Source organism: Onychostruthus taczanowskii, unplaced genomic scaffold (assembly GCF_017590055.1).
Source record: "Onychostruthus taczanowskii isolate IOZ18803 unplaced genomic scaffold, ASM1759005v1 scaffold20, whole genome shotgun sequence".
In the NCBI taxonomy this organism is placed as follows: Eukaryota; Metazoa; Chordata; class Aves; order Passeriformes; family Passeridae; genus Onychostruthus; species Onychostruthus taczanowskii.
In genome coordinates this window covers 329724-441665 of record NW_024499240.1, presented here as the reverse complement: position 1 = coordinate 441665, position 111942 = coordinate 329724, and the positions used below count along the sequence as shown (strand labels likewise).

The 111942-nt window shown below is 46.2% G+C and overlaps 2 protein-coding genes and 1 long non-coding RNA gene across 5 annotated transcripts in view; 1 reads left to right on the top strand and 2 right to left on the bottom strand.

The window, feature by feature from the left end:
* Nucleotides 1–3069: 3069 nt before the first annotated feature.
* On the bottom strand, nucleotides 3070–91096 carry LOC121335518 (unconventional myosin-X-like). Of its 3 annotated transcripts, XM_041403759.1 has the most exons (41): nucleotides 91005–91096; nucleotides 76952–77050; nucleotides 71689–71847; nucleotides 67778–67965; nucleotides 67406–67540; nucleotides 63985–64109; nucleotides 62678–62691; nucleotides 61990–62074; nucleotides 60395–60498; nucleotides 59154–59283; nucleotides 58181–58299; nucleotides 54461–54607; nucleotides 53624–53724; nucleotides 51694–51760; nucleotides 51146–51238; nucleotides 47448–47516; nucleotides 46512–46594; nucleotides 44935–45043; nucleotides 44158–44238; nucleotides 43119–43243; nucleotides 42197–42311; nucleotides 36358–36464; nucleotides 31761–32066; nucleotides 27814–27853; nucleotides 25530–26321; nucleotides 23394–23517; nucleotides 22666–22909; nucleotides 21760–21855; nucleotides 20037–20130; nucleotides 19369–19424; nucleotides 17548–17690; nucleotides 16057–16251; nucleotides 14214–14371; nucleotides 12904–13027; nucleotides 10847–11144; nucleotides 9359–9566; nucleotides 8474–8610; nucleotides 8186–8309; nucleotides 6830–7276; nucleotides 5864–6055; nucleotides 3070–5318 (listed from the first exon to the last, which is right to left on the bottom strand). In XM_041403759.1, the coding sequence occupies exons 1-41, from the start codon at nucleotides 91023–91025 to the stop codon at nucleotides 5205–5207; spliced, it is 6168 nt and encodes a 2055-aa protein (XP_041259693.1). In that variant the 5' UTR covers nucleotides 91026–91096; the 3' UTR covers nucleotides 3070–5204. The 3 variants fall into 3 exon arrangements, with proteins under 3 accessions (XP_041259693.1, XP_041259694.1, XP_041259695.1); XM_041403760.1 differs by lacking the exons at nucleotides 67778–67965; nucleotides 91005–91096 and having other exon boundaries at nucleotides 76952–77039; XM_041403761.1 differs by lacking the exons at nucleotides 71689–71847; nucleotides 76952–77050; nucleotides 91005–91096 and having other exon boundaries at nucleotides 67866–67939.
* LOC121335520 lies at nucleotides 6071–7937 on the top strand. Its single transcript, XR_005952583.1, has 2 exons — nucleotides 6071–6443; nucleotides 7024–7937. It is a non-coding gene; the product is annotated as an uncharacterized LOC121335520 (long non-coding RNA).
* Nucleotides 91097–100158: 9062 nt separating the features above from the next.
* Nucleotides 100159–111942, bottom strand: part of SLC4A3 (solute carrier family 4 member 3) — a 33645-nt gene continuing 21861 nt past the window's right edge. Inside the window, exons 12-23 of the mRNA XM_041403294.1 lie at nucleotides 111933–111942; nucleotides 110738–110951; nucleotides 110221–110442; nucleotides 109746–109894; nucleotides 108191–108385; nucleotides 107541–107747; nucleotides 106858–106947; nucleotides 105113–105279; nucleotides 103954–104207; nucleotides 103534–103703; nucleotides 102896–103069; nucleotides 100159–102171 (exon numbers count right to left, since the gene is read on the bottom strand). The exon at nucleotides 111933–111942 is cut by the window's right edge and continues 175 nt beyond it. Of these exons, the coding sequence (XP_041259228.1) occupies nucleotides 102094–102171; nucleotides 102896–103069; nucleotides 103534–103703; nucleotides 103954–104207; nucleotides 105113–105279; nucleotides 106858–106947; nucleotides 107541–107747; nucleotides 108191–108385; nucleotides 109746–109894; nucleotides 110221–110442; nucleotides 110738–110951; nucleotides 111933–111942 (1930 nt within the window). The 3' untranslated portion in view covers nucleotides 100159–102093. The remainder of the gene's footprint in view (nucleotides 102172–102895; nucleotides 103070–103533; nucleotides 103704–103953; nucleotides 104208–105112; nucleotides 105280–106857; nucleotides 106948–107540; nucleotides 107748–108190; nucleotides 108386–109745; nucleotides 109895–110220; nucleotides 110443–110737; nucleotides 110952–111932) is intronic.

The following is a 111942-nucleotide window of genomic DNA, read 5'->3' as shown; positions in this document are numbered from 1 at the left end:
AAAATAATTATTTCAAAATGTGCTTCCTGAATTATGCATTTTTTGCTAGAACAAATGAGAACAGAGATATTTTTCTGCATGCTGTGTCTTGGGACACTCATACAGATAGCAAGAGTACTGCTCCTGCTTTCTATAAAACTTCCCTTTTCAAATGCCATGTGTCATGTTCCCTTTAAGGAGACTTTTCAGAGAAGATAATTGTACAAAACCATGGTGCTTACACTTTGTTAAAGCTAACAGGCCTTATATGAATATTCAAATTAAATTTACAGAGTAGTGGGTTGAGATGATTTTCAAATATGCATGAGTGAATGTCATCACCATTAGCAACTGAAATTTCATTGAAATGTCTTTTTTTCATAAACATAATCTGGGTATTTGAAGAGTGTCTTGTGCTAAATGAGAGTGTGAATTATAAATGGGTGTGGATAATGGGAAGTCACATTTGCCCATGGCTTGCATCGTGAGCTGCTTTGAGGAAAGATTGGGTTTTTGAAATTCCATCTTTTGTTGTCTCCTGTGGACACCATTCTTCTTTGTACCTCTCCTCTCTCATCTGCTTTGCAGCACTGACCATTAAGCCACCAGATGGAGAGCACACCACTGCAGGCACAAGGTCCATGCAGGCAGCCTTGTACCACCACTGCCTGCCAGGAAAGGGCACCAGAAAGCACCATTTCCTCCAAGAAGCAGCAGCCACAAGGCTGAAACACTGCCAACAGCCCCAGAGCACTCCATGGGCTGCAGGGAAAGGGCTGCAACAGCCACTGTGGACAGCTGGAACATCCTGTAGCAGCGGGACACCACAACCTCGGCAGGGTGGGTCTGTACCCCTCCTCTGCAAGCAAGAAAGCTGAGAGCAGCTCTCCTGATCCTGGCCTGAGTATTTATGACAAAACAATGGTGAGTTTGCTGTGGACAACAGCCACTTCTCCCTTCTTCCAGCCCCAAGGAACTCCCTCCACACCTCCTTCAACCAGGGTATCTCTTCCCATGCAGATTCAGTGCCTTTGTGCCCACAACAGGCAGCTGCCTTGCCTTCAACCTCACACTGCAACAGGAGAAAGGAACAAGACAGGTAAGTTGCTCCTAATGATGTGTGTGCTTCGTTAGTGGCCCTGCAAAAACTGTGCCCAGTACAGAGCCAACTGAGTTTGTCTTCTTAGGCTTTCACTGTGATAGTCACTCAGGATTTTTAAGTGTTTGCTTTCACAGGAAGAACATGTTTGTATTGGTACTCCTGAGCCCTCACAGAATTTTGGGGAAGGCCTGGGGGCCAGTGCCTGAGGGCTGTGAGGGGCCCCAGACGTGTCCCTGGGTGCAGTGTGGGGAGGAGGTGGAGCAGGGCTCTGGACACCAGAGTTCTGTTCTGCAGCTGGCTGGGCTGCCCAAGCCAGTGCTGGGCAGCAGATAATAGCAGGAAGCAGGAACCAAGCACCTGACTGCTTTGCTCTGTGTTGTGTTCAGACCTAAGCAGGGTTGTGGAATCTGGGTGCTCCATGCGATGGATTCCTCCCAGCTGGGTGTCACAGCCGTGCAGGAGCAGTGCTGAGCTGGCACTGGGGTAAGTGACTGTCCCTGGTGATCCCCTTCACTTTGCTGCTGACTGGGGAATGGGGCCAAGGTGTATCCAGCCGTGCATTAGGAAATCCTGGTCAAAAAAAAGTAGCCAAAAGCCTGGCAAATTTGCATCCTACTTCTTTAGGAGTTAATATTTTACAGAGGAGGCTGGAATTCTTGTGTGAGATCTGCTTAAAGGCCCAAGGCGAGCATGTTACTTTGAAGCAAATGCACAGGCATTGCTCTTCCTACATAGGGAGAGGCTGTGTGTTTTAAAACCAGGTACAAATAAATGTTTCAAGTTTACTACCAATAATAACTAGACACATGACTTTGTGAAACAACTTACCTGAGGCAGTGTCTTTGTGTATAAGCCATGTCATGATGTAGGTGCTGATCATAAATTGTCTAGAAACTAGTTCATATAAAATAAACAGAGTATTCAAACTTGAACTAATTATTACAGAAATACTTGAATGGAGTCCCAGAGGGGACTGCATGTCAACCTGACAGGGTGATCAAACATTGAAAAAAGGAGTCAGAGAAGGCTTTTAGCTGGGCACCTCTTTAGATTGTTATTCATGGCTACCACTCAATAAATGCATTTGTGTGTACTGTTGTAGTCATTCTGGACCTGCAGCAGTGCATGGTTGTTGTCTTTATAGAGATGTGTTAATGATACAAGTGCAGTCTGAAATTCAACAGCTGCCCAGAAAGGAGACTGGCTAGCTTGTAGTAAGCAGAGGCGTTTGCAGCCTCAAATAAAGACCCTGAAAATCTATGCAAGGGGATAAAGATGAAGAACATAGAATCTGTGAACAGTTAAAGTGATATTGTACAGACTGATCTCCAGGGTGCTGAGGCTCTCAGAGCATCTGACCAAGGTATAAAGGGGAGCATAATGATGGGGATTATGCATCACTGCTTGGATTCCATACCTGTGTATGGATTGAAGGAACTTTTGTCTGCTAGTGGTACCGTCTGTCTGTGTTGCTGAGAGCTCAGCTGCTACCAGTCCCAATTTACTTCAGTGACACAAGTTCTTAGGTGAGTACCGTGGTCAGGCCATGCACTTGTGTGGGAAGTGCATATTGGCAGCTTATTTGAGCCAGAAGTGACTTTCTGTTATTAGTGACTTTGGAGGTGCTGAAGAGAAGGTATGGAGCTGATCCACAGACTGGGTCTTAGGAGACAATTAATTCCTTGCTCGGCTGTCTCGGAACCAGTGGGACATCTCCCAGTGAGCAAAGGTGTGACCCAGCCCCTGAGAGAAAAGCAGAAGTTGGAAACAAACCTTCCCCCACTGTAGCAGCAAACTATTTTCTATTATCTATTTTCTATTTTCTATTTCTATTTTCTATTTTCTATTAGACCCCATAATTTGCTTCTGGGAGGAAGGGCTGTTGTATCCTCCTGCCAATGATGCCTGCTTTTCACATGTTTCGAGTGTTAAACTCTGAGTAAACCCCTTAACATGGGCACACAATGCCTGTAAGTGAATACAGCCTGTGCAATCCAATAATTTATTAAACTTTCATCTTGTAAAGCCAGTTACAAATTAAAAAAGACAGAAGAAGGAATTTTATAATAGAAATGAGCAAAATTACAACAAATAGTAGTGGGAGTTATGTTTCAAGTGGGTTCAAGCTGCCTGCAGCAACCCAAGAGCCAGAACACAGAGCTAGTGAAGAGTTAGGACATGGATAATCAAGCCTAGTCTGATACATTAGAGATCGAGCCAGTGTATGCAGTGTATACAAAGTGTGGCTTCCCAGGTGGCCTCTGCATTCCTGTTCTCTCCCGTCTGTGACCTGGTCATCTTTTAATTCCTTGTGACTACAAGGGGGTGTTTGTGGGCTCCATCAGTCACGCTATTTAAGGCAAAACTCCAGTTGAAGGGATGATGCACAGCAGGGGCCACCCTCTTTGGCTGATTGTGTAGCAAGTACACGGTGTGTTTGCACATGCTGCAGTGCAGTGGAAATGAGAGGAGCAGGGGTTATGTACAGTATTTTTTCTTGTACTGTCACCCTCAAAACTAGTGCTCTGCAACACAGTATTAGTAATACTGGCACAATTTGATGATGAATTGGAATGGAACCTGTTCCTTACTGACTCCTACTTTTCTATGCAATTTCTGTTTCATAGCTAACAGGCCTTAGCTGCTGCTGCTACAGAAATGGAGACGGCCAATTTTAAATGTGGAAGAAGGCCCTGTAGTTTCACGGGCCTTTGCTTTATGGGATCCCAAGACTAGACAAGGGTCATGGAAAATGGCTCACCACCAGGTTTCTTGTTTGCTAATGCAACTAATTTATGATGGGACTGATACTGAATATTTTTTAAACAATTAAATCAACTTTCTGAAGTCAAGAGACTGAAGATGACTGTCTTTCATGGAGAAGAAAAAAATTCTGCTTCTTCAAATTGCAAGTAGCTATAAAAACCTCCAAGAAGCAGTTGTTTTGGCAAAACAGAATAGTTTTCAAGTTCTGCCGAGGACTAAAGACCTAGAGGAGACTGGATGGGGATCTGGGTATTCAGTGATGTGAGCTTGTTAAAATTTGGGGTGGGTGAAGGATTTGGCATTTGCTTACTGCAGTAAAGAGGAAGTAAAAATCTTGCCTGTAACAATTTATCTAGGCACCTATTAACTCAATAGGAAACAGTTCACTTAAAACTAAGTTTAGGGACTCGAGTCACCCTAAAATCCCCCCTAAAGAAAGAAGGATCTTAATGCAAGGAAGCTGCTCATCATAAATCTCCAACCTCCATCTAATACCTGGAGTTTGTGAAGAGCAGCTCTTCTGGAAATGCTACTAAAACCATCTCTGTGGGCTGTACAGGAGAACAGCAGTCGTTATTTTTTATGCAAGAGGTGCAGTTGCAGTGTGACCTTAGGGCCTGTTTCAGTGGTGCTAATGCCAGGGGTTTTCTCCTAGACTGGAGTATTTAGTAGTTCAACTGAAATGGCCACTTTTCACAGTTGTGTACCTGTGAACTTTAATTGGAAGGCAAACAACCACCTTGGGTGTTTTTTATTTGTTTCTTTGTTTAATACTCTCTCAAGTTTGACCTCTCCGTTGGACCACTTGGCTTCAATTATACAAAGGCTTTTTCTTTTTAAGACCAGATCAGATCATTAGCATATCCTGAAGAAAAAAAAAAAACAAACCCACAGTGATTTATATTTTAGATTTGTTTGCAAAATAAATAAATATTCTTTCAGCAGCCCATGCTGTGATCACATGATCCCAGATGTCTGCATGTTTAAAATTCTTAAGGAAGCTTAAGTCTGTCTCCTGTCCTGCAGAAATGATCCTTGTAAATTTTTCTGCCAGTATGACAGGTGATAGTGAAAGCAGCAGGGAGGACATGGAGGAGGAGGATGCTTCTGACTTTGCTTCTTTAAGATAAATTGTTCATCAAACAAGCAAGGGGAAAACAAGTTTTGGGTCATTAGTATTTCACAACAGTTGTAACTGTTTAATGTCTTTGGGCAGAGGTGCAAATCCTATGGTACTGTAGATGTCACTTCAGGTTTTAAATACAGTAGTCAGTTGAATTCTTAAAAAACATCTTTGCTACACTTGTGCTGGCAAGTTGCAAATACCCATGACTAAACTAGTGCCAGTTCATCTGTATCACCTAGTCCAGATGCTTGCATGACTGTCCACACTGGTGGCTGATTTGACACTGCAGCGTTTCTTCACGATCATGTTGATGTATGCTTTCATGATCTTTATTATCTCGCCCACCTGGGGAGAGAACACAGCAACACAGCATAAGCACTTTGAAAACCTCAGTGCGCTGAGGCGTACAGCACATTTTGCTGAAAGAGATTCCCCTTCTCCAAAGTCATGACACAATCAATTTTGCATGTTAATACTAAATGTGAACATGATAGTAAGAAGAGAAAGGCTTGACAAATTTGTGTGCTGCTGTAGCAACACTTTAAAATATTTTTAGCTCAAAGAAAAGCAGCTTCCATTCTACTATATCTTTCAAGTTTGTGGAACTCCCCATTCATCTACTCGAAAGGAATGAAAAAAACCCAGGCAAACTGAAAAGCACCCAGAACTCAAAACCCTTGATGCACTGGAATACCAATCAACCTCCTTCGCTTTCCAACCAGCCTATTTTTTTTGTTCATCCCTGTATTCAAGAAGAGGTACCATGCCCTTTAGGCTTCAGCTCCATCCATCTTTTCCCTTGGCTGTGTAGTCCATTAGTCAAGAGTTCTTCCACAGAAACCTCTCTATTCCTTGAAGCTTAACTGAGGTGGCTGTGTGCTTGCACATACCTGGGAGGTTTCAAAGAACATTTCTCTCTCATCCACTGTAATTTTGAAGGTGTTGGGCTGTGGTGCTCCAAAGAAAACAATGTGCTCATACTGGAAAGTTTCTAATGGTTTAGGATCCCCTCGTTTGTAGACAGACACATTCTCTGTGCTGACGCCAAGCCAGAGATCATTGGGGAATCCACCCTCCTTGCACTGCAGAAAGAGAAACATGACCTTTTGTATAAATGCAGTGGAGGATCAAATAATTTTCCATTCAAGAAAAAGCCCTCTGTTTCTGCTCTTATAGGACATTTCAATTCAATACACAAACCAGGGTACTTGCAGAATCTATGCTGGAGGCACTTCTGCTGCGAAGATTTGGAAGTGACACAGCTGTGAGTCAAATACTAGTTGAGTAATAAATAACTGTAATAGGGAACAGCTCTCATCAGATTTTAAAGTGATGTAGCAAGTCAATATTCCACTTCTTATTTTACAGATAATGCAGAGAGTGCAAGCAACTTCCCATGGTGATCCACCTCGGCAGCAGCAAAACTGACAGAAGGGAACTGTGGCCTCCTACTGCAGCAGGCTGAGCACGGTGCTGTACACTCCCCAGTCTGCACATTTTCTGCTGTACTGCTGCAGACCAGGATTGCACTTTTTGCTGGCAAGAGCAGCAGAGCTTTGTTTTATTTTGCCTTCACTAGCCACTGCTTTCTTAAACCCTTCTCTCCTCCCCCCTTCCACCACTATTCTAACAAAGTGGGAAGCCACTGTCTCCCTTCATTTACCAGGATGCCCTGCCTTGCTTGCTCTGTGCTCCCTGTGTCATAACTCTTGGGTATTGTGCTACTGCAGGCTTTCCCTGAATTTTTAAGGCAATATGTATCCAGTTCCCAAAATTCCCTTTCGTTACAGCTTTATCTGTTCTCCAGACTGATACCTCTCCTCAGCTGAGGTTTTAGAGGTTTATTAATCACTCACCTCAACATCAAAGAGGGTTGACCCATAACCTGGCCACTCCTTTACAATGGACATGTATTTCACCATGGCCTGATGCTGAGAGAGCCCCTGCAGCTTGGTCCATTTTTGTGCTATGCTTGCCCGAGCAGCTGAAAGCTCTTCTTTTACCCACATCTCCATCATCTGCTCCTCTTCCACCTTCTGCTTCTTTACAGACCCTGTCTTGAAGCTACGCTTCAATGTCCCTTCAAGGAAGCTGGTCCGTCTCCTCTCCAGAGTGTGACTGCTGCTGCTGCTCTTTGTTGAGTGCAGTATTTTGGATTTCAGCCTGTTAACTGGGTAGATTCCATCAAGGGTCCAGCTTATTTTGGAATAATCTCCATGAAGGTACTGCAGCCGCAGAGCTGCCAGACGCTGCAGAGTGTCCTCCGGCCCAGGAAAATGACCAGCTATGAGGCTTTCGTGAGCCTACAAACAAAAAGTCCCCCAAACTCATTAGAAAGCAAAAGCACACTTTATTCCCATCTGGGTCCATGTACAGATTCCTGTCACATATGCTGATCCCAGTAGGATAAACATAATTCAGGAGGTCAGAGCAGACATTGTAACAAATATGTCAAAGTCTGCAAGTGGTTGATATGGGGGGGAGAACACCCCTTTCTTCAAGCCTGAATGGGACAGAGATCTTTGAGGGGCTCCTATCCTGTACAGAAAGTCCTACAATGAGGACCTTTTAGGTCTGGAACAGATGGGAGAGACCAGATTTGGTGCAATTTGCCTACAGCTCCATGTGAAGATTATATTCAACATCAGTGTAATATATAATAAATTCAAGATTCTCAATCTCAGTTTCATTACACAAAAGCACCTCCCACCTCTTCCTCCTTCACCTGATGTCTCCACGAAATCTATTAACGGGGCTTTCTGCACATCCATCTAATGTCTGGGTAACACCTACTCTCCTACTGTTACTTCTCTTTGCCAGTTAAAGCTGTGTAGACTGAAAGCCTTGTCAAGAGGGAGTTTGGTACAACTGAGGTTGTAAGCAAGCAGCTACTTCTAATGATTCTCATAAATCATTACCCAAATTTCTCTGCCTTCAAAAATTAAAGACCAAGTTTAAAAAAAATATCATTATTAGTGTTTCATTTTTTTTAAGCCTTTGCTAATTTTTCTTGCTTTTGTTCTAATACTCATCTTCCCTAGAAAACTTCATGGTCTATCTGCTTAGTAGATTCCAGGCAAAAATCCAACACACTAAGTTCTTCTGCTACAACCAGAATTCCCACGACTAATGAAAGGTAAACCAGTTTTCTGTATCCTCTTGTGTGGTTTTGCTACCCTAGAAACCAAATAATTCTCCCAGAGTTTGCTTACCTGCTCAAACATGAAGGCAAATTCCACACCATCTTTGGGAACATTCTCAATATCCAAGAAGCAATAAAGCTTAAAATACAGTTGCCACTGTCCTTCCTCCTCTTCTTCTTCAGATCCAGCAAGTCTGTAAAACATAAAAGAGAATGAGAAGGGAAAAAACCAGTAAGGAGAAGTACCATGGTACTGGAATGTCCACAGTGCAAATCACAACCTGAAGGTAACCCTGCATTCTGAAATCCAGTGTTACATCCAACGAGGACTTAAAGGTTTAATGAAACATTCCTTTACCTTTCAAACTTGGCCAAGATATCAGCCACAATCACCCGACTCTCCACAGCACGGTCAACCTGCTGGTTGTGTTCAAAGAGTGCAAACATATTCCGGCTGTCCTCCATGGCCAACCCTCGGATCAGCTTTTCAACCACCTGCAAAAGCAGACACATCACACTGTAGGCACCACTCCCCCTTTCACAATGAACAATCAGTACCTCTTCAGAACACCTATCATTTCATACATCTCCATCACGTTTCTCCCTTAATGGCCATGTTTTCAGATTAAAGAATTCTAACCCTAAGAGATCATTTCCTGCAATGAAGTCATTACTTATTTTGATCATCCTTGCTTTTCTTCTCTGAATCTTTTCAATCTTTGCTATCCTTTTGAGGATGGGGGAATTAAAATTCTGCACAAGATACAGGCACATAATGGATTCAGATGTCATTGTGACATTCTCAGTTCCTCTAGTAACAATTCCACTTTCTGCTCTGTTTAGCACTCATGTTTTCACAGACATGACTACTGCAACCTGGAATCCTGCTTCTGACCTGCTAATGATTAAGTTACTGGTGGAATAACCCTCTCAGAAGGATTCCATTATGAACTGGAATCTCTCCTTGTCCAGAAACCTGCGTTTAGCAAGTTTCAGACAAAGGGCAGAACACCAGAAGTGTTTAGATTTTGCAACACAGTTTTCAAGTGATACTCTACAACCTGGGCACTGGCCTTGTAGAATAAGCTAAACTTTGCCTAAAGATATAGCAAAAGAGTTGTCATTAAAAAAAAAAAAAAAAGAGAGAAAAACAGGAAATAAAGGGGAAAAGGGTGTCCCTTCAACAGACCCACTCTCCAGACACAGATGTGCTCACATCTGGTTAATTCTACTGATGCATTACCTCCCCAGCGCTGGTGTGGGAGTTGATGGTTATTTTGCAGGAGCCACCACCATGGCAATACACTGTCGTGGTCATTTCCTCACGGGTAAGAAGAGCCTGTATTTCCTCCTGGGAGGGCACAAACTCCCTCGTCTTTGTTCTCTTCAGGGAATCACTTATGAATTGTGCATACCTATCTATTTCTGAGTCTGGAAAGAGATCTTTTACCCTAATTGTAAAGAGAAGAAAAAAAACCAAAAAAACAAAAAACACAACATTACACAGTGAACAACACATTACTCTAGAAATGAGACTACTGCAAGTAAAGAGCTTGGGAGACTACTGCACGTAAAGAGCTTGGTAGAGATGCTGATGTCGAATGCAACCACACAAAAATCAAGCTTATTTCCTAAACAATACAATCTGCTTTCAGTGGTCATTTGAAAGACACTACAGTGGCATTTCTCAGCAATGTATGAAATAAGCAGTTCAAAGTTTCAGGAGTTTAGTGACAGCTGAACACAGCAGGATTGACATTGTCAATTTACAAAACTGAGAATAAAAACTGTGAAATCAAATGTAAACTTTTTTATTTATTCTTAATGTTTTTGATTTTTTTTTTAATTTGCTGGCTGTGTTTGAGCCACTTCTACAGTATTTTTGAGAATTAAGAAGACAGAAAGCAGATGCCTGTACACTGTTCTCTCCAAGACCAGCAGGTCTAAGTATAACATTATTTGCAACTCTAGTGATAAAAGAATGAAATGGCTCCATGGAGTATCTGCATCTCTTAGACCCAGGCCATGGATGTAGCTATTTGGTGTATTGACACAAAACTCATCTCACTCTTTCCTAGCTTGCAAGGAATCAAATAGATTTTATTGATCTTTCTCGTGATTAGGAATGGAGCAAGGTTACACAGCTGCAGATCGGACCCAGTGTAGACTGCCTTGTAAAGCTGCATTAGATGCTGAAGATCACTTGGGAAGAAATGTAAATTATTTATTTTATGAAAATGGGAGGTCAAAACAGATTAAAAATACTAACTATAAGCATTATGTGCTCAGTTAAAGAAACCCTGAAAAATTATAAATTGGATTTACAGTATCTCTTCTACTACACAGTATGCTTTTTGCCTGTGCTAGCTGCAAGGTAGGACAGATTTCCATGAGAATGAAAGTACAGACCTGACCTTTCCTGCAGCTTGATAATGTTTATATGTACATTAGTTAGCAGCAGGTCATCAGCTGTAAATCCACTACAACAGTGTCTCATGGTATTCTGTTTGGGTAACTTGCACAACAGATGGGTGGCAAGGGGGGGAGTATGAATGCACAGAAAAGCTGGTGGTAAGATTTGGGCAAAGGTAGGAGGCTGGAGCACCACAGGAAGATGTTTGCCCAGCAAGAGGGTGAGACAGGTAACTACAACAGGCAGTGGAAGATCAGCAGAGTCAAAGGAAACAAACTGCAAAGAGAAGAGACAAGAAGAGACAAAAGAGACGTTCACCTTCGGAGGTGGAACTTGAGGTAGCGCAGGATCCCTCTGCTGGGCAGGAAAGTGCAGCTCATACAGGTCATCAGCTGCCAGTGGTGCAGGTTCCCAGTACTGTTGGGATGTGGCATGTGGTTGGTTTGCTTGATGAGCTGACAGTACACTTCATCACGGAGGGGCTTTAAATCATGGCAGGTCTGCAGGATGCCTTGGATGATGGGTATGGGGTCCGACACTGTCTCGATTTCCTGAAGGGAGTTAAAGATCTTCACTGCTTCATCCTGTAAGCTGCTGTAACCCTTCTCTTGTTGCACTGGGGAACAACCACAAAGATGACAGGAGGTGAGCATCTCCCTCATTTTCTACTGGCCCAGCAGTACTACAGTCAACTGTACTCCTCTGTCATGGAAGAACAGCAACCTGAGCATTAGCGCATACCCTGAACTTAAATTTATACTTAAAGGTCATTAATGCTTCCTCTCCAAATGTTCAAATGCAGTTTTAATTTGTATTTGCCAACATCTGATTTGTCACCACTCCCAGTCCATTTCTGGATATACTGCACAGAAAAGCAGAGTAATATTTTTAGGGGAAATGAACATTGAAATGTTCATTTCAGGTAGTTCAGGGTTCAGTGTCTGCAATCAAGGTACTGGAATGTGGCCACTGAAGCCTGGCGTGTGTAATTCCAAAATTCTGTGTTGTGCCTGTATTAGCTTTGACCCCTAGACCAACAGAGAACTTAAGCAAATTGCTCTACCTCAAATGCATCTTATACCTATTGTTTAGATTTAAAATGCTCAAACCAAAACTTGAGTTTTTTGAACACCTAAATGTCTGCTTTTTGAACTGCTCAGACATGTGTGATACCATTCAGATGCAGGCTTGCATTCTCCTTTGCACATCTCTGGGGCTTTAGGCCCTTCTGAATCTCCTGTACAGCCACTGCTTCCCCAGTGGCCATGTATTAACTGCACAATACAAAGACACAGCTCTAAAATTAAGTTCCACGGTGTAAGTGTTTGCTCTGTATTTCTCCTGTATTTCAGAATTTTTTTTCTGTGCTTTTAATCTGACATGTAATTGGATCCTTGTATTGTGACAGACCTAATATCCTTTCACTTTCTCCATGACAGTCTTCTGGCCCCAAAAACTTCATTTTGAGGCTGAAGAATCCTGCTCTCTATTTAGTCACTTAATTGTAGGCAAGTTCTTCAGTACCTTTGATCTATCTCCCATATCTCTGAGGAGATGTAGAAGGCAAAGCTGTATCCTGCACTCAAGATGCAGGTGCACAATATATATACAGCTGCACAAAGACTTTATTTTTCCTTTTCTAAGCTTTCAAAACCTTACATTAGCTGTTTTGTTTCTGTACTCACCACTAGAGTTGACATTTTCATAAAGCTATGCAAATTGATGTTCACTTTCCTAAGCACAGCTAGATCACTACCTGTGTGGCAGACTGTTTTTCCCAAACACCTTGCTTTGATTGAAATTAATTTCTTAAAAGATTCTGTAGCTCAGTCATTCCACATGAGAGATTCTTCTGTAGTTCTTTACCAGCCTTCAGTTTCAATATGTCAAACAGCCTGTTATCACCAACAAATCACTTTGGTTTCTGGTGGCCCATTACTCTAGCTCTTTCATGTTTCTGACACTTTTGAAAAAAGGGTTCATTTAGTCTGGTTTTACAGCAGCTTCTGTAGAAATACTACCTCATTTCCAGCTGCACGATGTAATCCTGTTGTAGTATTTCCACTGGAGCCACTCGCAACCAGCTGTGGCCAAAGGATGACAGGCTGCGTGTCCCCTGGATGGATGATAAAACTATCTGCCCCCATTTACTCTAAGATTCAATGTTCCCATGATAAGAGGCAGTGAAAATGGAACACAGTCCAGAGAAGAAAGGAAGAGAAGCAGACTGCTCCCTCCCTGAACCCTGTGGGCCAAACTGCCCCAAAAACACTTCACCTGCACACAGAGAGCTTACAGACCCATTTTGTGGTGCTCAGGCTCCTCACTGGCCCTCAAAATGTGAGTGGATTCTGCCACTTGGGTAAAATACTTACAGTTGACACTGACATCTCCGTAGGGCAATGGGAGCAGTGGGGAATGCAAGGGGTGCTGGGTGTATCGCAAGATTGGGTTCCTCCTGTACGTCTGTTCCACTACTTCAAAGTTTGTGCTGTTTTCCTGGAAAAGAAAGCAAAAAATCACTATCCTCAAATAGACACAGTCTTTTACAGGATGCCCTTACACATTGAGGTTCAAGCTCAACCAGCTTTGTCTAAATTTCTGTAGATGTCTAGGGGGACTAAGTGATCAAAGCATAATCTGTATCTGAAAATTACCCTGTACGTTATTTCTGAAAATTAAACACAAGAATAGCCATGCTACATCACCCCACAGGTCACCAAGCACAGAATCTTGCCTCCAAAGTGTGACTTGCATAATATAGGTGGCATAATCCCTCTCTCCTATGTCCTTCAAGCTTTAAACAGGACATGGCTAATGGACTTTTTACCACAGATCAACCATTTTCAGTGTGTAATAGTGAGCCTGTTCTCAACTTGTCTGGTTGTACTCTATGTGTTTACAGAATGAACAACCAAAATGCTCCATGGTGCTCAAAATCTGGGCTTGTCACTACCATTCTCACTGGATCACACTCTTCTGCATTTTGTCCAAGACTTCTTCCTAATAATACATTATGTTCCTTTTGTCCTTGAATCCCGAGCTGAAGTTTTACTTGGTTTTCTACAATCACCCCCAGGTCTTTCTTCCTAAATACAAACTATCTAATTGCATCTAGTCTAGAGTTCATCACAAACACATTTCTTCTGAAATTTACTTTGGTATGTCTTCTTAAATGATTCTACGTTTATTTGCCAAAGTTTCTGGCAAGTTTATTCTCAAAAATTACTTCTGTGGTAAAATTTCTGCTATTTTAAAGGGTGTTTTCTTTCCACCCTTTACTATGATGTTTAACCATGCAAGCCTAAGGTATGAAGAGAACTTCAGGATACATTGAAGTCATATGGCTGGTAGGAATGGTATGTTTGTATTTGTGTCTGGAGGATGCTTAGGAGCAGAAAGGATGGAGCAGAGATTTGCAAATACTCGACAGTGTAATCCTGCATGCAATTTTTAATTGCACAGAGTTGCAGTCTAGACTTATGCAGATCAGCTAGCAAAATGAATTCATGTAATATTTGATTATTTTTGTTGTACAGTTATGTGAGTTTACTTTTTTACCCTTTTCCATTCTCCCTTAAGACAGTAACCCCATTTTTTGCCACATTCTCAGCGATGACTGGGTTAGGCCAGTGGTGGTCTGGCTGCTCTCAGCTCATGTGGGGATTCGCAGGATGCCACGTACCCTGATGTCACGAATGAGCTGCTGTGTGGGTGTTTCTATGGGAACCTTGCTGTCAATGACACCCTGAATGGCAGAGGCCCAGCGCATGGCTTCATTCAGCAGCTTCGTGTACAGCCTGTAGGAGTGCTTCCGCCCGTGCACTATGATGTTCCAGTAGCCTGTGCAGAAACAAAGGTGGAAACAAAGCTGGAAGGTGAAACTGGCTTCCATATTATGTAGCTGACTAGAGGTTAGCAAATGTGACTTCCATCCACAAGAAGGGCCAGAAGGAGAATCTGGGGAACTACAGGTCCATCAGTTCAGCTTGGTACCGGGGAAGGCAGTGGAGCAGATCATCTCTCAAGGAGAGCAGTGGAGCTGGGGAAGGGTCTGGAGCACAAGTCCTGTGAAGACTTGTGGCTGAGGGAGCTGGGGGTGTTCAGTTTGGAGAAAATAAGGCTCAAAAGGGACCTTATTACTATCTACAACTACCTGAAAGGAGAGTGTAACCAGGTGGGGGTCTGTCCCTTCTCCCAGGTAACAAGGAATAGCACAAGAGGAAAGGACTGCCAACAGACTGTCCAAGGAATTGGTTGAGTCACCACCCTGGAGGCATTTAAAAAATGTGTAGATGTGGCACTTAGGGACATGGCTTAGTGGTGGACTTGACAATGTTAGGCTAATGGTTGGACTTGATTATTAAGAGAACACTGATTCTCTTTTTGCCTATGGTTTGTGGCTGATGTAAAACCCCTGCTGCTTACATAACAGTACACGGTGTGCCTGGTTAAAATCCACTAGGTAGACATTAACAACCCCATTGTCAAAACACATTTATCAGTAGGGAAGTCCCAGTCCAGATTTTGGTAGAAAGACAGCTTCCCAAGATGGAAGTCAGTATAACCTGACTACCTGACTGCCAACCAGACAGCTCACTTTCACAGACAGCAGTTGGACTACACCATCCTGCATTGAAAAATGACCACTCTACGCACAGCACCTAGTCAGATTGCCAAATCAACTCTCAGAACTTTTAAAAATATGTTTGACAACCTGAGAGAATGTGTCAAGGCGATGGCAATTCTATCTGCCAAAGGCAGCCCCAGACATCTGTTGATACCAAAAATGTGAACGCTTTCTTGTGAATAAGCAGAATAAATTTCATCTCATCATGCTTTACTAAATACTTCCAGGTTCCAGCCCTTTTAAAAGGTATCTCAGACAACTCCAGTACTCAAATGTCCAGTATTTCAAGTCTTTTTTTAAGGTTCACAGTCTTTGTTGGGGGATTAAGTCTTCAGCACATAACCTGGGTTCCCTTCCAACTCCTAAGGCAAGCAGTGGAGGATCATGCCATATCCTGCCCTCCCAGAACTCTGTCATGTTGCACAGAAAGCAAACACAGACCTTTGCTATCTTTTGTTTCTATCAAGTTGAGTGGTACCATAACACATGCACTTTACATCCCTTACAGTGTATGGGATGGCTGCTATTTAAGTGGTTAACACTGACCCCAGAGACAAATGTAGGTCATGCTACAAGTGACAGTTCTGAGATGTACTAAAATTACTGTCCACTACAGGAACTCACACCTGTTACCTTGCCTGGGGAACACTGAGACAAGCAGTGGCTCTACTCAGTGAAAAACATCAGCACTGTGTCGGGTGTGAGGCACTTACAGTCACTTGCACACTTTGCAAATCTCTTACGCTGTCCATGGGCAGAGACGTTTGCAGCCAGACACAAAGCCTCAGGTGACATCAAGACTGCCTTCTCAACATGCCACACCCCTGCAGTCCTGCACCATCCCCTCCTCAGGAGCTGCACACCTGGAGCCTGCTCTTTACCACCCTGTCCCTCTCACCTGTGTCTTTGAAGACCCTCTCGTCGGGCTGCACCACGGAGCAGAGGCTGTTGAGCACGAGCGTCCCGAGCTTGGCAGCCGTGCGCTCGGACGACTTGTAGTAGTCGAGGGCAGTGTTTGTCAGAACAAACCAGCGCTTCTTCATCTTCAGAGAGGACATCTTGTTGCTGCTCTGAACCTCCTTATGAAGCCAGCCTGGCAGGGAAACACAAACATGTCATTGCGTGCATCTCTTGCTCCCATGGTCAGGACAAATAGTTTCACTGTCATTTTAGATTGGTTGCAAAATAAAAGGGAAAAAAAAAAAAAGATTAAGAAAATCCAATCCTTCAACAGAAAAAAATTACAGCCTGCATTGTTAAAGCTGTCAAAAAGATAATTTTCTACTCAAGAGGTGTAAACAGCAATGTCCACCCACAAGGCAAAGTGTTCAGGAACAGTGGGACTGAACCAAGAGGCTCAGAAAAAACAAAAATATACAGATCTTCCTGAATATAGGCCTTTGTGTCTACTCTGCTGTTACAGAGACATCTTATTATGAAGAGCAGAGCATACCCTGCAAAGAATCACTGCTTTTTCTCTTTGACTAATGAACAACACCAGATAAAAGGAACTGTTGCCTTGCAATTAAGTATTTTGAACTTAAGACACTCAAACTGTTGTCTTACAGTCTCCTTTTTATCGTTCAATCTCCTTGAAATATTACGGTGGAAGGCTTTTTCCACATTTTTGGTGACCCTTTTCTTCCTGTTCTTCTGCCTTGCCATGACCACTCCATGATCTTTATTTCTTCATACACATTTCTGCAAGATGCAAGGCAATTTGCTCATGTACTTGCTTTCCACAGACTGTATCAGGAGTGCCTTCATACATTTAAGACCATGTGATGAGCTTATCACATGGTCTTAAATATTTTTAAATATAGAGGAAATTAAAAAATATTTAAAACAAATGGGTGAATATTTTGCAATATATGTGTGATCCCTACTCAGGCTCTTCCATTTTCAACTAAGCTCTGACTAAAGATACAATTTAAACCTTTTGCTCAACCTCAGAGAATTTCTCTCATCTCACTTTGTCTACCATAACCAGGTTAGTTTAGCTGAGGACAGCAGCAATCCCACAAAGATCTCTCTCCCTCCCTCCCTCTCTATGTGACAGGTGTCAGAAGGAACTGAGCTGCCAACAAAAGCCACAGTGTCATGTTATAGTCCATCTAAGCCAGCTGCTCCTCATCAGCAGCCATGCTCCTTCCTATTCCCTGGTGGCATTTGCCAGACATGTTTAAATAGGATAGAACTATCATCAGAAAATGAAACATATGAAGCACTTTTTTTTTTTCTTCACCTGGCAGGGAGGTAGAGGGGGACAGAGAATGACAGTTTTTGGGGAGCAGCTAAACCCTAGACTGAGTTGGCAACAATCAAGTCTCTCTGTCAGATTATAAGCAGAAGATGAGTTTCACATGTAATTGCATGTATTTCCTTTCACCTCTCACAAGGAACTCCTGGCCATCCACCTTGGATTCGCCTTTGGGTTTCTGCAGCAGGGAGATCCAGTGATGCATTTCCTCAGGAGTGTCGCTGTTGCAGTGAATCACGCGATTGGCTGTGATGATCACGAAAGAATTTGGTCTGCCAGAAAACAAAAGCATTAAGCTTAGTCATAGCCATGCAAATAATTCACAGCACACACAAAGTCATGCTTTTTACCTTCCCATAAACAGAAAGACTTTCTGAATACAAACTACAGAGGAGTGCAGAAATACTTAAGATGATCTTTTCTTCAGTTGCTCTGTCAACTGATGAATGCAGAGAGCAGCTAAACGAAATGAAACATCTTTCAAAAGCTACTGCCAAAGACTAGAAAATATTAATTGGCTAATAAGCAACTGTAAAATGTCCTTGGCTCATTAGCAAAGGACTTTGATTGGAGTGAACCAGTGCTTGTACCACTGGGCTGAGTGGTACAGCCATTCTTCTTGTACTTATTAAAACCAGTGATGCAATAGCAAACACTGGTCTCAGCAGGATCAGCTAAAACATGTTTGGGACTGGTTTTACAAAGGATGAGCTGATCCTGACAAAACAGAGGAAAAACTGTTTTGTTGCTCCTGGATAACTGTCCTTCTCTTGCACCTGTATCTTACCAAAAGAATATTCCCAATTCTGTACAGAATTGATGCTTTACAGAAAAACAGAAAAAAATTTATGCTTTACAGAAAAACAGAATAGAAGTATGACCAGTTCCAGGAAGATAGACTCATAAAACCTTTGAAAGCAAAACCAGATTTCTATGAGAAAACAGAGAAATTGAAAAGTAGAATGCAAGTATGAAGCAAAAGGTGCAATCAAGCTCTGTTAGAAAAATGCATAAACCTATGGAAGATCAAAATCAGCTGCATAAAAATGTTGGTTGAGAATAAGCATTCTCCTCAGAATTTGTGTAACATTGCTTCAAGCACTGATATTCCAGAAAAGTATACCTCAGCACATACATAAACAAATGTCCAAATGTTAAGCATACTATTTGTTCCTAGTTTTCACGGGTTCACAGATTAATTATGAAGAGTACAGACTGAGAACCACCTAAAATGTTTTCATCAATGAAATCTTAGTTCACTTCTGAAATGCATTTTCTAAACTACTAAAAACAAAGTCCTAGCAACCTGTGTCAGAGCCCAGGGCTCTGTCCCCATACCACAGAAATAAATAACTTAATGGCTAACATTTTACTTCAGCACTGTGGTGAGTATCTTTGCCCTGGCTGAACCTGTTAATATGTGGGAAATAATTAAATGTTAACATAAAGTGATATGAAATGTCCAATCATCTCTTCTCTGAACTAACTAACTAAAGGTCTGTGCTCTGTTGCATTGCAAAGATATCGAGAATAATACATATTTCTAAATTTATCCATTTTTCTTCCACAATGTCGTTTCTATCCCCTAAATCTACAAAATTGACCCAAAATTACTCTGGTGAAAAAACTGAAGCACTCCTTTTGCTGGACATATTTGTCCAGTGGTAATGGTAGATAAAACTATAATTTTCTGACATTGAAATTATACTGTTTTCACTTTTAGGAGCTGAAGAAGAAACTCTGACTTGAAGACAATACATACATATATGGACTTCATGCCTACGAAGTAACAAGGCTGAAACAAGCTAAAGATTTCAGCTATGTTTATTTTTTTGGCAAAAAATACATAGGAGTTTAAACAAATACAAACCCCAAAGGAAACCTGGACCTACCCACAAAAATATTGTAGGGAGTTTCTGATTTAAGAGATGGTCAGATTGTTGTACCTACCTATCAGGATTGTCTGAGGCACAGACAGAGTCAATAAGCCCAACATCCAGGGTTCCCTGTAGAGTGAAGAAGACACAGATTGCATTTTAGATTACAGGTGTTCTCTTCTGTGAATAGGACTGGAATTGGAACCATTCATCTGAATTCCAATAGCTTGAGCAGAAATGAACACACAAGAAAGGCACAAGTGAGTCATCTTTGCTCCCTAAACAGCATAAGATGTGCAAGGGACTCCACAGAAATGGAGGAAAAACAGTTACAAGTTTCCAGAGGGTATTATGAATGTCTGAAAAAACCTTAGCTATTATCTCTGTACTGGCAAAATACATAAATACACTGTTTTTCCCAACTGCTATCTTCTGTCTGGAATAACTGTGACCCAGACTAGTCCTGTCCAAAGACATTTTATCTGTGTGAGGCAGCCTCCCTCTTCTCCTCCAACTGAAAAGAGCCATCTGTGTTCAAGCTGAGCGACCCACAACAAGCACCACGTTGCCCTCTGCTTACCCTCTTTGCTACCAGCTTTGCTGTTTCTTTATAATTACCAGTGTCCAAGTTTCTTGCACTGCTTTAGAAGTACAGCGCTGCACGTGCTGGAAAAACCTGCACAAATAGTTAAACACAGAGGGCTCCAAGCATGCCCACAGGCTGGTTGCACAGTAACTCACCACAGCATTCTTTGGATTGGCCTGCTCATCCTGCATTTCCCTCAGCTGCTGTGCCGTAGCGCTGTGTACTCGGCTCAGAACATTAAACCAACCACTGCCAACCAAAACAGAAGCAGAGTTAAACTTTCAGCAGTGAAACTGGCTCGAGAACGTGATCAAGGAACCTGGAAAGATTTCAGTGGGAAGATTTCTTCATTCACAATTTCCTGAATACTATGTCAAAATATCTCTTGGGCTGATCATACCAGATTCCAATGCCTTCCTTCCTCCTTATTTATCCATGAAAATTCTGTGCACGTTCTTCAACCCCCTGACAGCTGCTCCTGCAAAATCCAGTTTTCCACTTGTTATTCAAGGAACTCTTAAGTAGGCAGTGGCTTTACAGGGAGCCCATGTCAGCAGACTGAGAAGAGCATACAGCACTTGTAAAAACAGGGTTAGCTGGGAATCTTCCTGGACTAGAGTCCTAGAGACGCCTGGGAGCCTTCTTGATTAGTCTCTCTCTGATCTGCTAATAAACTTGAAAGTCATATGGCTGGCAATTAATCATGGGTTTGTTTATAAGTGAATTTGGAGTGAAGTTTTTTGTCTGCGAAAGGGCTTCTCTTACAGACATATCTGGAGGCTAATCACTGCTGCAGAAAAAGCAGATTCTTATCTGCAGCTTGCAGTGAGATCAGCAAACATCCATACTTCATAGAGGATTCTCCAACTGGATACTCTGCAACATCTGCTAATCTGCCCTTTGCTACTGCAAGTGCTGGTGCTTTCTTCTCCCTCAGAAGAGAGACTGATAGGGCATAGACAGAGGCCACATTTGGTTTACACTCATCCTAACAATTCTGCAGTGTTATCTTAGGGCATGCCTACTGCAGTTGTGGAAATTCTGGGTTAAGAAGTTACTGTTCTTTCCACCACTGCTCCCTACATTTGCCCATTTCTTGTCCATGCGGCTGTTCTTCAGTCTATTTCTGTTAAATTGTATCCAAACACCTTCCCCCTTTCTCTCCTACACCAAAATGATAATAAACCCTAAATAACTTCACAGAACCAGTAGATCAGAGAAACAGTTACACTGTCAGGGCTGAGAGAGCAAAAGCCTTGGCAGAAGTGGGAAGACATGAGTGGCTGGGGACAGTAACCTCTTGACTTGGCTTCGCATGGCCAGGACAGGTTGTCCAACCTGCCCTTAAACAACTGATTCCCACTGTCTGGCCAGGATGCCAAGAAGGAAGGACGTGAGTCACTTGTTTGCTTTGCACTGGGAAGATTTTATCAGATGACACTACAGACTCTGATAAGCTGCAGCCTTTTTCTGTCTCCTGGATAAAACCCAGCTGCTCTCGCAATCATTTACAGACAACATGAATAGACTTTTTGTTTGATTCAAGATTCCATTAAATAAATAAATCAGCTATTAGATGTTCCAGTTTATATTAAGGTTTGTGTGTCTGCTGAAGTAACCCTTGAATTCCACATGCTCACAGCCACATGAGAAGCTGGCAGTCCTGTGACTGCCAGACTGAACCACAGCCTTGGTAGCTGTAACATCAAGTCCCCACAGTAGGTGTGATGCAGCCCAGGAAGCACGAAATGACACTCTGGAACAAATCCCCCCTTTTCTCCAGTAGAAGGGAATTGATTATGTTTCTCAAACTCTCCCATGAGTAGCTGGGTCAGGCCTGCACTGAATGAACAAACCTAACAAAACTCCCTGTTGTACCTGGCATCTTCTGGTGACTCTGCAACGATGTGGTAAACTCGGTCTTCTGTCACAATGTCCAAGGCATTCTCCTTTTCATGAATATCCACAATCTCTCTGGAACACAAGAAAGCACAAGAGCCAAAGCTAAAAACCTTTCACAGGCCTGAGTTCCATCTGGTCGATTCTTTCACATCAAACCCTTCACCACACAGAAGGGAAAGCACTGATTCAGATGGCTTGTGATTCTGACAGAAATACAAAACTCCGCCAATACATATCAAGATCTTTAAAAAGATCTGTACAGTTAAAAACCAAAGCTTAAGGGATTATATGGATTTTCAAGACACCAGCAGACTAAATTGAAGAGACAAGAGGGAGGCTGATATAGAGATCTGTTTACAAAGTCAGGTGTGCCATTCTTTTTGGCACTTTATGGATCTGCATAATGCTAATAGATGACCAGTCTGTCCTCCTACAGCAGGAGCTGAGGAATTGACTATGGCAGCAGAAAGAGCATTCAGGACTCAGGAAAAGGCACAGTACATGCTGCCAAATTCAAATCCCGCTGTGAGCTTCATAATACCTCTGTGAAATGCCTGGAGAAGCCAGAAAACAGATGGAGTCTGGGTAGGAGAGAACGCATGGGGTATGTACTTAATTAGCCCCTCCTGGTCTGGCTCCATCCATGGCTTGGAAAGAGCTTCTGTTGGATTTTGAAAGGCAAGACTGGGAAAAGAACTATCAAGTAATTGCAGACTCCCTCCAGAGTAAAACTAGATGCAGTAATTGCCTTTTCCTTCCTTTGTTTCTGATTCTCCAAGCACCATGGGAGATACACAGGCCAATGAACAGCAGCACTGGACCCTTCACTGCTGATTTACACAGTGAATACTAGGGATCAAAGGGATTTGCTTTTGCACTCACTTTGCCCTTCTGATATCAATAGTCCCCTTCAGCTTCTCCTCACTATCATTCTCGAAGTACATCAGCTTGGACTCTCGCAGCACAAACCAGCGGCGTTTCCAGTTGCGGCGTGAAAGGGTTGACATCCCGCCGCCTTTTTTGTAGAGCCAGCCTGACTTGAGGGCCTCCTGCTTGGTGCGGAACCACATGAAGGCCTCGTTCTTCAGGACACACCAGCGCCGCCGCCACGGGTTCATGAGACCTCCTGCAAAAGCGAGGCAGCAACATTTCAGCAGACACGCAACGGGGGCCATGCTTCCATTCTGAGCCTGCTCCCGGGCAGGGAGAGCTGCCGCTTCAGTTCCTACATCAATAAAAGGAACTGAAGGAGAGAAACAAAGCTCTGCCTAATTTCAAACATAGAAAGAAAACAGAACAAAACTAGTGAAACAAAAGCAAAATACAGAAATACATGCACTACTCAAGTATTTTTGTTCTGACTTAGTTTCGTAGCTGAGAGTGAATCATTTAAGCCCATACCAAGTAGGCACAATCAAGTCTCAGTGGCAAAAATATCTCTGACACCAAGCTGTCTCTTTATTTGTTGTTTTAAATAAAAGAAGCAGCAAAAAAAAAGGAGCATAAACTGAGAACTAAGAGCAAATAAAGATGATGATTCTGGACAAATGGAAGAGGAAAGCAGGTTTCCTGGATCCCATCCATCCGTGGTTTTGGCACAATCTACTTACCTTTCATGTAGAGGTAACTGTGGAAATAGGGTGGACCTGAACCATTGAAGATAGTGATTCGCCCATTACAAAACTCTTCATCTGTATCAATGTAAACATCCACTTCTTCCTCGCTCTCCAGAAACTAAAGAAAAAAGAAAAGATATAGGCTACTTGGCTTCTTCTGGTTGCAGGAGGACTGGAGCAGTTAACAGGGTTAGAGAAGTCACATGATCAGAAGGTGCAAAACTACACCTAGCCCCTTTCAAAAAAAGCACTACAGTAAAAGTAGAGGCTTGACAGCTTATCCATTAATGCCTAAAGCAAGAGCATGGAATTTTCATACCTGAAAGGAGAGCAGTGGACATGGCTAGAAAGCTCCAGTTCCCTGCAATAACAGAACTTCTTGTTTTTAAGGCACAGCCCACCTTGCAAAATCTGATTTGATGGGATTAAGAGAGAATTTTTCATTTTCATTTAGTTTTCATTCATAAGAGAGAAGCTTTCTGATTTTTCTGGCAGAAAGGCCACAATGCCAGACAAGATAGAACAGTAATTTAACCCCAGCAAGGAAATTACCTGCTTTGGGTTAATTAGGAAAAAAAGCACAGTCCAGGATAACTGAACCCTAAAAACATCAGTCTGAATTACTGAAATAAGAGTACTGAATTTACTTATCTCTGTTCTCCAACTAGATAAAGGTCTTCAGCCATAAGAAAATACTTCACGCACAAAATCATTTCCTTTACTTTAAATACAATTTCCTTCGATTTGGTTTATTAATTTAATACTAATGAAGGCAGTTCCTTAGACCTTTTCCTTCCTCAAATGCATGTTGCTTCTTTTGATTTTCCCTTCTGTCTTCTCTCTGTGACCCTCTCCTGTCTCATCCCTGGTCCACTCATTCATTCTCCCCCTTGGCATTAAGTTTCAAAAATGAGATAGTCTTGGAAGAGCAGCTACTGAGGGGATCTTGACTCAGCCATGGTTATCACTTCCTGTGGCTCACACTATGACAAAGTATCAACTGGTTTTTTCATCAGTCTTACTCACCAACGAGCCCAGTAAAACCCTCCACTTCTATTTGCATTTTAATGGTAGAAACCAGCCTAAGCTGTGACAGAATGATTCATGATTTGAAGATTACCTGACAGTGATCTATGAGTACCTGCCCACAGAGAAGGTACCCTTACTCAAGCAGATCACATAAAAAATTCAGATGGCTGGCAGCTGACATTAGGGAAATGCAAACAAGACAACCATGCAACTTTTTGAAGAAAGGTCACAATCTGTCATTGAAAAACATACTGAAGGAAGTAAATTGAGTTCCTAAAAAAAAATATTTTGTAGTTCAAGTGTCTCTTCTCAGGGAAATAATTTATTAGAAGTATTTTTGTGGCTGTCACTGGCTTCACACCTGAACCCATCACAATCTTATGTGGGCTTTGACATCCTGTCATGTAAGAGGATTTATCACATTGTTAAGCAGCTGGCCCAAGAGCACTCAGGAAGTCCAGACCCAGTGTGGGATCTCAGTTGAGGTGCTGAAGTGCGAGGGCAATAGCCCAGCTTTACCACCCTGTCATTGTCCCTGCAGCAGGAATGAAAAGGTTCAGTGATCCTGGCTGCGTGCATTGGGACACAACCCAATCAGCACAGTAATTTCTCCCAGCTTTAGAATAGCTTAACTTGTACACAGCAGCTGAAAATAAACCCTTGACTCTGAAAAGACTGAGAACAAGAGGAGTTTTAGTGATGGAGACAAATCAAACCCCAACCTTTCCCATTTCCTCTTGTCAAAGCACACTGGAACCTTAGGTCCTTTCTGTGCAATCTCTCTAAGGTAGAACATACACCTACAAAATACCAGTTGTTTGCTTTCCTTCCTCCTAAAGGGTGTTACAATAATATATGGCAATGGCAACAATCTAAAATAGGTACAGATGTACTAGCTTGTGTGCCAGCAGACAATCACAAGCCCTCTGGCCTTCAGCCTATCTAAGACTCTTCCCTTTTTATCAAGCTGATTATTGATATGAGAGTTACATATCAGTAACTATACCCAGAGTGAGCAGGCATACAGTAAGAAGACAAAGATATTATAAGCATCAACAAAGTCACACTAATGTGCAGAAAGGTGAAGGGAGAGATTCTCACCGAGTCCAGGCTGCCACGGTTGGAGTCCAGGCTGGTACCATGGGAGTGCCTCAGACCCTCCTCATCATTCAGAGGCTCAGCTGAGGCGTTGCCTGCATCTCCATAGCCATCAAACTCCTCATGATCATAGTCAGACTCCACATCAGGGGGGGAGGTGTAAATGGGCTCTCCTGCCTCTCCACTGTTACTCCTCTGTGTATCAGAGACACTGCTGTAAAGGCTTTCTGCTGGGTCAGACAGGGCTCTCTGCTCCTTGGGGCTAGTGGTTCTTTCCACAGGCAGTCCTGGAGCAGGGGGAACCTCTCCCACTTCCCTCTGGAGAAGCAAAAGGCTTCTGTTTGCAACACCCTTTGAGTAGTTACCACTGTTTCTCGTGCCATGCTGATTTGAGACCACCAAACTGGAAGTTGGGCGTCCTTCATCATCAGCATGAAAACCCTCATCCACTTCTTCTTCAGCCAGTGGTGCCACCAGGCTGCAGTCAATGTTGAGTGTCCCCTCACTAGAAAGTGAGCGCTCTAAGTTCTGCACACTTTCATCCAGATTGCCAAAATCCAGCAGCTCCAAGAATTCCTGGGCAACCCTTGATGCCTCTTTTTCCAACCTCTGTATCTCTTCTTCTCGCTGCCGATAGATTTCATTCCTGGTGTCTTCAGAGATGACAGACATGTGATCCTCTTTCTGTTGCTGCAACTTTTCAATCTCCTTCTCAAGTCTTAAGATCTCCTCCATCTGACGTCTCTCTTCTTCTTGCAGGGGAATATCCACCTCCTCAGTGTTTACTGTTTCCACCTAAAAGAATTTAAAACAGTGTTAAAGCATTTTCTTCAACCTGTCTGTGTTCTTTGCCTGGACCTTTCATTCTTCCTGTCTCCTGTCCTTGCTGTATACTTACCATCTGCAGAAAGATGACTCCAAGCATCCTGCAATCATTCATGGTGTAAAAGCTAAAGGTAGAACTATTGGATCCTCAGGTACCTCCTTTTCCCCAGCAATCTACCTCCATTATGAATCACAAAAAGAAGCTCACTGGGTTCAGTGAATTTTTAGAAAAAGCCTTTCTATCTGGTCACTGTACACTGCAATTTGAATAAAAGCAGCCTGAAAGTCCATTCTCTCTTTTTGAACTCACACACAGATAGGAGAAAGCAACTATATATGAATACATATATGCACAGACTAGCTAAGAGCTGAAGATTTCTCAGGAATTCATTAAGAGGTCTGGAAATTTCCTTGTTTCCTGAAATGAGGATCTGACCATCAGAATCTGGGGCTGGAAGGGATATTCGCATGAAGCAGGACTGTATCCTCTCCAACCACAGCCAAACAAAACTCTGCCTAGAATTTCTCTGCATTCTTTACCATCACTAGATGGCTGATGCCTGACTGCTGAAGACTCTGTCTCACTCTATTTTCCACACTGAAGTAATAGAAAACTTCCAGCAGATATGTGATAATTCAAAGATGAAAGATACTGGTAATTTTCACTGATGTTTAGGATAAAGCCACTCTCCCCTCCACAGAGGATGCTGAAAACATACACATGAGAGAACAGATACACACATGAGAAAAAGTAAAAATAAATTCCAATAGGATTTCTTGTACTTCTGGATAGGACTTAAGACAATGCAGTCAATATATTGGCTCATTTAAGCCTTAATCCTTGTTTTCTTTATTTACCTAGTTGCTGGTTCTCTACTTCATTCTTACTTGTGGATGAATGAATTTCTATGGTTCCAACCTCTCCTGAACAAAGATGGTCTGAAACTGGGAAACAAGTGGTATGGGGAAAAAGCCCAGGAGACACACAGCCATTTTCACACACCTCAGGGCAGGTGGTCTGCTCTTTGGTATGCCAAGTACCAACAATCAGATCAGTTACAAGCGGTTTATTTTAGCCATGGCAGCAGTTGGCTGCACTCTTATTTCGGCTGTTACAGGCAACAATCCAGCAAAACAGACTGTGTCACACTGTAGCACATCACAAGGTTATCTAACAAGCTCAAGCAGTAGAGATAAAAATAGGATGCTGCATGTTCAATATGGAAATTTTCAAACAGAACCAGTGCAGGCTCATACAAGAGCCTTGAAAAAGCCCTACCTTGTTAACTCTGTGCACCTCTGCCTGCAGGTTTCGAGTGAACAAAGTCCATTTTTTAAATAGTGTTGCCACAATACGGATACTGCCACAACAGCATCAGTATCCAGGCAAAGCAGAAGCAATGAAGGACTCTTCAGAGATATTCACAAGAAAACATGTGAAAAGAACAACTTTTAAACTTACCTGGGCCACCTGCAGTAGCGCATTCAGTTGCTCCTTTTCTCTGTTAAAAAACAGAACGTAACAGTCAGAGACAGACCCAGTTCTCCTGTGTGAGGTTTTCAGAATTACATGGACACATCATCCCTCCATGGATAAGGTTAAAATGAGGTACTTGCTGTAAGACTGATTTAAAAGCTTTTGCAATTTAGTAAAAATCCAATTCTCTGTGGTTGGCATGACCTTTGTGGATATAACAGATTTTCCCCATGCACTTAACTTCCAGATCAATTAGGAAATTGGATTAGTTGGAACACACCAGGAAGGACAATGCAAACACTGACAGAAATACAAATCAGACTCATGATAAATGTAAACAGAATCTTTTGAAGTACAATAAATCTGTGAATACTAAGGTTGTATGTGTGTAATTGACAGATATCAGGAAACTGTTAACTTTTTTTTAAAATAGAATTTTTGCAATACTAGCACTGAATTTGTGTTTTGTTTTGCTTTTACTGTATTAAAGCCCCAACTCACATAAGTTCTCAGTGGCATGCAAAATCCAGTTTATTAGTGAAGAATGTAAGAGTCAGAGTTTGTTAGTAAACATGAGCAGAGGAAAAAACTATCCCACGGTGTTGCAGCTCTACCCAGTTCAAAAAGGTTACACTCCAAAGCAAAGCTATCACCATGGCCAGCTTCTCCAGGGCAAGCATGCTACAAACAACTGAAGCAGCAGACAGACAAATGCCAGGGTCATGCTTAGAGAGCAGGAATAGGATGCTGCTGGATGGAAGAAAGTTACCACTGCCAGTGATGACTTTGAAACCTATAATTCAACCCAGGGAGAACAGGAGGGCAACAATTTTTTTTTTTTCCCAGACCTTGCAGATTTTCCCAGCCAAATTCTAAACTGCAGCTGTAAGTCACAAAGTCCTTAAAGCTCTCACTCTTGTGCTCACACTCTCAAAAAAAATCCAGGAAATATTTGTAAATGAAAGCTGACATAAGTGAGAACCAGATGGTTCCAACTCTACTGAAAGATCCTTAGCAGTCATCATGAGTAAAACAACTGCCTCAAATGACAAGAGAGCTCAAAAGCACAACCGTTTTAAAACACATTAGGAGTGCCACCTATAATCTACATACTAATTCCTGCAACTGTTGCTCACAGTTTTTAAACCTTTGGTATTTCTTCCTGCTTTCTAGTCATCATCAACTGATCTACACTCTTCCTGAAATGTGATACCCAAAACTTGGGACAGTACTCCAACTGAAGGGTACTGAAGCATCACCCCACCCTACAGAAACAATTCTGTTTATAGAGAGCATTTGCTTTCTCCTCTCACACAGCATGACACTGGTGACATATTCAACTTAGCCTCCAGACCTTCCTCCTGCTGTTGAAGTTAGCATTCCTCCTCCGCTCCTGTGCATTTGATTATTCCTGACTGTAAATCTGCATGTCTGTACCAAAAGTTATCCTGTTTTTCAGATCCTTTAACTTGCCAAAATTATCTGACTGTAATCCTAGGCTATATGCCTACAGCCCCTCAGCAGATGGTTTTATCTGCAAATTGAATAAGGATATTCATATTTCCTCATCCAAATTCTTATGAAAACATTACACAAGTACCATATCCAGCAGAGGTCATGGAAAAAATCCCATTCAAGAGTTTTTTTTTTATTTAACAAAAAGCTACTTTTGTTTACTAATTAATGCAGTAAAAACACAAATCCTAATCTTATTTCACATGCTTTTTCCCAAAGCAATTTTCTTCAAGCATCTTAGAGTATTGTCACAACATATCAAAGCCCTTACCTAGTTTTTATCTACCCAAAGCCAAGTTACCTATCGTCCATGGCTTTTCCCTGTCCACAAGACATGCCATAAGGCACCACAGAAGGAAATAGGTAACTAATGCTGTTTGTTCTTCAGAAATCCACTTGGCTTAATTCCTTTATCAAGAATTTGCAACTGTTTGATGATTTGTTTCAGCATCTTCCTGAAACTGAGGTGAGGCTGACTGGTCCACAATTCCCTTATTCTTCCTTTTACCATTTTAAAAGGGGGTCATAATTGTTTGGTATTTTTCATTTTTACGGAAAAATTACTATCCACATTACTATCCACAAAGAAGAAAGAGAATAGCTATTGTTTTAAACTGCTTTAGCTAGTTCTTGAAGTACCCAAACATTACTTTAACCAAATCCCCATACCTTCTTTATAATTTGTAATTTGATTTATCTGAGCATTTTCTAACCTTTTATTTCCATGACATGTTCTGAATTCTTGTACATCCTTCCTAATCGTATTTAATATCCAACAGTTAAGCTTTTGGGGAAGATAAAAATAGCATCAAATACCTAATTTTTCTCAACATTATTATTTTTCTTCCTGTTGAATGTTAGGCCAAATTGTTCCATGTCTCCCTTCTGCTAAAAGTGTATGTACAATAACTGCATGCCAACTTCTGGCTCACTACAGCTCAAATTGTGCCTAGGTCCTTCTGACTTTGTCTCTACATTTGTGGTTTTTTTCGCTTGTTCTCAGTGGACTTCCACCTCATTTTTTAAGTCAAATGAATGTTCAGAAGTTAGACAAGTTGGTCTGCTAGTACCATCCTGGCTACTCACTCAGGTGCCATTTAACATTAATTAGAAAATGAAAATAAAATGAGTGTGCCTGAGTCCTAGAAACACTGACACTTCTCTGCCGTGATGCTGGGTTGAACACATCTCTCATGGTCTGGAAACTAAAGGACAAAAACATTCTATAGCAAATAAACTAGACAGGTCCTTCCTTTTATTATAGAATCAAACGCTGAGTTAGAAGGGACCCATCAGGATCATCAAGTCCAACTCCTGGTCCTGTGCAGGACAGCCCAAGAGCCACACCCTGGGCCCGAGAGCAGTGTCCAAACGCTTCTTGAACTCTGTCGGGCTGGTGCTGTGAGCACTTCTCTGAGGAGTCTGTTCCAGTACTGACAACCCTCTGGGTGAAAAACCTTTTCCTGGTATTGAACCTAAATCTTCCCTAACTCAGCTTCCTACCATTTCCTCGAGTCCTGTCACTGGGCACAGGAGTCAAGAGATCAGAGCCTCCTGCTCCTCTTCCCCTCATGAGGATGTTGAAGATCACAGTGAGGTCTTCCCTCAGTCTCCTCTTCTCCAGGCTGAACAGATCAAGGGACCTCAGCCACTCCTCATCCAGCCTCCCCTCCAGACACTCACCATCCTCACTGCCCTGCTTTGGACACTCTCTAGTTTAATGTTTTTTATGTTCTGGTGCCCAAAACTGCACACACAACTCAAGGTGAGTGCTTCTAACCTTAGAATTTCCTGATGTTTGCCACACAGTCTGAGATCCCCCTTTGGGAAAGTACGTAACAAAAGCCTAGAAGAACTACTTCTGAAAAGCAAACTATCACACAATTATATGTTGAAATTTATATAACAATAAACCCAGCAGAGTCCAGCAAGTGCAGCAAGCAGCAGTGCTGACCCCACACACAGCAGCACTTCTCATTTGCCACAGAACTGCTGGCTAAGTTCCTTCATTCCTGTGGGGATTGCTGCCATCCCTCCCCTTTATCGCCACACAGTGTGGTCACCTGTAAAGGCCGTCATCTTGAGGGGGAGGCTCTGATGCCATTTTCCCTTTGACTCCCTGTGCACCATGGCCTGCGGCAGGTGCCATCTTGGAAAGGGGTGTTTCCACCATTCTGGGTTCCAGTTTGTTCTCAGGGAGTTTGTGAGATTTAGCAATTTTGTATATAGTGATTATTTACTGTTGTTTTTTGCCTGTTGCAGTTTCACTCGTTGGTTATTTTTTCACTTATAGCTACCTGTATTCTTTCCTTATTGGTGGAAAGGGACTGGTTAAAACAAAGGGGCAGAACCCATTCTAGAATGCTCCCCTTTAAAGAGTCTAAACCCAAGACAGAACGCAAGATACCATCTTGTACCTTTCCTTCACCTCTTCCTCTTCCTGTTTCCTCCTACGCTCCTCCTCTTCTTGCCATTGTCTTTCCTCTTCCTCTCTTCTGATCTGCTCTTCCTCCTCTTGCCTCCTTCTCTCCTCGGCTTCCTGCTTCCGCCGGAGTTCCTGCTGCAGCAGGTGCTGGTAGAGGCCGCGAGCCAGGCGGCCACGCCAGTGCTTCTGCAGGGTCACCGCAGAGGCCTTCAGGCGCAGCAGGCTCTTCTTCCAGAAGTATGCCCGGTAGTTCTTTTGGATTATAACAACACTGGATAGCACCTTCTGATACTTCTTCCTAAAAACAGAACCACACACGTAATGCATCGCTAAGTCATACATGCTCTGCATTCCTCATGCCCTTGCACACTGACCACATCCACAGAAAAGTCCTTTTCGAAAAACAGGTCAGAAGTGACATGATTTCTGTTCCTCTCCCGCCACTCACTATGTGTAAATCATATTCACCTCACTGTTCTCCCTCCTAATCTACCAACAGTTTGTTTCAATGGGCACCCACTTTTGTGAAGACTCTCAGATGATGAGGGAGAGATGTGTGGCCCTGGAAAGGGAAGGTCCTCTGGCCCAAAGTCTCCCGGCATTGCACATAAACACATTCATTGTGCAGTAAGCGTAATCATTCAGTTTGGACTTATTATAATAGAAACATACAAATGCCCTCACTATATGAGAACAAATATTACAAATATTCTTCCATCTCTTAAGTGGTCAAAAGCAAATTACTCCAGGAAAGGTAAAAACAGCACAAAAATAGACTTGGTCACGTTAATTTCACATTGTCTGGGAGAAAACACACTGATACTACAATATTGATGGCTAAATCAAACGTTGTAACAAGTTCACATAAACAAATACTTCTATTGCACAACATTTTGCCTAAACAAGAATCACTGATTATCTTGAGTTGCAAGGGACCCACAAGGATCATCAATGACACCAAAATCAACTTTACAGCACTTTAAGAACATGATCGGGCCCCAGAACTCAACAATCATCATTCCGTATTTCTGTAGTCTAGTAATGTTGTAGAAAAGTCAGGTTTTGCCTCTGCATTGAAGACTACCTTTATCAAGGACATGAAAAAAGTTCCTGGTAGAAGTTTGTACATGATACATAAACTGGGCAAATAACAGGAGTTACCATTACACAGTAATCTGGATCAATTTGTAAGCTAGATTCAAGCAAACATTAAACAATCCAAAAGAACCAATCATAAGGTTTTGTCCTAAAGAATCAAAGGCCAAACACAACTGATATGGAACTATGTTGGGAAGCAGCAAGTCAAAACTGGATTTTTGGGCCCCAGATCATCACACAAAAGCAAACTCCCACCACAATGCTACAGAAAAAATACTACTGGGATTCTTATTCTTGTAAGCAGAAATACTGTTGTACAGAATACTGCTTTTATTCTGTGCTCTGTGCCAGCACCCCCATTTCAAGAACAATGTTAGACCCTCAAGTGATTTCCAAGGAAGCAGGACTGGACCAGAAATTCAGGCCTATAGAATGAGAGAAATTGCTCCACGCAGGACCTTAAGAAATAGAAAAGCCTAAGAAAAGACTTTACCCCAGTTAAAGTATCCACATTTCTGTTTTTCCAACAGGGGTAACATTTTACCAACCTGAAGCTGACATCTATTAAGGCTGAAAATAAGCAGACATTTTTAAAAGTAATTTAATATATTTAGATGCCTTAGCATCTTGCACTGGGGAAACAACCATTGGTACTAGTCAAATCAAAAACTTCTTTAATCCAAACCAGAATGTGCAGAGATAAATTCTATGGGGCTGTTGCACAGGATCTTGGGCCAGCAGGCTACAGTAATCCTTGGGGTCTTACAGTCCTAGAAAGCACACTGGAAATAGCATGGCATTCTCACATAAACTTCCTACAGACCTTCTAAAACACCCTGAGGAAAAGACACACCTTAAAATCATTCTCCTGGCAAGGAAATTCCCTTCAAATGTCAACAGGGACCCATACTGACAGCTTGCCACCTCCCTGCACATCAGATACATCAGTCCAATCAAGAAAATCAGCAGTGGGATGCTAATAGCTGTACTGTGCAGAGGTCATGCTCTTTTCCATAAGTATTAAGTCAAAAGGAGGAAGCAAAGAGAAAAGAAAAGGAAAGGAAAGAGGTGATAAGAAGTAGGAGGTTTTAGCTTAATTACTCCTGGGCTGCAGTCCCCTCATCCCCACTCTCTGTCTGCCCTGTGTCCTGCACATGGGGTGTGAACAGCTGCACATGCACTCTCTGCCAAGGCAGACTAAGTGCATCAAAAAGGGTACTCTGACTTTTACAAAATGCATCTGCCAGAAACTCTCCCAAGCGCAACATGTGCCAAGCCCTGCCCAGCTCCAGGCCAGCTCTGCCTGCTAATCTGCCAGGCTGAAGTGCCCCCTCATTCCTCATGACCACAGCCAAGCTTGCAGATGTCCTTCAGCTGGAATTGCTGCTTAAAAGCTGCAAATCTCATTCCCTTGGTTCAAGCTTCCACTCAGCCTTCTGCACTGGCCAAAGAAGTCCAACCTGCAGACCAAGCAAAGGGGCTGGGAGACCTCCTGACCGTGCATAACACCAGAGAAGGCAGGCTGGCTGCAAGGCTCCAATGCTGTATTTGAAATTTACTTAATTATTCTGTCAATAAGCTACAGTTAGCAGTTATGCCTCCAAGGACTAGAGATCACAGGGTTATGGAGCAATTTGCTGCTGTCTTCTTCCCATGAAGAACAGTCCTGAAGAAACCAGGGGCACAGCCAAATTCATACATGGATCCTGCACTATGTGGTTTTTAGCTGGTGAAACTGTTAGATGCATCTCAGAGCTCCACAGATTAGCTACATAAGAATGGGGTCATTTCAATGGGCTTGATTTTCTTGTCTCACATTTTAGTGATCAGAGATACCAGGCTGCATAGGCTGCAGGGAATGAGAGCAAAGAAAATCTGGTTCTCCAGGCTCACAGAACAAGTTCACAAAGAGGGAGAAACCAGTAAAATCATTCCTTCGCCAGTCTACTTTGCATGAGACCAAATGAATTTAAATACACTTATACTTGCAAAACTAACAGAAATGGTATCAAGCTCAAGGCAGCACATACTGGTATTCCTGCCCAGCTCTGCACAGACCATTCAGCACTTGCCCAAATGAACTCCTGCCTGCTGGCCTTTTTTCAGTAGAGGTGCAGTGCAACTGGAAACTCTCTTCACAGAAAGTTTTACAGATCCCCCTTTCCAGCTCTTCTTTACTCTTTACTGCTCTCCTCCCTTGTGAAGTCCAGTTACCTCCAGCTGCTTGTGAAGATTTACACTCTAGCTGCAGAAGCACAGCTTATCCTCAAGGATGAGACTCATAACAGCAACATGTGGGATGAGGAATTCAGAAGTGTGGAGGCTGAAGGACCACAAGATTTCTAACCAAGAGGAACACTGCTGCCACAGTCTCCATCACAGCCCTGCAGGACAGCAGCTTCTTTACCAGGAACTCAGAAAAGCAGTAATCCAGTATGCCTGCAGTGTTGTTTCCAGCAAATCAATTTTCCTGGGCTAATCCCTACCCCTCTCTCCAAATGCTAGACAAAAAGTAAAAGAGAGAAGAGGCCCTGACACAAAGAACTTGCAATCTCATGTACAAACAATAGAGCGAGCTCATTTGTCTTCCTAGAGAGAAATAAATAAATTAATAAAAAGCCCCAGAGACTAAATGTGTATTTTGCTGATATTCCATACTGGCAAGGCAGGATACAACTCTTGTACACATTTCCCAATGAAAAATGAGCTACCTGGTGTAACTGGAGCCCTAAGAAGAGTGCCTGCTGAAACAGTTCTGCTGGCCAGGGATTTCACCTCCTCACAACCCTGACTGACAGGTGTCTGGAGCAAAGACCAGCCAGGAAAGAGCATCTTACTGGGATTAAGCGTGCATACCACAGCCATTAAGGAGTCAGCTGTTGCACTGACTTCGAGGGGCAGAGGAGGGGCCGTTTGTCTGCAGTTGGTTCTCCCAAACCTTCTCTGGTCAGGTGCAAAAGGGAGAGGCAAGAGGAGATTACTGTTGCAGAGCTGGCCAAAAACCAATTCTGAACAGTTAATTAAAAGGAGAGGGAGATCACAAGGCAAACAGGCAGGGCAAGGAAAGAGGGTGAGCAAAGGCAGAGCTGCAAGTGAGGAAGAAGCAATTGGCAGGGGGAGCAGAAAACAGAGTTGACAGGCACAAGGGAAAGGAGGGGACCCAAAGCATAGGTGGGGCCCAGCCAGGAGAGCCCTGAAGGCAAGGAAAAGGTGTCATCACAGGCAAGCAATGGGTACAAAAGTCCACGGGAAGCCTGCTGAGCAGCGTTGAGGGAAGGTGCAAACGTGCACATAACTGAAAAAGAGGTGCCAGAGGTGCAGGAAGGTCTCAGCAGAGCTGATGCTGGCAGGGAGGACAGATTCTGCAACTCTCCCTTAGAATACAGGAGGGGAAGATGGGACGGATGCTAGGGGACTAGAGAGCAAAGCAGGGTGTCGGGGCAACCCAGGCACGCAAGCACAGGGATGGTGGGGCAGCCCCCAGCACTGACCTTGCCATGTAGCCCAAGACGTGGGCCCGGATGACTATAGCTGCTTTCCTCAACTCCTCTTCCCGATCCTTCTCCAGCTTCTGCTCAAGAGCTTCCTTCAGGAAAACCTGACGCCACGGGGAGGAGTTTCAGTAAACACAAAGAGAGGAAAGAAGTCAGTCCCCGGGAGAGCCGGGCGGTTTCATCCCCGGCTGAGCGGCGCGGAGAGCGCTCCGTGCCCGGGCTGCGCCGCCGCCCCCGCGCCTGCCCCGGCGCTGCCCGCACTCCGAGCGCCGGGAAAAGTTCTGCGGCGGCGAGAGCCGAACTCCGTGCCCAACCCCCGCCGCCCTCACTCTGTGGTCAAGACTTAAAAGAGAGAGGGAGGGAGCAGAGGAAGGAGGGAAAGAGGAGGGAGGAGGAGAGCCCAAGTTTGCGCCCGTGATTAACTCTTTCCCAGCTGACAGCTTTCCCGGCACAATCCGGTACCTCCCTGCAGCAGGCACTGGGACCTACTTGGGTGATCAAGTATTTTGCAAAGAAACTCCTCCGCGTTTCAAGGAAAGGGAGGAACTTTTCGATTTCTAGACTCCAGGAAGTAACCTTTATAGGAATCTTAATGGAAGGCAGGCGGAAAGCCAGAAGCCCAGTCGAGGCACAAAGCAGCGTGTACTCTCAGCCCACCGGTGCTGAAGCCCTCCACCGACCCCAGACACCCTGGGGTGAGATGCTTCCGTGCTGAAGAGGTTCGACAGTGGAGCATGCACTAGGGGCAACTGAGCTCTGACCACAGAACTCTCCAAGTATTACTGGTTGCACGTCAGTGTCCAGTATTTTAATTCTCAAGCATCTTTCACCGCCTGCACTTACAACTTCTGCTCGGTGCTAAACGCTAGTGAAGAATGCAGGTGCTACGTTAAAGACAAAAGAACTGAGATACAAGCAAGATAAGGCCATGTTTACAGGAATTGTGCTGACATGTCTAAGCAATGTTAAATCAGCTGGCTTGCATTAGGTTAGCACAGGATTCAGCACAAATTCCTGAAATAAATGTGCTGCTTTTTGAGATGGATTGCAGCCTGCATGGAGCTCCACGGTGCCGTGGGTACACTGCTAGCAGCACCCAGACTAGAACAAGCTGGTAAGACATGTCCATACAAGCTGCAGTCACAGCAGCAAGTGCCATATGGCCATGCTCGTGTGACCTGCTGCCTGGCTTTGGATAAATCCCTGCCAGGGCCAGCAGCAGAACAGGCTACACTAGGGAAGTGCAGCCGCACTTGTTAAAGCACTGTCATGTACACAGGATGTGAGCTGGCATTCATCAATCTGCAGAACTCAGAACCACATTAATCAGCAGAAACTCCTTACAAATCTACTGCATCCATGTGGTTGTGCTGAGAGGCCAAAGACTTGAACAGTCATTTAGTCCAGTGCCCTGCACAAATTCCCCTCTTTGCCACTTATCTCCCCTCTCTCTCTATACCTTCCCCTCCATCACTACTTTCAGCTTCATCCCTTAAGGCTCTCCCTTCCCCCTGCAATTACCATTTGTGTACTGACACCTCTCCCTGAGTTAGTACCCATAGCCAGTGGCTTTCCTGGACTTGAATTTCTCCTGGGCAGCAGCTTCCATTCAGAAATGAGCTGTTTTGTAATGACTAAATTACAAAATAAATACTATGGGTAGCCCGAAAAGAAGCTTCATTATCAAGGTACTGCCAACCATGAAGCTGGCATCCTTCCCTGCAAGTTGTACATCCACTCCCTCTGTCAACTCAACAATCTTTTAAAGATTTCTTTGAGGCAGGGATTGCTCTTTCCATTACATTCCAAAACCAAGCAGCAGTCACCCATTTCAAGAATGTGACCAGCAAAACACTGTCTCGGTCCATTATCTTCAGCAAATTGCAAAAATACTCAGGCCATCAGTATTTCCCTAGCAAGCAGAGTCTTTGCTGAGCCAGGCCAGTTGAGGGGGGGAGGAACTTCAGGGCATGCAGAGATCCATGAAAACCAACCCAAATCCTATAGGATTATAGGATCTATATATGCTGGAGTGAGGGGTTAATCTAAAAAAACCCAGCAATATCTAGTTATAAACTTTTTGCATTTTGAAGGTTTGGAGGTTTTTTAGACTCCACTAGATGATAAGGAAGAGTAACACGCATTTCAAGTCCAGAAGTATTTTTGATGGCTTGTGGAAATAAACTGGAAAGTGGCTGTTTCTTTGTCATTATTCATAGTCATTTTCTGAAAACATGAGATTGTTTTCATCTGAGAAAAGAATGATTAAGCAAAACAAACAAGGTTACATCTATCATATTCTGCTCATACTAGACACTGGCCAGGTTTTAAACCACAGTGCATCCCCACAGTGCTCCTCTCATAACCTCAAAGCCTGCAGGCACCATCAGCGGGACAGTGAACACGTTAAGGTGTCACAGAGATCAGCAGACACAAACGCAACTGCTTGGGCACCCATGTGTACATAAGTGGGATCATATGGTTCTTGGGGACAACACTGGGAAAGCAGGAAGTGGGTCACTGTGGCCTGGATGCCAAACAGTGCACAGCAACCTCCTTCTTCAAACAGGCCCTGCAAAGCAGCAGGTTGAAATGTGGAAATTAATGCCTTCAAACAGCAAAGGTTACTGAGTTAAACCACTGTAGGAAATCTGTGTTGTGGGTATGGGCAAGTGTGGCAGAAGGCCTAGGTGCACTGAAGAATGGGTCATATGGAAGTTGCTGCCCCATCCCAGCAGATCCCCAGTGAAGGCAAAGGCACTTAGCACAATCTCTTTCATCACCACACTGCTTGTTTGCATCCAAACCCTCAGCTGTGCCATACCACCATATAAAACCTGCATTGCATACATTAATACCTCTTCTAAACATTAATTTGACAATTGACAGCACAGCAGCTGCTCTATTCTTAATGAAAAACACAAAGATCATCCTGCCCTTCCTCCTCCGTTTCCTTTCCCAAGCTTCACAATCCCCTGCACTAATTCACAGAGTCTTTTCCTTCCTCCTTCAAACAATTGCTAGGGATATAATTATCCTTCCATTCATTTTGCAGGAAGTATTCCCCCTTCTATAAGCCTTGCTCTTCACCCACCCCTTATACTTCTTCCTAGGTTACATCCCCATGGGCTTGTCACACCTTTTTCAGAAGCTACTCCTGACTAAGCCAAGATTAGTTCTGGGAATGCCAACCTGAGTACCCAGAGCTGCACCTGTAGCAGCAAAAGTGGCACTACGGCCATGCAGGGGACATTTCAGGACAATGACCTGTGCTCTGTTCCCCTTGGCTGGTAGCCTCACCTTTACCTGAAAGACCCTGGAAAAATTAAGGCTCTTTTCTCCATCAACCCAAGAATTCCAGGCCTATGTTACCTAGCACCAGCTGAAACATGAATGCAGACAAAGCAGTCTGTAATCCAAGGCACAACAGCTGGATCCAGACAGCAGGGAAGGTACTACCAGGAAGCACCCTGCTCTGCAAGACCTCACCTTGGCAGCTGCTTTCCTAGGGACAGGCTTTCTGGAGGCACTGTCACAAAGCTGAGTTGCAAAGTGATCTCCAACGGAGGAATGAAATGGCTTTGCATGGGAAAGAATGCAAAGAAACTCATCTGAAGAATGAAATGGCAGGCTAATACACCTTGGAATGACAGCACCTTGGAGCAGCCAGAGGCTGGCCAGCCATTCAACATGGCAGCAAGTATGGAACGTGCCAGGACAGCCTTGGAATGATCCATTCTTTCAATAAATAGAACTGCTCCCCTCTACCAGGACACACATCTCTAATACAAGCCATGCCCAACAGAAAGTAACTTCTACAGCCAAAGAAGATGGCTCAGCTGCTCAACCAGCAGTTGGGTAACCAACCAGATGGCTCAACCAGCTCAGGCATAAAGAATACAAAGATTGCCTCTCTTAATCATTACTTTCTTTCCACAATATCCAGACTCGCAGCATCCAGTGCCCAAACAGAGAGATTGCAGTGTACCAACATGCCACATACAGCTCTTCAGTCAGGTTTTAGTTTACAGGACAGTCATTAAAAAATAAATACATTGGCGTATATCCAGAGTTTTGACAAAACACACACACATTTTCTTTGCCACAATTACCACCCATATTGTTTTTTCCCAAATAATTTGTGCAGGTCAAGGAGTGAGTGAAAACAGACAGATGGACTCAGTCCTTCATGATGCACAATGGGGACTGAAGAGAAAAGGGACCTATAGCTTCCAGGGGCTCAAAGCATCCTGGATTTCCTGCTTGTTGTTAGTCTATTTAGGCTTTGGACTCCAGCTGTATAGCTTATAACCTTTTGTACTCTAAAAGGTGAGTTATGTGCATGTGAGTTTGGTCCTCCATCGTGCTGCCCTTAATGCAGGGCAGCAATCTTCCACCTCTTGCCGTGCTAGGAAGTTCAAACTCTGTGTTTACCAGCTCTAACCACCATTTTCTAAGCCTTCCAGACAGCTCTGCAACACACACTCTCCTCACAGGCTTTAACACTGAATTGCCTGGGGGACTGGCAGTCACCCAAGCAATGTGGATTATCCAGGGACAGGAATCACCAAAATGGTTCCTGGTTTGCAGGCACCAGTGAGGAGACTCCTGATTCCAAAATCAAAGATGGGGAAACACTTTAATCACAGACCAGAAATACAGCTAAGTGATAAAATCTTCTTTCTGGAACATCAGTGGAGGCACGGGGGGAAAAAAACAAAACCAAAACAACCAAACTCCAGATTAATACATGTCCTTCCCACAACAATGGCCAGTGGTTTCTTTGATTTGCACATAGAGCTCATAGCCCAGACTATTAACTAGACTATCATCAGTCCTCTAGGAAAAGGAGAGAGAGGTCTTGCTGTAATAAATATTATAGTCTATCCACTTACTGACAAATAATTGCTCAAAGCAACAAATGTCATTATCTGATCTCCTGGACAAATTAAATGTGCATGTTCACTAGAATCACTTCTGGTTTCATTGTGGCACTGGAAATATTCTGAAGTACTTTTCTGAAGGCTTAAGGGCAAAAAAAAAGCAAGAAGTTGCTTTGATGTGCTACCATCTGCTCTAGATATGGACTGCATAGCCACTGTTGAGAAATGCTGCCTGCATTGGACACCATCCATCTTGGAATATTCTTTGAAGAATTTACTGGAGTATGTAGAAAGTTGTGATAGAGACAGCTTCACACTCCCAGATTTCTATACCAATATACCTCAAAATGCTCACGTCTATTTCAGCATGAAAATCCGACTATTCCAGGCAAGAGCGAAGTGTTAAACATTCACCAAAACAGAAGCAAGATCTGAATTACGCAAATGGGCAGAAGCATTTGGATACCCCCTCATGGAAAATGTATGCTAGCATCTGGGCTAGCTGCAAAAGCATCATCTGAGCTTCCCCAACAGAAAGCTGTCACACATCTGGTGATGTAGCTTAGATATATACCAAGATTCAGCTCCCTGCCTTGGGCAAGAATTTCAGTTAGTCAAGCAGAGTGAAATACCTGGCACAAGAGGCAAGAGTTCATGGCACACATCACAATTACATAAAATGAGAGCCATGCTTGTTCCCCTTGAATTTTTAAATTCGATCAGACACAACAAAATCAAGCTGGCTTGGTCAATTAGGAGTTTAGATAAAATCCAAAAAACCTGCTATGCCTCTAGGTGCATAATATAGTAAATATCTGAGATGCTGCAGGTCAGTGGCATAGGCCAGTGTATTGAAAGGATCATGACTGCACTGCCTTGCAATCTAACCAGAGGCAATCACGTCCCCTTGCAGCTGGAGCAAAGCCATACCCTTCCCCACACTGATGAAGTACCTTGGTTTTACCCAGCTGCCATTCTTTCTTGCTGCTGTCATAGGTCTGAAGAAAACCTGCACATACAGCTTTGCTGTTGTCTGAGAGGCTTGGCCCCTTCACAAGCATCTTGTACCTAAGAACAAAACAGAATCTCATCAGATTACAGATGACAGTAACTGCCCCCTCTCCCCAATCTTTTAATTCTAATTATCCTCCTCTCATTAGTCCTTTTTCCTCTGGGACCCTCCCTCTTCATGTTTGCCTTCCAATTTGGAAATTTCCATCCCCCAACCTCTATCTGTTCCTACCACACTGGCAATTATTGTTGCAATCCCAGTAAAAGAATACAAACTCAACAGAATTTTTCAGTAAAGAACAACTGTCTTTTTGAAACATGTACTTTCATCAGACACAAGTTATTTTGTTCAGTGTAGGGGTGGCATTTAGTGCTCCAAGAGACAAAGGAAGCAATGTTCAGTGTCCCTTCTAGCCTTAAACTTCAAAAAAATCCTTTTGATGTAGCTCATTAAAAGAAATAATCACTCCTTCCAATATTAATCATCAACTATGCTGTCCATTAGAATTTTCTTCAGCTGCCTAAAGGTTTTAAGCATGGTATTTTCCTTTTACATATTATGACCAGCTGGGTTTCACAGCATCACACCAGCAAATCTGTGGCAAAGCTACCAAGAAAAAAAAAAGACAAAGAAAAAAAGACCGAAGACCATCTGGCTATTTTTCCATTCTGACTTTTAGCCTAAAGGCAAATCTCCAAAAGGTCTCCCAGACCAGTCTATGATATGAGCATTAAGGCCATGGTTAGAAAAACATCCCACAGATGATCCATACCAGAAGAATCAGTTAAAGAGGGAACAGTCATGTAGAATTCTATACTTTGGGGCTGTTCCAGCATACAATACAATGCAATGACAGCAATTACCTGCTGAGAAAGTCCTGGAAAAGGCGCCGTACAGGGAAACCCGCTCTCCGAACCTTCACCGTCTCCAGCATCCCGGAGTACCGGAGCTGATTTAGCACCACATCTGGATTAAAGAGGTTCGGCGCCTAAACAGTGATCCAGAATCAAAACCAAGTAAGTGAGGCAGTGACAGGCTCTGTATCTGTTCTGCTGCAAAAAGCCAACCCCGCATGTTTGGGCATGCCAGGTAAAAAGGGGGAAGTTTGGGTCAAGGGGAAAGCCACCTCACAACACTGCATAGTGCAGAATTAGGGACAGAAGGGAACTGGGCTGATTCTGGAAGAAGGAAAACAGTTTGCAGACTGCACTCACAGTCAGACTATGGTAGGAAAGCAAAGATACAATGTCTGAACACATACAGCTTGCAGAACCCTGACTCACTTCTCTGTGCAGTCTCTCTTTTCAGTTAAACTGGAGACAAACTACAGAATTCTTTTCTGGCACAAATCCCCTAAGCAGCCTATCCTCTGCCACATCATTCATGGTTTCAAAACACACAAATAAAAGGATCAGTTCAGAGCTAGTTAGCAGCATGTCCTCCTGCCACAGCTCACAGTACAAGAGCCAGCCTGTCCCTAAGCACTGTGACTTGCTCATGATGCGTCCACCTCCACTGCCTCAGAGCCAGGGATCTGCAGGAGACAGTGCCTACTCCACAAGCCCTTCATTCCAGAACAGATTTCTCTACAGGCATTATAAACAGGAGTGATTGCTGCTTCTTCCACAGCTCTGAACTCTGCACAAGCCTGGTTAATCCTCCAGGCTTCAAAAGCACTGAAAAAGTTGGGAATGGCTATATAATCTCATATTCAGAATGCAGTCTTTAATTACCAGGATGAGGATGTGTTTTTTCTCAACTGTGAAATAACTAGAATGGAAAAGGGAAGGTGGGAGGAACTGCTCTTACCCTCAGTTTGAGGCACCTGCTAGGCATTTGTGCAAGGGCATGCCCATGCAGGCCTATGTCACATGCACACATATGGCTGGGGGACAGACTCACCTTTTCTGTATTTGGTTTGATGCAGCGGATGAAAAACGGGTTGGAAGTACTAAGTGTGGCCATCAGGGAATGGAGAGAATCCTAAAGACCAGCAGGAGAGACCCACAGGATCAGTCACTACAGAAGGGAAAGGGGCTACATTTGATGCAATAAGGTCTTCATGCAGCCCTCCCATTCCTAAAGTCCTTTGACTCTGCCTACCAAAATTTCAATAACCCATGAGATTCCTTCCTGTCCAAAACATACCACACAGTTTGCTCTTAAGACTATTTATATGGCCATCCTTGTTCTTGGAGCTGTATAGCTTTTGTAAGGTAGTTTTACAAGTCTCTCAAACTTTGAATACAGGAAAACAAAACAGTGAAATGAACAGAAGGTCTGCAGACAATCTAAGTGTGTGAGATTCATACTTGCAAGGTCCTCCTAATAAGGTTTTATTGGGATTGTCACTATACCTGTAAAAATGTGGCCTAAAAGGACACATACACTTAGCTGAAACACCAAACCAGTATGAAAGATCAAAGAACCTCAAGAACTTCATATACTTAGCAAAGTACTCTTTTCCTCTGCCACTTGGTTCCAGCTTATCATCTCACATTTCATACCAGACAGAAATCCTTGGGGCAGTGGCACTGTCTTTTTTTAGCACTGCAACATTCCTGCACATTTTCAGTGCTGGACACAAAACAAGGATGAATGACTCCTCTTGGCTGCAGGCCTTGCTTTACCCATCTGCTCCTCCCCAGAAGCCTGCTGCTCTCTTGGAAAACATCATACCCTGAACTGGGAGCTGACAGTCGGTTTGCGCCTCTGGGTGCCCATCTTCAGTGTCTCTTCACTGCAACGACTGCAGACTCTTTCAAAAAGGTCATAGATGAAGTCCAGCCTAAGGGAGAAGAATTAAAGAAGATGCAAGGTACCTACCACCTGTGAGAAGATGGTTCTTATTGTCAGCTACCGCCCTGTCCTATTGTGAAACACCTAATTTTTATACCTGCTGTGCCAGAGGAAGCAGTTCAGCTGATACTTCAGTAAGGAAACAAATACTTCCCACGTGGCTGCCCAGATCCTGTGGGCTGCCCTGTATGGCACACTCAGCTGCAAAGCCAGAAGTCCCCTCCCACACTTTCAAGTAGGATATTACACAAAGGAAGATCTCCCTTCTGCACTGGCTAGGATACTTCCCTTGAGCAAGGAGGGAGTGCTCAAGGGACACCTCCCAAACTAGCTCTCGTGATCAGCCCCCATGACATGATCACGAAATTGGAATCCCAGCTCTTCTGCAGCCAGAGGAGTTCTAGAGCTACCCTCCATGTAGCTAGCCCTCCAGTTCTAGGGAATCTTCCACCATTTTGCCACTCCTGAGACACTGGTGCTGGTTCTTACACAGCTGCACAACGTTCTTCAGAGCTGCTTGTACCAGTTTATTGTTATGGCTGCTTCTGGCCCAACTTCCCTTCTGGCACGTTGAAAAAGCCTGAGCCCTTCTATTATGCTGGACAATAACAACCACAATTCTGGCCTCAAGCCTCATGTAAAATGCTCCCCAGATGCTACTGTCCAAGTAAGACAACTATGAGCAGCTCATAGTCTCAGCTCCCTCAGGTTGTTTCAAAGGTTCTCAGTGCACACTCTGCAGCAGCTTCAGAGAAGATGCAGTTCTGAAACAGGCTCACCAGGCTGGAGCCCAAAGGCAATACATGGACTGTGGTAAGAGGCACATGGTGGAGCTGCTGCTCAAAGACTTGTAGGATACTCTGTAGTATTAAATGCCTCCCTCCTACTAGGCCCTGATTCTGTATCCCAGATCTTGCTCAAGATCAAAATGAGCTCATTTCTCTAAGATCATGTTGCAGCTCTGGGATATAACATTAGAGTCCATGCCCAGTCCCACAGCAACAGCTCAGTCTGGCTTGGATAAGGACAGATGATTTTCACTAACAAGCAGGCTGGAAAACAAGCAGCATCTGTACATCTGTACAAAGGCTGGCAACTGATAGCATGGCAAAGAGCATTGACTCACTCAGGGAAAACTTTGCCATTGTAGGTATAGGGAGGTAAGAGGAAGAAAGAAAAGGGAAGGGGAAAGGGAAAAAACCAAATTGCCTGAAGGGACGTCTGTCATGCTGTTAAAGCTCTTTTTAAAACTGGGACAACATGAGTCTTGATTAAATCTGTGCCTCATCTGACTTCTCCAGCTCTCCTTTCTTCTATCAGGACACTTCAGCACAAAGAGAAGAATGATTAAGAATAATGCCTGATGCTCTGGCAAAAGCAACTGCTTTCCTTGGTCTGGTTTATTACATGAATGTAATTAGTTCCACCCAACAGATGTGGCCTCCTGACAAGCCTACCTGCTGTCTTTCAGCATGTTTAAAATGTCATCACGAAAGGTGTCTCTGTTCTTCTCCAGAAAGCCTCTCACATCATACAGCACCTGCAACACAGACACAGCCACTAGAGCAGCCATGCAGATCATTAAGTCCTTCCACATTTACATGCCAATGTACAAAGCCTCCAGCAGAGCTACACAGGAACACTGCAGGCATGTGCCCAGATCTGAATTTCTGGGGTCAAAGAACTAGAGAGTTCTGCAGTTCCTGGCAAGAAAGTGATTTTTAGCCATCAGTTAAAAAACATACAAAAAAAACCACCCTAAAAAACAAGTGAAAAAGCTGCAAAGATTTGCCTGGCAGGAGAGAGTTTGTGGGAAAATCCTCTGCAAGGTGTGAGGTACTCTACTCACTTGAGGACAGTGAAGAAAACAGCCACCCAGTGCCCCAGCTTCCCAACCACAAGTGCTCAGCAGATTATTCTCGGAGGAGGTTAGCCCTTCTTTAATGTGCAGGTGTCCTCCCTTGACACACCTTCATCTGCTTCACATCTCTTCACAACAAAGAGCAACATTTAACCTTGAAGGCTCGGGAACCTTTTCCTTTTTGCGACAGGTATTCAGCCTTTCCTCCTCCTCCTCCTCAAAAGTCAAATTTTCCTTGTGAGTTTTCCTTTGTTTGTGAGTGTCCAAGAAAAGACAGCATGAAAAACAGAAGTAAGGAATTTATCCCCCAAACAAAAAGTTACCTGAGAAACTCAAGCATCCCAGCTGGAGAATACAGCACTGGAGAGTGACATGCTATTTTAAACCCATCACACTTGTTGTGCTCTGGTACAGGACATCAGATGTGTGGAAACACACAGCTCAGAGACGTTCTTGGTTTTTGGAATCTAGAATTGAGAACCTCAAGTCCAGAATATACCAAGCATCTCACAAACACATCAGGAACACCCACCTCCCCTGCATAATGCCTTATGCCAAACTGATGGTCTGTCACCCGAGGCTTCACATAGTAGGGGTTGCTCTGAAATGAAAGAAAAAGAAGTTGTCTTATAATGCTGGTATAAGAATAAAAAGTCAGTCAGGAACTCTGTCATGACTATGACAAGGCTGGGATGGGCAAGGACCTTTGCTCTTGCAGAGCCCGACCACATCTGCTGCAGCTGTCTGCAGCTACATTACAAATATGTTACTCAAATTTAAGATGGAAATATCCAGCCCTTCAAGGCATTTCTCATGTGAGCAAGGGCTTGCAGAATCAAGGCTGCGGAGGCATGCCATGGATGAAATGTTAATTCTTGTGTGTCTGACACCTGAGGAGACTGAGCTCCACACAAACCATGTGGTGCAGGACACAGGATCAGGATGCAGGGAAAATGGCAGCTTGCATAACACCTCCACACCTTTTCTTCATCAAAGGAAATAACATACCAATTTCCTGTCTTCCTCTGTATTTCATCTTTCCCTGCACCTCTCTTCCCCTACATTCAATATTCAGTTTTCCTTTCTCTTTTTCCTCTCTCATTTCCCCCCTCCTTTCTCTGTTCTGTGAAAACCATTTTAACTATTGAAGAGCAGCCATGCTGCTCTAGACCAACAATCTATCCAGCAGCATTCTGCCTCTAGCACTGGCTATGTAGGATAGAGTACAAAGAAAGCAAGTAAATCATACTTTCATCCTAATATCCCCTCAAACTCTAATTCTTTCTCTGAGGCCTGCCTAATTAGTAACCCCAAATGGATTTCTCTTTGCAATACTTGCTCATTCCACAGGTGAACCCATGCAGACTTCTTGCACTGGAGTGTCCTTTCACAGGGAGCTCTCAACCAACTATATGTTGAACTAGAGCTGCTTGGATTTAAGCCTGGCTTCCCTTAGTGCCATTAATCTTCTACAGGCCATGTGTGACTTTTAGACCCATCACACCCACCCAAGATGTCTTGTCTCCACACTGCAGCTCCCTTCAATGCAGTTTTCTGTAGCACTAAAGCTGTCCCAGACCTGCTGTTCACCACTTCTGACAGAAGCTCTCCTTGAGGGGAGGGGCCCCATGCTGTACGTGGTTCAAAGTGAAGGTGATCTACAGACTATACAATTCCATAACAATGTTTTCTACTTTTACTGTTAGTTTCATGGAAGCTTTTACTACTTCTTTTGGGGGTTTTTATTACTGCTGAGCCCTGTGCTGGTATTTCCATGGAACTCCATCACAGCCTCTGTCTGGGTCTCACACCTGAAGAGCAACAGTCACTTCAGGGCCATCACTTCAAAGGTGAAATCGGGACTGTTTTCCTTCAGGCACAACGTTTTACATTTATCTGTGCTGCTTTTCCTTTTTATTTTCACTTTACAACACAATCAGTCTCATGAGGCCCAGACCAGCCTTGCCCTGTGAGTCAGCAGAAAACCTCAGTGCTTGTAGGAGACTGTCTTACAGAGCCTCCTGTCATTGAGGCAACTGACCATTTACATTCTGTGAATTTACACAACTGTGAAATCAGAACTATAGGTCTATAGTTTCCTACAATAATTTCTAAAAATTAATATAATCCCAAAGTACTAAAGTACTAAGAAAATTTTAAGTAACATGTTACATGATGCTGTTTGTAATTCAGCTCTTCATCTTCAAGATCTTTTAGCAGTATTTAGCAGGTGGACAGCTTCTGATGCTGATCATTTGTTAGTGCTACTGAAAATTTTTTCATGGTTGTTTTTCTCTTCACACTGATCCCATTTCATTGCTCTTCCCTTCCCCCCACACAGTCATCTTTTTCAACCACAAACCTCCCTGTCTTCCACTCCAAATACGACTGCTACTGGATCTCTCATGTGGATTGGCATCCTGTTCTCCTCTCCCTCTCTACCAAACTTTTGTATTTCACCCATGCTCACAACACTTTTGGTTCCTTCTGCTATCTTCCCTATTGCTCCTCTCTCCAAGTTGTTTCAGAGGTCATATTCTCTTAAATCCCAGCTTTAGGCTTTTCCTCCTTAAGACTACAGCATTCCACAGAAAATACAGAGAAGAGGGCTTGTTCTCATCAGGCTTCCCAGCAATGCTGCCTGGATGTCTTCCAATGCTCTTCCAGCCAGCACTAGAGACTTTAACTGGTATAAAAAATGCTTTTGCCTTCAGCAAATGCAAATCCTAGAGCACTCTCCACTGTTCCTCCCTGCACTTAGCCTCTTCCATCTCTTGCAAGCTTCCTAGAGTTCTACATTAACTGCTATTGCCTCAAAGCAGACAGAGGTGACACTATGAACAGCTTAATGAAAAGTCTACTCAATGCACAGAAATCACCAAAAATAGCAACCAAAATGTAGTGGGGCATAAAGGAATGCAAAATAATACTGGCAGTCTCATGCTGCTGTACAATAAACCACAGGTACCTTCTTACCAAGGGAACTGCATTCTGGTCTGATTATTTATCTCAGAAAAGAATAGAGAAAAAAATATGTAGACAAATTCAGAAACAAGCAGGAAAAAGAAAGAGGAGCTTTGAAACGTCTCCATTTGGACATAAACTGAAGAGTTTGGGACAGTTGAGAAAGAAAATTCATAACAAGTGATACATTAAAAATATTCATTAGTTCTATATGAAGAAATACCAACAACAGTTTTTAAAAAAGAAGGTAAATCAGGCATTCTCACATTTCTTGACCTGTAATACCAGGCAAAGCCACAGTGGACTAAATTGAAAGCCTTGATTTAAGCCCAAAGAAAGTATGTATTTCCTCAAAGCTGTAAGTAGCCAACCAAAAGTCATTGCTATTGCTTTTAATTTGAAGTCATGAGTATTACTAGCAGAGTTACAATGCAAATATGAAAAATGATAATATCTGCATCTATACCAATTAAAATAATTCAGATAAGGGATATAGATTTTTATGTTTTCAGGCTTGGATGAAGCCTGAATTAGAAGACTAGAAAACATATTTGCTGACAATGCTCTTACTAAAGTAGCTAATTATTCCATAAGTCCATGCTACAGGCTTTAATTTGCTTTGTTTTCAGTCTATTTACTATTTAGAACAAAGTGTTGGCTGTAGCAGAGACATGGCAAGGGATTGCTACAGTGATCTCAGCGGGGTTTCTGTGTCCCCAGGATAGCTTTCTGACCTGCATGAAAAAGTTCCACTACTGTGTCCAGAACACAAGACAGAGGATGAAAGAATTTAATTAATTAGGAACAATAAGAGAGCTTTCATTAAAAGTCATGAGGTAAAAGCCGTCCCCAGCCCCAGGAGACAGATTTGACATGCTTTGGAGCAGACTGCTGTGAGTCAGCTGGCAGGAGAAACCCACACACGCTGTGCAGCCACATCCTGTGCCCGGGGTGCTGCCTCGTGTCCCGTCGCAGAACAGCAGAACCTGACTCCATCCCATGCTGCAGATTCAAACCTCTGCCCTCAGCCTGTGGAATGCACACTCCCTCTCCTCTGTGTGCACAGGAGAGCATTCTCAGGTTGCTTTACATATTACTGCTGTTCAGCGCAGCCTTATTAAACACTCACAGGTTCGGGCCTAAGGCGTTTTAAATTTACTGCACAAAGCACATATTTTACATCAACAAAACCTTCACTTTAGGTTTTGAAATGCTGATGGGGCTAACATACTGATCATTTGCCTGCCAGGTTATTTTCTTACTTACCATATGCTGGCTGTGAAGCTTTTCCAGAAGGGTGTTGTCTGTGCCTTTGGGGAATCGACTCTCTTCATTCACCAAAGCCAGTAGACCTAGTTTCTACAGCCAAACAAGAGACAAGCTTTTACAGTCAGCAAAAGCTTTAACTACACAGCACCAAGCCAAGAACTGGAGATCTGAACAGACCATTGAGCAATAACCCTTGAGTCATACCCAGCAAAACTCAAACTGAAAGCAGAATTCGGGACAGTTAATGCATTCAGCAAGCAGATCATAAGTGGAGATGGTTTATAAAAAAATCACATTAAGGTTTTACTTGAATGCTAATCCCTGTCTAAAACTGATACCCTTCCTAAGCTTACTCTCAACAATAAGCTGAGATCTGCTTTCTTGAGCCGGAACCATGGATAGAATAGCTCATACTTTTGATAGGTCACTATGGGAAGAGCATCTAAGCAACTATCTGCTTTTAAAACCAGGAAATGTCAGGGAAGATCTCAAGACACTCAGCAGTCCCCACTGATCCCTAGAAACTGTCACAGGTAACTGCTTACCTTCTCAATAAGGTCCAGGCACTCTGCATTATCCATCCAGTCAATGGCTTCCCAGTTTATCCCTTCCCTAATAGTCAAGAACAAACAGAAGAAAGTTGTGAAATGCAAGATCCAAGGTCCTGGGGCGTAGGAGAGCAGAAGTAACTGAGCCTGGCAGCTGTCCCAGGACTCAAGGTGATTTGCAGGAATTAGGCTTTGCTATGGCTGAGGAAAAGAGTAAGGGACACAATGCACTGCTAACATAAGGAGATGGAAATAAGAGACAGCCTTTCTCATCCATACCAGTGACTTAGTTGATGCTTTTCTTATAGTCATTGAGCAAATTTCACATGAATTTTAAGCCTGTGCTCTTTCTGGAGTGACGAGCATCAGCCCACACAGCGGTGATGATGGACAGTTTGCTACACAGCCTCAAGAGTCAGCTGCTGACACACCAATCTGGAAAGCAGACCTGAAGCACATCTGCCAGAAGACTGAACCACAGTTCACAGGCCCACCAGGAGAAGAGACTGGAGAGAGTTTTCAGGGAGTTTTGAAGAGAGTGACACAGGTAAGCTTTGGCCTGACATGCAGGGAACCTACAGGTGGCCCTGCATCTTTCAGAATAGGAGCTGATGTAGGTACAGTAGTGCAATAATGTGCTTTGAAAATCACCCATGACACTCTGTTAATCTGCTGAATGTGTTTTTCCCCCTTACCATCTTCTTATACTCCTGTAATACAGGATATGTCTGTTTTCAGAATTCAGAGAAGCCTAGAATAACTCTTAAGAATACAAGGAAGACTAGAGGCTATGTGTGAAGCTACTTACTGACATTCTGATACCTCCTCCTTTCAGGTGGAGACTAACATTTCGAAGAGACTGGAGCTGTTGCCTCCAAATGCTTCAGCCCAGGCTTCATACTTTAATGTTCAAAGCATTAAGATGAGATACATGAATCTGCTTAATAAGCCTGAGGGAGCAGAGCTTATATGGTGAAAGATGAGCTTTAAGTACATTGCCTTAGAATAATTTGATATGTAGTCAATAAAAAAACCTCTCATTCCTTCCAAAGTTTAGCCACAGAACTCAAACTTCCATGCAACCGTCAGGAAAAAATAATTTGTCATGATGGTACCATTTTTAATACAGGATTCCTGCAATGGTGGAACTGGCCTGAGAAGTGAGCACATAAATAGCCTTGCAATTTTGCAATCTTTAGAATTTAATGAATTGCCTATTCAACCGTCTCCCTTTACAAGGCTGCTCTCATTTGCCCTCACTGACCCTATTCAATTCTTTCATTCACAAACATAAAGGCTTCTGTTTCAGAGCAACAACTGAAGTATTTGACTAGCAGCCTGCTCTAGAAGCAGAAATACTCTAGAACATCACAGGTACTTCACAAAATACAATCCAACATGAAGCCCACAGAAGAGGAAAAAGCTGTGCAGAAGGCCCCAAGCTCAGCCTGATGTAAATCTTGCTAAGGAAAAGAGTCCTTTTCATAGTATAGGAATCTCTAGGACAGAAAGAGCTGTCAGATATCTCTAATTGTCTATGTTTAGGGAATTTCCTTTTTGCACACCAGGATTCCATCTGCATTACACCACCACTGCCATAGATAAATCATTACCAAAGTCAGTCACACACCCATTGACCATATATTCTAATGGGCTAAAGCCCAGGAACTTTCCATTCAGCTGAGAGACAGAAGGAACTCTGGAGTTTCTAAACACTACAATGGAGAATGCTTTTTCCTGGAGACAAGTGACTTGTGCTGGAAAGCACAAGGACAATGCTTATCAAGACACATCCAAGGTCAGGGCTGTACTAAGGCCCAGCTGCCTCTCCTGCTTCAGTGGCAGGGACTGAGCAGCTCAAGAGAAGTGATGTCCTCCCTCCTACTACCCATGAAAGCAGTGGGGCCCCACTCCCACTGTTTGTCACCTGTTGTACTCCAGCTGCTCCAAGGAGAAGATGTGTTTGTTGAAATATTCCTGGAGTTTCTCATTTGCATAGTTAATGTTAAACTGCTCAAAACGATTCACCTGCAAGAAGAAGCAATTATCAGATTTTACATTCTTGTTCCTGAGCTCTAAAAGAATCTATACTAGCAAAAGGGAAGGTGTCAGGCTTGGAGTAAAGCCAAAAAACATAGTGGTGTCAGGTGGATATGAGGAGGACAGTATGGAGAGGTCCAATAGGAAAACAGCTTTTGTAGCCCATGCAAGGTTAATTCAGTAAACCTAATTCATAGTAAAGCATGCTAAAGACAATTATGTTTCTCTTCTTGGTAGAAAGAAAGAAATTCTTTCTGCTTCTGTTAACAGTTCTGTTAGAACTGTTAGGTCACAGGGCTTTCTCTTCTGTGAAATATCTGAGCAGTCACTCTATGACTGCTCAACATACATTCCACATCAGCTGTAGTTAGAAGCATCACATGCAGGATTCCCCACACAACGCAAAACAGATGTAAACAAACAATGTACATGTAGGATTTTGGATAGCTGGTTTGCATACAAGTCAAAAATTCAGTATTATCTATCACAGCAGATCTGCTTAGGGTCTGTATCACAAACCAGACCTTAAACATCAGCCTGTATGAATATGGCTGGCAGAAATGGGCAGCTGAATATATCTTTCTGCTTTCAGGGGAAAGTGGCAGGGTGGAGATTCCAGAATGCCCTATGCTATCCTTACCAGGATGCAAACCCACCAAAGTTTCTTCCAAAATGCATCAACATCTCCAAAACCAACCCACCCCACAAAAAACAAAATCCTGACCTGAAAGTTCTCGAAGCCAAAGATATCCAGGATGCCCACAGACTTAAAGTTTTCCTTGCCTTTGATCTTTGTATTAATCTTGCTAATGAGCCATGAAAAACACTGGGAATAAAGTGCCATAGAGAGGGAGTCCCTGGAGTCAGCTGCCTGTAATACAGAGAGAAAAAATGAGTCACAAAGAGAACAGAAGGCATAAGGGCACACGAGTCCCTGTGGACTGCAGGTTCCTCTGCTCCTCTTCAGGTTTCGTGTCCTCTGTACTGGCTGTGTACAGTGCAGTATTTATTTGTAACAAGTTTTCAAGTAGCCAGACCACACACAAACAAGCCATAATCTTTGGGTAACTGCACTTGAGAGGGTGAAGGAAATAACAAAATCGGTGGCATTTTTTGGAACAAGTGCTGGGACAGGGAAGGTGGCAAAATACCTCACAACTAAGCCCATGGGAGTAATTTGTATCACCTGCGCCAACATTTGCAGTGACAGGCAAGGTATCTCGGTTCAGTTCTCCTAGCAGAGCTGTCAAATGGGTGTCTGCTCAGTTTTCAAAAAACTGGTAGGGCAGGATTTAATAGAATATTCTGTCACCAAGTTGCCCTCAAAAATTCTCTTTCCAAAAACATTCCTGCAAACAGCATTATCCTACTGGAATCCAATTAGGCTGGCCAACAGCCAGGACACATGCTCCAGAAGTTCATAGGTGGAAACTTTCTGCAGTTGACCCAACATCCCCTGCAGATACCATAAACAAGTGTCACACATGAAAAAAATAACTTAAATTGAGATCACTAACAGGCAGTAAGATAATTGAGTGTATGTAAGCATGTGGATGAACATCCAAAATCAAACTTCTGGTATCTCAAGCAAAAACCTACTACCTGATAGCTGCACAAGGAATGGGCTGGTTGCATATTTTGATAACACTTGGACAAACAAAAGTGGCACACCTTAAATCCTCCAATTAATAAAGAGACATGAGACAAAACCACAAATTGGGAGTCTGATCATGCGTTGTCTTCTGCACATACACTATTTAGAATGGGAAACCAGAGCTTAGGGTTCTGGAAGGACGAGAAGGCCAAAAATAAGGGTCCCTAACAAGAAGACATGATCTCAGAGGACAGAAAAAGGAGCCAGGAGAGAAGATGGCAAAGATCATGACTGGAACAAAGATTCTGGAAGTGGGGAAAGATCCTGGAGATCAGAGACGTGGAGACAAATGTCAGGGCATGCCCAAGGACCTCGGCTGGTAGTACCTGAGACTGATAACTGCAACTGCACAATATAAACCCAGACAAGCTGTTGCCCAACCCTCTTGGACAAGCCACAAACTCCCAACTGGGAAAAGAAGTTGACATATAGAGAATTCCAGAGAATGTAATGCTGAGGGGAGAGCGAGCCAGTACATGAAATAATCAAGTAGGGTGAAAGCTGTAATCTTGTTATTTCATAAATAAACCACAATAAATAGATTACAGGTTGTTCCCTCTGTCTCGCCTGTGACACCAGCAGGGCAATTCCTTCAGTAGGCCAGACCAGCAATGACAAATCTTCTAAATGCACCCTCACCCGCTTCAGTTTTACAACCCTAAATAACATGAGCTCTTTGCTAATGGCACAGGCCAACTGTTTCTGATCCCTTCCAGTGCCTCACAAACTTCTGAGGCCCAGCCTGCCAGATCCTCCTTTTCACCCAACCACACTGGTTTTCTCCTCCTTTTCTCTTCCTTGGTACTATTTCCTCTTCAGCAGCTCAAAGCTGACACAGAATAACCTCCCTTCTCCACTGAAGAGAACATTTCAAAGCATGGGCGCACACGCCTTTTCTGGCTATTTCTTCTCTCCATCAGATGATCTGCCTTATTGGTTGGGACTAAGAATGCCCTCAAGGCCATGCCTCTGTAGTGTATCTGTCTATGCAGTAAGTTGGACACATTTTCCAGGAACAGCACCTCCCCATCCAGCTGTAAGCAAAGCCACTTTCCCCACATATGGCTCAAACGAGATTCTCAAAGGCTCCTTTCATCCTCCCAGCTTTGCCTGCCTTGAGGCCAGTTCATCCATTCAGCCCACTGAAATGTCAAAGCTCAGAGGGGTAACGAGCCCATTACATAATGAGAAATCCCCAGCAATTCTACCCCACCACAAGTGGGAATAGGTGGGTGCAGCACTTAGGGCTTAGGCAGGAGCAGCCTTTACAGTGTTGAGTGCAACAGGCTCACCTAATGAAGACAGCTAAATGGCAGCATCCAGGTGCTATCAAATTTTTGTGGCCTTGGTACTTCATTGGGCTGCAAGCAGTAAGTGTGGGGTCCAGTACACACACATGTGAGGAATAGCTGTACCATCAGGGACAGCTCTGTTCAGGGAGACTGTAAATCCTACAACTGCATGCCGTTGCTGTGGACTGCATGAAGTGCCTCTGGTATTATCTGTTATCCAACCTTGAGCGCTGCTAGAGAAAGATGTGGCTTATTTAGAATAGACAGCTGAGAAGAAAACAGTGGTGTTTGATATTGAGGATATCTACCACAGACTACAGGCTGAAAAATATTTTTCACACAATTTCACTGCAAAGAAAGGTCACAGACTATGCAGAAAAAGGAGACCATTTCTTAAAGGAAAGCTTAGTTTGTGATATATTATCATGTGTGTCCACCACAAGAAAACAAGCAACTACTCTACCATAATGAGCACTGCTGAGACTTCACCTTGAACACAACTTGCCCCAGTTAGGGGCACTCCACTTCTTAAAAGATGTGGGAAAACAGAGACAGAAGACAAAGAGATTTAGAAAATTACTTACAAGGAAGCACTGAAGGAACTGGATTGTTTAGCTTAGAAAAGAGAACACCACATGAAAAACTTCACAGAAGCCAAAGCTTGTAAGGTGGACAGCTGGGATAATCTAAAATATGAGGAAAATCTTTTCAACTCCAGACTCCACTGCAGCTAAAGCAGGATACTTAAAGATGCTGTGAAATTCCTTCCATGGGAAATCTGAAGGAAAGTTAGACAGACATCCATCAGAGAGAGTCTTGTAACTCTGGCTTCTCTGCCAATGTAGGCGTTGGATTGATAACCCTCTGCAGTCTGTGCCAGCACATGATTTCCATTACAGATGTTCATTTTGCCACAACATGGTGCCTTTTCCATCCTAGTAACAGTACTCCCTGTCTTCCAGTGTCTTGCATTTTATTAATGACAGAGGATTTTCTGCAGTTATCTGTGCATGGGCCTAAAACACCAAGAGTGCCCTCAAGTGATCAGCAACACCACAAGAGCTACATATCAGTTTATTTGATCCTCCTTTGTGGTTGTATGGATCCAGAAAGAAGCTGCTGCAGGGTAACAGCCTAACATCTCTCCGATGTTTTGTGGGAATTGTGTGCCAGCTTTTACCTTCCCGTAAACACAGTGCAGCCTAGAAGCTCTGCAGGTTAAAGCACGCACACATGCAATTACCACAAAGCATCTGATGCACCTTCTCATGACACAAGTATGACTAGCTCCTGCTGAGTGAAGGTGACTTAAAACCAGTATTGTGCACTGGCATTTGCAGGTGGACTCCCCTGAAAAGCAGAGTCAACACTGGGACCTGAGCTACCAATAAGGGCAAAATACCTGAGGAAGCAGGAGGCCCTCGGCTGGAATGGGTGACACAGAGGAAGACTCAGGGCCTGGAAATGCAGAAGTGGAAGCATACACTAGGACACTTACCTGCTCCACAGTGAGAGGGGAGCTGATCTCCTCCCCACGCAGAATCATGGACCTCTGTGTCAGCACTTCAGAAAGCTGAAAGGCGTCCAAGCCCAGGAGGTCACTGGCAACATTCAGCACTACAAGGAAGACACACGTTTTTCTCCTACATGGATCCCCATCACTCACAGGGATATCTTTACAGCTTTGTGAGGAAATCCCAGGGACTTCTACAAGGCAGGTGACTAAACCCCAGCACAAAACACACTCCCCCTTACTTGATTCTCTGGGGCACACCCAAAGCTGTAGGTTCACATACCCAGTCTGGAGCTCACATACCCATTATAAAGCACAGTCAGGAACTCATGTTAGTCAGCCCTCCTGCTGACAACAGGAAGAGCAAAACCATGCTTAAGACTCAGCACCAGCAAAACACTGCATGAGAAGATATGCTTCTGTAAAAGCACGATACTGCAGTCTGAGCATGGGATTGCTAAACTTGGATGTTAAGACGAGAGGCAATTAACTTAAGACTTGAAGAAACACTTGTAATACATATTTATTACTTCTGTCTGTTTTGGGACTCACTTTGCAGACCAGCTCAGATTAAATAACTGTAACAGAGTGCATTCTAGCAACTGCTTCAAATGAAGATGGGGGAAAGTCTCTAACAGATCACTTTTATCTCAAACTCCTTCCTGATCCTATTTCTTCCATCTCTCTCAATCCAAAAGAGAAACTGAGGCTGTGGACTCGGTCTAAGAATATCAAGGAGCACAAATGGATCACAGGGCCACAGACCCAACTAAATCCCACTGGCACCTGGGAGCCATACATCCTGTGGCAATGCTTCTGAAGCGTTAAACTACAGGGAACCTGCTGGTGAAGGTACTGCAGACCAGCATAACAGAGGGAGAAAGGAAAAGGGAGAGGGCTTTATAGGGGGCCTTATGGAGCTTTGCATGGTCTACCAAGTTGCTAGGGTCCTACTTACCTGCTTTTGTTGTAACCTGGGCCCCACCGGCTGTCATAAATTCAACGTTTCCCAAATGAAGTGTGCCAGAAAGAAGTTTGAAGATGTCTCTGATTTCTTCAGTGCTGAAGTCCACCACCTTCATGGCAGTCTGTGCAAAACCAAACAGCTAATGTTAGCTGTATGTACAGCCAAGTACAATGCAACCACCGGAGCCAGGTCTGGTGTGTGTAAGATGTAAAACTCAGAATTACAGCCAGGTTACAGACGTTGCTGGATGGCTTCCATATTCTCACTTATTTTCTTCCCTGAAGGATGGATCCATGTAAGATACTTAATTTACTCTGATCCACATAACCCCCTTAATTCATTCTTAGTATAGTAGATTTATGCAGCAAGATTTGAAACCAGGCTTTCAGCATTAACTGTTAGATGGCTGGAAAGAGATTATCAGATAATAAGGAAGTATGGCACATTCCCTCTTAATGCCTGCATGTGAGCCAGGGTTTTTGAGGCATAAATTGACTTTGAGAGGTAGGACCTAGTCTTCATGCCTATACCCTGTCAGTGGGGCAGTCTGGGGTTCTCGTTCCCTTCTTTCCTCCAGCATCTCTTCAGCTGAAGAATAAATGCCATATTGCCACTGAATCTTCTGCTGTACAGGTGCTTCCTTCCCTTAAATCACACCTAACCAGGAGGTGCTGAAATCCTAAGCTTGCTGTACTCATCTTGCCTATCTGGTTTCACATACATTATTAAAGCCTTCAGGCCTACAAGCATTATCAAATAAAACAAGAATTTGCACATTCATCCTGCTAATCCCTTAACCTCTGATAAACAGGTGTTTGTTAAATCTCTGTGATATTTCAGAATAGGTGGTTTGCCCAGGTGATATGACTTCACTGGAATATTTCTGGAGAGCAGTACCTTCAGATCAAACCCTTCCCCTTTTAATGTTCAGTCTGAGGTTTCCTGAATCAGGCTATCTAGGAGGCTTCCACGAATCATTATGGGGTGGGGTTCTGCTACCCCAAATTCTCTATCATTCTAGATTATTATTCATACTGACTGTTTCCCAAATTTCCCCATTTCTGTACACTAAAGCCACTTTTTTAGTCTTGTTTTAGCTGAGTTTTGGACTTGTTGAACACCAAATTCTGGCTTAGGGCAAATAAATTCTGCCTGTGAGATCTAGATCATGCAGCATGTTTAGTCTATGAGACTGTGCCCAAAAGCTCAGGAGGAGTTAGGACTGGACTCACCATGACCTTACTGAACATCTCCACATCATTCAGGTTCTCATCAGTCACACAGCCAGACTGGTTCAAGTAGCGATAAGTCTCTGGCTCACAGAGGGAGAGGCTCTCTGCAACAGAAGAAAAAGAGGCAGGGGAGAGACAACAATTTCTTTAGCAACCAGTCTTTTAGATCACAGAAGAGGAGTGGGAGAGTGTGCTGTAACAAAGCTTGCAGATGGTATGCAAAATAATTTAGAACAGTCAAATCCCAAGCTGCAGAGTCTCAGAAGAATATCTCAATACTGAACTGACTCAAGAAAAAAACTTTTAATTCTAGCTCCAAAAGTGTATGGAAAAATAGTCTTAACTGTATACATATGGTAATGACCTCTCAATTAGATATCATCACTTGACACAGAGTTCAGAGAGTCATGGTCAGATTTCTGAAGACATTTGGTGCTAAGCAGCAGTTAAAAGCTGAACATAGTTCATAAAACTAAATGTAAAACCAGAATTGGGTCTCTGTATATTTGCTGTGCAACCACACCTTAAACACTATCTGCAGATTTGATCCCCCATTTTGAAAAGAGCATAGGAGAGCTAAAAGATCAATGGAGAAAGGAGGCAAGGATGATCAAGAGCCAAAACCACATTACAGATAGAGAGGTGAAGCAGCTTGGGACACCAGCTTGGAGAAGTAGATGGGGAGGAATAGCAGAGATCTGCTGAAGAAAAGAATCTGTTTTGTATGTTTTCCCTAAGCAATTGATAATAGCCATGTTCCCCACTACTCTCCTTTGCTTTAGATTGATCTCTGAATTGACCTAAGTAGCCATTCCTGCATGTACCCCCTTAAACTGAAATCCTACTCCCTTCTGCTCTGTCAGGCCCAAATCTTCCATCTGATTATCCTAACACACAGAAACCAAAAGCATAAAGAAACTCCCCAGGCCCTCAAAACCAGAGTACAACTGTAACATCTTCCTGCCTGCCTATCTGACCTCACCAGAACACCATCAGTGCTCAGCAATGCCTGGGACAGACACACACAAACGTTGTTTAGGGGGATGCTGCACTACAAAGAGGATTCATCCACAGGCTGCAGCCGCCACTTTCTCTGTGTGCACTTTTTCAGACCCACCTCTCCCTTCCCCAAGTACAGAGCTATAAACCCTTTGTTCAGACACAGGACATGTTTTGGCTCTAGTATCTCCACTACGTCGCTGGTCTTTGTAATTCTTCTCTCTACTATTACCTATACTGAAGATTCGTTCTAAAAATATATCTATCAGTCCATCCTTTGAACTCCTTGAACAGCTCCCACCAGCAACTGAATCAAGACTCTACCCTTCCTCTGCCTCTATCACTAACCTCATCACTGTGCACATACTTTTTCCTTCAGCACAGAATGCCTGAAGTCTTTTCTCATAAGGAATTTTTGTCATCCTCAGCCTCTTACTCTTAACTCTCCTTTCTGTTTCCCACAAAATCACCATATGGCTGGCCTTCAAGAAGCAGCTACATATCAAGTACATGAACTATCCATGCCCTGACTTACACCTGCTTCACATGTTGGACTGGAAACAGGACAAGAGACGTATCCCAGAAAATGAAATTACCTTTCTGCTCCCCGCTCACACCAGCTAGCAGAGCATAAAAGATGTGGTAATTCCGCTCCCCGGGGTTCTGGTGTACCACCCTGTTCTGAAACAAAGAATACAAGAGTAGCCAGCAGAAAAAGATCAGACCTGTGGTTGCAAAGGCAAAGAGAGGACCAGGATATTGGTAGATCTCCAGGGCCAATGCACAAGAGGGGTTTCTTGCTATTTAACAATGGTTTTGTCAAAGTAAATCCTACATCAAGATCTTTGTGGCTGTGCAACTGAGCATACACATTAACAAACTGAACTTTGTCAGTTCTGGCCCTGCTTCTCCGTGGATTTCTGACTCCAAAGTAAACTACATCCAATCAGAGATGCCTGCATTTGGAGTTGCACCCCATATGCTTCTCTGTGGAGCTGTGTTTCCAGGTACTTCTCTCTCCCTTTCTCCTTGGTAAACAGTTCTTTCTTGGAGTCTCTCTGTAATGCACAGAGTTTATCACAGATGGGAGAACAGGCTGTGATAGGCACAGAAGAACACTGCTCCTCTGCCTCCTCCTCAGCTGGGACAGCTGCAGTAGTAACAGCTCAGGAGCTGATGTCTACATGCTGCAGTGCAGACAGCCTCACCCAGGAGGTGATCTGGCACTGCCACACCTTCTCTGAGGAGAGGGCTCACCCAGCACTGAGTGGAGGTGATACCTACCTTTTCCAGTAAATCTGAATAGCATGTTAAGGAAAAAACATCCAAGTGACAGAAGCACAGATTTCTTGATGATAGGCAAAAAATCTTCTAGAAACATTGGGATGAACCCTGCAACCAGCAACAAATCATGAAATAACTGACACTTTGGAAAGCAGGTAAAGAGTGGTTCTAAACATCATCTTAGCTCATCCTCTCTATTCACTGTCCAAGGAGGTATGATGTGCCAAAGAGATATTTCAAAGGGCAGGGCGGGGCAGAGCATAGATAACCTAACAAAAGATGAGCCACATTAGGGACACCTGGAAAGATTAGAGGCCACTCTTATCTGAAAGCCTGCATTGCACACAGCAAGTCTCGCATCAGTTCTCATTGCTGCTGCAGGAGACTTCTATCTTAAATCTACTGACAGCACAAAGAGCAGAGGCCAAACAATCCAAACCTGTCATTTACAACAGCAGTAAATTCATCTGGCTGCTACTCCAGTGCCAATTGGTGTGGCTTGCAGTCAGCAGCAGCTTTGAAAATACATCAGGAAATGTAGCCAGGGCAGCTTTACCTCCCTCATGGAGACAAAAGAGAAGTCAAAGCCTTTGGGAGAGGGGTCCCTGGCCATACAGGGAAGAAAGTCATCATGGCTCAACACAGTTTGACTGTGTCCAATCTTCACTGTCCTTCTTGTTACTGGAACAGGCTCCCCCACAGAAGTGGTCACGTCACCAAGCTTGTCAGAGTATAAGGAGCATCTGGACAATGTTCATAAGTCATATGATTTCATTTTAGGTAGTCTCGAGAGGAGCAGGGAGTTGGAATTAATGATCCTTATGGGTCCTTCCCAACTTGAGATATTCTGTGATTCTATGACTAGGGTTTCAAGGTCCACTGAAGATGGTAGCCCAAAACAGGGACTCATAATTCTCTTATTTATTCCTACTTTGATCTCACTTTTCTCAATCACGAATTCATTGGCAGAGCTAAGATAAGAGAACAATTTTATGTGGAGCAAGCAGGATGTAATCAACCTAGGGGATCTTCCCAGGTAGAAAATTCCAGGGTTTTAAGTATTGAGTGTTGAGATTAAGGAAGTGCAAAGTCAAACTACACCCCTACCTAATGCAGTACTGAGACAAAAGGCTCCCAGATTTAGGTGCTGCAGAGCCACAAAACAAACACTTATTCCCTCTTTAAGTTGCAAATTTGCCCACAGCTGTAAATTGAAGACCTTTGATGAGGGATTTCCTGACCTACACTGAGCTCCTCCTCATCTTTGCTGACTCCATCCCTTTCTGGTGCACTGCGGAAAAGGATACAGTCAGTTACTCGGCCTCCCTGGATGTGCCCATGTTGAGAGAAGTGCAGCTGGATGAACTTGCCAAAGCGGCTGGAGTTGTTGTTATAAACTGTCTTGGCATTTCCAAAGGCCTCCAGGATGGGGCTGCAGAAACAAGGCAATGAGGATATCATTAGTGATGGGATACCATTGAAACAAAGCACGTGCCCAGTCTTTTGACATTTGCACGCTGTGTTCTGCAACGAGAGATTTATTTGTTACAGCACCAGCCTGGACAAGCAGGAAGAGCTCAAGGGAAAGGAGGGATGGCAAGAGCAATTTAACACGCTGCTAGATAAATTTTAAACCTTTGGGATTGCAGTTAATTAAATCAGTCCCCAGTCTGTATGGGCAGCTGGTGCACACACCAAGGGCACTCCCCACCAGTGTGGCTTGAGGAAATGAAAGGTGGCAAGAGCCAGCCAGGCTGTGTCCTCAACACAGCACATCCCATGAATACAAGTGTACTTTTTCAAGGATTTTCAGAAGCATCAGGCATATATGGCAAACAATCTGTAGCTTTAAACCACATACTTCTATATTCATTCTACCTTTTTTCCTTCTGCCTTTGATAAACCATCTCTTAAAATTACAGGCAAACATCTTCAAACTAACAAACAGTAATAAAACAATTTGTTTGGTGCTTAAATTTGATACTGGAACACACAAGCCTTTGTTATCTAAATCTTGCTTAGGCTGATATATGTTACATGGTTTCCAGGTAGAGGGACTATACACACACTATAGATTTGGAAATTACATTCTACACAGACATCATCATCCACTTCAGGTCAAAAAAAAAAAAAAAAAAAAAGGAGGCAAAAAAGTCTATCACCAAACATCAGATCAGCCATAAATTGAAGAATTTTGTCTGCTGTTCACTTTTCCATCTTCAGGAAAAAACAGTTAAAATGCTTGTTACTCGCTTCACAGAACAGTACAAGGGAAAAGCCTAAACCACTGGAACTGACACACAGAATCCACGATTAAAATATTCATTTCTGCAATTAAGCCAATTTCAAAATAATCTGAAGGGCTGACAAGCAAGGAATCACAGAAATGCTAGAAGAACAGCCTGTATGTTTTCATGTCTAATTTTAAAACATACATAGTTTTAAACAAAAATTATTGCTGTTATTACCCTGAGAAATACTGGCTTTTAAACATCTCCACAGATCTGTTGTGCAGTCCCACTGGAGACTGGGGCAGATATGGGATTATTCACAAATTAGTAACTACAGCACAAAATATAACCACAACTAGACACCCTGGAGTTTGCAGAAGGCTTCAGGCCCTGCAAGGGTTAGCTAAGGGAGAGCTGTGCTTAAGGAAATAGTCAACAACCTGCAAGAAAATCCAGGCAGTATTTTCCTAACATCTCTTGAAACAATCACTTTCAAGCAACAAGGATAGAAATGAAAATTCCTCTGCTATTAGACACTACAACCATTGAAATGCCAGTTAGAGAAATCTGGGTGCACAGATCAGGGAAGTTCCTTGCCCTGGAGAATCTGAACTCCAAGACCCACACCTCTGAATCAAGTATGCAAATAAGGACATCGCACAGAAATATCCACACCACTGCCACGGATCAACAAAATAACAGGACAGACAGGAAAAGGGAGGACAGCATTGTTCCCTAGTATGTGCTGGGCTGCAAGCATGAAAATCCACCAAAAGTGAACCTGAGGAGGGCCACTGTCAGAGCAAGTGCAGATGAACTCCAAACACGGGAGGCAGGGTCCACAGGAGCAGCAGCAGCTTCTGGGTCTGAGCCAGGCCTTCAGCTTCTTGTCTTCAGAGAAAAGGTGACAAATCAGATTCTCTTGCACTCACATTGCAATAGTTCACGTAGCACTAGAGATGTACACTGAACAGGTTGTGATCTCTTACTTCACTCCAGCTCACAGCTGTGGCATCTTACAGACTCAGGAATCACCTACCCACCATCATAAGCTCTCTGGATCACTGTCAAGTTATCACTTCACTGCTGAGAGTGCTTGAGCCTTCTAAGCCGCTTGCCTTAAAGCAGATTTTGCAGATCTTAAATCCTGACTGTGCTGCTCTTCAGAGCTTTTTTCCAATTTGCCTCCATGCCTGCTAAGACCTGCACACCTGCAAAGGATAAATCATCCAACAACAGTATCTGGAACACCAGGTCCAAGGGCAGCAGCCCTTCTCCTCAAGGCTGCCCTGCTTTATAAGGACCTAAACCCCACAGTGCTCTCACAGCTGCCTCCTCTGGGGGTTTCTGCAGCTATCACAGGCTCCATCTGGGACTAATCAGCCTCAGCCTTGACAGTACCAAACTGCAGGACTGCCAGCAAGGTCCTTCAGCCACAGGCAAGACAGTCTGGGAAATTTTAATGTAATTTGTTTAATATAATTCAGGTATTAAGGAAAACAAGGACACAAAGAACAAAACAAATGTATCTTTCCTGCCTCTTTCCCCAGGCTTACCTGAAGTCAAACACCTACTGTACTCCATTTCTTAGCCTCAGCTTTCTTTTATACCTCAGGTTACACCCACTCCCTCAAAATTTCCCCAAGCATCACAGCACAGGAGCCTGGGGTCACACTCAGGACTGCTTCTGTCATTCTTTGCTTCCTTATTTTCTCTGCTGCTCTTTGCCTCTTACTGGTTTTCCTCAGCCACACTTTGCTTCTTCAGGTTCTCCAGATACTTTTTGCCTTATCTCCCTGTTCCAGCACAGGTCACCTGTGGGCTATGGTCCCTCAGGGGGGTCAGGAGCTCTTCTGGCATGAAGTATTTTCCCTGAAATGTGTCTCCATTCCCTCATTGCTGCCAGCTTCTCTCTCAAACACATTAGATTCAGGTGCCATGTGCTTCCCTGCCTGCCTGATGCCTCATCAGGGTTTAGGTGGGTGGTGGTTGTTCCCTGGTGCCAGCTCCCATGGATGGTTCTCCATGAAATCACTTTGCCAGGACAGCAGGAGAGCTGCCAGGTTGCCCGTGGGACCCCTGAGGGCAAGACAAACCAGCAGCCTGAAACACAGGGAGGCCAGGGGAAAGCAGGGGCTCATGGAGGAAACCAGGAGCCAGAGTCTGAGCACTGCGAGGACAGCTACAGTCGAGAGCTAGAGCGTTAATTCTCCAGCTTAGGAGATACATCCCCACATTGCTGTTGGAAAGAAGCCTAATCCATCCATGGACAGCTGGGAGAGCAGCCAGAGGAAGGCATCGTGGCAAGACAGCAACCTTAGCATTTCCCTGATGTGACATCATTCTGTGATCCTCTCTACCCAGGTCTGGCTCCATCCCTGCCCAGAAGGCAGGGGTCCCCAAAGGCAAGGATCCCCAAAGGCAGGGCTCCCCAGAGGCAGGGCCCCCCAAAAGCATGCTGACCCAGCACTCTGGGTGCCCACGAGGGTGACTGTACCTGCTTTCCAGGATGGCTTCTTCCACGTGAGTGCTCTTCTCAGACACAGGGGCCCCGAGGGAGGTCTGGCTCATGGCTGACAGGAATTTCAGTAGCAACTTGGTGCTCTCAGTTTTTCCAGCTCCACTTTCTCCACTGTTAACAGAAGACATAAATTTCATTCAAAAATCCAGGACAGAGCTGATGACCATCCTACCGGCAGCACAGGAGTGATCTCTAGGAACAAACGTGCGACATCTCCGCTGCGACAAGCGGGGATCAGGCACAGGCAGGGAGGGTGGTGTGGGCATGCAGGCAGATGTCAATGCCAATGGAACAGCAGGAGCAAGGCGTGTGAGGCAGCCATGGGGTAGCTGGTTCTCCATCTCTAACCTTATCAGAACACACTGGCTGTCATGACGCTTCCACAAGCAGCAGTAGCACTCGTTAGCGGTGGCGAAGATATGGGGAGGCAGCTCACCCAGGCGGTGCTGTCTGTACAGCTCTATGGCATCCACACCGTACAGACCAGGGATGGGTTTGTAGGGGTTTACTGATGCCAAGATGGAGCCAATGTTTGTCTACGGGGAAAAAAACAAAACACAGAAAGGAAATGAAGCGAGCTCCTGGGAAAAAAAAAATCACAACAAAGGCAGACCCTGAAGTAAGTCATGGTGAAGGAGAAAGCCTAAATAAGGACACTGGGCTTCAGCAGAGAGCTGCACAATTTGGCAAAGATGTCAAACCCCGGAGAAGGAGCTGTACAGCTGGGTATGGATGGGGCACTCTGAATTTTGCTGCTTTATAATATAACATTCTTATCCAGTTGTCCCTATTAAATTAAGCTTACACAATATAAAAACGTGAAGCCATCTTCATACCCAGCTACTTTGCACTGTGCTTGAAGCTGAGTAGCAGAGCCAGGACTGAAAGAGTGTCAGGAGATACCTTCAATGACCCCATCCACAGTCCTAAGCAAAGGGGGCTTGGAAGGGTTCAGGAACCTCCTGAACAGAGTTGGAACACACACACACACACTACACACATGTAAAGAACCACTAAAGCATATAATTGTTCTTCTGCTGAAAAAATGCTGTTTGGTGCAGCTTAAATCATTTGGTAAGCCAAATCAAAATTGACAGCTGAAGATAAAGCTCTGGATTTCAAGTCAAAACACTTCTATATTTTCTAAATATTTTATTTTGAAAATATTTATTTTGAAAATCTCACAGTCCAAAAAAAAGAGGTAGCAAGACTTAAAATAAAATACCCAGAAAACAACATTGAATTTCAAATGTATTATTTTGTGCAGTGAGAAGGAAATTAATTTTGCTTTTTGGGGCATGACTTTTTCAGTTCAGCCAAGCAGCTCAAATCCAGTTATTCTCAGAGCTGCAGTTCAGAGCAATGGTGCCACCTCTCTCCTAATGATGGCTTTGTGATATGGTCAACATCCATGCTGCTGGTGTGGTGGCCTCCCTCACAGGGACATCTTGGACTGCTCTACTCAAGGAATACCCATTCTCAGCAGACATGACCAAATAAACACTTAGATTGCTGCAGGAGATGTCAAGCTTTGTGGTCAGGGACAACATCTAACATTTTTTCCAAACCATGAACTAACTACAAGTCACCCATCAGATATAAAAGCATCTGAATGTATCTGCTGGAGAAGCTGTAAATTAAACACTTGGTGACAAGGAAGACTCATCAGGCCAAATGAAATCTGAGGCTACAGCAATGCCAAGCTCTGAAGTCAGAAGCCAGACTGGTAAGATGCTGTAGTCATCACCAAAATATTTAAAACTCATTTATGAAAGCAGCACTCAGAGATCATTGGGGAGGGGGGAAAATCACCTAGGCCAAATTGCATTATCACTATAAACACATTATGATGGATCAAGTCCTGAGGACCCTCTGACAGGGACCTTTGTGGGCAGAAATATAATTAATTGGTAATGAAAGCAATAAGCAAGCAGATGAAATTTGGCCAGAGAGGTGGAGAGAGAGAGAGAGAGAGGAAAGCACTGAGTGTCAAAACATGATTGGGAAAAATCATTGCACAGGCAGCTGAGGAACAGGCATTGTCCAGAGACTGTAAGACAGAAATGTCCATTCTAACTCTTCTCCCAGACCTTTGCAGCATCTCTTCTTCTCAGATGTTTCAGTTTGCATTCTCCATTGTAGTTTCACTAGGAACAGAGCTCCTTTCCGGAGAACTTCTGGAAAGTCCTTTCCAGAACTTCTTCCAGTACAGCCATCTCTTTCAAAGGTGTTCCTAGAAAACTTTTCCACCACCAAGTTGCAGTCTTCTCATCACATTCATTCCCTTACAGACAATTTCTATCCATAATTTTTAATAGCAGTAAAACCAAGTACATGCTAGCTACTCTATCAGCAAAACAATTGCCCCCAAAGAACAGGGGGCAGAGCAGGACAATCCACACGTGGCAAGTCTACTTCTCAGCACAATAGATCCTGCTTGGATGGTTAGGCATGGCTTTGCTAAGGACAGCACAAAATGTGGCAGTACAGCCCCTGTCTCATTCCTACATCACTCACATTATGTTTGGTCTACTTTTATTAAGGAATACAGGAATTATAAGAATGAAGAGGGAAAATGCAGGCTGTTGCTGTGCTCAGCAATAATTTCCTTCAACAGTTGGGTAGACCTTGAAAAATATTTATCTGTAAAACAAAAGGTACTGTTGAGCTTGTCAGTATTGCTGTAGTAAAGTAATTACGGGTGCCAGACCAGTCTAGATATACTGCTACCTACACTCCCTAATCGGAAAGAATTCCCTTTAGGAGCTCACAGTGGGGCTAATAATCCTACACTGAGGGATTCTTCTCAGTGCTGAGCATGTTACAGAGGTCAGGCCCCTTCATACCTCTCCAAAAATTTCAGACCCAAGGTGCACATCTGAGATTCATGCACTATGAAAAGGCAAAAAACGAAGGGTAAAGGTGTTAAGCTTTAACACCTTTATGCAGAGATGGAGAAGGCACAGAACTAATGCTCAATAAGAGAAGGAATGACACATCAGAGCTAGCTGAAAGGCTTGAGGAGGTACGGCTGCTGTGACACTGCTGGTGTTGTGGCATTTCTGGTACAAGGCACAGACTGAAAAGGAAGAGAATCCTGCATCGCATTCTAAGGTGTGAGGAAGAAGAAACAGGAGGCATATACCCAAATGGGTCAAGAGCTGCACAAACATGTAGCATGTGTCAAACACAGGACAAGAAGAGCAGCAAGGCTATGGGCCGTGAAAGTAATGTGTGCACGTGGGTACTGTCACAGGGTCACAAGGCTGTGTTTACAGACAGGCAATGGTGTCAACAGCAAAAAAAACCCCAAAAACAAACAATACCAAAAACCCCAAAAAAATCCCAAAACAAAACAAAACAATAAACCAGGAGAATTTACAGTCTCCTCTGCATCCAGTGCAGGAGGTGATTCAGAAAGAGGGTCACTTTACTGATAATTTACTGGAATACAGGTGCATATGCTTTGGTTGCCTTGATAACGGTTGCTATGCAACACAGACAGAGATTTTCATTTTTTCTGTCATATTCTGAAAATTCTGTGTGCACATAGCATGGACAAGCAAGATAAGACAGTCTTTGTAAACCATCTTCCTTGTTGTCTCCAAGTCTTAGCAGAGCACTGCCATCCCAGCAGTTCAGGGATGTCTTGTCCCAGGTGTGCCTTTCCTCACAAGTCCCTTTCCTAACACTTGTCTCCTTCCTGAGAGGAAATCAGGAGATGCTATTCATTCATCTGTGCAAGGAGAGCAGAGCAATCAAAAAAAAAAAAAAAAACCCCAAACCCCAAAAGGCACAACTGCATGTAAAAGCAGAAGAGAGGGGCAACAGCTTTGCATTCCTAGTTTTGTTAGGCAGTATCTTTTGTCTGTCAGATCAGGAGGGATACTCAGCAACCACCTGTGTACATTGCATTTCCAGCCTGCTTGGCCTTATAAACCATGGAACAGCCATAATGGGGAACCTAGGGAATGTGAGTGACAGCCCATCAAACATGGATGTTCACAGAGGATACAGAGCTGTGCAATTACCACAAAGCTCAGAGGTGAACATTCATGTTTTGCAAGTTCCTCCACAGAGGCAAAGAGGCCCCTCTGATAAAGGTAGGATCTCACAGGGATGATGGAGCTGGCAAGGCAGGAAATCCCCTCCAATTCCTATCCTCAAGAGACAAGGATAACATCAGTACTCCACATGCAAAGTGGCAGCCCTGAAGCTAAACAAAAAAAAACATTAAGCCAAAAGGGAAGAGCACTTACATAGATGTTACCCTGTTGGTAGCGCTGGTGAAGGTTAAGCAGGATGGCAGCTTCATGCAGATCTCCCAGCATGGACATGTCTTCTACCCCATCAATGCTGGTCTGGTGCATGGGTGAGACCTTTTCTCTGGACAGGGTGGCCTTGGGGTACTGGAACACCTGGAAGAATGGGGAGAAGGACAAATAAGCTAATAACACCTGGGCACATGGTCTGATTTCCTACCAAAAATGTGCACCTTTATATTTTGGCACTGGAAAAGGAAATTAATAAGACACAGATCTGCTCCCTACTTTTACAGTCAGCCTTCCATTCCTGTTCCTACATATTTGAGCCCTCTGGCCAGAAACTACACAGCATACTCCCTTCCTTTGCTACACTCCCAATCTCTCACTTCCACAACTGATGGGGACAAATCAACACAAGGTTACTTAATTTCCTCTTAACAGGAGCAGGGCACCAGCCTCCAGCTGCCAGGCTAGACAGGTATTACACACTGCACTCATGACTGTGAATAATGATGGCAGCTGCTCCCAAGAGACCAGGAATAGTCTTTCACAAAAAAACACAGGTGAGATCATGTCTCTGACCGTGGGGAAGTAGAAGAAAAAGCTAATTCACATTGCAAGTTTGGCCCTGCACTCTCCATAGCAGCAGCCAGAGAGCATCTGGAAGAGTTTGTCATCTCAAGAGCAAAGGAAAGCAAAGCACATGAGAAGCCAAATAAAGTAGTGACATTCTCTCTGTGTGATGACACGTATGTGTATGATACAGCTTTCAAAATATTTGCACAGAGACACCTATTAACTTCTATCACTGCTCCAGGAAGTACTCATCTCTCTGTGCAGTTGCACTCATCTTGCTTCAATTGCTGCATCCTTCATCCCGCTAGAGCTTTCTCCTCCTCAATAACCCACTCTTCAGTTATCAGGTCGTCTCCTTCACCTCCTTTCAACACAGCTGAGATTATGTGACTGTTCCCCTCCACCACATGCACATCCCAGCCCTCCTTTCCTCCTCCTCAGGCACGATGCTGGCATTTCACGCAAGTTATTTCAGTTGCTTCCCACTCTTGGATTCAGCCAAGTGCCATCTCCCACCCAGCATCCAAAGCTGTGCTAGATGGTAAGACCCAAAGAGAGACAGATGGGAGATTTCATATAGGCATCCTGGAGAAGGAAACTGGTCCACAGTAACCGCTCCAAAGAATCTAGTGCTTTTCCTCCTCTCCTGGGGCTCTGCTCTCTACCTCCCTTCCATCCCTGCTTGTCAGCCCTCCTGAGTGCCAGGGAGAAACTGACGGGCTCCATAGAGAACCAGCTCTAATCTGCAGCGTTGCTCTAAGTGGTTTCTCCTGCCCACCACCCTGGAGTGCTCAGGCTGCCGTCACTGCAGGCTGCAGACAGAATGAGGTCACCCAGCCCCCTCCAGCGAGCCACCCCTGGTAGTCCCTCGCAGGGCGCCCACAGCTGCAGCACGCTGCAGGTGCTCACCCTCCAGGGCTCTGAGCCTGCACCCTGCCAGTGCAGGGCAGCAGTGGCCCAGCGCAGCATCCCCGACAAGATCACCACGATGCACATGGACAAGGGCAGCTCTGCTCCGGGAGGGAGCTGGGCAGGAGAAGCTGGCTCAGTCCCTCAGGTGTATTCACTCCATTTCTGGCCAGTCACAGCTGTGTGGCAAGGACTACTCAGCCTCTTCCACTGGCAGACTCCTTCACAGTCCACTTCTTTCACCAGCCAGGAGGCTTTCAAAAATACACAGATCACGTTCATGATCAGTGTAAAACAAAGCCCAGTTCAGCAAAATTGCTCCATCCAGGCCTGTACACATCAGTTCTGCTCCTGCGTGTCAGAGAGGTCTGACTGCCAGCAGAAGGACCCTCACTCTGCAAGCATGACCCTAAAAAAAGAAAAACACTATTTCTTCTTTAGAGCAGAGACCTCAGGCACTTTCACAAGAAAACTGAGGGAGCAGAAAGGGAGAATGGGACAATTAAATTCAGGAGAGAGTATAAGCTGCAGATGCACAACATGAACTGGACTGTCAGGAACAAAATCAGTACAGCACTTTCAACCCAGGAGGCAGCAAATGACCCTGGCTCTCTCTTGTCCGCTAACTTACACAAAATTAGGAATAGGACAAGTAAAAAACAGAATGATCTTCCCTTATATCTGCCTGGTACTTACTAATTTACTACTGCTCTGTCAGCACTTGCAGCCATTTGGGCCAGATAAGAAACATTAAGAGAACATTTAGACAAAAAGCTGAGTGGACAAGTGTCCTAAAAGATATCAGGCAGCTGGCAGCACCTGTGCCCAGAGGCTGCCATGCACGAAAAGTGATGGGTCAGAGCTCATTTCCTTGTTCTTGTAGACAACATGGGAGGAAATGGAACCCTGAAAAGGAGCAGGGGTCCTAAATACACAAGTAAATTATTAGTAGGGCTTAGAAAATCATGTTATACCTGTCTTCAGCCACTTGACTGGGGCCTCCAGCCCCACTGAGGTTTGGGAGGTGATGGCTCTGTGCCTCTGGAAGACACTTGTGACATGTGGGAGAGTTTTCAGGTCTTCCCTAGCACTGGGAAAAGCTGACTTTTCATTTGTTTTCTGCCCTCCAGGGAAGAGGGCAGTTTTTCCAGTCTCTGTATCACCAACAGGCTGCAAGGATCATCCATGCTCCTGGACACAGACACATGTCCCAAGACTGTCAAAGTGACTTTCTTCAAGGAGCTCAGAGGTTTGAGGCACAAACAGGATGATGCTCCACCCTCAGAGCCCCAGTAAGGAAGCTTTTGTTACCCCACTGCTCACCCCTGGATGCTTCCAGCAATCTGCCAGGAGAGCAATTTCAAAGATCTTCCCCCATCATCCTGCTCCAGGAAGGGAATGCCAGGCTGATGGTCAGCACTACTGAGCTGAATATGATAGCTGATTTTTCCTGAAGCAAGTAGGAACTCGGGCAAACTGATCTCTCAGCAAAGTTGCCCCCAGAATATCTATTTTTTAACAAGCTAATACATAAAACAAAGTTATTGGTGTTAATAAGCAGATGTTTATTTTTGGGAAGGAAAATAATCAGCCTTCAGTCTAGCAGGCATCTCACAGCCAAAGATTTCTACTTTCTTACCAGCGATAAACTCAATTTGCCTCAGATTTAGCCCAAAGTGAGGGTAAAATGACCATGACTCTCTCCAAGGCCCTGCAATGGTGAGGAATAAAGCAAAATGTGGGCAGCAAACAAGCCAAGATGAGGCTTGCCAGTGCTGCTCACCGGGCTCAGCATGGGAGAAATGATTCCTTTTCAAACGCAGCTCCATCCATTAGTGCCATCCTGAGCACATAAGCAAAGCTCCCACCTGGCATCCAAGTTATATTTATCCATAAAGCATTTGGCTGTTTTGTCTGGATCGTGGTTTCCAAGCTTGTGTTTCATAAGCAAAGCTCCTCCTTTCCTCCCAGGAAGTCACATTTCTGATGGATTTACCGCTTGAGGTGTTTTTAAGGAAGTGAAAACAAACGACAAAAGCTTTGAAGCATGACTGGACTTCTTACCTCAGAGCCACAGGGATGCTGGGCCACAGCAAACATGAGGACACTAGATTTGGGGGTCCTAAAAATCAGAGGGATCAACTGCCCCACCCAACCCAAAGTGAAGGCATTTATCAGATTCTCACCAGGGCAGGACTGCCAGTTCCTCCTATGGGTATGAAGCAATGAATGTGGCAGGTGAGGGAAGCACACAGGACAGCTCTTGTGGGTGGCACTGAATAAAGAAAGCCCTTTAATGATCACCATGAGCTTTTACTCCACGAGCCATAAAGCACATGCTCCTCTCCAGCCTAGTAGTTTCTTGTTTCATGGAAGAAAAAAACCCAAACCCAGCTTTTTTTTTTTTTTTTTTCCACACCTGTAAGCCACCAAGCATTATCCTGAGCATCTTTTCCAGCATACAGGGCACAGGCTGGAGGTGGGTGCACCCACACAGACAGCTCTAAAGTGGGATTTCTGGTGTCCTTTCAGAGGTGCCAGGTGGGTTTGAAAGATTTTACAAGGCCACAGCAGCATGTCAGAAGAGACAGAGCTGGAAAAGTCACAGAAGTATTCACCATTTTTGTCCCTCTGGAGGCTGCTGCACTATCTGTGAGGCCACAAAATCTGTTAGTGATATCCAGCACTCCCAAAACAAGTCCACTCCTCAAGAAGGGGTCTAAGAGACTACAGTAAACAGATTTTAAAAATCTGTGTTTGCTAGGGGAATTTCCAGCTCTGAGAAACAAATCAGGCTCTTTATAAAGGAATGATAACTTCAAATCTTTCAAGGCAAGACTGAAAAACATGACAGTCCTACCAGTGACTCCACAAACCAGAGCTCTAAATCCCCTTCCCCCGGTGCCCTCCTTTGCTTGCCAGGTCAGAGGCTGAAGAAAACCTGTCCATTTTTCTGTAACAAAGCAGCCACCTGCAGGGCCCAGAACAGCTGAGCCGGTCTAATTGCTCATTGCTGGAGGGCACAGTCCTGCCCATTTCCCCATCCTCCTCCCAGCCCAGGCACCAGTCTGACTCACCAAGAACCTCCCTGAAGGCTGTGGATAGTTTTCCCAGGGTTAGCCAGGCGAGCCGACTCACTGAGGACTTGGATGATCCCCAGAGGTCCCTTCCTACCCAAATTATTCCATGAGTACTACACCAGGGAACCGCAAGGAGCACAGGGCTGGAAATGGGGCAGGAAAGAAGCTTGTTCTCATCACTGTTGGAGAGCTCTGCTCTCAGGGGAGCTTGGCTGCCTTGCTGAGCTGTCCTGAGCATCTCTGCTGCCTTTGCACACTGACTGGCACAGGGAGCCCACTGCCACGTGCCCCTGGCACAAAGGGCTGACAGCAAAAGCTGCTGAAGCAGCTGCTGGTGAGCACAAGCACCCCTGCAGAGGCACATCTCGGCAGGAAGGGCTGCTTGGTTATTGGAGCCTCCTTCCAGGAGCATTTAGCCAATATAATGATTTTGTTAGGCTGTTAATGCAACTCCTTCAAAGATGGCACAAGGGAAACCAAGAAAAGTGAGGTAGGCAGAGAAATGAAGTGAACAAGAAGAACAATCTTCTCTTTCTAACATTTGTTACACCTTCGGCATAAGAGACCCAGGTCACTTTTCAGAGAGAATTGCAGCATTTCCATTGATAAATTTCAACATGATGGTCACACAAAACCAAAAAGTCCATCTTATAGCTTGGCATAGGGTACAAACTGATGCAAACTTCACTTACCATGCCATAATCTGAGGTGAAGAGAACATTTCCATTGGCACACAAGCCAACAGTGCATGGCTGCAGCTGGTCCTGCTCCTGCAGCCATACCCTGGCACCCTGCAAAAACCAGAAGACATCCCATTAGAAAGAGCTGGAGCCTGTGAGATCTGCACCCAAGGAAAGGGGAAGCTGCAGTATTCAGAGGCTACTTCCAAGCTACAGCTGCTTAAAATATTTAAATAAGTCCTACTTACATTTTTCCGAGAAATTTGGCTTTTTTTTTCTAAATGTAACACGAGCGGAAGAAAAAGCACTTTTAATGAGCTTCACGCAGAAACTAAAGTAAGGAAACACCAATTTTTATAGAAAGTGACATGGAAAGATACCAACACACAGAATAGTTGGTTTGACTGTCTAAATATTTTAAAACTTGGAATAGCCAGTCATTAAAAGTCATGCTATAATAATAATAATAGAAAATATAAATAAAGCATGTTTACAGTGTAAACAATACACCCACGCATCATTGTAAGTCAAAATGCTTCCAGAAATTACCAGCTAAGAGGATTTCACAGAGCTTTGTTTGCAAACTCTGGCAAGTTTCCTTGGTAAATGACATGACCTGAGTGTTTCTCTGATGTATATATACACTGAAGTGTACACAGTGGTCCTTATGTCTGATGCATGTACGCACTGGTGTTTATATCTGGTTTTATATATAATGTTTCACATACATTACAACATCTTAAACTTCTCCGTGTCTCTCAAGACAAGCCTGAGCACAAACCCACATTTCTGGTAACACACATGCAGGGATCTGCAGGACAGGTAGATCTCATAGCTTGCCTACCAAAATAGTAGGGAAAACAAGTTTGTTGGATTGGCCTCTTCTGCCTGTGGGAGCTGGTACAAGGGAAGAGCAGGAGCATGAAGGCAGATCAGGGCGAGCACGACCTGCGGTTACAGAGCTAGGCATGAAGTCACACCACATTTCAGTTATTGCAAACTAATCACTTCCATGTCTTCCTATAGAAATCACATGAACTCTGCTTAGAAAAATATTGAGAAAAATCCAAAGTGCTCAACTGTTGAGTAACATTAGGGCCATTCTGCCTTTCATTGATTCATAGACTGACTTTCTTCCTAATTTTTTTTTTGATGTCCCTAAATTATTGATCGTGAGCTTTAAGCCCTTCCTACCCTCTTAATCCCATCAGCACCATTAGCTCTTTGCTTGTAGGCTTAATATGTTTGAAGAAATTGAATAGTGTTTCTATATTACATTATACAAAATGTGAAACACTAATTCTATTTTTAATGATTTGTTTTTAGTCTAGGTGGATTTTTTTAAACTGCTTAAGTCACTCTAAACACTTTAGCACCCTGGACTTTCCTCTTTCCTTGCTGTAGGAGATACATCTATAGGCCAATCTCCAGTCCTCCCAATAAAAGATCTGGGTTTAATGACATTAAAAAGGTGTACATAATTCTAGCCTTACTGCTGTGCTCTGGTCTAGAGTTTCCACATCAAGCAGATTAATCTCTCCTCTCCAAGTGAATTAAAAGCACCACTGCATCTGATCAGCACCTAAACCCATGGATGGCCTGCAAAGATCATCCTCATGGCTGGTGAACAACAGCAATGGAAAAAAATGGAATCTTACACTACAGATTTGAGATCCCAGAGAGCTGGTATGGACACTACATCGCACACAGATTTTGAGGAACTATGTGGAGGATTTGTTACATCCTCTTAGGTTTTCCAAAACTCTGGATGCTTGAAATAAAGTGTCCTGAGGCATCTGGGCAAGACATTGCTGTTGAGAAATCACCAACTTCCCAAACCACATTCTGACTAGTGTGCATAAACATATGGACGTGTTTAAAGAGTTTTTTGCTACTTTCACCAGCCTCCTATTACCACCATGGTAGAAAGCAAAGAGTCAGAAAACAGGAAGGTTGTGTCTCCAAACAGTGGGATGAAAGAAAGCCTTTTAAAAGACACTTGGTGTAAACATCCCCAACAGTGCATTTCAATGCCTTCAGACACCAGTAACCCAGGATGGCAGGGATGAGAGCCTGAGGCAAGTGCAGTTCAATCAGAAGACAGGTCTGCAGCCCGCAGTGCACGCTGTGCCCCGATGCCAGGGCACGCACCCCCTGCGCATGGCAGCGTGCCCCCATCACAGCACCCTACACAGGAGTCAGGGGCGTCCAGCTTACACACACCTCCCACTCCCTGAGCGCAGAAATCAGCTTGGAGCGACAGGCAGCTGATAATCTGACACAGAAGAGACAATCCATGGACATGAAAACTATTATTTAATAGGTACCACTTAAAAGGGAAAAGGGGAGATAGCTGAGTGATCCCATTGCCTATCTTCAACGCATAGAAATTATCTAGAAGTCCAGACTGACTCAGACCCCTTTCCCAGCAGAAGTCCATGTGCAAAAGCATTAACAAAGACTCCTCCAAGAAGACATAGCTCTTTTGTACAACACCACACAAGCACATGGCAGGTCCTTCTGTGTGCTGCTAAGGAATAGAAGTCAACATGCTGAAACTCCCAGGCCCTGTGATATTTCAGCTGCCCAGGATGACTCACTTCAGTTTACTCTGCTGCTGTAGCTGTTTGTACAACAGCAACTGCCTCTGCACAGCAGAGTAACTGCACCCAGTTATGCTGTTTCCAAAAGGAATACTGTGCTGAGACAGCCAGAAAAGGAACCACAGAGCAAATAATTATTGTAACTTCTGCCCAGCAGAGCCATAGCCCCATTTCCTGAAAGCAGAGTTTGTTTTAGTGCATCTCCTTCCACCAGCCTTTTTTTCTAAACATGAAATTCCCCAAGGAGCCTTGACTAAGTACAGGAGCAGATGGTGGCACCTAAGAGACTGCCCTCACTTAACTCCACTCTCCCCCAATGCCACACATCTCATTGATCAGATGAAAATATTAAATTGAGCAGAAAACTTCCAAAAACTGCCAGGCAGCAAGGCTGAACTTCCATAGGAGGAGGAGCAAGGTCAGTAGGAGTGAGCAGTGCCCAGCAGCAATGTGCCAGCTCTGGGGGGCTCCAGCTCCCACAAGCACCAGAGATGATGGGAAAACCCTGCTCTTCTAGGACAAGAGTAAAAACCCTTCAGCTTTCATTCTGATATAGAGAAGGTCCACCCTGACCCACAGTTTAACAAAATGAAGCAACAACCAATCACCAATTTGAAGAGAACACCTTAAACGACAGAGGAGGAACAGCAGTGATGGTTTTGTGTAACCACTTTCCATCAAATAAAGCTGGCTGAAACTGATCATACAGTTAACTCAAGCCCCTTATATAATGAGCTCATCCCCACTCAATTATTCTTTTACAAGGAGTTTATTGGGTTGGTCTATTGCTTTGGTTTAAAAGGGAACAAGAGCAGGAACTGAAAGGAAGAATAAAACAGTAATGTACCAGTTCCTATATCAAGGGCAGGTCACTCAGATGTTAAACAAACTCTGAGACCAACATCCTCATTCCTATGGCCTCAGTAACAATCTGTCCATGAACTTGCCTTGCCACAAAATGCACAGCAAAGCACAATCCTGAAAAGTGATCTTGTACCATGGGGTTGTAATTTAGAAAATAAAGCTGCTTGCATACAGAGAGAGCAGTGTTTCATCAGTACTGGCCCATGGTCACACCATCATGCCTTCCACTGTGGACAGTAAACTCTAAGATGTCATTTCTCAGTCCAAATAACACATGGCACTTTGGATCCTAGACTCAGAAATAAATAACATTTCCTGCTATTCATGATATCAAAATTCAATTGAAGCCACAGATTTCTTGGCCTTCTATGCCATTTTTTTTTTTAGAGTGACTGAAACCGGATGTTCTACCTTGCACTCACATGCCTGTATCTCATCTCAGGAGATGCACTGTGGTGTGTCAGCAGGGAAAGAATAAGGGAGATCTTGTGTGCTGCACCCAGGGAATGGGCAGAGAGGCAGAAAGGCAGCACACAGCCCTTACTGCAGCAGCAAGGCATCCACACATTAAAGCAGAGTGTGGAGCCAGCAGCAACATCCTCATCAGTTATCAGCTGTTGAAGGCAGCAAGGTAAGCTCCAGAGCACAAGACACAAAACTCTGCACATGCAAGTGCCTTGGCCTCTCCAGGGCCCCCCAGCCCAACAGGACACCCATTCTTGGGGGATTGACATGAGAAAGCACTCCACAGCTGTATCACTCTTCACAAACAAGTCTTCCTATTCTGTTCTCCTTACTCCATGTTCTGGACTACCCTTGAATCTTCACGTTTCCCCAGGATGTCCTCTGTCTTCTGGAAACTGCTTCTTCCCAGGCACAAGCAAGGATGAGCTGTCCCAGCTGCATTTCAGGACACAGCAGGGCTGCCTCTCTCTGAGAGCACTTAGACATCCCATGTCTCCTTGTGCACAAACCTACACAACTGCCAGGAGTAACATGCTCAGGAGGGGCTAAACCAGCATGGCTGCATCAATTTTCCATGGGTTATTCAGAGAGGAAAAGTGGTTTTGTTTGAGTGTGTGAAAGGAGCACACAATTGTCTGCTTTTTCCAGTACAGGATGTTTTTAATGTTTTCTTTGTGTTTAAACTTGACTGTCTCAGCCTCCAACCTACAAACACAATACTACAAGAGGTTCTTGCAGTGCCTTCCTTGATTTAGGTAATTATACCAAATCAGCCATTCTGCAAAGGGCAGGGATGTCTCAAAAATGTACACCCCAGCACTGACAATCTGAGACAAAATCCTCTGTGGGTGCAACAAGTTTTCAACTACAAGTACTATATACATAACTTACCTTTGTCCTCCTAGCACACTGAGGCTGTTCAGTGGGTATTGGGCATCCAAGCCTTGTGTTTCTCCTGGCAATGGATCCATATTCTCCTAGGCTTAGGAAAGGCTCTCCTAGCAGCATAGTGCTGAGCCAGCTCTCTTCCCTGCCTCAGTGGGCTTTGTGGTTGCAAACCACGAGGCAGAGACCGGGCTAGAAATGCCCTCGCAATTCAGACAAAGCTGGAATCGGGTTTCAATAAATGCACTTTCCAAGAGATTGATCTGGGTGATCATGAATAAGTGATAGGACAAATATGAAGAGCCTTAGCTAATGGATGTAGGATTGGTGGGGAGGGGAGTCCCTGGCAGCCTAGACCCATATGGTAAGGAATTTGCTGTTTTTCTGATGGCAGGCTGAAATGAAGCCATGGGCTGTATCCGATCAGCAAAACCAGGACCAGCTGCTGCAAGGGAGGAGCAGCCCAGAGATCACAGGTAAGAGAGACAGAAGCAACAGCCAACGTGGAGCAGCTGACAAGAGGGACAATACCTGCAACAGCAGTAGGGATAATAGAAACAAAAGTCCACTTCTCATCAGGCATGAAGAAGACACACTGCAGAGCAAAAAGGGACTGGATTGTACCTGTCTGGTCCCACAATTCCCACACAGCAGCTCACTGAGCTCAGGCAGCCCCTGCAAGCCAGCAGGGCTCAGAGCTGGGCACAAACTGCAGCCATGGGTCCTGCTACTCCAGAGCTGCAGCCTAGGCTGAGCCCATGACTCATTCTAGTTCTGCCAATTAGCAGCGCCATTCCTCACTAATTAAGGAGCAGAGCCCTCAGTCTGCCAGCAGCTTTGCAGAATAGCAGTATCAGGAAAAGGTTTGTGCATTTTAAATAATCTAAGAGCACTAAGAGTTTGTCACTTCTGGTCACTGATGTATATGCACTGCTTCCCACTCCCCTTTTGCCTCCCCCTCCCATCTGCTCTGTTCCTGTCTCCTCCCCCAGTTTGGCTGCTGCACAGCTTCTCTTCTCGCTCTCCAGAACACCTCCGAATACTTCCCAGGAAATGCCTGGTTCGTGGAGGTAATTCTTAATCTTTTCAAAGAAGCAGCTACACACTACAGGAACCACATGAACTGCTTGTCATGGGAAGGGAGGAACGAGCCCCCGGCTCTTTTTCACGTACTTCAGAGCTGCCCTTTGCCATGAGCACAAGGTGCACAGAAAGGAGGCAGGTGTGAATCCTTCCAGACTTCACTGTAACTCTCTCCAAGCTCAGTTTAAGATGAGCTGCCCCCTGCAATTCCACCATGAGCAGTGGAGTCACTCTCCTTCTAAGATGAATAGCTCTACAGAGTTTGCAACCACCTGAGAAATTCTCACCTGTCTTGAAAATGCATACTGAATTTCATTATCTTCATAAAAGTAAACACCACTTCCATGCCTTCATTACAAGCTCTTCCCTGCCTAAAACTTCAGTTAGGAACTGAATTAAAATGAGCTGTTCCCTAAGCACACTGATCACATGGATATCTACAGATGTGTATTCCCTGTCACATCACAGCAACACTGGCATTCCTACGTCTCTTCTGTAGCCCTGAAAGAAAGGAGGTAACATGGCATCTGCTACAGCCCAGCCTGGCCCTAGCTAAACTTCCCCTGACCAGCTTGCAGCTCAAAACTGAGCAAGTAAAAGGTATTCCTGGCCTGCTCTCAGCTTGGGCAGTGCTTCTCAAAGAAGCCTCTCCCACCTGCCACCAAACATACGGAGGCAGCTTCTTTGCAGCTCCCTCCCTCTCTCAAATTCAGCCAATGGCTCCAAGGGTGAGGCTGGGCTGATGGACAGTTGAGAAGTCTTCGAGGTCCACAGAATAGAGCTCAGGACCTCAGGAAGCCACAAGGATACAGTGGTCTGTCACTGAGCAGCCCCAGTGCCACATCTTTTGTAAAAATCTCAGGCAACAGCCCTGAAACTCTTTCTTCTGCAATGTTTATTGTGCATAATTTGGGATTATGTCCAATATCTTTTAGCATCTTGCCACATCCTTAACTTTCCCTACCCTGTGGAGTTCTACCATCTACTCACACATTTTACAGAAACGTACGCTTTTAAACCACTCTCATCACTGTGAAGCAGAAAATCCTTTTTTCTTGCAGTCAGAGGTAGAGGCACAGAGGAATTCAATCCACCTTCTCTGTCTCATCCATTATTTTCTGCTCTTTTGCCATGTCTCCCCCTATTTGTCATTTCACTAATAAAGTAATCTCAGGTTTTTTAAACTTTTCATGTGAGACATTTTCCTGGTGTTTGCTCGTCCTCAGTGTCCTTCCTTCAAATACCACCCAGAAAGCAAGGGGAGTGCCTCTGAGCTGGGATGCACTGTCAGTCAATCTGAAGTAAGAGTGGAAGTAGGGAAAAATGGGGCAAACAACCCATGCAAGAAATCTGGGAGACAGGAAAGACAAAAGAGTCTATGTTTCACTATTTTCCACAATCACTGGGTACAAAGACATGTGCTAGTAGCAGCATCCAACTACTAGATGTGGATGGCAGCACTGTGAATTATCACAGAATAAACTGAATTGGAGGGAACCTGCAAAGATTATCAAATCCAACTCCTGGCCCTGCACAGGACCATCCCCAAGAGTCACACCATGTGCTCCAGAGTATTGTCCAAACACTTTCTGAACTCTGGCAGGCTTGGTGCTGTGATGATGGACTCATACAGAAGTTTCTAACAAACATCACTGGAAAGCACCCATCTTGCATCACATTGTGGTGCTGAAGTGTTTTCAGTAAATGGAAAGGCAATAAAACATTTTAAAAATCAACAGGTCCAAGACTTCCCAGAGATCTGTCCAATAAAGTTTCTCAACAGTTGATATTAGTTTTTTATAAGTCTGGTAATGCTGAGGAAATTCCAAGAAATTGAAAGAGTCAGAGTCTAAATAGCAGTGAAAGCAGGATTATCCCTAGCAACCATGGGTTGCTTAGTCTGAGAACCCCAGGGAAAATACAGAGGTTTTGCTCTCTGCTGTTCCATCTTAAGGATACTCTAACTGTTGTCCAGTGCCAGTTAACATGGAGAAAGAAGTCTAGTCAAAAAGGCTTCTTCTTCCTCTGCATCCAAGAACACGAGATAAATAGGACTGTGACTGACTCTCATGGCATTGCCCATGTAGAACACAGTATTTCAGTAAAAGTCAGCTCTCAAGGAGCAAACAGAAGCAAAGGGATCTCAAAACTATTGTTATGGATGAGAAAAATCACTACTAATTGAGGAAATTTCCAACAAATGTCTGCAGCAACAGGGTCAATACTATTTTGTATTCTCACCAAGGACCTACAATCTAAAGTAATACTGACAATACACATGCCAACATCTGGTAGATAAGTAAGTACCCACAAGGATGTGACCATCAGAGCAGTGTGGATTCCACAGCCCCCTGTTAGAACAAAACAGGATTAAAGTACAGCCAAACCGAAAGGTCATCATCAGGAGAGAAGGAATGCAAGGAGTACTTCAAACAGAGGAATGTCTTCTGGAAAGTCACAGACCCCAAGAGGATTGCAAATTGCTGAGCAGAAACTCCCAGGACACTTGGTTGCAACAAGAGTTGATGCATGTCTGGGATGTATAAACAGGAGTAAGGAAGTTTACTGCTTACTTATGCTTTGAGGTGTGAGAAAGAAGCCTTCCAGAGACAACATAAAAGGCTCAGTCATTTTTGCTATTCAGAATGATCCCTTGTAGTGCAAAAGTATTTGTGAAGATGTTAATGTCATTATGTAGATTTGCCAGAGCTAGGGCTGACCTATCTAGCCCAGACAGTGATAGTGGGGGGATTAGAGCAGCATGTGGTCCAGCATGGGCTGCAAACCTCATCTCTGCCCCTGCATCCTCAAGTGACTCAACCCTGCTGAGAGGACACGACAGACAGCAGCACTGAGACCCCTCTCTGCTACCTGCTGGCTCACCTTTGCCAGCAACCCAGAGGCAACCCATGCCAGAAAATAATTTTTTGCAGACAGAGAAGTTATCTGGGACAAAGAGGCTGTCATGAAGCAGAAGACAAGTAGGACCCGAAAACGGATGGATCTGCCAGACACTTTAGAAATGAAGCAGGATTTATTTTAAAACAAGGTTGTGTAACCACTTGAAGAAACTGCAAAAAGCAAGGGATCCTCCAGAAATAAGAAGCCCTTCTAGAAAGTGTGATTCAGCCAAATCTTCATCATTGGCTCAAGATGCAAGTAACAGGAATAAACAGCACTAATACACCCCCCATCATTCTAACCCTAATTTCCACCTTCTCATCAAATAGACTGATGACTGGATCTATGAGAGGCCCAACCACTAGTTCAGTTGCTGTGATAATTATTGCACTTGTATGACAGGACCTCTCAGTCCCCTGGGCAGTGCAGGCCCTCCATAGGTGTTTTTCCTGAGACTTGGCTCTACAGCACTGCTGAACTGTGGGCAATCTCAGATGGAAACGAGGAGGCAGAACTGCAGAGTTTAGGGTAACTGAAAGATAACCAGGAAATCCAGACTCTCACAAGTTTCGGTCTTAATAATCACATTTAGATAGTTCGCATATTCTCCTTACAGCAAAACGGGAAAAAGAAATTGCAAAACATTTGTGATCATTATGTTAAACGTAAGTGCGGCAAGAAGTGAAACCAGAGCAGAACAAGGTGGTTTTGGAGGCCACAATGGGGCAGCTGCATGCTGGCCCAGGGCAACCTGGCTTCCTTCATGCGCGGGCTCTCATTGAGAGCGTGTGCCAGCCCACCCTCTTGCTGCTGATGGGATCTGACAAGGTCACAGCTCACGCAGCCTGGCTCCAGATGAATGCCCTAAGGAGGGAGCTAGCAGGACTCCCTCTCTTCCGCCAGACACTTCTCCGTGTCACCTTTGGCACAAGAGCTTTCTTCCTTGCAATTGCTGCTCCAAAACAGGGCAGTCGAACCCTTTTGTCCTACATCTGCCTCTTTATCACTCTGAATGGTTTAGGGGAGACACAGCTTGGATGGAGGATTCCGTGTAGCTGCTACACTAGCTGCATGGATATCTTCAAGGACAGTGGTACTTCTCTTCAGCTGCACTATACAGGCTAATTAAACAGAGAGGGGTTGCTCTGTGTGGTATTGATACAGAGAGCATTACACACACAAGATGGATGTAACAGTCAGCATTTCTCTGTCTCTTCTCAATCCCTACTCTTTCTGAGAGGTCACAATATTCTCAGTAGACTGAGAGGAGGTTGTCAGGGGAAGCTGGCAAAGCACAAGTTCCTGAGAGGTGGAGAGAGGCTTGGCCAGAATACTCCTTCAAAGATCAGCCTCACTGCTAAAGAAGATGATGTTCCAGTACTTTTTCTTTCCAAGATGGCATTTTCCTAAGACAATGGTTATTAACACATGGGCATTCAGCTTACTGTTATCTGTAAAGACAGCCCATCACTCACGGTCAGCATCATCCACATCAGCTGAACCATTTCCCTCATCTCAGACAAGAGTCTCTGGATAGATTCTCCTGGACATCTGGCCATGTTCCTCTCTCACAGGAGCTCCTCCTTCTCCCAACTGCAGGGAGCATGGGAAGGGCAAACCAAGCTATTGAGGAATCCTAGTCCAGCCATGTACAAACCCTTCCCACCCAGCAAAACCTGGGCTCCCTGGCGACAAGGTCTCTGGATGATGCATCCAAGCAGCTTCAACAGAGAGCCCAAAGCTGATGAGAACTGCATGTGGAACCAAAAATCAGACCACTCCTGTACCTGCTGCAGCCATGATTCAGGCAGGCTCCACACTGCAAAGGTGCACTCACAGTCAAGTTCTTTCAGTTGTTCTCCTTACCCATGTTCCCCATCTGCTTGAAGATGTTTATGCACATGACTTCATGCCATTAGATGCCCAAAGCACAGCAAATTCAGTTGAGTGTCTTGTGGCCAGTAAAGGGCCACACTCTGTAAACTCCCTGATGGCTTTGTGGAGCAGTCAGGCACTTTCCACTTGCATCAAGTAGTCAGCAGTCAGGGCAAAGCTGCCAGAGCAAAAGAAACCTGGCAGAGGTACTTGCTCCCCACCTCAGTCTGTGGCCAAGAAAGCAGCTCAGGTGCATGCATGGTGGCAACTCCAGCAGCCTTAGTACTCCTTCACAGCCGTGACTCTGAGGCTCCTCCCTGATCTGTGTGTATTCCCGGGAGAGATGGATCCTCTCCCTATCTCAATGGCAGATGTCCCAGGCCACAAAGAAGAGAAGGGCTGTGGCCAGGGAAGGATGGGGAACATGGGGAATAGAAGTGAAGACAATGACAGCTATAGAGAGGACAATTCCAATCACCACAGCCATGCAGGAAATGAACACAGAATTACCCCGCCTTTCTCTCCCCATGTCAGAAAGCTTAAGAATTTCAGGGGATTTATTTTACAACACAGATGAAAAGCTTTGGATTTCACCACAAGAGCAAGGAGGAAAACTGTTTAACACTTAAAATGCCAGCATTTCTAGGCCAGTGGAGCATGAGAAGGACAGCAGTATCTGTGATCCCACTGGATGCTGCTCCTCAGTGCTGACTGACTGTGGGACCGTGCTAACTGGTCACTCCAACTGGAGTGCAGAAGGACAGGATGGGAGAAGTGTCTCCTTTAACCCTGTCCATGACATTCTTGCTCCTTAGGGGGGAATTGGAGAGCGAGTCACATCCTCTGTGTCAACCCCACATCCTGCCCACACTCCAGACACACAGGGAAACCATCATCTGTCACCATGCCACAGCCTGGGCCTTCAGGGCCCCTCCTCCCTGCCTGGGCACAGGACTCGCTGCAGCAGCCAAGCAGGGAGATGGCAGAGCACACACACACAGCTCCTCCACTCACACCCTGCTGGAGCAAAGGCCTCATCCATCACACCTCTGAGCCATGCTGCACAGCAGAGCTCCGATGGCAGAGGCACACACATATCTTTGTGCTGTACCACTCACTGAGGATGAAGGCTTTCTAATCTGACACACTTGGGACACTGTGGGAGAAGAGCAGCAGCAGCAGCACACTCCCCAGCAGCTTGCTGTCCCTGGGGTCTGCAAGCAGAGGAGGGCACAGCACATGGGAAACCCTTCCATAGCGTCGAGCTGGCACAACTGGCCAAAACTCCCTTGGCAGAACCAGGATGGCGAGTGGGTTGAACCCTCCACAAAGCCATTCTGGTCTCCAGCATGCCAAAGGGAAAACTAAGGGAGCTATGAAGACCCATGGCAACCCCACCTAATCCCAGATACTGATCACATAGCTGAGTGATAATCTAAATGCTGCAAGCACAGCATGGGAGCCTGCTAAGGCAAGACCAAGAGCACACTGGGGTTTAAGCTGTTCACTGTAAGACAGGACATGCATCCCCTGGGACAAGCTTGTACTCTGCTGCTGCAGAAAGAAGTGAAGCAACTCCCTTCTACTCAGGCTTTCCCTCCCACCAAGAACCCCCCATGGAGAAGGAGGAAGAGTGGCTGGGGTGCAGCAAATGCCAAACATTCCGGCTTTGGGGAAGTCACATTCCCTCCCTCCCACCCCCACTGCCTTTCCTGCAAAGCAAAGTCTGATGCTTTCCTGCACACACTCACCCCAGTTCTCCAGTCTTGCCTACCTTGCTTCATCAGGATTTAAGTCTGATTTACAAGAGATGCGTGACTCTTAGAGAGGCTCCAGGACTGCCCCTCAGCCCTTCCCTGGAAATCCCTGTTTCTTCAGATAATGGCAGAATCGTGCCTGGACAGGTGGGGCTGGACAAAGCAGGCAGTTCTCTGATGGGTGCTGTCCGCTGAGGCGTGCACCTCTGGGCATCCCCTTTCCAGCCTCCCATTCCTATCAGTTCCTTCAGGCTCCTCAGTGGCTAGTCCCACTACAAGAGGCCAGGAGGCTGCTCCTGACAGAGGGGTGGGCATAAAGGCTGTGGTGAAATGGCCCTTTGGGAAACTCTGGCCTCCATCTGATTAGATACAGACGGCCCAGACTTCCAGGAGCAGCAGGTTAATCAGTTAATGGCTGAAGGATGCTGGGCGATGGATGCCGCATGCTGCGGGGCAGCCCCAGCCGCACAGCCCGGGGGCAGCCACTCCTTCCTCTCTGGGGCCAGATCTGGGAAAACATCTGTTCTGATAAAGAAAGCGCTTCAGCAGGGAGGGGGCAGGCCCGAGCCCATCAGCTGCTCCAGCCCAGCGACCACGGGCTGTCCAGAGCGCTGCTAGCTCCCCCTCCGCACCCGTGACTCGCAAGGCCAGACACTGGGGTTAATGGCCTGGAAACCATCTGGGGGCTAGAGGGGCAGATGTGTCATGCCCCAAACATGAGGATTTCAGACCTCAGCCGCAGACCTCGAGAAGGCCCCGTCACCCCACAGTGTCTGCCGTGCCCACTGCCAATGCCACGGGCACCCACTGGCACCCATGGGTCCAGAATGGGCTGCCCTGGCTTTGCACCCACCCGCCCCTCACAACCAAAGGCATCACCAGGCTGGGCTGGAGACCTGTGTTTGCTCAGGCACGAAAAACGGCACAGAGAATTTAGGAGCGTCTGGGCTGTGCCCGGCAGCCGGCCCCGCGCCCTCAGTCACTCTCTGCCCATGGCAGCACGGCCGTGTGCTCACCGCGGGCAGGCGGGACCAGAGCCGGCGGCTAACAGGTACGGCTCCGGCCTCGGGCATCGCTCTGCCCGCCGGCGTGACGGTGACTGGGCAGCGGCACCGAAGGGCAGGGCACTCCCGCCGCACGCTGCCCCGGAGGCCGGCCGCTCTGTGACACACACGCGGGCACGAGCAGGCTCCGGACCCTGAAGTCGCTCCAGAGGATTAAGGAGCCGGCACTGGGCAGCCATGACTATCATGCGACAAACCCTCTCCTCCCGCAGGCAGCCCCCGGTCGGCATTGCCGGCACCGCACATCGGTCGGGCTCCCTTCATCCCCTCGCACGGGTTGCGCGGTGCCGCGCCGGGCTGGGGATCGCTCGGGGACAAAACCCTCCGCATCCCATCGCTCCAGAGAAAGTGCAACCCGGACCGTGTCGGCGAGGGGGCAGCGGGGGCGCGGCGCGGCCCGCGGGGAGCGCAGCGTCCCACGGCCCCGGGGCGCTCCTGGCCCGGGGCACGGCACCGCGATGCCCGTCTCGCCCTGAGACCAAATCCTACCCGCCTCCGCCCGACCCCCGCCTCTCCCAGCCCCGAGCAGGGGCGAGCCCCGCCGCCGTGCCCGTCCCGCCGTTCCCACCTGGCGCAGAGAGGCGTCCATCGGCGGAGCCGCCCGCGGAAGCGCAGCCGCCGGCTCTCAGCGCCGCACCGGCGGGCCGGGCGGGCAGCGGCTCCTGCGGCAGCGGCGGGGCCGTGCCGGTGCCGGAGCGCTTAGGAGCGGGGTGAGGGTGGCGAGGAAGAGGTGCGCATCCCGAGAGGAGCGTGCGGAGAAGGGCTGGGGTGGGGGAGGCCCGAGCGGCCGGTGCCACCCACGGGCACGCGGCGGGGACGGGGACCGCTGCTGTACGCTGCCACAGGAGCCAAGTGCGGACCTTTGTAAGGGCAAGTGATGTCACCCAGAATAGCGAACGTTTCGGGTGTGGGGTTCCTTCAGCAGACCATCGTAGCATGATGCAGGGAGAGAGACCGTTAACAGGAATCCTGGTAGAGCTTCGAAATGATGTCTCTGGGATGTGAATCAGGTGGCAAAGAGCAATACTCTGGGCAAAGTTTCTCCATATCATAGTTCAAAGACAGGACTCGATCACAGACTGAAGTGTGGACAGATCATAGTTCCCATGTGCTCTGTGAAGGTGTTTCTTTCCATCAGAAATTATTTATTTTTTCTGAAAGAAGGGAAATCTAATGGCAGTGGGTGGGGGAAGGTTTTTTAAAATTTATTATTATTATTATTATTATTATTTTAGTCAATAATGGGAGGATTTTAAGCTGCTTAAAACACAGAGAGGGTTCTGAGGTAGATTGTCAGTATCTTGTTCAACATCTGCCATTGGACAGTCACACCGAGGCCACTGTCTAACCTGTGATGACCACCCCCACCACTCTTCCACCTTCACTCTCTGGGCCTTTTGGTAGTTTCCTGATACATGAATCACTGTCAATGTGTCCTTCCATTTTGATACCCAGTTACTGAGAGCTATCCTGAGCATGATCCAGGCTCTTTTGTACTTGGGCTCGATTAGTTTAATCTACACCATTTTCCCTTTCTTATGAAAGCATCATGCAAGACAGTACCAGAAGTCCAACTGCAGTCCTTATCTCACATCTAATATTCAATTTGCAAGGCCAATCGCTGTGTCAGAGAAAGGGGTAGATCTACTCACAGTGTCCTTGACAGTCCTCCTTACAGCCACACATGTGTTGCCAGGCTGTTTCTGCCACAGCCAGCTTTCTCCTCACGGGAGGAGAGGGGATTCCTGCCGATGCTGTTTCTGCAGACAATTTTGGCTGTTAAGCTTCTCAGTTGTGGCTGGTCACCAGGGGGCCGTGGAGCTCCTCACAACCACGGGAAAGTTGAGGAGCACACTTCTTTCTCCTCTATCTGCCTGCCAGCCAGCAGTCTCCACCAGCAAGCATCTCCATCACCAGACATCCCCTCCCAGACTTCTCAGGAGAAATTATGGCCATGGTTCCTGTCATCCAGGGTGGAAGGGAAGGATACAACCTTTCAAAAGGGCAAGGTTTTTAGCATTTACACTATTGTTGACTGACACTTTCCAAGAGGGAAGTAGAAGATGCCTTGACCCAGTCCTTAGAACAAAGTACCTTTCTAACTCTTCAGTCATCCAATAAACATTGGATTCCCCAAATGGAGCATCAGTGACTGATGCTGTAAACCCTGTACTCTGTCAGCCTAGGAGAAAAGCTGGCAAGAATCTTGACAAGAAACATACACCTGAAATTTGTTCCTTTCTGTACAGGATTAAAGCACTAGTCCTGCATTTGTACAGCACACTTGGAAACTGCAATCTCTGAGCTGTTTCCTGGCTGGCTTTAGGTGCTGCTCCTGGGAAGGGATGGCTGTGACCATCTACTTCTTCACAGAGCTTTGATAAGCAGGTGATTGCTGACTCACTATCACATGAGCCCCCCTGTGCAGGAAAAGCCCAGGACCTCTCTCCAGCCCATCAGCCCCCCACTCCTCGCCCCCAACCTCGGGGCTGCCTCCTTCCCCAAACCTGGCACAGTAGTGCTGACTGTGAGTTTGGCAGCAATGTCAGCAACCCAGCAAGCTCCCAAGCCTCCTCTCAGCCCAGCTGCAGACAGCACAAGAACCAGGATGCCATGGCTGTTCTCCTCTGCCTGTCAGCAGCGTGCTGGGCTCTGGGACAGGACAGCCAGGGCACACAGGTGCTGGTGGGTCTGAGCTGTGAGCTATCCCTGCATCCATGAAAGGAGCAACCCTCTGGTGCTGCAGGCAGCAGGGCCCCGCACCCAGCCGTGGCAGCAGCAGACAGTGAGTCAGCTTCCTGCTGGGCTTTCCATGCCGAGGGAAGGTCGGCAGAGGACTGGCAGGAACAAGCTGAGGCAGGAATTCCTCCTGGACTCCAGACAATATCTTAATTTCCTCTTCTGCCACGGGTCTGGCACATTCCTGGGAGGCAGGCAGGCCCGCATGCCCTGCTGTGGGTGGGAAGAATCTGACAGACTTGCTCTCCCATCATCTGTGAGGGGACAAGCTGTGACACCTTGGCTGCAGGTCCTCAGTGTCTCATCAGAACTGTGCTCGCAGGGTGGAGGACTGATTTCCTCCACTGTCATCCCTGGGATGATCTCATTTGGGAGAGTCAGCAGCAGAGGAAGGATACCTTGGACCAGACAAAGGCATAGGGAGGCATAGATGCACTGTGCTCTGCTGTGCATTGCCACCATCACAGCCCCCCTGCCAGGCCCTGCTGCTTTGCTGAGGCAACCAAATCCCCCCTTGCCCAAAGCACAAGACAGCCAGGAATGTGTTCACCAAAGACGGAGAACTACTGAGAACAGCAGCCAAAAATCAAGCCTGCTACCCATTGCCAGACCCTGATGCCAAAGCACTCTCCTAACACAGACTGCATGCATGCAAGAGGAAGGGGACACACAGAATATGCAGTAGGGTCCAAACTGATCCCACAGTTCTGGCCCTTTCCTTTTCCTAGTTTCACAATTCCTTGAAATCAGCTTATAAATCAACACTTTAAAAGGCCAGGTCCTCCCTTCTGCCATTCCCAGGCGGTGGGTAGCCCAGCCACCCCTGAGACTTGGTCAGTCTGGGCAGGCCAGCCCAGGCTTGGGCTGCTGGAGCTCAGCTGATGAAGCTGTGGATCTCTGCTGCAGCCCCGTCCCCTGCAAAGTGACAGTGGTGGTGATCAAAGCTCTGCCGAAGCTCTCCCTGCCCGGGGCTGCTCTGAGGCTCTATGACAGGAATTAGCCTGAGCTCCTTGGGGACAGGATCATGTTTGTACCAGATGTGTCCCTGTTCCAGAGGAATGTGATTAAGGATGTCTGGAGAGGCTTTCACAGGGTCACACCAAGCACTGCGGCACCTGCTCCCCCAGAGAGCAGGAGCACGAGGGGGAGTTCTCCTCCTGAGGGAGGACAGTGTGGGCTGGGGAGGGCTTATTTGTCCTGGGCACCCTGCTGGCTGCTGTATCACTTCAGCCACCAGCAGTAAGCCATCTCACTGCGATGCACAGTGCTGCCTCTGCTCACTGCAGAGCTCAGGCCGGGGCGGCTACACCCTTGCTTAGTCTGATCGCAGTGGGAAAAGCTTCTTATCCCATCCAGGCACAGGAATGCCCTCCAGAGCTGCCCTTTCTCTGTAGGTCAGGAAAACAGGATGTCGTCTTCATTTTCAGCCTGAGCACAAAAGTAGATCACTGGAGCAGATGCGCCCAGAGGGTGGATGCTGGGCACATCCCCCCCCCGCCCCGTGCCCATGTGCCACCCCCCATGTGCCTCTGCAGCACTCTCCTGAGCTGCATCACTGGGGCCAGCCCTTCAGCTGGGACTTTCTGCCAGCCCCATCTGCACTTGGCTGTGCTGACAACCAAACCCATAATCAGGTATCTCCAGCTTTCTCTGCAGATAGCGGTTCTGGTCCCATTCCTTCAGCCCAACCCTTCCTTCCTTTCCCTTCCACATCCCAGGCCGCACATCCAGCTCCTGGCAGTGACGAGCTGAGGTTCCCTGCCACTGCTCCCTTTGTGCTGCTGCTGGTTTGCTTGGGGCCACAACATATCTGTGTGTGGCTTTTACACCTTGGCCCTGAGAAATGCAGTCCCAGTGATGAGACTTCTGAATGAGGGAGCTGAACAGCACCAGGCCATAATTACAGCAGGAGCATGGGGGAGAGGCCAGCCGAGCGCATCCATCTCATTTCCTCTCCTATTAAGTCTGCCCTGCTTTTGTTTGACCCAGACCAAACCTTGCTATTAATGGCACAATGCTGTGGAGGTCACAGATGATTCTGCTACAAGCAGCTTTGTGGATTCTGCTTGACTAAATGCATAAGCAGGGCTTTACTTGCAGATACCATTCCTCTGTGATTCATGCTGTAGAAAGTACGTCAGGCAGCTGTGGTATAGGAATTTCCCAGACTGGGCTGTTTTGCCAGGGGAGATTTTTGTCTCCTTCAAAACCAGCAACCCAGGCGAGCAAGCAAGGAGGTTAAATGGAGTCATATCACTACCCCTGGCTGTGGCTGAATTCTGCTGGTGGGTGCTGGTAGCCTGAGCCATGCACGTTTCCTCTTCCTGATGTTGCCTGCACAGTTTCAGCTTGCAAAATCATTTTTGTGTTGAAGGAGAGAGCTCTTCTTGCTGTGCACCTGCAGCCAAACTGATGCCAATCCCTGCCCTGTTTTGTTGTGCTTGTCCCTTTTAAGTCCCCAGAGGCAACCCGAAATGCTGTGCTCCTGGACTAGTGAAGGAAAAAAGCAGGTGTGGCTGTGCTAACACCTCCAGGGCCAAAAAATGAGTGCAGCCCCAGTTCAGAGCACCAGTAGCTGGCCCCAGCATCTGGCCATGTGTCTTTGCTGAGGAAGAGAGCCTGGCGCAGCAGGAGGCTGCCGTGCCCCAGCGAGATTGCTGTACTCTGTGTGCTGGAGAGGGGGGACATCCTCCAGGGACACTGAGCTGATGGATGAAGGAAATCATCCAGCTGGGCTCCTGCAGCAGAGATCACAAGGTCCCCCTTCTCTGCAGAAATCACATGAGGAGGATTACCCTCCCATCCTGCTCAATGACAAGATCACATCTGGCAGCCCAGGGGGTCACAGAACAAAGTGGCAGGAGAGATGGGGGATGTTGTGCAGCACTGATACTCAGCACTTCTCCTTGTTCTGACTCCTGCATGGCCCCCTCTGAGCCGCACAGGACACTCATGGGTGCCAGCCCATCCTTGCTGCTCCCTGCAGGGAAGAAGCTTTGGCAGTCACATTTCAGAGCTCAGGCTGAGCCTTCCCTGTCCACACCCCACAGCAGCATTGCCCCCTCCCTGCATGGGACCTCATGAGAGCCATCTCTGCAGAGGAAAACACAGCAGCTTGTGGCCAGGTATGTCCCAGCCAAAAGTATGCACCTTGCACAGGCACAGAAGATTTGTTCCAGAAGTGCCTCAATCACTTCTGCAAAGAGTCCCTTTGGAGACCAGTCCCAGCACAGGCACCTCAGAGAGCCAGAGGGCTGGAGGGCCTTGAGGGGACAGTGAGCTGGGAGGGATGGGGCAGGGACACAGGGCAGCAGCCAGAAAGCAAACCTCCCAGGGCAAAGGAGTGGAGGCCAGACAAATTACAGGAGTACTCACCTGTATTGAAGAAACATGCTGACCGAGCCTGTGCCCAGGATTCAGTCATCCCTGCTAGAAAAATATCCTTTGCTAAGACTTGTGTGAGGGAGAAGAGCTGGATGGAGCTTCATCTTTGCCCAGTAGTTCCGTGGCAATGTCTGTGGGTCTGGCAACTGGCTCTGGGAAGGGCTGGCTGCAGCACGAGGGACATGTCCAAACCTGCTGTTCCCATGGGAAGGAAGGTTTGTGTCCATGCCTGGGGAGGGCAGGTTCCTCCCCTGGCGGTCAGCAGGGCCCTGCTCAGACCCTTTCTTCTCTTTCTGGTGCTTCTTCGGGGCAGGTGAGTCCCTTCTTTTGAAGGGACAAAGGGGAGGTTGATGGAAGGCGAGAGACAGAGAGCATTGGGCTGGGACCATGGCAGGGATGTGCAAGGTCCCCAGTGTTCAGCAGTATTTGCTGAGGGTGGTCCTTGGCATCTGCAACAGCCAGCAGGACCCCAGCCCCCCTGAGATGGGGCTGCTCCTGGGGCTTCACACACAATCATTGTCCCCCTCAGCATCAGCTCTGCCCTCCCCAAAATGGTGCAATTCACATCTGAACAAACCCACTTGTGTTGGGGATGGCAAACCAGAGCCACTCTCACTCCTGCCAATGTGAGGAATGCACTGTGCTGCCACCTCCTGCCATCGTTACCTGCCCCACGCCCCCAGACCCCTCCTCATGGGGAAGAGGAAACAAGATTTTCACAATTTATTTTAATGAAGTTTGAGAGTCTGAAAAGCAGACACAAAAGCCCCTGAAAGGACTTTCAGACAGATAAGGGAAAGGGGAAGCTTTGCCACTGGCCCTTGTTCACAGTTTTGTTGTAGACATTATTTTAGCTAGCAGTTTCTTTAACTTTACAGCTGTGTGAATGGGTGCCAGTGGTATCTGACAACAGAGTGTGCCAGTCCCTCCTGGCTGCAGAGAACAAAAATAACTGGAGAAGATAACTTGAGTGTACTTGAACCCAGGTAGCAGAAACAGAAACCCAAACAGTTTGCTTAAACAATGCAGTTGTTTAAAATAATAAGGTTGATAATTCTGGGAAAGGACCTTCTATTTTTAAGTCTCTGGACAGGCTTACTTTTGTAAAAATAAACCCCTTCTCATATAGCAAAGAAGGAGAAACTTCTGGTAGGAGTGCAGTCCTGGTCTGGTATAAATGAGTCCCCTGTCAGGGACCAAGTTAACACTTGTCCCATTCCAGAGCACCCCCTGGAGAACTGGGGGCCTGCAGACACTCAGGGTATTCTCCCCAGCCCCAGCACAGGAGCATCCCCTGAAGCTGCAGGCAGCCCCTCAGCTACTCCCCCTGCAGTGCAGCAGTATTTTGTGATCCAGCAGGCTCCTGGTGTGCCAGCACCCAGCAGCCTCTCCCTCCTCCTCTGGTCTGACTAAAGTGGGGGTACCCCATGGAGTGCACCCCTTGCAGTCCCTTTACTCCTCCTGCCTCAGCCTATCCCTGCTGCCCTCCTCTCCATGCAGCCGTTGTCTCTTCTTTGGCAGAGCAACCAGGACTGACTCTGAGCTGGACAAACGTCCCACTCTTTGAGCAGCACACCAGCCTTTGGTAGAACTGATTGCTGAGCCCACATGTGTGACCCAAACCAGAGCCCCCACAGCAATCCTGCCTCCATTGCATCCTGCTGCAGTGAGATTTCCAGCACATCCAGGGCCCAGGACCATGTGGATAAGCTGTGATCCTGGGCAACTCTCCTCCATCACTGTGGCCACCCATGGAGGCCCTCTACTCTGCTCTCGAAGGGGAGGTCAGCACCTTCATGAGGCACATGTGGCGGTGCCAGGAGGGCTTTGGCCTGCCCAGCCTGTCCCACGTGCTGTTGCTGGTGCTGCACTGAGCCCCTCGGGGCAGGTGGAGAGCTGGCAGCACCTGCAGAGACTTTCCCACTGCCAGCCTGGCTCAGGCACCCCTGATGTGGCCAGCAGCTACGTGGACTGGCTGGCCTCCTACCTGAGCACCTGAGCACGCTGAAGGAGAGGTTCAATGGCAGGGTGGTGGTCCCTTCCTGTGAGGACTTATACATGCATGTGGAGCCGGCTGCCTGCCCTACCCAGCGGTCCCCACTGGCATCCATCCCCCGCCTGGCCCCACTGGGGGCTGCTGCTGCAGGGGGGGACCCTCAGCCAGAAGGTCTTCAGCCTCCAGAGTGGCTTTGCTGATGTGGGACCCTTTGTGAAGGTCCTGAAGCTGGTCCCTGATGTGTTGTGATGTGACCAGCTGGTCCCTGATGTGTCCCTGTTGTGATCGGAGCTTGGCCACAGATCTTTCCCAGAAGTGGGTCTCTCCTCACTGTGACAGGTACAGCTGCTCCCTGCCACCATCAGCATCACTGTCACCATCACTGCCACTGCAGCCACCAGCATGGAGCAGAGCAGGATTGGCTCCCAGCACTGTACAGCCCCCTCCATGCAGCAGAGCCCTCCAGCAGCCCAGCTCTCCCCTGGGCTTGCCCAGCGCCATGATCCCAGCGCAGCCTCTAGGCACAGGCAGCAGTGCTGGGGTGCTCTGAGCCCAGCTGCAAGAGAGCCAGGAGGAGCTGCTGGCCCTGCTGCACCGCAGGGAGCAGGTGGCCACCCTTTGTGCCCAGCCCCATCGTGTTTCCCAGCACATCCTCTTCCTGTGCCTGCAGCAGCAGGCGAGAGGCCAGGGCTGGCCCAGCCCTGGCAGAGCTCAGGTATGGGTATGGGGGCTCACTGGAGTTTAGGAGTGGGGAATGGGAGTGTTTCCTAACATGGCAGAGCAGCCTGTGGTCATGGATACTCCCATCCAGCCCAACTGAGTGCTCAGGAGAAAGACAGCCAGGCTGCTTTCTCTCCTGCAGGTTCTGCAGTGCTGCCAGGCCCTGGAGAGGGTGCTGCGAGGCCAGGCACTGCCTGCCCCCCAGCACACCCAGCTCAGAAACAGGATGGCCACCTGTGTACCTGGGCAGGCTCAGCCCTCTATCTCTGCCTCAGTAGCCATCATCGGCATCCTGCAGCACTGGAGCAGCCAGTGACTGACCATGGGTGGTGGGATTTCCACATACTCCCAGCAGCAGCACCCTGGAGAGCAAGACTGGAGGACATCCAACCCACCACCATGGGCTGCAGGCAGCCAGCAGTTCACAGGGACCTGACTCAGTTCTTCCCTGGGAAGAAAGCATGGAAAGAATGTGGTTATTGAGATGTTTCTTCTATGCTCAGCTCATGGGCAGGCCATTCAGTGGCTACAGACTGCACAAGAAGATGGACACTGAGTGCTGCCAAGCACACAGGCACAAGCATGGACATGTATATGGATGCAAACAGGCAGGAGAATGTGTTTCTTGTGGTTCATGTGGTTAAACACGGGGCTTAGCCTCCTGTTTCCAGCAGCCAGTGTGGAGGCTGAGTCCAGTCTGCTCAATGATGGTGACAGAAAGCCCACCTCCATGCTGGTAGTGGGTAACATGGTGACAGTCCTTGCTCCAGCTGGGGTTTGCTACCTTGCTGGCTGTGGTGGGCAAGGAAGTTTTGTGCTGGGAAATTTCAATCCATTTAATTTGTTGCCATTGGTGACAAAACCAAAAGTGTAGAGCCAGAGGCACAGTTCCTGTGAAGAGTTTATTGGTGTAGCTGTTTCCACTACAGTCAGAAGAGTCACAATGCACAGAAACAACAGGCCTCCTACACTACACAGGGAGGACAGGACACACACGGCCACAGACACACAGAGACACTCGTCTCTCTGCCCCGGGCCCTGTAGGGGCCAGGCTGTGGGCAGGACCTGCTGTGGGGGAGGCTTCTTTTCTCTGATGGGGTATTTCTGCAGCCTCCCGAGGAAGGCATTGGACCCTCCCGGTAATGAAGCACCCACCATCTCTCGCAGGAGCCAGGCTGGTAAGTGGGAATGGGGGCAGCATCTTCTCCCAAATCCAATGGTGAAGCGAGCATCCCAGCTTCCTCTGGAAGAACAGTCCAGCTCTGACCATCAGGAAGAGGCTGAGCTGCCTTTCTCTCCTGGCGCTAACCTTGGAGTTTCCAGGGGTAGCAAGGGCGCCATCAAACAGTTTCTGGGCCAGCTCTGAACAAAGGCTGCCAGCTCAGGGACACCCCAGGGAGCAGGTCTGTCAGGTGGAAAGGTGTGATGCACAGCAAGTTCCACCTGAACATGAGGAAGAACTTTACTGTGCAGCGACTGAGCACTGGAACAGGTTGCCCAGAGAGATTGTGGAGTGTCCCTCACTGGAGATATTGCAGAACTGTCTGGATGCAATCCTGTGCCATGTGCTCTGGGTTGACTCTGCTTGGGCAGGGAGGTTGGATCAGATGATCCACTGTGGTCTCTTCCAACCTAACCCATTCTGTTATTCTGTGGAGCTGCCCAGAGGTGGTGGGAGCTGAGTGCTGGGCACACTGAGTGCTGCTCCTTCCCACCTGGAGGGCACCACTGGATGTGAAAGGCAATCTCAGTATGGCAGCAAAACTGGGGCTAGGGTTTCAGTGACTCCCCTGTAGGCTTGCAGGGAGCCAGGCTCAATGGATCACTGCACAGGGAAAGGGAGGGGACCCAAAGGACTGTTTTGTGCTCCAGCACTACATTTCTTGTGTAGCTTCTTAAATATGGTTTGTTCTCAGAGACAGGAATGTGGGGATCAGGAACTGGGATACAGCCCTGTGATGAGTGTTTACTCCTGCAACCTCTGTGGAGGTGCAGAATGGCAGAGGACTCCTCTTAGTTCCTGCAAGAGGGCAAGCATTCAAGCCTTCAGGATACCTGCTTGTCTCCAGCCTTCCCTCCCTGTGCAATTTGCCTTTGGAAATAAGATTGGGAAAACTGAGAGGGAGAGGAGCCAAACAGCCTCTTCCATGTCAAGCAAGAGCTGAAAACAGTCATGTGGGAATGTGACTAGAACAGAAAACAGTCTGGAGGACTGAGCTAGGGTGCCAGTCCCTCTTTGCCTGTCTGCCAGGCTGCAGCAGCCCCACGGGCCAGTAGCTGTGGCAGAGGCCCAGTGCGAGCACTCCTAGAAGAGGCAGAGAGAACAGGAGCAAGGCAGCTGCCAACTGAGTAAGGAGGTTGCTGACCTGGGAGAAGAGGCAGCTTCTAGCCCATTCCTGTGAGTGCTCAGTGTCACGTGCTGAGATACCCGAGCTACCCAAGCATCATGGTAATGGAGGGGAATGCAGTGGCACCAGCTGGCATGGTTCCCCTTCAGTGCCTGGAGACTAGGCACAGGCTGCCTCCAGCAGGGAGGGGACAGACCCCTGACCCAGGGGCACTCAAGACCCACACAGCTTTGGGATGTGAGAGGCATCTCTCAGCCCACCAGGTCCAAGAGGAGAGAGACTCACAGCCTCTGCTGAGCGAGCGATGGGGCAGCCAGAGCCGGGGCTGCATCCTGCAGGGCTATGGAACAGCCATTCATCGGTCCAGGCAGGAGACAGTGTGACTCATGGCAACTAACTCCAGTTAGTTCTTGGGAGGGGTGAGCAGGCGTGAGCTGCCTGTCTCGTGAGCAGGGAGGGCAGCTCCCAGCTCACACAGGCATGTGCAGCTCGTTGTACTCGTCCCGGCCATCCTCGTCGAAATTTGGCTCCGCATCCTCCGAGTCCAACTGAGGAGAGGCAGAGACCAGGCTATGAAGGCCACAGCTGCCCCCACTGTGGGGTCAAGCCTGGCACAGAGGGATCAGCACACAGCAACCCAGTCAGCTGAGCTGTGCTGGGAAAAGCAAAGCTCCTTCCCCTCCCAACAGGCTCCTTCTTTAAACCCTTATGCCCATCCATGCATCCCCAGCCCGATGCCCTTTCTATTCTAATGCCTGGGGCTTTGGTCCAGCACTGCAGCTCCTTCCTCTCCCCCTGCTGGCAGCACTCCCTTCTGGGTGCTGCTCCAGGCTCTCCTCCAACAAAAGCTCAGGATGTTGACAGCAGCAGAGGAGCTGCCAGCTCTTGAAGAGCTGCCAGCACCCTGGCACTGTGGTTACATGCTGAAGTGCCTACAGCCATAGGCTCTGATGTGCTGCTGGGCTGTTCTTGCTGCTGGTTCAGTGGGGAATTGGTGTGTTTCTTGATGAATGAGCCACAAGATGGAAGGGGAAATCCTTATTCCAGGCCTCTGCCTGGTACGAACCTGTTTCCTTGCCCCAGGCTGCCCATCCATCTCATACTGCACTCCCAGAGCTACAAGATCCAAGGAAGCCATCCACCCACTTACTGCTATTGAGCAAAGACCCTCAAGGCTTTGCTGGCCCATGATCTCCCAGCCTTTCAGGCTGCCAAATCTCCTCAATCTCATTCCAGTGTTGCAAGCTAGACTGAGGACAGCTGTCTGCTCACCGCTTTGAGCTCCCTGTCGTGGAAGAAGCGGGGCAGCACGAAGCGTCGCAATGGCACTGTCATGATCAGGACAAAGGGGAAGGCCAGCGATGCCACTGTAGATTTCACCACCCAGAGCAGCACAATGCAGGCCAGTTGAATGCAGGTGAAGAGATTCATTCTCCAGGTCTTCACCTAGTAGGTAAATCTAGTCTAAGAACACATTATCTTTCCACACAGATTAACAAAGACCCAACTGGCAAAACAAAACTCTTCTACACAGCATAGTACAGCAGAGTACCTGCTGCTGCAGAGTCCACCTGTCTTTACTCTACAGCCAGGTAGAACTCCATAACACATCAGACTCTATGCTACCTGGCAGCATACCCACCTGGCAATGCAGTGTCCCTCCAGCCCCTCAACAGTGCATCAATCCTACAAATTATCTGTCCATCCATACAATATCCTGGCAATACACTCCTGGGAGCAGCATACCAGCACTGTATCACCTCTCAGCATTCCTTGCACTTCTCAGCACAAACCTGCAGCTAAGCACGGTCACCAAGCCAAGTACCACTCTAGCAAAATACCATCCTCCCTTCACCTGCTTCTTCCTCTTCTCCTCATTACCTTGTTCTGTGCAACCTGCCTTTGCTCACCTTGACAACGTAGATGTGGTCAGGGTGGTGCTTGGATGGCATGAAGATCAGGAGCAGGCGCTCGTAGAGCTGGATGCCGGTGAGCGATGTAACCCCCATGTAGAGGAAGATGCCGAAGAGCACAGCCAGGGGGATCTGCCTCAGCATGTTCCCCATCACAATGGACAGACCTGCACAGACAGAGCTCAGGGCATGTGTGTCCCACACCAGCCCCTCTGCAAGGCATCTCAGCCTCTGTCCCTCTCCCACCTCCTCTGTGCCCTGAGCAAAAGGGAAAGAAAGCTCAGTATGGGTAGGTGTGGGCACTCCTGCAGTGAGCAGGCAGAGCATGGACTGGCCCACGGGGCAGGGACACTGCCAGGAGATTCAAGTGCTTGGTCCTGACCTCTCCCCTCCCTTGTTCCCTGCACAGAGGCTCACCGACAAGGGCAGCAATAAGCACTCCGGTCACACGCTGCTCCTTCACCTCCTCGATGCGGGGCTTCTCCCCAGGTGCGATGGCCTTGCTCATGACGGTCAGGGCATTGACGTGGGTGACGGAGCGCACTGTCGCCGCCGTCAGCCAGGGCAGCCCGAAGAGAGAGCAAAGCCCCCCCATAGTGCCAATGAGCAGAAGGTCCAGGTGGAAGCCAGAGCCTTTCAGCAACTTCCTTTCCTTCTTGCTAACAATCAGCCTGAAAGAAAAAAGAGCCTGGGTCACTGCAAGGCCCAGGTTAGTGCCCAGGGACAGCACTGCAGCTGAGGACAACGCTCTCTCTCTGGAGACAGCACACATGGGGATAACGAGGAGATGGCTGAGGAGGGGGATGGTGGCTGTCAGCCTCAGGTTAGCAGTTTCTTCCTGTGCTTGGCTGAGGCAGGTCTCCACCACACCATTTGATGCTGGTAGTTTATATACAGACACAAATGGAATGGGATCACATCTGAATAGCATTGTGAGCTGTTTATTTAAGAAGTATCAGTTTCATTACATGGCTATGACAATGGATTGATGTGAGCAGCTCGCTATCTCGACAGCAGGCCGAGGAAACTTAATGTTACAACATACTACAAGATGATCTCAGACCTAGTTTCAGCCAATCACAAAGAGCAAAAGCATATTGACAGTATTTCTATCTAACTACATGAAGCACATGTAGCTTTGGTTAAAACAATAGCAGCTTTTTCTCTCATACAATGGTTTGTTTATAAAAGATAATGCACAGAGCCCCATTCATATTTAACCTTTAACTATTTACTAAAATATACCTTTTGCAACTTAGAAAGCCAAACTACACAGCTTTATTGTTCTATTTCTCATGTCTTCACTACTGCCGATATATCTTTTCTGCTGCTTTAGCATTTCACTATCCTTGCTGTCGCTGAGGCCTTTCTTTTTCCCAACTTTCCTAAAATCCTCTAATCCTATAGATTCCCACAGGGACCAAAAGATGACAGGAGAAGCCAAGGTACAGTCTGAAATGGCCAGGATCCTGCTCTTGCTGGGATGTCCATTGCATTTCCAAGTGAACCAGCACCCATCCTGGCCTTGCCTGTCTAAGGGTTAGCAGTGGTTGAGGTTGGAGGAGGAGGTACTCACGTAGTGATCTGTGTCTCCATGAAGATAAGAATGAAGACCAGGAGGGCAGGGATGGCAGAGGCAAACATCATCCACAGCGGAAAGGTCCCACTACTGCCCATGGGGTGGATGAACCAGCCACGCTTGTGAGGGGATGTGACCGACAGGCCAGAGGGGACATTCAGCTTCTGGTGGTGTAGTTGCAAAACCCAGCAGTTACTCATTAATACAAACAAGCCCACAGCCTCACACAGCTTTGATCCTCCTGCTGTCCCTGTTCTGAATGCCTCAGATGACGGGATAAGCCACCCTGAACTCAGCAGGACTTTCTCATGGATAATCCCCTTCAGTATAAAAAACCCCATGTTCCCTAACGTAGCCCTGTGTCATTTCCTTTCAGCTACTTAAATTCCCTTCATTTTTTCCAAGAGACCAAGGAAATATCTTCCCTCAGGAACCGCGCTCCCATGTCAGTCCTTGCAGACCATGGTTAAAATGCTCCTTGACCTCTGCTTGGACAAATTAAGTGTTCTGAACTGCCTACCATTTTCTGAGGTGGCTTTCCAGACTTTCCAAGGCTTTTCTGAGACATTTTACAGCATTGTTTTTGCAGTGCAAACCCCAGAAGTGGCCACATTCTGTGGAAATGACCTCGCCCTGACCACGTTCAGAGGGAATATCATGTTTGTGCTCCCATCAGACCACAAAGACTCCTAGCTGTACATCATCCTGACCCTGCGTTCATCAGCATTTGAACCCTTGGCTTTGTGCTGCTCTACAGCAATTTCTGCTATCTGCACTGCAGGCAGAGTTTATGATTTGCATTTATGTTAATCAGCATAAGTATGAATAATATTTCTGGAATGTTTGTCCTTGAGTTAAGCTGTGTAACTAAGTACCATTTTCTCGGAAAGCTTTGTACATATGCTGAGTTAATACTAAAATGATAATGCTTTTGATATTAACTGTAGAAGTGTAGAAGGGTATGAAAAGAATGTAACAAAGTGCATGATTTTACTAATGTCTGATAGACTGAAATTTTTCATTGAAATTCAAATGAATAAAAATGCATTTGGATTCCACCAAGCCTTGGGCTGTTTTGATAAAAAGCTTGCATGATGAACAGGAAATACTTTTCACCCTCTTCCCAATCCTAGCCAAAAAAAAAAAAAACCAAACCAAAAATATATAACTCCATATCTAATGAAAACGGAGAAAGAAGGAAACCTGTGAGATAAATTTGTTCGATAACATTAAGCTATCAAACTTAAGTTTGTGCGTATACTGGGGAAAAAATTGTATTTGAGATAAAGTGATCAAAATATTAGTATCCTACAGTCAAGGAGAGAATAAGTACATTGAGTACTAAACTCATGACAAATACCCCATTGAAACCATTCTATGTGCCACCTTCTTCAGTGTGCATAAGTAGTTTATGTCTTGTTGATTGACTGCAAGTGTTTAGAGTTGCAAAGAAGGAATGAACTGCACTGAATCTCTCTAAAGCCCCTAAACCCTCCCCTACTAGCAGCTAGAAGACAGAAGGATACCAGGGCACTCCAGTCCCTGTAGCTCTGGACTTAGCCTCAGCAAGACCCTTGGAGCTTCCCTTCAGCGTGGGAGTGAGGATGAGGGGAATGTTTCTGTTTGCTTTATGCTGTTATGATTAAAGAGGCAGGAAATACAAATTCCCCTTTGAGCAGGCCAGTGCCACAGGAATCACTGCTGGGCTGCAGGAAAGGCTCTGAGGGCAGTGTGGCTCCTACCTGTGTGTATGTGTCAGTGATGGTGTAATCCACCAGCACCATGACCAGGATGGAGATGGGGATCCCAAAGTCTCCGATGATCCGCCGTGCCTGCAGAACACAGACCTGTCATTAGCAAAAGGAACAGGCCAGCTCCATGCATGTATAGGGAGCCTATGGCAAAGAGAAGCCCCAGATGGGGCCAAGCACACTCCAAACATGAGCACTGCTGATGGGCAGGGCAAGGAAACCCAGCCTTGACCCATGGGGCTGTGCATCCCACTGCCCACATAACATGCTCTTATTTGACTGGCTAATTGCTCCTCCTGGCCTATTTAGACAGTGCTCCAGGTATTACACAGATACCCGGCATGCAGAGAGATGTCCAAAGAGAAAAAGTTGTAAGCTCTTCTTCCTATACTCTAGTTTAACAGACTTGTATCCAATCCAAGGAGCTTTCCCCAGGTCCAGAGGACTTTCCAGCAGCCTCACTGGAGCAGGACAGTGCAGATACCGTCATCAACAATCAGCTCTTGTCTGCACCCCAGGGTGAGCTACCATCCCTCCTGCAAGGTATTTAAAGGGTTTCTGGTGTTTCTTCGGGGGATGTCCAAGTGTTCTGGAGAATAAAGATGTGTAGCCAGAAGCATTATTTGTTTGGTGTGTCCCTTGTCCTTGACATGTGAATCCCACAAACTTCTCACCTTTCCTCCTAAGAAGCGGCTGTTCTTGAACTTGCGCATAAAGAAGGCAATGAAGAAAGTGCCCAGCATGAGGATGAGGGAGAGCAGAGCAGTGTTGGGCTGCATCCTGGTTCCCAGTGACATCGCATCCGTAGACAGCACGCTGGCATTCAGGCCGCTCTGCACGTTTGGTGGGTAGAACTTCAGCAAAGGATGTTCTGCAAACACCTGAGCAGGTGAGAGAAGCAGCAGACAAGTTACCACAAGGAGGGGCAGGGGGCACTCTCATACTGGGGGCAGGGGGAAGTGGAGGTGTCCTGCTCTGTGGAGAGGTGAGGGCAGTAGATGGTGGGCACGGACAATCCCAGCATCCGTCACCTCGCCTCGCAACCTACCCAGCTGGAGAGGGTTGGGGAGAGAAAAGTGGCCCCTCTTTAATGTCTCCTGCAGGAAGAGAAGGGGAGAGAGACATTAGGGCTCTTCCTGCCACTCTCTGTGGTGGCACAGGAGCCAGCTGGGCTGAGGCATGAGATCAGCAAAGAACTGCTCTGCAGAATGTCTAGGAAAGTTGTGGCTGAGCTGGCCCTGTTCCCTTGCCTCCTGTGTGCTAAAGCAGCAGGCTCCTAATGGATTAAGAGATGCAGCAGCCCATCTCCCCAGGGAAGGTTCACCTTGTACAGTTTGTAGAAGGTCTCATAGATAAAGATGAGGGAGATGAGGAAAGCAAAGATCTCCTGGGTGAAGGGCGAGATGTAGCGCACCAAGAAGCTTCCTTCTGCTGCCACGATAATGAAGATGAAGACGATGAGCCACAAACCAATCCACACTCTCCCTGTGAGATACTCAATGCCTTGTGTCTGGCAGAACTGAAATGGAAAGGGGAAGGAGTTACTCATGGCTCCTCAGGCTGCCTCCAGCATCCACTCCCCATTAAGATCAAAGACTGTCCTGGAAAAAAGCATCTACATCTGCTTGGGCATCCAGCACAGAATCAGTGAAATCATGGCTAGAATCACAGGTAAATTTGCAGACTTTGCACTAACACCTGACAGCTCACACCAAGCTGTACCACTCCAGTCTTTGTAACAGTACCTCCTTCATGCTCTGCTGAAGCCAGCCCATGCATAACACTCCCCATCCCACCCATGGAGGTGCCATTGCTCAGACACAGCTCTCCATTCTTCCATGCACTCAACAGCACAAGCCTGTTCCCTACAAAGGAGAGCCTGAGCATCCTGCTACATCCACAGGCCACAATCTCACACAGCACCCTGTGTACAGACAGTTGTATGTGTGTGGAGAAAAGGCCCCAGGCTGCCATCACAGAGGAGACCATCTCCACTGCCTCTTCTCATCTACACACACCAACTGTTTCCAGGACAAATCATACCCCTCCCTTTGCAGCTTTCCTCAGTACCACCACAGGCAGAGGTACTCCTCTGTACACAGTGACTGGACAAAGCAAAAGTGGTCAGTGAGAAGTGCAGTCACAGGAGAGCAGAGAAATTCCCACTCTGCAATAGCATCACCAGCTCCAAACTCTTGACAAGGTGAAAATCCAGCTGTAGAAAAAAACATGCTTTTTCAAAGACACAGACATGCTGGGAGTCAGAGAAAAGGAGAAGAATTAGATCCACTGCTTGAAGGTACAGTGATACAGGGATGCTTTCAAGAGCAAAGAGGTCATGCTACTTGAGAAAGAAACACATCCATCCTGGCTGGCCAGGATACCTCTCCACACACCCTTGGGCTCATCCTTAGAGGTGGGAGTAATATTTGTGGCACGTCCCAAACAGATGGTACACTGAATGTTATTGAGCTCCCCATAAAAGGAAACCTGGACACAGATAAAAGTGGTGAAATGGACTTCAAAGGAAGCCCCAAGAACAATAAAGTTTTAGGATGCAGATACAAGTGCTCATTATGCCAATGAGCTGCAGCACATGGCTGGGGGACAGTGCTCTCCTCACAGTCAGCATGTAGAGGCGTGCTGTTATCAGTGTCACACCTCAAGGGATAATGGATACAGCAATGGGAGGTAGAAGTGGCACCTGCAAAGGGTCAGCAGAGCCAAGGGCAGCCCTGGCGGAGCTGAGAGCAGCCTGGAAGGACTCAAGGAGTTCACAGTAACAAAGACTCTTTGTAGAGCTGAAAAATGCCAGCTGCACTCTCCAGAGCAAGGACAGAGTGAGCAGGTGCCAAGCACAGACACTGCCTCACATGTACCTTGTAAAAAGCTTCTTCAAACACCAGCAGAGGCCCTGAGAAGCCAATGACCAGGAGTGGCTGGGCTCCAAGCAGGGAGAAGAGGATCCCTAAAACCGAGGTGGAGATTATCAGCTCGGAGACCCCCATGAGACCCTCAGTTTTCTCTCCTGGGAAAGAGAACAATGTATGAGTGTTATAGCCCGGACACAGGCACCATCACCACAGACAGGCAGGCTGCACAGCTCCAGACAGAGGAGGCAGGTCCCCATCCCATCAGTCAGAGGTGCCCTGTGTTAGGCAGGGAGCATGGAGGGAGCCCTGACAGCCGAGGCTGGAGAGGCCAAATGGCAGGGAGGGAACAAGGCAGCAGCCGAGGCACAGCACTACCACTCTCCCTGAGTAAACAGCACCAAAGCCCACCCCAGAACAGCATCACACAGACACAGCCAGTGTCCCAGAGTGCAAAGAGCAGACCAGAAAGCAGGCCCATTACCTAGGAGTCCCCCGAAGGTGATGGCAGGAGAGAGAGCAGCAAAGTAGATGAAGAGAACGGCTGCGAGACACTGGCTGTGCAAGGCGTCTCTGATGTCACTGAGGTATTTGGGGTACCTGCGCTTTATGTCCCGAACCAGACCTCCAAAAAATATCCCGGTTCGCTTCAAAGGGTCATCCTCAGCTTCCTCCTCTTCTTCCTCAGCTTTCACTTCACACAGCTCTGGAGGTGCATGGAAGGCAAGGCTTCAGCAAGGAACACAGCTGGGCCCTGGGGCTGTCCCTCTCTCCAGCACCTCAGAGCAGCACTAGGCTGCAACAGCAAATCCCACTGCCTCCAGATGTCCCCAGCCACCAGAGCTGCCCACAGTCACTGTCCTGCTCCCCTTGCCCCGTTCCCCATTCCCCACTGCAGGAGCCAGGCCCTGCTCACCCTTCTGCCAGGCTCTGGGAGGGGAGGGCCCATTGGTGCACACAGGGCACTAGGCACAAACTTGCCCAAATGTGAATGGAGAGACCTTTGGCTTCCTGAGCAGTGCCCTCCTTCATGGACTTCTGCTCCCTCTCCTTCCTCTTCTTCAGCAGCAACTTCTGGAAGGTGGCAATGGATTTGAGCAAGTCTTTCCCCTCCACCTCTGATGGGGGGATGACAATGCTGCAGTCCAAGAACTCATTGATTGCATTGAGGAGATCTTGACGATCATCTGCCATGTATGCAGCCTCATGGAAGTGCTGGAAGGGGAAGGGAAAAAGAGAGAGGGAGAAGGCTCAGACCAAGACTAGACCCAGCTACTGCAGCCTGGAAAGACAATGCTTGCTGTGACCTTAAGAGTAACATTCTCCCCCTCCATCCACTACTCATCTCACTATGGCCGCTCTGTGACCCACACTCCTGAATCCCTCCTCCTGTTTTGAGGGAAAAGCTGGTAGAGCCCTAAAGCATCACAGTGATAAAGCACAAGAACCATGAACTGAGCAAGGAGCATAAGAGACTCTGGGGAGTCTCCACATGGGAGACAGAAAGAGAGTGAGAAAATAGGCATCTACAGCATGAGGGAAGCCATGCAAAGGAAACTAGGCAGAAAAGGGGAGATATTTCTGACAGCAAGAGCAGGTTAGCAAGGAAGGACTAAGGAGACCAGGCAGGGAGGTGCTGGCAAACAGGTGGAAGTGCTGCACTGCCTCTGGAACACGCCTCCAGAGAAAAGGCTGGAGGATGATGAATGAGTGAACAGCCTGCAAAGGAGGTAGGGGACAGCTAAGGTCCCTGCAGCACACAGACTCCCTGGAGCCACAGCTTCAATGTAAATGATACCGTGCTCTCTCCACGGCGCCAGGACTGTGTAACCTTGCTGTGGCCAGCCCCGGCTGCAGCAGCTGGCTCTGCTCTTCCAGCAAGAGGACCAGAGACTCAAATGAATGAGATCAGTCCACAAACACAGCATTGAAGCTGGAATGGCACCTCACCTCTTCTGGCTAAAAACACATTCTTCACCCAGCCTAGCACACCCTGCCCCAGCCAAGTAAGTGTCTGTCCTACTCTTTCCTCAGCACTGGAGCATTCAACCGTGGCCAAGCCAGGCTGATCTTAAAAATCCCAGGTGCTCACACCTGCCTACCCCACCTGAGTCCTTGCACAGCTCTCATATCAGGACTGTCTTCTAAGCAGCCAGCAAAGCTCCCTCACAGCATCACTGCCCATCAGCTCCTCACCTTGTCAGAC

Excerpts from the sequence above, each read along its gene's own strand:
- LOC121335518 (XM_041403759.1), bottom strand. The coding sequence starts at position 91,025 with ATGGACGCCTCTCTGCGCCAG. Across the intron at positions 27,854-31,760 it reads GAGGAAGAGGTGAAGGAAAG|AGAAAAGGAGCAACTGAATG; the intron begins GTACAAGATGGT and ends GTTTTTTAACAG. Across the intron at positions 16,252-17,547 it reads CCAGGAGTTCCTTGTGAGAG|GCTGGCTTCATAAGGAGGTT; the intron begins GTGAAAGGAAAT and ends TTTCCCTGCCAG.